Here is a 144179-nt window from a genome sequence, read left to right on the forward strand (position 1 = left end):
TTAATAATTGTTTATTTTTAGCTTTTCAGCTTTTTGCTGGACTGACCTGCCAGCACGTAGAGGTAGTTTCCAGCTTCCCCCTCCTGGATGACCAGCTGTCCCTCAGTGTAAACCTTCTCATACATGCAGTCCACCATCTCCCTCATGTGCTGTGGCTCCAGCTTCTTCAGAAAGTCATTCCTCATGATGGCATTGTTGATGAGCTTTCTGGTGCTGGGATGAAAAGAAGTGGAAGCAAACATGGTCAAGTCAAAGTCAAGTTTGTTTCTAAAGCCAAATATCGCACATTTGTGTGGGTGTTTTTTCAGAGATCAGTTGAAAGGACACAAAACCATGACCCTTAAGGCTAGGGGGTAAAAGCATAAAATGAGCTTTACCTCAAAAAGATTATTGCAAGATTACTAATACCAAACAGTGCAGCTAAACACTGGGAACAGGGTGAGGCAGAATGCAGATCACAGCCTACGACCAAAAAAACAATCTAGAACATTTAAGTGTGAGAAACATGCAAAAATAGAAAATTTCAAACATTTTTTGTACAGCACTGTACATACGCAGTGTTCAGTATAAACTGTGCACGATGCAAACAAATGAAAGCTCATGATGGGTCCAAAGACAATTATCTTCATCATGTAGGAATGAAAAGAAAAGTCGTATGTCACAGTGTCAGCTATGCAAATATATACAGAAAAAAATTATTTTCATCAAAAGGTCATATGCTCTTCTTGTATATTTGTTTATTTTTCACAATTCTCTTACTTTGCCGACATTTGAACATTGTCATGTTTGTCTAGGAATGGATTTTCAAGCCATAAATTAGCTGCTGACCTTGTGATAGGTAAATCTGAACGCCCTGGATCAGAGGTACTTATATTTTTAAGAACAAATTTGATAAAATCAGTGCTAAAACTATTACATCAGGAATGGCTGTTACACCAATACAATCTTGCAAATATATTTGCTGGGTGTAAGCCACTGCACTAATTTTAGTTATTTCAATTTATTCATCACATTTCCCTGAGTGCGTGTTTGTGTGCGCCCCTGATTAGCACATCACACAGATGATGAGGTATCGCATTCAGTGAAAAGGAGGCTGTTAATTGGGTATGAGAGCAGACGGAACGCATAGGTTGTGTAATTGAAGCAGTAATGACACAGACCATGCATTTAGATCCTCTAGCCTTTTGTTTCCCTCCATGTGTCTTTCTATTATCCTGCCATGCTAATAAAGCCTTTTAGATCTGGGAGGTATTACAAAAGCCTGCCAGAGCTCTCATGTCCTGCTGCCAATTATATTCTGTTCGTGTTGATCGCAGCTGATCGCTGTTTGAATGACAGCGGGACGGCTTTTTGTGTAACTGAAGATCAGACTGTGTTCTGTTGATGGAATAGTTCTAGTTTGAGTGATAGTATTGCTTGACATTTTCTGCAGTGTCTTGTTCCCTTGCAATAGGAAATGAGCCTGGCAATACTACAAGTAAACAGAATGCTTGTACTGAGTGACATGCAATGTATTATTATGAATGTGGACTTCCATGCTTTAGTAAATAATCAATCAGTTATAGATGTCCTGATGATGTAATGTCATCATCTTGTGATAAAAAGCAGTGCTATCATCCATGTTCATGCAACAGAGAGAATGTACTGCAGTGATGTCAGCATTGTAGAGGCGTTTTAAGTTCCTTATTCATATGAACTCACGCACAGGAAATGCATTCAAGCTATCAAAGGTTTTATGTGTATGTAAATCCTAAGGTACTGTCTGGTGGTAGCTCTCAAAGCAAACCAGGCAACAAAGTATGATGAAAAAATGACTTGCAGGAACAGAAACAAAGTATTTGAATTTTCTGATTAGGTGACAGAATACAGTATAATATCTGTTTTCCAATAATTATAGGGCCACATTTTATTGTCAATATGAGATAGTAAGCTACAACTATTAAAATTAAGCTTTTAATTTTTTCTTGAATGTGTTGCGTTTGTGCTACAGTTGGTTGGGTGTCCAGTGTGTAGTTTTTCACGATGTTTTGCCGAGTCAAAACAACAGTTTAGGATTTTAGGATCATCTGAGTCTAAAGAGTGTACGAACCAGCTTCTGAGCTTGATATGGTAATGTGGTAATTACGCATAAGGTACCTGACGCACCTTTCATATTTAGTCAGTTACATAGTGAAACTACAGATGTTACGAGTGTCCTTTTAACTCACTGTGAGTTTTTGCGATTGGCCTTTGCTATGGAGACGTGTGACACTCTGAACCCTCCGCAGAAGTTCTCTGAGGTGGGCTCAGCCGAAACACCTTCTTTTGCTTTCAGTCGGCGGTGGACCTCCACAGCCACCCTGTGGAAGCGACTCGGACCCTGGTTGATGATGCTGAAGCGGCAGCCTCGGTGGTGGCACATGACTGTTGGAGAAAGGCCTACAGTGTTGTTGTAGCCAATAGCATCCTGGAGCTTGTCAATCTGGGAGATCTTGGCCTCCAGTTCCTTCTGGAGGATCTGTATCTGAATCTCCTGGGCTCGAAACTCCTGGTCCCGACGTTCCAGCTCCTCCTCTAGGTGGATGATGCGTAACCTGAAGATGAGATTTTATTCCATTACTACATCGACATGAAGGCAGCCTCACAAAGACGACTGTACACAACCGCAATCTTCACTTGAAGCCAGAAGTGTTTAAAAATGGAAAACATTGACCATGTACATGTCAGACCAATCAATAAACTACTGGGAAAGCGTAGAAGGAAACATAGTCTCAAAAATGATTTTTTCCACCTGATTCTGATGTCTGATTCCGGACACGTATACATTTATAATCCATCAGCTTTTAATATTTTGTATCAGGGTTTGTGAGATATTCTAGTCTTTGAAGTTGACTAATTGTTTATTGTGCATTTAAATCTGTGGTTTCAGCCCACCTGATGGAAATATATGATACTCCCTCATCAGTCCTAAATTATTTTGGTGACACTATATGACTGCAATATTTTTCAAAAGGGATTAGTCTAATATTCTATGGTTCTATATTTAAATTACGCAGTTAAATGTATGGTCCCAAAACTAATCGACAGCCGCCTCAGGTTCCTCTTCATCAGCAGAGCAGATGTCACCAAAACCATTCAATGTCAAAAAAACTGCTGATCTGTACTAAACTTCCACCTGCACCTCCATCACGTTACTGTGATAAGATAAACAGATACACTTCTGTATTCATACACTACCATTCAAAAGTTTGGGGTCACTTTGAAATGCTCTTGTTTTTGAAAGAAAAACTTTTTTTTTTTCAATGAAGATAACATTAAATTAATCACAAATACAATTTAGACATTGTTAATGTGGTAAATGACTATAATAGCTGGAAACAGCTGATTTTTATTTTATTTTTATGTTAGCACGAGTAAAAATGTGAGTTTTCACGGAAAACATGAAATTGTCTGAGTGACCCCAAACTTTTGAAATGTAGTGTATATCTTTGTACAACACAATACAAGCGGTACAATGCATGGATTCTAACCTGAGGCTGTCTTTGTCCGGGCCAGGAGGATTTGTGTGGATGGAGGCCAGGCAGCTGTTCTCCTCGCCCTGTGGGGCTTTTATCGAACCGTTGCCCATGGCCAGGCATTGGCTGGCCACCATAGGAATGGCTTTCAGATAAAACTCACCACAGTGACTGTCTGAGAGGAAGTGCTGCAGCCAGACAAGGTGCTCCTCCTTCTCTCATGCTTTGTTTTTTTAAAAAGTTTACCTTTTACTAATAAGAAAATGACAGACATTTCTCATTCACTCATCAATTAATTATGATTCGTAACATAACATGAAATAATAACCTGTCAGACAGTCTTAGGTTGACTGAATTCTGGCACAAACACAGCTACTGCACACAACATAGCTTGTATAACCCAAATGTTAAAAATGCATCTTCACCTTTTGCATCTGTCAGTTATCTTTACATAAGTCTGAAATCAATCTCTCTTTAAATCTATGTACTGAAACAGAGAACATTTTCTGTTGTTTACTTACAGAATGCAGCTGAGGAGTGTGTTCAAAATTAGCCCCGGGCTCTGGAACACTGATTATATGATACTGTTCAGCCCTGTCTTTAGAATTCAGCTGTTCTTATTTGGTTGCCATCCTCAAGCACAATGACACTCATCTCTGCTAGGAGGGATCTCTTATGATTCCTAACTAGTAGATCTGCTGATGAAATGGAAGTGTTTGGCATCCCCTGGTGGCCTAGTGCATGTTGCTAGAAAGAGAGGCACTGAGTTTTAAGGTCTTTAGTCTATAATAAATGTCTAACTAGTTTACTCCCTGTAAAGTTACAAACAGTCCATGTATGCACATCACCTTATCTGAAATATATCAAGGTCGTTTACAAAAATATAGTATTCATGCTCAGGCCTCAGAGCCACAGAAATAAGGTCCACCACCCATCTGCCTGCTATGTCTTTCTGTGGCCATATTAGCCTAAATAAACCAAAAAAAATATTTTTTTAATCACTATCCACAATTCTTGAAAAAAAAAACACAGTCTGGTGTTCCTACAGACAGCAGCCAATAATGAAGGAAATGATTACAGAACATAACTGCAGACATGCTGATGGTCTCATTTGTTCCAAAGCCCAGCGTCTTAGGCATAGTTCCAATGTCATTCAGAGCTAATGCAGGAAATAGTCTGTCCTTATCTAGAGAGTTGAAATGTAAGTGTGTGGAGGTCAGGATGGTGGATTGTTACCTGAGGTAGTTGGAGTTCACATCCTATACCTCAACAGTAGTTGACTTGCAGCAACCAGTGCAGCCCACCATAATAATATAGGGTAAACTACATCTGTAAAAATTTGCACTAAAATCCGGAACATCACTCAGATCTTTAAAAGCAGGTCATCTCAGAGATTTTTATCAGGAATATTTCAGATCATCCATCCATCCATTCTCTATATACCGCTTTATCCTCATTAGGGTCATGGGGGGTGCTGGAGTCTATCCCAGCTGACTCAGGCGAAGGCAGGGGACACCCTGGACAGGTCGCCAGTCTGTCGCAGGGCTACATATACAGACGAACACTCACACTCGCATTCACACCTACGGGCAATTTAGAATAGTCAATTGACCTCAGCATATTTTTGGACTGTGGGAGGAAGTCGGATTACCCGGAGAAAACCCACACATGCACAGGGAGAACATGCAAACTCCATGCAGAAAGATCCCAGGCCCACCCCGGGATTTGAACTGGGATCTTCTCGCTGCAAGGCGAAAGTGCTAACCACTACGTCACTGTGCAGCCTATTTCAGATCAAATATTCATAAAATATATCAATTATTGACCTCCAAAGCTTGGAGCTTTTAAGAGCTGAAATGATCCTTGTTACTTCAGTCTTTGTTATACTTTGTAACTGGAAAGTAGGCTGATTGCCTTTAAAGGATGAGGCATTATGGAAGATACAGTGAAGACATTTGTAATTTCAGATAGTCTATCAATGAAATATTTATTAAAGTAATTGTAATTGCCATAGGGTCTTTCACCAGGGCTTTATTCACTATTGCTTCAGGGGTTTTAGTCTAATGTTTCCATATCCCTTTCAAAATAAATCTCAGTCTGTTCCTCTGGAACTCAACATTTGTTGTGCTTTCGTTTTGTTGCTCCCTGGTTATCCTAGACAGCCAAGTTAAAGCAAGTGGGGGCTCGCCCAGGATTTTGTCCAACAAGTTGCAGTTTTCAGAGCAGTCAGCTTGTGGTTCCAATATTTCCTGATGGGTATTATATGTCTTTAGACTCTAGGAGGAAGCTGGAGAACTGAGTCAAAACCTGCCCAGGAACAGAAAGAACACAAAACTCCACACAGAAAGGTGGTAAGTGCAAACAAACACACAAAAAAGTAAATGTTTATTACGGGTTTCTTTATTCTGAGTCAGTGACAAATTACTTCAACATTTTACTTGTACTAAACAGTGAATCTTTCTGGCAATCAGTAATGACAGCTGCCGTTGTTTAGATTATAAAAAAATAAAAATAAATTCTTTTGGAAAACAAAAACAACACAATTACCTCAGAAACGTTTAATACTGGTACTACACTAAACTAACAGATACTCAGAATGTGGACTGCAGTAAATACCTCTGTGGCTGAAAGTCACATTAAATGTTGGAAAACAAACCTCTACAGCTCGGTTTAAAGTTGGGGAAGCACAGAAATCTGCACAAAGGTCACTCAGCTGGCAGATTTCTTTTGATTTTGCAGAAAAAAACCTTCAAATGGACAGTATATCTAACGCTCCATTACTAATATAAGAAAATAATCAAAACAAGTATAAATAGTGTTTTATACAGGCTAACCAATAGCATGCAATTCCTTATAATGCCCACTTATCCATTCTCAGATATTGTTACAGAATTTCAAACCAAGTAAATTATACACCAAGATTTGTCGACCAAGTTAATTGTGTTTATGTACAGATTTTTCAAAAACATCAAATCTTCTTTACTTGACCAATTTGACCAAAAACAGTATATAAAAAAAGAAATGATTGTGCAACTGCTGCAGCAAATACATGCAAAATGTGTGAACAGTTCACCTAATGAGCTCAGTATGGTATCATCAGTATCAGAGGCTTTAGGTCAGGTTTACTCTACTTGAACATGCTTCTGTCATAGGTGACTGTGATTCACCTGTGTGATTTATCTTCATTCTCGGTAGCATGATAATAGAATGATAACTAATTATCATTAATTTCTTTTATTTCCACCATCTTAAGTTATTACAAACTGAAGCATAATCATCACATCGTGCTGTGGTTTTGTGTGGCCAATGTTTCAAAATGATCCGTTTTTGCTATGAAAAACAAACCTAACCAGAGGGATGAATCAGAGCTGATGAAACAACCCAGGTGAGGAAGCACTGACTCCACAGGGGCAACCACACTCACACCATCTAAGGAGCTCAGTACGGCCTCTTCACCATGTTCTAAAACCTTTACTGCCCTCAGTGATTAAAAAAATCTAGAAGAAACAATCTAACCAATCATACCTTTGTTGACAGGGTAAAGAACTAGAGATAGAAAAATACCAAGCTACAACCACAACAAATGGCAGATGGTGGGTTGATGTGTTTCATTTATAGATTCCATACATTCTTCAATCACTGTAAAAATTCACTGCTCCTAGCACCTGCTACTTTGAAATTCTTATTTACTATCTGTAGAGTGACAATTATGATTGGGGCAAGTCAAAACTAAATATTTCTAATATATTGATATATTTGAGCGCATGTGTGAGTTTTCTGAGGTTTGCCTTAAGAGCTCATCAAGGGAAGTAATAATGTACAGCGCACATAATGGCATGAACAGATCTGTCACAGCATCCATGGTGCTGAGTTACTAAACCAACAAGTACTCTGTCTGCTCTTAATGTAAAATGCCGTATTTGGATTCAGTGCTGCTAAAAACACTTCTCCTGTGTGAAGCTGCAGATGCTTAATCAGTCCTTATATTTTTAGATATTTACATAAATCTTACGTCCTGTTCCAAAACACAAATTCATGCATCAAAATGAATAATTCCTTCTTTGCATAAAGAAAAGACTGTTACTGCATTGTAAGTTAAACACTGAGAAAAAATGTGATTGTTCAAACCAAGTCAATAAAGTTTCATAGTTGTGCAAAATAGAAACATGAAATCCAAAGCAGGAGCTGCACAGAAACCTGCAGGTACAAAATGTTAGTAATGCAGACCTTCATTTTGTTACAGCCCAACAGAAACCCAAATTTCCCTCTCAAGTCGTTCTTTTTCGGTGTTTTGAAAATGAACTGTTTTGAGTTTGCAAACATACAAGCAGTGAGCTGAAAGGAAACTGTAAGCACAGCTGCTCAAGTCTGTAACAAAAATTAGCGAGTGTATCTTCAACATTTGTTATCTGGTAAATGTTACTTTGACTGACAGGAGAGCGTATTGTTGAAATTTTAATTTTAAATAACAAGCAAAGTCAAATGCTATGAGTTTTGAATTATGCTTATGATCCCTTGTGTATGATGGCTGAGAGCTCCAGGCACTGCAACTTGAGAAAAAGTACAAGTTGACAGACAAAATGCAAGCAGATGGTTTATACACTCTAACAGACAAAACACAAGCAAATAGACAAAACACAAGCAAATAGACAAAACACAAGCAAATAGACAAAACATAAGCAAATCGACGAAACACAATCAACCAGACAAAACATAATCAAACATACAAAATATAATCTAACATTAAAAACACAATGAACCAGACAAAACAGTGTCCAGTGGACAAGCACAACCAAACAGACAGGAAACAATGAAACACGCAAAAAACAACAACGTACAAAAACAGTTAAGATACAAAACACAGTCCAACAGACAAAACACAATTAAATAACAATAAAAAACACAAATAAATGTGCAAAAACAGTGAAGCTGTGATATTGTCTCGTTTTTGGTTGTGTGTTCTGAAGCTGCCATACTTGAAGCTCTCTTGGCCAAATAAAACTGTTTTCAAAATTAAAATAATTAATCATTATTTACGTGACTTCATTTTCAGGTTACTGTCATTTTCACTTTTGTCTAATTTTTTTAAATTTTTTTTTACTTCAACAGCTAAATTGTTTTTGTAGATACACTTGCCCCCATTAAAACAAACAAACAAAATCCCACTTTAATAATTTCTTTCACTTTCAAACTGCTTAACTCAAAAACTGGAAAAACAACAACAACAAAAAACTATTTTGACCGACATTTGTTTACGTTGCAGCTGTCAATATGACATAAGGAATGCTTCTGTACATTTGCTTTTCAGTGAAAGAGGAAAGTTTTTGCATGTAAAACACAAACAAAGGGCATTTAGGTTATGTCCATGTACAGTAACAGCTGTTAATAATATTTTAACTTTGGTGTTTTTTTGCTTAATTAAAAATGAATTCCTATTTGGAGTGAAAAAAGCAACAAACAATATGAAAATCACCTTTGCTTGCCTTTTTTTGATTCAGAAAGTAAAAAATATTTTTGTGTTTACATACACTATATTCTATTTTATGTGATAGACACTGGAAGCAGTGTCCAGTACATAAACACAACCAAACAGTCATGGAGGGTGCAAATGTGAACGATGAAAAGTTTTGGTGAGCAAAAGGCCAAAATATTTTACAAATTGCAAATGTATCAGGTAACAACTGTCAAACATCTGTACGTAATCAGCATATGGATACTGCCATTTGAGAGCTTCGATGCTTGTTGTGTACTTAAAACATGTTTCATCAATGCATTCTATTTACAACGACTGAGTACTTTTATACATACAATCCTTTGTCTTATATTATACAATACTTACAAATACAGCATCGAACCATGGTGTCCTTTAACACCGCAATACAAAAAAAGAAATCATATATGTGAGCAGGTATGATGTGTGATGCTGGTTTCAAAGTACTTCCTACACAGCACAATCATTCAAACACCATGTCATAGCTGCAGGTAAAGGGATTTTTGAAAAGACAGTGAAGGAATCATCAAGAGCATCCTTTGTTTTTTGGTTTTTCATGGAAACACGTGGCATCTGTCTGCTCTGTGAGCTGCTCTGAATTCTTTATCACAGTTACAATAATGATGTCACATCAAACAATAAATAAAGTATCCATGCCTTGTTTTCACTAGGAGTTAAATAAATAAAAGTGTATGCAGTCAAAGGATCATGTCAGTAGGTGCAGCATCTCCCTGTGGCTGCGATGGCACTCTTGTCCTGTGCGACTTCGGTGACTAACTACAGCATGATGCAGGGTTAATGTGCTCACCGCGACCGCTGGAAGCTCCAACACTACTGGCCCTGTGTCCAGTCTCCTGGAAAAATGTTGAAATGCCAACTCCAGGTTTGGGTACAAACTCAAAGATATCTCCAAATGTCTTCAAGTTTCCTTTCTGTAGCTTCACGGAGACAGCCTGGGGTAGGGCTACTTCTTCGCCAGTTGAAAAGGATGTTGACCCTTTAAACATATGTGTGAATACAGTTCAGTCACATCAGAATACAATCAAAAGGAACAAGGAATATTAAAATGTATAATGCATTAGATACTTTGATGTCTAGTGTAGTTTACAAAGTTTTTAGAGCTAAAATGCCGCTCTATCTCAGCCTGCCTAATCTGCTCCTTTTTAGTTCCTGATATACTTTAGAAGTCAAATTAAAAGGTTCACTCAGAGTCTTTGAACAAGCTGGTATAACTAAATATCTGTTTGTATTGACCTGACACCGGGTGATTTTAAGGAGTGAAGTATTAGAGTCCTAGTTACCTTATGTGACCTGTCCTTTTTGTGTCTGTTTTTTTGCTGTTTGTACATTAGACCCATTCATAGACCTGGCCAAGGCGTTCATTTCAGTAGACCACAAGATCCTTCTGCAAAAGCTCTCTAGCACTGGCATGTCCAAAAAGGTCAAAAAGGTCAAAGGTCAAAAAAAGTTGTATTAACTGGTTTGCCAGCTAAAATTATAATTGTATACAGCAAGTAAAGTCAGAGAATTTTATATTCAGAGTCCCTGATCGTCACTAAGAGTGTACCTCAAGGCTCCATCTTGGGCCCAACTTTCTTTTTCATCTACATAAATGATGTGGCCAAGGCTGTTGGTGCCGTTGGGCTCGGAAATCGGAACCGGTGTTTTGGGGCGAGCTATCGCGCGATTTCGGAACGAGATTTGCTTTCTAGCGTCCTGAGATTTGGATACAAACCACAACAAATAGCGATCGCCAAGTAATGGCTTTCGTTCACTTCTCATCTCTAGTATGTTGTGGGACACTCGTTGAGACTATCCGAGCCGGTCAGTGTGGGAAAAAAGCACGTTGGGGCGGACTTTGACGCGGGGGGGCAAGTTGCCCCATACTTTTTGCTAGCTGAGCTGCTAGCTGAGCTGCTAAGCTGCCTGCCTGGCTAAATACTGGAGCTATGTCAAAACTTCATTTCTCCATCACTCACATGTATGAAAAGACTTATGAAAACAGACCCCAGGTTGAAAAAAACCGAAGTTCCCCTTTAATATACCAGGTGTAGTTTTGGCAAATGCGCCTAGATAAGCTAATGCATGAGACTGTATGTAACAGCGCCCTCTGGTGACCATAGTAATTATAAACGAAGCAAAGGAGGAAATAAGATGACAGATGGAAACAAAAAGATCTTTCTTTTAATTCTGGAATCTAAGGTGGAGGAGCAGCAAGTGCACCTTTCAGTTTGGAACGTGGTGAGTGACGTCTTATTTATTGTGCTCCTTTAAAACAGCCTGCTGACACTGGGTCAAATTTCTGCTGTATCATGATCCTTCAAGCTCGGTCAATGAGCTTTTGGTGTCTTATACATTTGTTTGTGTATGGGTCTTTCCTGGGTTATGTAATTTACATCGTTATATAATTTGTGTCTGATTTGTGTGTTTGGCTTTGCTGAATTGTATGTTACTGTGATATTCCCTGAACATAAGATGTCTGTGGATTGGACTGGATGTCATTAGAGGCTGTTCTAAAAGTTTATGCTGAAAGCTTTTATCTTTAGATTTAAAACTATTTTTTGTGTCCCTGTCATACAGTCTTTCAACAGCAAATGTCGTCTCCAACATTAAATACTCAAACATCACATTTTGCAGTCCATGCTTTAAGGCACACAGATTCACTCATAAATCAAGGACAATTAGCAAAATTATATTAGTGACCAAAACCTCTGTATGAATAGAATTAGGTATACAGAAGACCAGATAATGCAAACATTGTCACAGAAAATCTTTATACGTAAGCAGTTAGTTTACAGTTATACAGTAAAAATGGATTCAGGTGAGAGTTCTTCCATCTAAACTGTACTGTGTCAGAATATTGTTGGTTCGCCTCCTTGAAACAGTGACATTTTATTTGCTACTTTTAGAGTGTTATGAAAACATTACGAGGGTCATTCCTGTGTCACTAGAAATTTCACGGCTCTAAATCACAGAGGAACAGTAGCTAAACTCCATCCATCCATCCTCTATACACCGCTTTATCCTCATTAGGGTCGCGGGGGGTGCTGGAGCCTATCCCAGCTGACTCAGGCGAAGGCAGGGGACACCCAGGACAGGTTGCCAGTCTGTCGCAGGGCTCAGTAGCTAAACTCTAATGCATAATTAAATTACCATCCATCCATCCATCCATCCATCCATCCATCCATCCATCCCAGCTGACTCAATGCAAAGGCAGGGTTCACCTTGGACAAATCATAATTAATTCACCTTCTAAAGTAAATAACAAATTTGCCCACAGAGTCATTGTATAGCTCTCACTAAATGGTAATTCAGCTGACTACAGCACTAAGTTGAGGAAAAATGACAAAAACTGTCATTGGAATAACAAAGTGCATTCACCTTTGCTTACCGCTGATGTCTATACAAATGTATATCTGACTGTATCAACGCATGCTGTTTCCTGTTTGTCCCCATGATATTAAGTTTGCCACAGTCTACTGCTGCATATTAACATTGCATTTAATAATCTGTGAAATGCATTTTAAATTGAATTACATACAACTTGCAGGGTTAGTTGGTGATTTGACATATTAATGCTTTTCTTAACATTTTAGCCTCAGTTGATTAAAAAATGGCAAACCTGTCAACTCCTAATTGCTCCAGAAGAATAAACTGGATTTTGTTTTAGTTCTTATAGACATTTCATCTCTCATCTGAAAGTTAATGAGAGGGAGCTCCAGGTATTTAATGTCACCCCAAACTTACATGACTTAAAGTTCATCACCGATCTGAAAGTTATTTAACAACCTGAGACTCATCTCCAAACGGTGTGAATCGTTTCTGTCACTTTGTTAAGTCATGTGAACAATAGGTGACAACAAATACCTAGGACTACCCCCAAGTTGGTTGGAACTGAGGTTGCCCCTAAGATGAGAGGTGAAATGTCATCAAGAGCCACAAAGACGTCCAGTTGACTTTAGGCTTAGCATGACCTGGATGATTAAGAATCTACCCAGACAGACCTGTTTACATTCAGCACATCCTTACGCTACAGAACCTGTGCTGCTTTTCTCACTTCATTATTACTTCAGCCTATCAGATAGAGTAATAGGTGTTTTTGCGCTGCAGACATTTTGACACGTGACATGTTGCAGTAACCAAACTTAATACCTATTTCCTATATAGTACACTGGACTCACTTTATTTTACGTTTTTAACTTTTTTTTTTCACAAAATTTAGGAAGTGTTTACAAATAGTACTTTGTTATCATTTAAACTACCTAACAGTGGATACAAGTACAGGTGAAAGATGTAATCAGGTTATTTTACACCAGGTATTGTCATTTTTACTGACTTGAATATGTCTTCTTCTAGTATTGTCTTCATAAGATGATATACACATTTTATATTTTAGAACTGGAGCTGTCCTGAAAAGGAATTTTGTTGGTGTTTTTGTTAAAAAAAAAAACTTGACTGGGGTAATTTAAACCTGACACTCAGCTTATCTCCAGTGACCTTTCTACAGTTCACTGCAGCTGGTTTAGAGTAAACCACAAATGCAAAATAGGCAAAATATCAGAAATTATGGATACCTAAAGTGCTTTCATCTAAAAGGCTGTGCTTTGTAGTGCTACATACTTGGGCAATAATTACTTACAAAAAGAATCTCACCCTTGGGGCACTCTCAAGTTTTCCATAACAGAGCAGGTAAAAAAACATATTTAGAACAAACCAAAGTCCTTAGAAATGTATATTTAATTATGATTGCCACTTTAAACACAATGAACATTTTAACATATCTAAACATAACTATTTATGACCAATATAACAGCAAAATTAAGGCCAGCTGGTGACTAAGAGATGAGTTAATGTGAGGTACTGTGAAGCAACATGACACAATGAATATGTTATTGCTGGCAAGTATCCAACAAAAATCTCTCATGGCAACATCAAATCCAGGCAGAGCAAAACACAAACAAAGCTTTGTAAAAGAGCAGCAGCATATAATGGACCAAGCTCCACTTCGGTCAGTCACTCCATTTCTCCAGCACTTGGGGAAGTTAATGAGGTTAGCTTAATGAGCTCAGCTTCTCCACAAAAATACATGTGGGCAAAAAGTTCTTGATTTAAAAAGAAAAGATCTCCATTGTCCAAGCAGGTTACGGTTTTCTTCATAAATGGATGAGACAATGTGACAGTTGCAGCAGCATGCCTTGAGGGTGAGCAGCAATATTTCCATCCAACACCATCAGCTGTATACTGTTACTCAGATCAGAAGACAGACAAACAACCTACAAACACTACACTTAGTAAACACAACCTGACAGTCATTAAGCAAGAAGTGGCTGCCCAGAAAATTTGGCAAAATTATTTACAATAAACTGAGTTCAGAAGGAATAACACAAAGCTAAAACAGAGCTGTTGTTTGAACAACTAAACATTTAGTTTTCAGGATTTTCCATGCCTGAACTTTAAAGCTTGAAATGGTTTCGAGATTTTGCTTGACACCCTCCTTTATGACTCTACTGTTAATAACAAACTGCAATCACCTGGAATACTTGACTCCCCATGAACAATAAAATATCAGACCTCAGAGATGAGATTTAAGGCTGTCTTCTAATGATTAGCTAGCACACATCTTGACATGGTGTACAACACTACTAGTGACACAACACTGTCGCCCATAGGTTATGTTTCTGTTTAACTGTAGTCTCATTTACATGTTTAAAGAAACATATCTTCGCCCAGAAAATTAAGACGGTCACATATCAGGAAAGGCTTCCATTTTAAAGGAGCCATAAAGTCTATAGAACTTTCACTCAAGTGGGACTATAACTAGCTGCTTGGTTTGGGTTTAGGCCCCAAAACTATGTGGTTGGGATTGAGCAAACATCATTTGGTTAAAATATGACTTTCAAAATGACTTTCATAATGACTTTCAAAGCATGCCTGAAGCTTCTCTTTCATTTTGGTGATGAGTCCTGCCCATCAACATATGGTTGGTTGGCTGACAAGAAGTAATAAAACACATGGCAAAGATATTTTGAATTGAAATAAATTAGTTATAGGGAACAAAATGAGAGAAAATACATTTCCTGCAAAATGTGACAGAAAATTCTGTTGTTTTGGAATGCAATATAAACTTAGCTAGACTCTTTCCCTCAACTAGTTGAGTGCCCAATGCAAAATCCAAGCTATCAGCCCTCAGTGGCTTCCCCTCCACCCACCAGCATCACCTGCTGTGTTGGTCACCATGCCTGGAAAGTCTGGAGGCACCGCTGTACAGAACTAAAAAGAAACTGTAGTATTTATCAGCAAGCACAGATGCTGACAGAACTGCAATAACTCTGTGCAGATACATGGGCCTGGCCATGAAAGGCTGTAAACGGCGTTAATTAAAATATATAATTGCCAAGAATTAGGAACGTGTATATGTATGTGTATTTAATATGCCTGTGTAACCTAAAAACACAGAAATATAAAGTTTTTCCCTTTACCTGTTATTCAGATTTAAAGTACAAAGCTTTGCATGCGTTCTTGCACGTGTTGTTATATTATCCGTTTCTACAAGATTCTTTTTGAATGTTGCATCAATTTGGTCATTAATATTAAGATAATTTATTCTGGACCAACTTGGATGGATCAGCGTTATCATAAGTTGAAGAAAAAAGCCTCTAGTGACAGCCCCAAATCTGATCTGTTAAGTCTGTGTGTTCTTCAATACAATATGAGCACAAGACCAAAAACTCAAAGTGCTGATATAAAACAGCTTTATGTCCCTGTATGAACATTTAGTCAATTTCAAACTAGTGTAAATGCAGTGCTTGTCATTGTTTGGTTTATTTTAAAACTTTATTAAGACTTTCCAAATTCTAACATTATCTTTCCAGCCCCACAACTCAGTGCAGCATGGTCTAAAACAGAACAAAACAGCATAATGCAATAAGTTAATTGGTATTATCCACTTCACATTATGCACAAATATCATGCATATGTAGCCACATTATAGTTTTTACTTGACCAATCATATTAAAATGATGCATACATATAAAAATCCACTACATAAACCATACATATTAAAATAAACAATCTGTACAAAAATTAATTTTTAGGATTTTAAAATGTTTTTTCCATGTAGAACAGAAGAGGAAAAGTAAAAAAATAAATATCCTATGTACAATCACACAAGCCATTCCAAAGTTATCGTCACTGCAAGGAGAAAGCAAAAGGCAAAATATCAAACGTTAGTTCAAACAAACGTCGTGATAAAGTTAGCATACAACATGTGAGCCGTTAACGTGATGAAAAACACAACACAACCCAGTGTCAGACTTACTTTGTTCCAACATCCTGGTACAGGTAAGCCATCATCTCCCTAGAACAAGAAAAAGAAGATGTGGTGTGAAACATACTGCATACCGTATTAACAATACTATGAAGTGTCAGGCAACAATGCATATAAAAACAGGCTACACTTACAGAGCCAATCCAAGTCAATAAATAAAAAACAAGTTTTCTTCCTCAAAAGAGAGACAGAGAGGCCACCTAATGGTCTGGAAGTATAATTCATGTTCAGTTTCTGCATCTGCATCATTTGTCTGTTTAATTACAATTTCAAAAGTAAAGATGAATTTGAGTTATGTGTATAAACTACTGTTTAAAAGTTTGGGGTCACTCAGACAATTTCATGTTTTCCATAAAAACTCACACTTTTATCCATGTGCTAACATAACTGCACAAGGGTTTTCTAATCATCAATGAGCCTTTCAACTAGCCTAGCCGCACTAGACCCAGCTCTTAAGACACAAGGGTCTAGGCACGCTCGACAGGGAGGGAGGCGGGCTAAAAGGTTGTCTTTCAAACCCCTCTGCAGCAATTGGGTAGGTATACAACCAATCAGCGCAACGAATAGGCTGACTTAGTTCCTAGAGCGCCAGATTGTGGCTAAGTCCCATTAGCTTCCCAACCAGCGGAGCCAACTGGTATATTAAGGATTTGCCATATCCCGTCGGCATAAGTCCAAATACGTCTTTCTTCTCAATGAAACACTTCAGTGCCGTCCTTTGTTTATCTTTCAAGTTGAATTTTAGCTTCAAATCTTTAAGGGCTGTGGCCAAAGCCGAGTCAAAAGATAACTGTTTATTATGCGCTGGTTGTTTCTGTCAGAATCGTCACGCCTCTGTCGTCACTTAGTTACGCTCGCCTTCTGACTCTACACTTCATGGTGATTGGTCCGGCCAGTTTTAGGAGCATCCAACCTCGAGCCTTATGGAGGGTAACTAGACCCACCCTGGCAGAGAATTAAATTCGTTGCCGTGGGTTGTCTAGCGCAGCTAGGCTACCTTTCAACACCATTAGCTAACACAATGTAGCATTAGAACACAGGAGTGATGGTTGCTGGAAATGTTCCTCTGTACCCCTATGTAGATATTACATTAAAAATCAGCTGTTTCCAGCTAGAATAGTCATTTACCACATTAACGATGTCCAGACTGTAATTTTGATAAATTTCATGTCATCTTTATTGAAAAAACAACTGTTTTTCTTTCAAAAATAAGGAAATTTCTGAGTGACCCCAAACTTTTGTAGTGTATATCTATGTGCTAGTGGTTCATTCTTTTTACTATCTACACATACTTCTGAGTTGCAGAACTATTATTAGTATTATTACTAACAAATAGGGCAGTTATTGATGCTTCTCACAAGAGTCAGTTTCTGAACAAGAGAGAGGGGGTGGAGGAAACTTTTTTCACAAATTCATAGCTACAGTAGGCATTTCTTCAGGTGTTGTTGATTAAATTAATAATGTATATAAAGCTGGGCTGCACAGTGACATAGTGGTTAGCACTTTCGCCTTGCAGCAAGAAGATCCCTGGTTTGAGTCCTGGCCTGACCCCGGGATCTTTCTGCATGGAGTTTGCATGTTCTCCCTGTGCATGCGTGAGTTTTCTCCGGGTCCTCCAGCTTCCTCCCACAGCCCAAAAATATGCTGAGGTTAATTGATTACTCTAAATTGCCCGTAGGTGTGAATGTGAGTGTGATTGTCTGTCCGTATATATAGCCCTGTGACAGACTGGCGACCTGTCCAGGATGTCCCCTGCCTTCACCCGAGTCAGCTGGGATAGGCTCCAGCACCCCTCGCGACCCCAGTGAGGATAAAGCGGTGTATAGAGAATGGATGGATGTATATAAAGCTGTGCTGATGGATATAAATTACAGTATAATCACTTTAAATCATGTCATCGCTTCCAGAATTAGGTCTGGTTAGGATGACATTTGAGACTATGACACAATGGTGTTCTGTTCTTAGCAGCAACAACAAAGACTTCACTAAATTTGCTACAATTCTAATTTGAGCTACTGTCTAGCACCTTAATCATACCAACAGTTACATATAGAGCAACATTTACAGTTCTGGCTACAGCACGAAGACTGAAAAAAGCCTTGATTTCACACATTCTCAAGTTATCCAAAAGAGTATCATGCCTCATGTTTTAAGGAACATCAACGACCTCTGTAGACTCCAGGAAAACTCAGAACCACAACCTCAGAAAATCTGTCCTCTATTTTAAAGTATGAATGCACGATTTTGAGTATAAAACCAGTTAACAAATGAGACCATAACCAAGAGAATTAGAAGACATTCTATTCAGTTACTTGAATATTGCAGCACTATGCTGGTGAGAAATTGCTTTGACATTATAGTGCTGCTTTGTGGAACATAAGACATGCACTGGTGTTCAACTTAAGGTCTACAGTTTCTGAGAAAGTTCATCTGTGAAAAGAAAAACAGATCAATAAGAAAATTCCAGTTAACACAATTGTTCTCGTCAATAAAGAGAAATGGTGTCTTCAAATTGTGTTTCAAAACACATTAATGCCAATAAGAGGGAGACAGGTGTATGAAATGCAGACTACCAATGTTGCCCAACATTGTCTTATTTAAAAAAATATATGCTTCTTTATTTTTACAGTTTGTACACTTGAATTGGCAAAGATGTGCTGATTTGCTGAATTTCAAAGCCATATCCTTACCTGTGACGATGAAACTACTGTATCTACCCAACTAGAGTCCTTCAGCAAAAACCAGACTACATGTCCCATACTTATATTTTGCTGTGGATTGTCTCATTACATCTAAGACTCGACTGTGTGAGACAAGATGCATATTGGACCAATGAGCAGATGATTCTGCCTCCAGACTCTTACACAGCCTGTGGACAACCGTTTAGACCAGCTTTGTTCTAGCTGTCCTTGTGACATAATCCAGGGCAGTGCCAGCATCCTCTAACAGTGTCTGAATTTTTTAAGGTAACAGTAAAATACAAGGTGAAATGCAAAACCTTGCAAGCTGGCTTTGTGAGGCTAAAAGTGTAAACAGGAAATATTTTTAAAGGGAAGTAATGAGCACAAGTAAAAGTACTTCTCCCCATACCAACACCGGGACTCTGGCATACTCCTTACTTCTACTGATTTTCATTACCTGTGGTATTTTGTTGCCTTGCAAATGAAAAAAAGAAGGTGCTCCATGCAAGAGATGGTGCAGAAAACAAGGGATCATGAAGAAAAGATCTACAGTTGCTGAATATAAAGACTGTAGTGTTTTAAATGTAAAATTAATGTGGTTATGCAGTTATTAATGTTAGTAACAACCATGTATCTGGATCTGAATTTAACATATAAGCTTTAATTAATGATAAAAAATGAGGGGGTTAAATGAACGTTTGTTTGCAGAGGGAATGACTTGTAGATGTTAATTCAATAGAAGATGATGGAAAGGTTCAGCCTAAGAAGTGGTGAGCCATTTAGGAAAAGTAGATTTAAACTTTCATGCAAACATGCATGTTTTTGTCAGAAGTGCAACATCTTAGTGTCTACAGTGAGGGGTGTGGTTAGGAATAGCTAAAGGCATGCTGGGAAAAATAAAGGGAAAGAAAGAGCACCATACCACAGGGCAAGGGGCATCCAGCCCGTCCAGGCCTGGCAAGCCCGGTTCACCTTTCTCCCCTTTAAAGCCTCGGAAACCCTGTTTGTAAAATCAGCCATTTAAAAACCAATTTTGTAGCTCATGTGCAGTAGAAGAGTGTTTGTCCTCCACTGCTTGACGGTAGGAGGATCTCCCCTTCTGTCCACTTGGTGACCGGCTGCAAGTTTCCTAAACATGCAGGAAACCTGGGACTGACAGGAACCGGACTTACTGAGATGAACTTGCAAGGCTTAAAAGGCTTTGAAGTGTAGAATCCCGTGACAAACTGTTTCTCTGATACCAATGTTGAAGTTAACAGCCTACGAGAGTGAATTTGACTTAGAGTTCTGATACCAATCTGAAACCTTCAAAGTCCCAACAAAGGTTTAGCCCATCTAGTATCTTAATTTAGTGATTTCATTATATTCAGGTTTGGGTAATTTTACCATTGACTCAAAAACTCAAAACTCGAAATGCAGCCAGATATGCAATCAGAGATGTTCCTCTTGGATACAAGGGTTGACTATGAAGTCATGCTGGGGTTTGGGTATTTTCAAATGAGACCTTTTTACTCTCTGCTTGTGAAGATTGTTCAGTTGATTTGTTGGTAATGTCCAGTGTACAACGAGTAGAAGTAATAGGTGCACAGTGGTGCGCTACATTGGTGAGTCAGTGGCTAATTGTAAGCAAAACAGACAAAAAATTTGGAAATTGCTGGAAATTCAATTTGGTCCGGGTATTAAAGACGAGGCTTCAGATGGTAACTGGGTCTCAGTTTCTGGAATATGTAGAACTCTGGTTTGTGTGTTTGTCCCCTTTGCTTTAACACAAAGGACATAGATACAGATGCGCAGAATGGAGGCTGAAAACCTAGATAAACTTTGGTATCTGTTGATTCTCATCCACAGTAGCTGTCTGGTTCCTGTCTGTCTCATCCCTGTGAAAAAGAGGTTCTCAGGCAGAGTTGTGGTCGTGAGCCATCCACATCTTTCAGCCGTTGAATTTGTTTTCATCCATATGCTACAACCTTAAAAGCTTTTTTATGGGTCAAACTAAAGAATTTAGGATGCCATCACTTGAATCACATATCTTACCCAAATCTCTAACAGGCTACAGTGGACAGCTTGAGCAAACTCTGCCTGAGGTTGATTACGACCACTAAACACCAGAGGCAAAAGGACGCTAACTACTGAATACAAATCCTCAGAGAAACTGAAGCTCTGTGGGATTGTGTTGTATTCTACTAGCGCCCTTCCCTTTGCCTCATGGTTACACATGGAACTACGGACATACCAACGGACAGGGGGCATCTAATCCAGGTGCTCCTTGGTCTCCCTTATCCCCTTTGGCCCCCCTGTTGCCTTTCTTGCCCCTCTCTCCCTGCAAACAACAGCGTATTAAAAAAGACAAACTTTAATCCTCCTCATTAAGCCACACAAGAAGCAAATGCTTGCTTTTTGTAAGATTTCATCTGTCAGATGTTTTTACATATTGGTAATTTAGTTATGAAAAATACGTTATTTACATTCCTAAAATTGTTTGGTGTGCTCTTTGCTATTTTCAGAACATTTCATTTAGCAGTGAAAGTTTAGGGGAGGTAAGTAGAGGGAGGTGGGGACAATGGCAATGCTGTTGGTGAGCAGGGTTCAGTCTAAGGAGTGTGCAAACTGCTGTTCAGAAAAACAGTCTCTAAAGACTTGAGACTTGTTAAATATACACGTTTTCTTTTATTTAGTCATTGAAAACCACACTGACTGAACATGGAATTTGAGAAAAAAACGCAAAATGATGTGTCTAAATAGTGTTCATAATAACTTACCAATGAGCTCTGTGGTAAAAAATATTAAAGAAGATAGACAGGCTGACAGTGCTGGATTTTGTTTTTTACATGAAAGATTGTGGTTTGTTTTCCAGAAGTCAGTGTTTCAGTAATGGTTTCCTTAATCATGTCCTTAGCCTAATGTTCAGCATAGCTCTGGGAATCAATGAGAAGAACATTCCCAAAGCAAACAACCACAGCAGTGACAAAATGCTAAGAGAGGACAAAACTAATTGCCATTTTCAATGGCAATAATAATGACTTAATTTGTCACAAAAGACACAGCCTTTCTACAGGTGTTGTGGAGTATTACATATGTAGGTCAAGGTGGGATATAAACTTTTTTGTCTCAAGAAGAGCTGAGCCAAATTGGAAAAAAGTCAGATTACCAAATCTCTGTTGCTCATTGATCCTCTTCCTGTAGAAGTTTCAGTCTACATTAGTTGCGATTGCTATACTTGACACAACACAATGTCTCAATGAAATGCATTACTAAAGTTACTCTGCAGGTAACGTAGGTGAAAAATGGGTGAAATAAGAAAGATGATATCTCTATATTTGCTGAATCAAGGAATGGACTGTTAAATTGGTAATTATTTTTAATAATATTTTATTCCTATTAAATGCAGTTTACAGGCTATAATTGGACTATTGTTCAATCATAACAGAACACCTGCTTACCAAGGTCAAAGTCAGTAAGGGATCAGATCAGATAAAGAAATGACAACATTATGCACAGGGAATACAGTACGATAAGAAAAATGAAATGCTGTCTGACAGCAATGTTCTCCCAGTGCTATCTTAGCATCACCTGTAAACTGGAATCTTAGATTTAATACTCTTCCCATGTTTAAGGCTTTAGCTAGCTCAAATGCTTCTGGGACAAATGCAAAGCCCAGCTGTGAGTGTTGGTAGTAGCAGAAGCTCACATTCAGAGGTGAGATAACTGCATGCAGTGACGCTACTGTTATACTTTCTGCATTCACGAGTATGTGATGATCTGTGTGACTGAAAGGTCATCATTACACTAAGGCTGTGAGAGTGTGCGTGGACACCTATCCAGACCTACATACACCTACCCATGCTCACCAGTAGTATGTATGAAAAGAACATGTCCACTACCGTTCAAAAGTTTGGGCTCACCCAGACAATTTCATGTTTTCCATAAAAACTCACACTTTTATTCAAGTGCTAACATAACTGCACAAGGGTTTTCTAATCATCAATCAGCCTTTCAACACCATCAGCTAACACAATGTAGCATTAGAACACAGGAGTGATGGTTGCTGGAAATGTTCCTCTGTACTTCTATGTAGATATTCCATTAAAAATCAGTCGTTTATAGCTAGAATATTCATTTACCACATTAACAATGTCTAGATTGTATTTTAGATTAATTTAATGTTATCTCATGGAAAAAAAGCTACTTTTCTTTCAAAAATAAGGACATTTCTAAGTGACCCCGAACTTTTGAACGGTACGGTATGTGAATGAGCATTCAAGTGGACTAGAATAAAAGTACAATAGCAACAACTGTGCCCTTGTGACTGTTCACAGCTGTTTATGTTCATGGTCGCAAGGGAGTATAATCAAAGTTTCACACCAGCGTTAAAGCGGAACTTCGGTTTTTTTCAACCTGGGGTCTGTTTCCATATGTAATTTCATACATGTGAGTGACGGAGAAATGAATTTTTGACATAGCTCCAGTATTTAGCCAGGCAGGCAGGAAGTTCCCCTTTAAGGCCAGTTCATGTTTTCTGCATCTGTGGGTTTACAAGGGCATGTATGACATAAATTTGGTCACCAACCCGTGTCCCGCAGGTCCATGAGAACCTCTCTGTGGACATCTGTGTGCATCCCAAAATTTATGATCGCACAGATGGCAAATGTTGCAGGAAAACAATTGGTGCTAAAAACAAATACTTGTTATGAGGAAAGACTACACAAAGTGCCTCTGTCATCCACAGCTTAAAAATTCATCATATAAAGAGCTATAACTGAAGAAGTCACTGCTGGACTTTGGAGGCGCTTTGATCTGTACATGCTAACCATCAATGGAGCTCAAATAAAGTAGTCCCAAATTCTCCAGAAATCACCCGCTGTGTTTGGCACACCTTGGGAATAATTAGAAGGTGCTACAGCAGTACTCTAAGTAGCTGCTATATCGTATAAATAATGTGAAGTTACAGCCTGCCTTTCAGATAGAAGCCCCGTGTGCTTTTCTCTGTTTGATGGGCAGGAAAATGTGCACACCTGCGTAGCAGACTGACAGAGACCTATTGTAGTATAAATACAACTGTGTGCATCCACTCTTGTAAGATTGTGCCCTGATGAAAACACAAGGAAATGCATTTCATAATGGATGGAAACTATACTGCGGCCATAAGACAGAGGATAATCAGAGGCTATTAGTTTTTACTGTTTACATTGAGACAAATAAGGGATATATGAATCACTACACTGTGTATGTGTTATCTGTATGTTACATAGCTAACATCTGTTGAACTAGAAGAACTTTAAAAAATGAAGGGAGAAGTTTTGCAGACACATCAGAAATCACCGTGTCTCTTACAGTAATGGATGGAGTTCTGGTTGATTTGCATACACACAGTAAACTAAGTAGAAACAGGGTGTTATCCTGTTATAATTTCTGTCAGCATGATGACCCTCGTCTAGTCCTGATGTAAATTTCAACTTTCCTAGTCCATGTGGAATCCTCAGCACACAATAGTGCTCAGGGTTGCTAGTATACACAGAATCAGTACAGTTCAAGAAGTATTTGCCCCCATGGAGATATCTTCTATTTTTGCATATTTCTCACACTTAAATGTTTCAGATTATCAAACTTATTTTTATCTAAGACAAGGATAACCCAAGAAAATACAAAGTGCATTTTTAAAATGACCGTTCCATATCATATATCGAAGGAAAAATGTTGTCCAGTCCATCTTTTCCTATGTGAAATGGTAAATGCCCCCTTAGCTACCAACAGACCAAATGACCAAGTCCATTTGACAATTGGATACAATTTCACCAGCTAAACTCACATTTGATTCCTATCAGGCTTGTTGAATCTAAACATCACAAAATAGAACCTGTCTGGTATTGTGAAGTCGCTAAAATATCTCAAAAATTATCTCGATGAGCCCCAAGACTTTTGGGATAACATCCTGTGGACTGATGAGTGAAAGATGGAACTTTTTGGAAGACGTGGGACCTGTTATATCTGGTGTAAAGCTAATACTGCATTCTACAAGAAGAACATGACACCAACAGTGAAACATGGCGGTGGTTTGGGGCTGCTTTGTTTCCACAGGACCTGGACGACTTGTCATAATTGATGAACTGATGATGACCCAAAGCACACAAGCAACTTCACCTCTGAGTGGCTCAAAAGAACAAAATTAAAGCTGTGGAGTGGCTGAGTCAAACTACAGATTTCAATCTGACTGAGATGCTGTGGCAAGACCTTAAAAGGGCACTTCATGCTCAAAACCTATTTACTGTGGCTGCATCAAAGCTATTCTGCAGAGAAGAGTGGACCAAAATTCCTCCATGACGACATAAAAGACCGATCACAAGCAGTAACAAACATTTAACTGCAGTTGTTGCTGCAGTTAAATGTTTGTTAAATGTTTCAATAATTCTTCAATAAACCTTAATTTTAAAACACCATTTTTCATTTGTGGTTTATCTTGGTCTACTACAAAACAAACAAAAACATTAGTTTGATGGTCTGGGACATTTTGTGTGAGAATTATGCAAAAATAGAAGACACCAGCAAATACTTTTTAATAACACTGTAGATAAGACTTACTTTGCATGTATGCAACAGAGTTAAACTGGACTCCTCAGTAAAACAGTAAACTAACAACATGTATGTGACTGTAGGTGTTCACGGGTTTCCACGAGGGAGTAAATTCAGGCTTCAGTGACAGAAAATGCCTCTTTATGCAGTCTTGATGTTCTTTGAGGGTCTATTGTGGCCCTTGTGAACTATGCTAATGGCCAGTGCATAAGCTTTTAGTTGTTCACAACAGAGAAGGCAAATAAATTATCATCACCTGCTGCACTGGCAAGAGTTATATATTGAAAGGTTCAGACTAAATGCTCCGTGGATTCTTACCTATCTAACAAGTAAAAGTGACTTCAAAATGATTAGCTCAGAGACATGCAAAATCACTGGTAAGCTAGCATCTAAAAACATAGATTCTGACACTGATGGGAGAGCATTGCTTTGCAATTTGGAGTACAGGTTAGGGGCACAGGGGTGGAGGGACTGAATGGAGGCTTGCAAGGAAGAGGTACGAGCAGGAGTATTACAGAGGAGGTGTCAGAGGAAATTAACCCAGGACTACATTAGAGTGCAGGAGGAGAAGGAGCAGGAGGCCAAGGTTTGTGAGAGGGAGAGAGGGCAACCCCGGCAATAAAAAGAGCCACAGGCCACAGAGCAAGGTGGAGGGAAGGTAAAGGGGATAGGAAGACCTGCGGAAACAAAGGAAGACAGGACAAAGAGTAAAAACACCAACACTATCTCACAGCTTCAACACTTTCAACTGGATAGCCATATCCAGGTTAATCAGAAGTGTGTTGTTTTGGATTCTTTAGTTGTACAGGCCAGTTGAATGTGCTGAGAAAGCTTAAGAAATGGGAACACTTAGAAGATGGGGGAGAGGAAATATTAAGAGAGTCACAGGTTAATGGGAAGGAAACATTCTCGTAGGGGACGGGCATGTGGACACTTCAGACAGATTCTCTGATTCACTACATCCTGAAAATGAAAAACAGTTTTAACACAGTGTAATTTTGCACAGCTATATTGACACATCGTGCGAGTTAGGGAACAGTTCAGCATTTTCAGAATCAGCTTGAATCGGATCATGAGTAACATAGCTCAGCATAAAGACTGTAATTAATACTGATTATATGTCTGTGTAGATTCTCAGACATCCAGGTCATGATATTCGTTGGAGCTTCAGTAGAAATCAATTGGACTTCTCTCGTAGGTTCTTGAAGATGTTTCACCTCTCATCTAGGAGAGTTCTTTAGTTCTAACGGACTAATGCTGAGTTACACAATATATAGTGACTTCAAGTCACATTCCATCTAATCAAACAAAAGATCTAGAAAACACAGCACCACAACAAACAGCGAAGCAAACAACACCAGGAGGAACAACGTTAATATACCATATGTAGCTGGATTATGTGAAAGACTCAGAAGGATTTTCTCCAAACATAACATACCGGTGCACTTCAGACCCAGTGACACTCTAAGACAAAAAAATCTTTCTTCTCAATGATAAAAGGCCTTTTGCAGAACAATGTTGTATATGCTATCCAATAGAACAACAAGTGCACAGAGTTGTACATAGGAGAGACTAAACACATCTTCACAAGCAGATGTGTTAACACAGGAGAGCAGCTCCTCAGGACTATCTGAATGATAAATGACCTTTCCTTGGAGGACAGCAATTTATACATTCTGGATAGAGAGGACAGATGGTTCAAGAGAAGAATAAAGGAAGCCATCTCAGTCAAACTGGAACAGCTGTCTCTAAACAGAGGAGAGGGTTTGCAACACTATTTATCAAACACCTATAATGCAGCAATAAGGTCTCTCACCAGAAAGTTTTGCTATTGTTCGCATCTTGAGGCACTACTGACATGACAGATTCATATCTTTTGTTTTGAAAATTGGCAGCTTCATGACCATGATTACTGTTGTTGCTGTTGGATCACCTGGTTTCAAAATCATTCACACCTTGAGGCAGGTGAGTCCTGGGCTATCTATGGACCATTACTCATGAGAGCTGCAGTGAAGGATAAACATCTGAATTACCCTACTAGTCAGTTAGAACTTAAGAAGCCTCTTCAATCTGAAGTATACATCTCCAAAAAAAGTCCAGTTGATTTCTACTGAAGCTCCCAGGACTACCATGACCTGGATGACCGAGAATCTATTGTATAATGTAGATTACAGCAGTTTCAACACACAGACACGTGATCAAAATGCTTTTCTCAATTTCAAGTCTAAACTGAATCACATTTTTATTTCACATAAACGATACGGTAGAATAATTATTTGAGAATTTCTCATTAGCATATTTTTTCCTTAGATTAAAAAAACGTGTCTATTGTATTATCAAGAATTATTCATAGAATTTTATCAGTTCATGTTTGCTCTAAAATTCATCTGTGACCCAGAAGTTCAAAACACAGCTATCCAAAAACAAACAATTTGCCTCAAAAAGACAAGATATTTTGATGTGAAATATTCAGAATCATTTAATCAAAGCAAACTATCTGACTCAGCTAGCTTTCTATTCATGCAGAATATCAAAGAGAGCATCTGATTTATTAACATTCAGCTCTTTAATTGACATCGCCTTACTGAGAGCATCTTTGAAGTTGGTACAAATCTGCTCAGGCGATCTATTATGGCCTCACAAGGCACTGGCAATGATAATGGCAGGTGTAATGTTGTGGATGCAAATATCAAGCTGACCTGTTGTAATAGGCCTCATAAACAGAGCATAATTAAGCCATCAAATTGGGTGAGTAAAAGCGCATACATGACCTGGTCTGTGTGGATTCCACAGATGAAATCTAAGGTATGCTAATTAGTTATTATTTTTTTATAACAGGCATTACACTCATGATAGTTTCTTACCCGATTTCCCTTGAGTCCTTGTGGTCCTACTAAACCCTTTAAGAAAAAAAAAGACAAAAAAAATTAGTAGGATATTCGTTATCTTAGACCATGCACAGATGGACACTGGCACTCTCGGACATTTCAGTAAGGAAGAGAAATACAGGTTTGTCTGGTCAAAAATGATGACGCTGGCTAACTTCAGGTGCAGTACAGTAATCACACACAGTCCAGACTGAGCTCATGACAGCTTGGCTCGAAGTTCCCTTTTAGGCTAAGTGGAACTGTTTGTCAATATTTGGAGTAAAAAGATGAAAACCTGAAGAAGATAATAACGAGAGGGGTTGGCTTGTCAAACTTAACAGTTTGGTTCAATGGTAATCTTGTTGGTGAAGATCATTTGCAAAAGAAACCCCTTCATGGGTGCACATCAAGCCATGAATACTCTCGAGGTGAACAAGTTTGTACGTCAACAATTAAGTGAAGCCTTCAGGGTCAGAAGCTGAGAGGATTCATTACAAAAGACAAACCCTTGGTAAAAAACAGAAACAGCAAATTGCATTCCAAATACCATATATAATGAGAGTAGAACAGATGTAAAACAAAGTTATAATATAAGTAATATAATATTATATTTTAAGATTAATTAAAAGAACATATTCCAGACCTTTGAAAAGACAGGGATGTATTCATTTGAACAGGCTAACCAAGAAGTCTATGAATGTAAACTACATACAAAAGTGCTGCTTTTATTACTCCACCAAGGAACAGCGGAGTTATATGATGATCGGAATACGTTTGCCTGTCCATCTGTCTGTTAGCAACATTACTCAAAAATAGATTTGGGTGAGATTTTCTGGGAAGGACACAAATGACACAAGGACCAACTGATTAGATTTCGCCAGTGATGTGGTTTATAGTCCGGATCCACAGATCTGTTAAAGATTTCTGTATCAATGTGAGATAAGGGCACTGTAACCATGACAACAAGTGAACACTACATCAGCTGCCTGCTGACGATCACATGATTGCGATCCTATTACAAATCCACCGTTGCGGACTTATCAGGACGTATCAGTCAGAAATGATACCAGTCCACAACCTCTTAAAATAAATGTAAAATTGTCAACATTTTTTTGATTGTTGAGATTTCCATTAACTTTTTGTTTTGCGTTACTTCAAAATATGCCTCAAAATACATCTTGGAAACACAGCTAGAATGAGATTGTTGTCACTTAAAATGAGATAATTGGAATTTAACACAACCATAATCCAGTGTCATGGTTTAGTGGTAATTAAATCCATCAGACAAAATAATACATAATTTTAATGGCTCTGCCTGTGCTGTAACACAACTGTCTTTGTATTGACCACAAAAATTAAATGATGACATAATGTTATGTGGATAAAAGTGTGAATAAATAAATAAAATAGCTAAAAGTTAATTCTCTGTTAACTACCTCTAATGAGTTGGCATTAATATGTAAAATGGAATTTGAGACTTACAGGGATGCCTTGCGGCCCAATTGGTCCTGGTAATCCTGCATCTCCCTTTTCACCCTGTATTGATGAGAGAAAATCCAATTGTTTGTTCTCCTTATGTGTATCTTATAATAAAAACACAGAAAAACAACAAAAGCAAAACTCACTCTCTCTCCCTTTGGTCCGGCTGGCCCTGGCACACCTGATGGTCCTATTAGACCCTTAAAAACAGAACAGAGAGAATAAGTATGGACAAATAGGAACAGCAGAGTGGAGAAATTATTATCATTACATTCCTTGCATCAGTAAATCAACAAGCTCACTGATGGGCTTGAGCAGGTGTCATAAAATTGTCTTGGACCAGTAAGACCAAAATTTTCCACTAGTCTGGTTACAAAATGCTCCTACAATGTAGTTTTCTGCTGACACATGTAGCACTAACAGGCCAAGCTTGTTGAACTACTGTCCATACTGTTAAAAAAGAGAGAAGATGAATAAAATGTCAACGGTTGCTGTTCGTTGTCAGGATTGGAGAAGAAGACTGCGTATCTCAGGCATATCCAGTATGCAAAGAGCTGTACAGAATACAGCCGTCCAGGTGTACTGTATTACATGTCAACATGCAGCATGAGCATCTCTGCACACTACTTCTGGATAGTTCGTAGCAATGGCAACTTTGCAGCCCGCTGCTGGTACAGGATCAGCAGGCAGGAAACTGTTAGGCAGGATTGAGCACTGATGATTTATGCAGTACTGGCAAAAAACAGTTCATCCATCTCAGATCGTCAACCTTCTTCTAGACCATCTCTGATTTCCTTGATTTTTTAAAAATCATAAACCATTATATTCAAAATGGTACTTGCAGGATATACATATATACACAACTCAGACATAACATTATGACCACTTGCCTAATTTTGTGTTGATTCCCTTTTGTTGACAAAACAGTCCTGACCCATCGAGGCATGGACTCCACTAGACCCCTGAAGGTGTGCTGTGGTATCTGGCACCAAGATATTAGCAGCAGATCCTCTAAGTATTGTAAGTTAAGATGTAGGGTCTCCATGGATCATATATATTTGTCTAACACATCCCACAGATGCTGAATTGGATTGAGATCTGGGGTATTTGGAAGACAAGTCAACACTTCAAACTGGTTGTTGTGCTTCTAAAACCATTCTTGAACCATTATCCTGCTGAAAGAGGCTACAGTCACCAGAGAATACCATTTCCAAGGTGTACATGGTCTGCAACAATGCTTAGGTAGGTGGTACATGTCAAAGTAACATCCACATGGATGGATGGACCCAAGGTTTCCCAGCAGAATGTTGCCCAAAGCATCATACTGCCTCTGCCGGCTTGCCTCCTTCCCATAGTGCATCCTGTTGCCATGTGGTCCCCAGGTAAATGACGAACACGTACCAGGCCATCCACGTGATGTTAAAGAGAATGTGATTCATCAGACCAGGCCACCTTCTTCCATTGCTCCATGGTCCAATTCTGATGCTGATGTGTGCATTGGTGGTGCACAGAGGTCACCCTGACTGGTCTGCGGCTATGCGGCCCCGTATGCAGCAAACTGTGATGCACTTTGTATTGTGACTTCTTGAGCAATTTGAGCAACAGTAGCTGGTGTGTTGGACTGGACCAAAGGGGCCAGCTTTCGCTCCCAACGTGCATGAGTGAGCCTTGGCCGCCCATGACCCCTGTCGCCAGTTCACCACTGTTCGTTCCTTGGACGACTTTACTGACTGCAGAACCTTGCGTTTGCCCGTTTCTCCTGCTTCTAACACATCATCTTTGAGTACAAAATGTTCAGTTGCTTCCTAATATATTCAACCCACTAACAGGTGCCATGATTAAGAGATGATCAGTGTTGTTCACTTCACCTATCAGTGGTCATAATATTATGCCTGATCAGTATATATATTTAAGCTTTCCATCAACCCTCTTCCAGAATTTGTTTTGCTAATTGAAATAAGAGGCCGTGTTTGAACAACAATATCTCAGGAACTGTTCAAGTTAAAGCCTGACAATGTCACTTATTTCTTATTATGCCATTGATTCAGAATCTACAATATTGGACGAGTAGCAGCTCTGACAAGTTGAACCGCAAAAACAAAAATATTCCTCAGTAGCCTAACACAAGTAGAACAGAGTTCTGGAGTTTCAAAATGGTTCTCCCAACATAGCTAGAAAAATATTTTTTACGATGGGTATATATTTCACCGTCTGACTCCATTTTGTAACATAGAGAAACCTATTACTAAACTGTTACACTTCTGAGTTCATACACTTATCGGAAAATACGTGTGAGGGGAAACTCTTCAGCATTTACTACAAATATTCATGTACTCACACTTTTACTGTGAGTACATGTATATTATCTGTAAAATATTGTGACATTGGTTTAGAAGGCTGAGTTTATTACCAATGGAACACAAAGCAAGAGAATCCATTCTGATTCCATCGGTGTCCACAACAAAGCTGAGAATAAATTTACCCCTAAAGTCTGGCTCACAAAAGTACATCAGATTATCAGCTAATGTAATCTGAGAGAGACATATAAACTTCCCACTACAAAAAAAAAAACTAAATGGGAAATTAAAAATATGAAAAATACAAAACATGCCAACATTTTTTTGTTGTTATATTTGGGGAAACATTTGGAACTCCAGAATTTTGATCGACTTGGATTAGAGAATCGAGCAATATTTTAGTTTATCAGGTACAACTAGTCATACCTGCATACCTGCAGTTATGAAAGGAATTGAAAATAACTTTAAAAAAATGTATATTATTATTGTGGTTAGGTATTTCTTATTGAGACATATAGCTACTTACAGTTGCTAATGTGTGGTCCAAGATGGGACCTTTCATGAGTGCCTCATTTTTGTTTTCAATTTCAATAATCAGAGGTTACTGGATCTGTTTGTCTGATATTGTGGATTATGAATTCAATAATTACCAGTGGATGTTTGATATTTTTATCCTTAATAAATCTTGAGATATTAGCCACAAACTTCAGTATGTGAACAAACTTGCTGAAAGTGGTTCAATCTTGTTAAAATTGTCAGAAAAATGTCATGATCTGAGATGGAATGACTCAAAGATTAAATTCAAAATGACTTGGCAACATTCTACTTCAAGGGTAGTGGTAGTTTAGGAGTGGCAGGAGATAATGAATAGATTTCAGGAAGGCATGAAATAAATTTAGCTTGACACATCTAGATTAATACATCCACAGTAAAGTAACCACCAAAGTAACCATAACTTCCTCATGATTTGTCCTGGAAAATGATATGTTATTATAGTGTTTTCTTATACCCACAAAGCACTGATGGCATTTCTCAATTTGTAAACTCTCAAATAAAAGTAATTGTGCAAAAGGAAACAAACAGCCACATCATTGCCACGACTAAATAAATGTATCAAATTAATCCAATATTTCTACTTGTTGTTCTGTATTTGTTAAATGATATAAAAACTCATTTTCTCTGGATAGTTTACGTTAAGAGCCATTGCATTTTGTGGATCCATTTTCTAATTAATGTGAAACATCTTTGAAATACGGTCATAAAACGTAAAAGGGACATTATCCTTAAGTTACTGCAACAGCAGGTAGATGTACTAAAATGTGGTAAATTAAAGAGAATAAAGCCAGAACTTTTCATAAGCCTGCTTCAGAACAAGATCTGGTTGAGTTTTTGAGGTCAGTACTCTGCTATACAGATATGTAGTGAGTTAGTGAGTGGGACATTACATACAGTTGTAAAACAGTCTTGTCCATAATCTGTGTTGAGAAACCTATGTGAATGGGGAACAACTTAAAAAAAAAAAACTACACTAACTAACATCAGTCAGGTGTAGACAGATAATGGCTAGTTCTGATGGGTTTGTTGTTCAGGTGCTATGGAACACAGACTGTTAAAGGGAGTCATAAACCTCACATATAGTATAAACAGTTGCCATGTTTGATATGAAGGTAGAAGCTCAATACCAATGTTTCCTCAGAACCCAATCCTGAACAGTCCTGTCACTGATAGGACTTCTTAAGGATGGAAAAGAGACAGAGGACAAGCATGTGAAGCAAAAAAAGCAAGCAGACATGACGAGCAGATGTGGTAGACATCAAGCAAGCAGCAGCAGGAGGTGGTGGAAGAGGAAGACGAGGAGGAGAAAATAGGAGGAAGAGGGCGAGGGGACCGGAACAGGACTTGCGCCACTCACCACTGGACCCGGTCTGCCGTCTAACCCATGAGCCCCCTGTATGGCGTTGTACAAAGTTAGAGAGCAGAGATGATGGGGGAGGAAGATGGGGTAAGGGGGTTGGGATGGGGAGGTGGTGGTGGGGTGGGGAGGTGGTGGTGGTGGTGGGGGGGTGGGTGAAGCTGTGACTCAAGTGACTTCAACAACACATTCAGGTGATGACAAATGAAGGGTGGTGGAAGTGGTGGAGGTAAAGTGAGTGACATCAAGTCTACAGCCATGTTGTTGCTCACAGTAATACTACACATTAGAGCTGCGTTCTAAATCACATACTTTATCTTTTTATTTCACTACAACTGCCTTTACAAAGTATGTATTGCTACATGCAGCCTACATACAACTGGGGCAAACTACTGAAATTGCAAACTGTTAAAAAAAAAGGGGGGATCACCAGGCTTATCCTGGCACTGAGAATTTGGCATCTGTCTTTGTTTACGCACTGATCCGTGTGTAACAAAAATCTAAAAACTCAACTCCAGATCCAAAGTCTTGTTTTTTTCTGGAGCTTCACCTCTCATGGTCTTCATCAGGTATTAAACTAAGCCAACCCTATCCACTGATGATGGTTGTGAGATTGAAAACAATATAGAAATCGCATGCAACTATAGAAACACTGCAAGTTATATGAAACAAATTAACAACACAATACAGCGTTCCAGGGCACACACTAAAAAAATGACACTTACTAGCAATAACTAAAATGTAAACATTTGGTGTTTATATCAGGTTAGTGCAGCCAGAAACTTGAAGTCAACTCTGTTAAGTAATTTTGCGATATTACAGATGGTGGATGAAGTATTCAACAGCTTTGAGTAGCCCTTAAAATTTACTTTGTGCCTAGTACAAAAAACATTTAAGTGTTTGCTTGTACTGCAGAACGTTTCAATATGTATTGTACATATGCTACCGTTCAAAAGTTTGAGGTCACCCAGACAATTTCATGTTTTCTATGAAAACTCACACTTTATTCATGTGCTAGCATAACTGCGCAAGTGTTTTCTAATCATCAATTAGCCTTTCAACACCATTAGCTAACACAATGTAGCATTAGAACACAGGAGTGATGGTTGCTGGAAATGTTCCTCTGTACCCCTATGGAGATATTCCATTAAAAATCAGCTGTTTCAAGCTAGAATAGTCATTTACCACATTAACAATGTCCTCACATTATTTCGGATTTGTTTAATGTTATCTTCATTGAAAAAAAACTGCTTTTCTCTCAAAAATAAGGACATTTCTAAGTGACCCCAAACTTTTGAATAGTAGTGTATCCACTGTATGACATATGTTGTAACATGTCGCTATCATATAAACACTGTATTGAGTAGTATTTCAAGTTTCAGGGGACAAACTTGTGACTATACAGGCATAGTAGAAACAAGATGTTCACCTGAGAGAGACTGCATAATGATTTTTGAATGTGTGTGCAAATCAAGACCAAAGAATAGAAAGCCCAAAGGGATAGATACCATTTTGCAGAGTATAAAAGCACATTTTACAACATTTGAATAGGATTTTGAATACGACTGACAGCATAATGACGAATAATGCTTTTATACTGACACATGAATGGAGGTGACTGTGAACAGAGAGTCCAGTGTACTTACGGGGAGTCCAAGATGGCCTCTGTCTCCCTTGTCACCCTTCTGACCTGTCGCTCCCTTTTCTCCTTTGATGCCTATGCCTGGTTCTCCCTGAAAAAGAAGGTGGGATAAAATTTCATACCAGCACTTTCATGCATAGAATGACTGACGGAGAAAACATACGGCATAAAACAAAAAGTGAGTACACCCCTGTGCAACATCACTTAAATGTCAAATGGTTCCAAACTCTATCACCCCAGAGTAACTGCACTACTTTTAAGTAGACCAGTAGTGTATTTATTCATATACAAAATTTAAAACCAAAAGTTTAGATTTACTATATCAAAAAAAAGTAAGTACTGACATTAATGTCTTTTTCAGAACTCTCCATGTCCTGCTTTAGTTTGCTGAGACAGACTCAACCCTCCTCAGCATTTAGGAAGCCAAACGTCTAGAGAGATGTTCTGCCATTTATCAGTGGTTATATTTTTCAGCTGCTCTTTGCTGAAGGGTTTGTTTCTCTACCTTTAACCTTAAAATGATGTCAGCGGTCATAGCTTTTGTCTTTTTTCTTCGGCAGAATCTGTGTAAATGTGGAAAATGTTCTGGACTGTTGTCGTGCTGGAATATGCCTCTCCTGTTAATCTTCTGCAGACTGAGAATCATCTTGTCAGCAGATATTTTAGTACATGTACAAGCATTCATACTGCCGTCTACTAACATCATTTTCACTGTTGGGACTGTGCATCCATGCAAAACATGCTGGATTCCATCTGAGCCAAACAAATTTATCTTGGTTTTAGCTGACCTAATATTTATGAGGCTTCTTTTCATGTCTGTTAAGAAAGTTTCATTCATTTTGCAGTTTTGTACTAAAGTGCAAGCCAGGGTTTTATTTCTTGGACGCTCTCTTTAGAAGTTAATGTTACGTAAAGCATTTCACACTGTCTGAGCTGTGTCAAATGGGAAGTGCTTGTTTTTGATCGGCAAAAAGAGGAAATACACAGAAAAAGGCAATTATAGATTTTATACAAGATATATTGCATAGAGGTGTACTCGGGTCTGTTGTAGCCTGCAAATTGGAGGCAAATTTAATATAATGTGAGGGTGTATTTTGTGAAAACAGAAGCTCACCTTAGGCCCAGAGGATCCTTGAGATCCCTGGATGGAAAATAGAAAACAGTGGGATTACTGACACAAACTATACTGTTGCTGCAAGCAATGCTTTTTCATTTACTTTCAATAGATTGAAAAAAAAAAAAGTAAAATATTTTTGATGAATGAAATATAAATGTTCAGAGCAAAGAATATAGAAGTATTTTTTGTTTTATTATGAATAAATTCCACTTCATAAATGTATCTCTAATGAAATAACTGAGGCATTGGAATTTTTTTTGATATACTTTAGAAAATTAACTGCAACAAATCAGAAGTTTTGCCAGTAAGTGAAGATAAAGCACAGCAGACCCTTAAACACTGAAATGGTACCTATGCTCCCAAGACCTAAAGAAACAACAAGTTGTATTTCAGCATGAACTGGATCACTTGAGAAGTTAAGTGGATAGGTAGAATTTATGGCAGAGGACAGATATTACTAAAATGATGGCATTTCTACTTCAGATAAATGCTGAACTATGTGCACAAAATTCTTGTTTTCCATCTGAATCTTTGATGGATTTAACATTCTGTAAATTGCCTACCTTCAATAGTGTTTTACTCTTAAATGTCACTTTTCAATTCAGGCAACATTAAGTTACAGCATTTATGTCTGCATTAATGAGTCTTCACTTACTTTACCAGTTTAGACCTATTCAGAACAGTGTAGGCAGAACTGCTTGATTTACAGCTCTTTCACTTTCCTAATGCACCTGTTAAGATGCAACTAGACTACAGTGTTATGACAACACAAGGCCTTTAGTCTATAGATTTAGAAGATAAATGGCATATTTGACTCACTGCTGGGCCAACTGGTCCTGGAGGTCCTGGGGGCCCTGGAGGACCATAGATCTAAAAACAGACACACACAAACACAACCAAGGCTTCAGTTCAGAAAATATGTGTTCTGAAATAACACAAAGTGGATTTATGACTGACACTCACCATTTCTGACCTTCCTCCATTTCCAGGTTCACCTTTAGGTCCCTGTGACAATACATGAGAAAGACATAGACACACAGAGTTGATGCTTTTTTTAATCACATAAACTATTAAGTGGTTGAAAAACTTCACACAGCACTTGGGGTGAATACAAAATGTATTACACTGTTCCCCCTTTAGCCGCATCAGACACTGCATCCAGAAAGATGCATGCTGAGGGGCACCATTGCGTACCATTGCGCCAGGTAATCCAATAGAGCCAGGGGACCCTGTGGCCCCTTTTTCACCTGTAGGGCCATCTAAACCCTACAGAACAAGGAAGGGGAGACAGACATCACGATAAGGGCAGAACATTTGAATTCAGGGACTGATTCAGGTAATCTTTACTTAAAGAAAACATAATAGACAGATGAAAATGTGCGGTTTCTATTCAGTCAATGTGTTCATTACCAAAACTTTACACCAGTTAAAAATCAATGGTTTTCAAGAGCCCATAGGCTCTAATCCTGCACTTATAATGCCTATTTTGCCTACTTTGTTTTTTGTGTAGCTCAGTGTCAGCTGTCTGATGCTGGTCCTGAGGATCAGGGTGGTGATTTGTAATTCTTATACAGCCAGTGATGACAACTGAGAATTATGTAGCTTTGAAAGAGGAACCCCCCAACAGCATCCAACCACACAACTAATGTAGCAGTTCTGCTAAGACATCATGTTTGGATTACTTTTAGCCATAATGGAGAAAAGAAAATAAGTACTGAACTTAGGTACACAAATCTGATGTACTGTACTTGAGTATTTCTGTTTTGTACTTGAAATATGTTTTTTTTCTAATAATCCTTGTAAATGTTATTTTAACTTTTGAAATGAGCAATTTTACTTGTAAAGGAGCATTTTATTTATTATTTTATCTAGGAAAAAAAAGGTTATGTTCTACCATCACTCCCCATATGTGCACATGTATGTTTCCACTAAAGGAGGGCTCCATTAACTAACATGTTCATACGCCTGCAAATGATACTTTGATAAATGGAATTGCACAATTCAAGCACATGATGGGATAACATGTGATCCGCTCTTTTTGATTTGTCTTTGAATAGAAAACTGAGCATCCAGCTCGAGATTCAAAACCATCCAGCTTATATTATAAACCATACAGCACAGGTAAAACTGAATTTGCTAATTGTCATCAATTACGATTATGCTTTTTTAAAAAATCAACAACCAAAGAAAGCATAATCCAGTATGAATGTCTTTGTTAATAGGTCAGAGCTAACTGTCAAGCATACAAATATCAAAAACTAGCTGCACTGACTGAAGGTTTTCATAGCTACAAATAGCAGAGCTCTTTCTATGGGGGCACATTTGGGATCCATGCCACAGTGAATTAAATGTTGAACTCAGTGTCATTCCTGGGGTCTCTTCCAAGCTGGTGAGTCTCTAATTAGATAATAAGAGGGCAGCTGTAAAAACCAAGGCCTTCCCTCTGAATAATAACAGATGTAGGACTCAGGCTTTAGTCGAGAAACCCCAGGAGATGGTGTGATATAGTGTGGTGTGTGGTTAACACAATCACTCACAGGTGATCCAGATGGACCCATGTCTCCCTTGTCTCCCTTGGGTCCTGGGAAGCCCATGACACCACCCTCTCCTCTGGGACCTTCGGAACCAGCTGGGCCTGCAGGACCGGGCTCTCCAGGCTTCCCTCTGGGTCCCTGAGGACATATGACATCGAAGTTGCCTCAATTAGTTAAACATGAGTAAGAGAAAAACGTATTTCAAGATAAACAGACATTTAAATCAAATCATGTTTTTAACTTTAATCATTACTCTCACCTTTAGCAGACTTTCACAATTAGAGTAAATCTGCCTGGTTAATAATACGCAGTACTTACCTTCTCTCCATCCAGTCCCGGTGGACCTGGTAGACCAACTTCACCCTGAGAACACACCAAGATCGGATTACCAAGTAATTAACAGTGTTTGACAGAACTCACAGACAGAATTTTTATCTTTTGGTGCAACTATCGCAAAATCAACAATATAAATACAGGATTTACATCACAAAGTAATCCACATGGAACACATACCTGCACATGCCTAACCTGCAATATTTATTTTTTCACGTTGAGCCACTGTGTTGCACAACAGATCTCATCTAAATGAATGCAAGTGCTGCATAAGTTTTTATAGAGTTATAGTTTGCCTGAATATGACCATAGAGAAGCTGCACTACTGAAGTACAATTAGAACTACAGCAGTTTCTTCATTACTACATAATCCTTGGGTCATTCCTGATAGCCGTTCAAATAATAACAAAAAACTGGAATAAAAACCTGGGGTACTAGCAATCCAGCATGGGGAATAGGGACCCAAAGGCATATATTATGCTAACAAGTTAATCTTATTATAGCCAGAATAGTGTTAGAGCACCATATGTCAATTTTTAGTCTAAAATTTCTCCTACCTTGGTGCCAGGAAGTCCAGAGGGCCCTGGGGGTCCGGGTAATCCAGGGGGACCCTGGGAGGATAGAAGATCATGTTAATACTTGGAAGTAATAGAAGAAGTGTGTTTGCAGATGTCATAAACTCTCAAAAGTACTTACCATAAGGGGTATGTTGCGGATATCCTGGGAAGGAACATAATCAGTTAAAACCATTTCATTATTTTTGTTTTTTCTTCATCTAAGAAAAGTTTAACTAATTAAGAGTAACATACATTTTCATTGTTTTGAATTTCAGCTTTTCCTGGCTCCCCAGTTGGGCCTGGAGGACCCTGTAAGACAAAATAGACCATTTGTAAAATTCATGGACATAATTTTAAAAACTGGATTCAATTGCACTATACGGCAATATGTGCAACATGGTGTCAAAAAACCACCAGGGCAGACTCACTCTTGGTCCAGCTGGGCCTTCAGGGCCTACTTCCCCCTAGAGGTTAAATCAAATTCAGTCAAATCTGTCTAAAAATCTACTCAGGTTATGTTTGTATTTTGAAAATTGCTTAAGTGTCTTACCTTTTCACCCTGGTCACCTTTGTCACCCTGTAAAAATAATGTTAAACTGAGCACTGGCTTCTGCAAAAGTTTTACTTAGTATTTTAGGAGGCATTGCTTGAGGAGGCATATGTTGGCCAACAAAAACTATTTCCTTTCACCTTGGGTCCAATCAGGCCTGGCAGTCCTGGTGAACCTGGCTCTCCTTTAATTCCCTGGGCGGTCGTGCTCGGCTCTCCCTTGTCCCCCTGAGATACATAGAGAAAGAAGTCTTAACTGATTGTACACAAATTCGCATTAACTAGACAGTAACAAATAGATTTTGAAAAGAAAATGTTTCCACAGTTGCCACTGACTCGGTTTTCCTCATATCTGCTGTAAATATTTAAGCAAATGACTGACAAATAAATAAATAAAAATAGGAGCTTAAAAGTTGAGTGCTCCAATAAATGCACTTTTACATATTCACCGAGAGTAATTAATGAATTATCCAATGAATGCATTAAATATGCAAAGAAAACAACCTATAATTTCCTCATTGACTTTGCAGATAACAAATAAAAGCTTTTCACTACAAGGATATTTAACATCAAGGCTCATATACTACAGATAACAAATCAATTACAAACTACACATATCTTGAGGTAGTTCACACAACTGACTGAAGCAATGATGAGTCACACAATAAGCACATTGTAGTTCAATGTGCACACATTAACAAGAAATGAACATCAAACAATGACAGAATTTGAGTAGGTGAAATGGTCAAAACGTTTTTTTCTAGTGACCATCTCACCTCATGCAATTTGATCAAACAAATCCTGAATCATTGTTTACTTGCTAATTACTTTTCCAGAGCTTCTGTCTGCATGACGTGGTCTTCACCAGTGAAACAATGTTGCTCAGTTGTCACGAAGAAAGCTTTACTGCCGTGATGCGCTCTATGTACGGAGCGTTGGTGAAGTGGTTGCATATGACCATAACACAAACTTTGATAGTGACATCTGTCTCTGTTCAAAAATGGTCTTTATTAGATGTGAATGTCTGCCTTGATCCTTCTCCAGTCGTCCACAAAGTCCAGCTCGGAAGACTTTTGGCTTCTTTTTAGTAAGTGCTGTGATTGTTTCAAATTTTTTGTTAAAAACAAGTGACCGTGTCTGCTGTGTCCAATCAGTCTCCTTGCTGTTTCACCATGGTGGTGTTTCCCACAGCTCAAGCTTCACAGGTGATGCTGTTTCGATGTTGTGCACTAGTGATGTTGAATAAGGTTTGATTTCTCATGACTTGGAGATTCTGGATAGTTCTTCTGACAGTCCAGTCACATACTGTGGTGTCATGTCTATCCTAGTCTTTGGTCACGGTGAGGGTCTTGGTTGCCTCCCCAAACCTGATTTGTAATCTACAGTATACCTGCTCTGTGACGAAATATGGATCTTATTTTATCTCCCTGACAACCGAGCAAATTCTTTCCACTAATGGAGACTGTGAGCATCTCCAGAAAAAAAAGTTAGTCAGCAGGAAGTTACAATCATTTGTTCCACATCAGTTCAGCTCACAGCACATCCAAGAACGGCCTCCGACAATCCATTCTTCTTTGATTCAGTATGAATCAATTCAGAATGAATCAAAGAATGCGTGTACGTATGAGTGTTGTTAGAAACCACATACTGTATGATGTGAACAGGTTTTGTGATAAAAAGAATAGTCAGTCTAATTTTGAACCAGTGATTAAGGCTGATTATAAAATCCATTATAAAGGACAAAGCTCTTCAGCAAACAAGAAGAAAAAGCATAACTTCCAGGACAGAAAGGAACAACAAAACACTTGTGACTTAATTGGTACTTCGAGATGTTACAAACACAAAATAACCTGTTTACTCTCAGACTTTACAGATATCCAGTTACTAGAGGAATAATAATGACTGACAGAGGAACAACCACACAGCATGTTCATTCAGTTCCAGGCCTACCCTATAACCCCTTTTGCCAGGGATGCCAGGAGTACCACTGATGCCAGCCTGACCCTTTGCAGTGGAAGAAGGACAGTTATGACCTGCAGATCTGACTGGGTATATGACAACTGCCACACAAACTGCTGAAGAATGACTTTACCTTTATCCCAGGAGCCCCTGGGAAACCTGGCTCTCCCTATAATGACCATGATAGTAAAACAAACAAACAAAAAAGATAGAAAAGGAAAACAGATGAGATACATTTTTTTAAAGGTATTGAAAAAAAATAGACAAACAGATTAGAAAGCAGATACTCATGCACTGACATTGATTGCTTACTAAACAGACATGTCTGTCCGAGGGCCCAAGAGTTGAGGGGACTCTGGGTATAAGTTACACCTCAACTAACTGCTAAAACCACCACAAAGAGATGTGTAATGACCGTAAAGAGACACAAAACAACCCAAAAAGGTACAACAAGACTGCAAAGATACAGAAAATAACCATGAGATGCCGAGGACCATGAAGAAATGCAAAACAACAACAACAACAACAGAGACACAAAGCAACTACAAAGAGACAGAAAACAACTGAGGTCACTGCAGCAGGACACAAAATAGCATTTATGTCTGACAGTTTGGGACTGATAATCCATCCATTCATACTCTATACACAGCTTAATCCTGCAGGGGGGCTGGAGTTTATCGCAGCTGACTTAGGGTGAAAGCAGGGGACACTCTGGACAGGTGACCAGTCCAGGGAGTACACACTCACATTTACAACTATGGACAATTTAGAATTATCAGTTAACCTCAGCATGTTTTGGACTCCAGGAGGAAGACAGAGTACTCAGAGAAAAATCATGCATGCACAAGGAGAACATGCAAACTCCATGCAGAAAGATCCAAGGCCGGGACGCGAACCGGGGGGATCGTTTAGCTGCAAGACGACAGTGCTAACCACCAAATCACTGTGCAGCCACTGAGAATTCATAACCATGTGAAAGCATAAGATGAAATGAAAAGCTGTGACTGGTGAACTTCTGTCATGTGTCACCAACAACTCAATAAAAATGTTTGTGTTAACAAAGAATAGGAAGTTAGTGTTCCCTCAAATTACTGGCAGCTGCAACTATTGTGTTAAAACATAATCCAGATCCTTAGGGAATTTTGAAATATTCAGTGTGGCAGGGTGCTGCTCTGAAGTTGTAGCTTCCCATTGTGAAGAAAACGGTAACACACAGACAGTGAAAGGAAGGACGTAGCCAGCTAAAATGAGCAGTGGCTTATGCCCACTTCCTACAACCGTTGAGTCTAACGAGTGGACAGATGAAAGCATTGCTGGATCTTCATTAACCCTGCTACACTTAGCAGGACCTGAGCAGTGATGGCTCCAAACAAAAAGAACAGTTCAATAGAGATGTTCCCCACCACAAAACTCCCACAAAGAAGAAACATCAATCTTTGATCCATGCTAAGCTTGTAGTGTTTGTTTTGTTGCCTCAAAAGTTTCTCCTTCATCTACCATGTTACTATTCTAGCATCCCTGCTGGAGGCTCACAGGGAACTGTCACACTGTAATGTCAAATCATGATTCATCAACTTGACAAGGTCTTTATTGAAGGCATGAAGCAATAGGGTTTTAACTTCAGAGGGAAGGATAAGGATGGATGAGTTTAAAACAGTCAGTCACTCATAATTAATGAGACTAATTATCTTCCAATGATGCTGCAGGATAATTTATTTCCTGTTTGTACTGCAGCCAAATCATTTTGTAACGCTCTAGAGGAAAGATATTAAACCTCATCTGCTCCCTGCTAATAGGTAATATACAAATGAAGCACTGCACATCAGTGAAAATAATGATGGTAAAACGCATCAGTGCCAAACTGCTCTAAAGAAGCTCCTCAGATTTTTCTTTTATTTATTAGCAAACAGTATGTGTCCAAGAACAATTTTACTTGTCAATCAGAATACTGTTCATTATTACAATAACAGGCAATGATGTAGAGCTGTGTGAGGTACAATGGGCGGTCTAATTCAACCACAAAGCTACCAGATCAGACCTCTTAAGTTGGTTCTAGATACCAACACCAACACAATTGTCCTCTGTGTGTTTCTGTTTTCCTACATTAGCTATAACCCATACACACTTGATGCCTAATTTTCTCCTGCTTTCATTGTCTGTGTTGTTTGTTCTAGCCACTCTTTTTGGTACCTGTATTTGCCTGTATTCCATTCCTGACACTTAGCTTTCATTGATAAACCCACCTCATGATCTGGTACATGCGCCTTCACTTTTTCTGACTTTCCTTTGTCCTATTCTGCCTTGGTGTCTGCATTTAGTCCTCTGTCCTCTTGGTTGTCTATCAACAGTGGCACTGGATTTATGTTTGTTGCCTGCAAATATCTGGCTAATCCAAAAAAGTGGTGGAACTTTTCCCTCTACTAATATCGGTTCATCCAGCTGGGTACCTCCTGGCTTCTCTTTTGCAGGGAAAGGAGGCAGAGATGCCTTTTTAATCAAACAAGTGCAACTGTTGACATACACTTTGGTCTGTCAGTTAATCCACTTTCATCATCACTGTCTGTTATTCCTCCCACTTCCACCAAAAAAAGTAAAATTAAAGCTGCTTTCAAAGACAGCTCTTAGATGAGCCTAAAGCAAAGTAATGGAGTATTTAAGCACAGTGACAGATGGGCTGAAGTTTTGAGGCACTTGCTGTGTCTGGTTCCTTCATGGTTGAACATGTGCCTTTTGCCTGCCGGGTGCTTTGGAAGGGAAGAGGTGAAGTCTAGAGAAGTCATCATTTGTGGTCAGCACCACGAAGATATTATTAAGATATTATTGGGTATGCCGCAAAACCTCTACCTGGCTCGCTTTGCTGTATTTCACTCAAGGCACTAGCAGTCGGCTCTCTGTGATTATATATAGAACAGATTTCCCCTGAGTCGAAGCCTCAACTCCTCAGGCGACCATCCTTTAACATTGAAGCATTAGTCTGCAAAATCGCTTCCTTTTTTTTTTATTATTAAAAGTCTTTTAAGATTGCTGTTTCCTGTGGATACCCAGGGATATGCACGTTTTTCTGCTTTGACTTTTTCTTCCTCTTTCCCTCATCAGTCTGAAATACTTAATGGAGAAAACATGCATATGTATGGCTGCGACTTCTACTGCCATGCAGCTGCCAAGGGAAAGCTTTAAGTCCATGTCAGCTGGGACTCCTAAAGTGCTGTAATTCATCAGAGAACAAGCATGGAAAATAGAGAAATAGGTTTGCTAATTGATTTAGAGGCAGGGACGCTGTGGACTTATTGTAGCAGAGATAATGACTGACAGGGCTGGGCAATAATCTAAGACTGATTAAAATATTTAAATAAAAAGCATATCAGTTGTCCCTGTTGTTCATTGGAAGCTATTTTCCATCCATCCATTATCTATACACTGCTTAATCCTCATTAGGGTCACGAGGGAGCTGAAGCCTATCCCAGCTGACTCTGGACAGATCACCAGTCTGTCGCAGGGCTACATATGCAGACAAACAATCACATCACATTCACACCTATGGACAGTTTAGAATCATCAGTTAATCTCAGCATGTTTTTTGGACTGTTTGAGAAAGTCGGAGTACCCAGAGAAAACCTATGCAGGCACAGGGAGAACATGCAAACTCCATGCAGAAAGATCGCGCCAATGCTGGGATGTGAACCGGGGATCTTCTAGCTGCAAGACGAAAGCGCTAACCACCAATCCACTGTGCAGCCCCAAGCTAATTCCCCGGAATGTTAAATCAAAATTTTATCAGGACTGGTGGAAAATGGAATTTGGCATTGTTACAACAAAGATGGCTGTCATTTCTTCTAGAATGTGATACGGAGTTTTTTTAATTAGGGGATGAACTGGTGGTAACTGAACAAAGTACAACATTCATTATTTCAATGATTTAGAGAGCCCAATGATAGCATTTTAAATACAAATAAGGCCAAAAACAGGCTCTCCAAGCATATTCACAGCTTAAAACGAAAACAAAACGTCTTTAAAAAGGTGCTTATTCCAAGAAAAAGCCCCTAAAACATGACACAATACTGATTATATTACCAAACCATTACAGTGTTACTTCATGTCCTCACAGTGGACATCTCTCCACTAAGAGATATATTTAAAACAAGTTGCAATCATCCGGACTCCAGCAGTGACATCTGGGATCTTGCCATGCATAAATAAACCTCAACATGCCACACACACAACTCTGCGCTTGTGTCCTCTTTAGCTTTCACTCTACCTTCTCTCCACTCTCTCCTGGGACACCCCTCTTTCCTTCATCTCCCTACAGTGTGGATGGAAACATCAGTTCAGAGAAGCAGCAGGGCAGTAAACGCAGACACACCCTTTCAACCAGGGGAAAATCAAAAGGATGAGCCAAAACTCCAGGGAAAAAAAGGGAGTGCTCTTTCTTGACAGGGACCTAACAGGAGGATATCTAAATCTTTAGAGATGACATCAAGGGCCCTCTATCATGTTGGTCCCTGGACAAAAGCAGCTAGTGGTTGACTTGGAAAATAATTATAAAAGTAGCTAGTGGTGGTAGAGACCTCATGCAGACAGAACAAGTAAGGTCCTTCAGCCTAAACTGTTGTTAAAAAAGGAGACACAAAATTTATTTTATATGATTTGAATTAGCACGTAGCCTCCTAAGACCTGGGTTAGTCATAGTTACAGTAATAATAATAATAATAATAATAACAAAATATACTAAAAATATATTAGATATTATCAGATTATTACATTTATATGTTACTCCAAATAAATGGTAATTACAAGAAACTAGAGGAAATCTAAAATGGAAGCCCAACCAAAGCTCGGGTCTCTGGAGGTTAATGAACTATTAAATTATAAAGCAAAACTCTCAAACCTAAGTCATCATAAAGTTAGTATCTGAGTGAGCAAACTGTAAACAATGAAACATGAAGGTCTTCTATTTGTACCAAATAACTGACATACTTGGTAGCACAGATACAAGCAGCGCAAAGTTCACGACGATCTCATTACATCTGCAAGTGTGTAAAACTAAAGCAAAGTTTATTTCTGTAACACACAGTCAGACATGTTGACTTTTGATCAACTTTATAGACCATAACACACAATCTTTAAATCAGATTTCAGACTATGTTAATGTCAGTTCTGGAACAGATTAGAACATTGTTCCATCAAACTTCCAAATTTCCATTTTCACTTCAACTTGATCTTTTTTTGTAAGCTTTCATGCCACTCACAAAGACTGACGGAAATGACTGTCATACAGAGAAACACATATTTCCAAACTACTGTAGATGATTTTGAATCTTGCACAGAAAAAATACAGATTAAGTATTCATTTATTGTTCAGATAATTCTTCTGTCCTATCATTTAACTCAGACTGGACTAAATTATCCAAAAAAAGCGAAATGTTTCAACAGAATAACTAAACAAAACAAATGGGTAAATAAGGGTATCTCTGTAGCAACTGAACAAGCTCGATGTGCTAATTACCACAAAAATCTATCAGAGGACTGTTGAGTGAAGATTATTTTGTCAAAAGAAAAAGTCAAATTAATAAATCAGCCTCATCAATATAGTCTATACTTGGGTCAGGGTAGAAAGGAAGGTGTTGAGATTTCTTGTCTATGTTCCATCTTTTATTTATGGCTGCTTCCAAGATTTAGGGAGAAGAATTAAAGGCCAGAAAAACTCACCTTAATTCCTTGGTCTCCTTTATCTCCCTGTGAAGCAAAGCACAGATAAATACTATGATTACTGACAACAATCACAAAGGTCCACTAGATGGAGCACAAGGTCCTCAGTAAGCGCTGTAATTTGCAACGTGTCTAAAAAAGCCAGATCACTCCTGCAAAGGCCTTTCCTCTGTCCCCTTAGCGACCTTGGTGCTCATGAACCTCATGGCAGAAAACAGAAACAGGATTTTGGACTGATTTTGTGAAAAAAACAAAGCGGGATGGAACAGCTGAATTTTAAATGGCAATAAACGGCACAGAAGCTCACAGGAACAAGGTTGTTCCAGCAGTCCCAGCCTCGGGAAAGCAGCAGTAAAAACGTGAAAAGGTCACTACATTTTCACTGTGAATCAATCTTGTGACGCTAAGCACAGCCCGTAGTTCATTTTACATATATCATACTAAAATCATGCTGCGTCTTTAAAGCACTGCTAATTCTTTAAATCTATTGAAAAACAATGAGTAAAGTAACTGAGTAACACGAAAGGAGTCGCTCTTGTACTGACAGGATCAGATGAACCACTGTGGTTTTGCCACATAATGTTACAGACACACAGTTTGTAGCAACACTGTATTTAAGATCTGTTTCCTACCTAACCAAACAATTTCATCAGAGGTGGACAGAGTAGCCAAAAAGTCGTACTCAAGTAAGAGTAATGTTACTTCAGAATAATATTGCTCAAGTAGAAGTAAAAAGTAGTCATTCAAAAAATTACTCAAGTAAGAGTAAAAAGTATTTGGTGGAAAGACTAGTCAAGTACTGAAAGTACTGAGTAACTGTTTGACTGTAATGTCTGATTTATATCTTTAGAAATGATGTGATCAGACAGACAAAAATTTAAAATAATTTGCAAATTCTGGTATTTCCAAATAATAAAATAAAAAATAGCAAAATTAAATAACATCTTTAAAAAATGACGAGTTCAGGCACAAGAAACACAAATTTCCAAATCTTGTTTTTTCTTAGCATACAGCCAGTCAAACAGTTACTCAGTACTTTCAGTACTTGAGTAGTCTTTCCACCAAATACTTTTTTACTCTTACTCTAGTAATTTTTGAATGACTACTTTTTACTTCTACTTGAGCAATATTATTCTGAAGTAACATTACTCTTACTTGAGTACAATTTTTTGGCTACTCTGTCCACCTCTGAATTTCATCATGCTGAGCGGACAGTGTACAGACCACAGACCACAGATCACACTGAAAAATAAGATTAGCCTTTTTGCCTCTCTCAGCTCACGGTTTTGGTTTTCACCGCTGCTACTGTGCACTAAAACCACTGGTGGTCAGCACCAACAGAAGACAGACAAACTGAGTGATCAACAGAGCCTTTAAGTAACTTAATGCTAGTTTAATATACACTAAAGTCTCTTCATATCATTCAAGTAAATCCTTCCTGCTTTAACAAAACTTTTAGTTCCTACCTGAGACAACCCTCTCTCTGACCTATCACAGACACACTTCTTTATTATTTAAAAACATGCCACCCTAATCTCTACTATTATACTATTTTCATTTTGCTTGCTTTCTATTTGTATGTCCCTTTTTCTTTTCACATTTTTGACATCTCTCTAAATGCCATCTATTCTGCCCCCAAAACTCTAGTAATGTCATATAATGGCTTCAGTTAGCTGATAAACATATGTGTGTGTTTGTGTGCCTGTGTCCTCTAGAGAAAGTCTGTTGAGCAATAGCTGAAGTCGGGAAGGACAAGTATGAGGTGAGTGTAGAGCACATAGCTCACATGGACCCGCACACAGCTTCAAAGACGAGGTTCGAACTTTTAAGCTGCCAGCCATTCAGTGTGTATGCATGTGTGTGTGTGCGTGTGTGTGTGTGTACTTGTATTACTCATACTGTGTGGACATGAATCTGTTTACAGAGTAACATTGTGAGGACCTGCATTTTGAACAAAAAACAAGATCCTTTATAATAAATCATTCAATTTAAGAGCTGGTTTAATATTAAGGAGAGTTTGTGTTTAATTTAGGATCTAAGAGATGCAGTAGTTATGTCAGAATAAGTGTTTAGAAATTCATGTAAATAAATACAATGTTCTCTAAAGTGATGAAAACACAATTCTGTGTGTATGTGTATATACTAAACATTTATATTGCTGCATGCTGTGTTCATCCTTGACGATTCAGTCCTAAGGAGACTATTATGCAATAACCCAGTGAACACTTTCCACTAAATAAATGTCAAAACCATTAATGTGGCAGCAGATGCTACCTGCACCGTTTTGTGAGGTCAGGGCCTTGGTATTTTTATGATATCATGTCAACGCAACTCCCAAAGATGAATTTAATGCATTGTTTTTACAATTTAATATAAATGAAAAAAATGTGTTGCTTGTTGTGAAGGGCCAGATGCTGCCTCTGAGAAAAGAACACAACATACACTGTGCTAAAACACTCTGTTTGTCTGCTGGGTCTGTTGTAGCTTTGTTTACACGACAAAACAAAGAGCAAAAGCTGCGCGTGACTACCATAATGACAAAATCCATGTGATTTTACTGTGGCTTAAAGTATACTTCGGCATTGTTACAGGAAACCATGTGCTGTATTTTAATTTTTTTGCCACATTTTTCCTGCAAAGATTATCGAAGATAGGTAAGATGTCACGAAGAGGCCATCAAAGCTCTGGAGTGCAGCCATAGCCCCTTGCGCTGTTCACTGTTGAAAGCACCTGCAGTGGACATGAGAGCATCAGAACTGCACCATGGAGCAATGGAAGAAGGTGGCCTGGTCAGATGAGTCATGTTTTCTTTAATGCCAGGTGGACAGAGGTATGCTATTGGAAAATGGAAAGCTGGCAGCAATGTTCTTCTGTGAAATCTTGGGTCCTGTCTTTTATGTAGATGCTACTTTGACATAGCACCTTACCTAAATATTGTTAAAAACCATATACACTCCTGAATGAAAACAGTATTCCCTGATGGCATGTTGTTGTTTTTTCAGCAGTATAATGCTCCATGCTTCACTGCAAACATGTTCTGGAAGGGTTTGAGAAACATGACAAAGAGTTTGTGGTGTTGACTCGATCTGAAAATTCCCCAGATCTCAGTTCAATCAAGCATCTCTGGGATGTTGCTGGAAAAAAAGCAAGATCCATTGGAGACACCACCTCACAACTAAAAAAATGAAGGATCTGCTGCTATCATCCTGGTGCCTGATACCACAGCACACATTCTGAGGTCTGTGGATCTGTAATCTGGGCCTCGACAGGTCAGAGATGTTTTAGATGCACAAGAGAGATCTACAGAATATTAGATGGGTGCTTTTAATGTAGTAGCCATACACCCTAACTCAGTTGTGATTAGGTGAGAGAAAAAATGTCTCTTTTGCTGAGCTTTAACATTCTTCTTGTGGTCTAGGGATGAGGACAAAGACAGTATATTTCAAAATTCTCCCCAGTGTCTCTGACAAACAGATCCCAAGGTTATTTATGGTGACCTTATGGCTATGGAACTGTTGTTGACTGAATTTGGGATTGTTTCGCAAGTGAAATTTTTCAGAAAGAGGTGAGGGCAGATTTAAAGAATTCTGTGTAATTCTTTAGAGTCTAATGCTAATGTTTTCTCCTGAACCACACTGAAACACAGAACACTTCACTTAAATGTGATAATGGTAAAAAGTGAAATACCTTTGGGCCTTCAGGGCCTTGTGGGCCTACATCACCTCGGTCACCCTGTGAATAGAGAAAATACAAATATGAATTGAACACCGATTCACAGTAAACAGTCAACAGATCATGAATCGTCACAACACAAGCAAAGGGGCAAAGGATTTGTTGAACCCAGGTTCTCCTGTGGCACTCTACAAGTAGGACTTTGTTCTACAACTACTTTCTTTCTAAACTATCTGCTGAAAGATTGGTATGCTACAAAACGGTATGTTTTCGAGCCAAAGCAAGAGAGCAAAGAATAAAATAATGCTTCCTTGTGCTTTAGCATCAATCTATGCAGTACCACATCCACCATTACTGGGGAAATGGTAATCAGTTGCTCATTAGACAATGTGAACAGTAGACTGAGTGTTGAATTTCACAAATCCAAACTAATACAATCGCTTTCTGTTTTCAACGGATAATATCCTTTTTCTAAAGTGACACACAGAATGGACTTCAACTTTTCTCCTGGCACACCCAGTTCACTCAATGATATGTCTACATATAAAGTAGAAGTCCAACCAGTGTAACAAATACCTTTTTTTTACTTAAGTTTAGACAAGCAGATGGTTGAGGCTTAATAAGAGGGCTTTGGAATCATGTCTTCCACTTTGATGTTTTCTGATAAAACTGCTCAGCTAATAATCCTGATGCTTAATCCTTTTACAGTACGAATCGCTTCCTGCTGTGAGATTCAGCTTGTTTTCCACAGCGAGAGGTATTTACAGGACTCATTTCTCTGACCTCACAATCTACATTCCTCCATTTAAATAACCCATGACAATTAATGCATCATGTGGAGATCTGCCGTAGAGTATTTTTGTTGTGTAAATGGCTTGTTTGAACTTCAGAGCAGCTGCACAGAGGCCTAGTGGAAACAGCTTGACTCGATCCATGTGACTTGTTTTATTTGGGCCAAAGCGTGTTTTTCTGTAATAACTGTAAAGACATCCAGAGAGGCCACAGTGATGCTAATCAAGTTTTTTCAGCATTCAGATATTGTTGTTGGGACAAAAGAAGAATTGTGTTTACCTTTAGTCCTGGTATAAGCTGCAAAAACAGTGTAGAAATCACAAGTTAATGTCACCTCAGCAAACTTTCACTGATGAGATAGTACCGGAAAAATAAAAGTGGAGGAGTCACTAAACCAGCGCTTACCCTTGGATCTTTTCCTGGTTTTCCCGGCTCCCCGGGCTTGCCCTGCATGAAAAGAGCAAAAAAAATTTTCACTGAATCTAAAATCTGCTTGCAATACTTGTTCCTAAGTGATATTTAAATGTACAAATGATGCATTTTGTGGATGCAATGAAAGCATGATAATAAATTCCTTCCCCACTAGAGTAACTTTTACAAGCAGATCCAGCAGTCATCCAGGTGGAAAGTGGACAAAAAGTTTTATGCTCTCAAACAGCAACAAAGAATTGATTAACTTTAAGGCACAGGCATGAACATGTCCAGATTTTAATGGTGTCTTAAAGCGAAGCATTTCCAGTCCACGCTCTATTTACAATATCGAAAGTGGTAATTTTTTATTATCCCACATGGCAAGAATCTGTCATAATTCACAGGGAGGAAGCAAAGTTAACAACATGATAGAAAAAGTATTAAGAGATAGCCAGGAAATTTAGGAAAGTGTTTGACACTGACTGAACTGAACATTCCTAGAAAAAAGAAAGCACCTGTGGATATCCATTTCCTCTCCTGTCGACCATTACTCTCCTGTTTTACAAATGCATCTTTTACATTACTTACAAAGAAAGCTCAGATTTGTGGTTGCACATTGATGAGAAAAAAACATTATGGCTGCTCACAGATAAAGCATACAGTGAGGTCCATAAATATCAGGAGATTGACACAATTCAGCATTTCTGCTTTATACACCACCACAATGGATTTGAAATGAAACAATCAGGATGGGCTTTAAGTGGAGACTTTCAGCTTTAATTTGAGGGTATTTACATCCAAATTACGTAAATAGTTTAGGAATAACAACACATTTTACATGTGCCCTCCACCTTTTAAAGGGAGCAAAAGACGGTTGCTCAGCTGTTCCAGGTGTGCGTTATTCCCTCATTATTTCATTTACAAGGAGCAGATAAAAGGTCGAGAGTTCATTTCAAGTCTGGTATTTAGATTTGGAATCTGGTGAGATCACCTCTTAATATGAATTCCAAAGAGCTGTCATTATCAGTGAAGCAAGCCGTCATTAGGCTGAAAAATCAAAACAAACCCATTCAAGAGATAGCAAAAACATTAGGTATGGCCAAATCAACTGTTTGGCTTAAAAAGAAAGAATACACTGGTGAGCTCAAAAACGTCAAAAGACCCAGAAGACCACAGAAAACAAGTGTGGTGGATGACAGAAGAACCCTTTCCCCTGATCTGGCCCCTTCACACCAGTTGGCCAGATCAAAAACACTCTCGAGAAGGTCAGCATGTCTGTGTCAAAGTCTACAATTAAGAGAAGACATCACCAGAGTCAATACAGAGGGTTCACCACAACGTATAAACCATTGGTGAGCCTCAAACACAGGAAGATCAGATTAGAGTTTGCCAAAAAACAAAAACATCTAAAAGAGGCTGTGGAGTTGTGGAACAACATCCCATGGACAGATGGGACAAAGATCAACTTGTACCAGAATGCTGGGAAGAGAAGAATCTGGAGAAGGGAAGGAACTGCTCAAAATCCAAAGAATATCACCTCATCAGTGAACCATGGTGGTGGTAGTGTAATGCTGTGGTCATGTATGGCTGCCAATGGAACTGGTTCTCTGATATTTACTGATGATGTGACTGCTGACAAAAGCAGTAAGATGAATTTTGGAGTGCTGTGGGCAATATTATCTGCTCAAATTCAGCCAAATGCTTCATAACTCAATGGGCAGAGCTTCCCAGTGCACATGGACAATGACTCGAAGCATACTGCGAAAACAACCAAAGAGTTTTTAATGCAAATAAGTGGAATGTTCAGCAATGACCAAGTCAATCACCTGATCTGAACCCAACTGAGCTGCTTTTCACTTGCTGAAGACAAAAGTGAAGGGAAAGTGTCCCAAGAACAAGCAAGAACTGAAGACAGCAGCAGCAGAGGCCTGGCAGAGCATCGCCAGGGACCAAACCCAACGTCCAGTGATGTCTGTGGGTTCCAGACTTCAGGTTGTCATTGACTGCAAAGGATTTGCAAACAAATATTAAAAGTGACAATTTGACAAATGACTATGTTAGTTTGTCCAATAATTTTTGTTCCCTCTAAAATGTGGAGTGCACATATAAAATGTGTTTTGATTCCTACACTATTCACGTGATTTGGGTGTAAATATCCTCAAATCAAAGCTGAAAGTCTGCATTTAAAGCACATTTTGTCTGTTTCATTTCAAATCCATTGTTGTGGTATAAGAGCTGAAATGCTGAAATGGTTTCAATGTCCAAATATTTATGGACTTGACTGTATAATGTTGATTATCTAGTAACTATAGCACATGGTAATGGCTGGGATACATTAGATGGCAAATCATTATGACCTGTTAACTGGATGAAAGCATCTTCTGAGATTTTATAGATATTGGTCCCAGGAAGGACAATACTGTTAAGATATTGATAGAAGACATCACGGAGCATCTTCAGGAGTCTTGGAAAGTAGGTTGGAGCTGTTTTGTTGCATGCAAAGAGCAACAGCATATTAAGTCAGGATGGGTATAATGTTGTGATTCTTCGATAAAATTAGGCAGGGAACCCTAAAATAAACTGTTCTCCAAAATTGCCTCACAGAGAAACATTTAGTGAGCCAACACATAGCAAAAATATTCATAAAAGTACTGTACAGCATTAATATTTAGCATGAAGGGTTTGATCTCACTGGTTATAGGTAAGTTCTGGGGTTGGGCTATTGAAACAATGATGGCAGCAGCAGCAGAGCTTTCATATGAGCAGTGTGGCAGCAGGCATGGAACTATAGAATGACAAAAGCACTGATGGCTTTGCTTTTATCAGCTATGTATTTGGATTAAACTGATGTACAAACTATACCTGATTCCATGTTATGGTATACAATGAACAACTTCTGTTAACAAAGCGTTACACTTTGACAGGAGCTTAAAAATGGATCTAAAAACTAACATTTAGAAAAAAAAAAAAAGTCTGCATTGCTGCCAGGCTGCAGTTAATCGACTCTGGCTTTGTATTCTGCGTGCCCTCGGACTCATCATCACACTTGAGTGAGATTTATGATCTGTCTGAATGGACATCTGGAAACCCACTGCTCCCACATTATTCTGACATTAAATAGGGGTGTCTGTGTCACCCATTATCTGTCATTTTTCGGCTATAGCCAGCAGAGCAGACAGGAGGCGAGGGAGGCAGAAAATCATGTATTTATTCTCAGGTATTCAGTGAAAATCAGTGATCTTGGGGCTGAAAACCAAAGACAGAAGATATTGAGCAGTAGTTTCACACTGACTGGCCACTGATAAAAAAAAAAAGCTCTGGTTCCCGTAGTTTAAGCTGCTTTTGTGCTTTTTTGTGCAAAGAACTGCAATATTTCATATGATGGCAATCCAACAAGTAAATGGGTAGAATTCAAATGTCAGTTTAAACTCAGACTGGGACTCACCGGTGGGCCACTGGCTCCATCTAGTCCTGGGACCCCAGCTGGTCCGGGGGGTCCTGGAGGTCCTGGGGGTCCCTGTGCTCCAGGCTCGCCCTGCTGAAAGACCATGAGTTACAACCTGCCATGCTGGAGGGAGCTCTGCCACACTGGCCATGCGATTACAACCTCATTCTACACCACAAGAAATGCACCAGCGATGGGGTTTTTTGCAGAGAAAGTTAGCTCGGGAGTAAGGCAAGCGGTTATAATGCTTCAGCACAGTTTCATTTTTAAGCTTCAAACACCTCTCTGATAAAATACTCCAATCTCAAGGTTTACTTACTAGCTTTTCAAGGGCTTTCTATATATATATTATTCAATATATATTCAATATATATATGACCCTCTGGAATGGAACTTGCTCAATTGTAAGGACATGATCAAGGACCCTTGTGACAGTATCTTATTAAGTATGGGGTCAAAAGATATGAAAGCAAAATGGGTCTCAGCATCAGGCAGCATTGACATGATCTCAGTGCTTCGGTTCACTGGCTATGACCACTTGGATGGCCAGGGGTCCCAGCATAGACCATGGGGTTGTGGAGCAAGTATCATGTTCAAGATGACAATGAATTAGAATGGTGTCTGGGATCTTTCTCTGGCTATCTACTAATTTTGGAGCCTTCTCTATATATGAGGTAAAAGCACCCAGAGTATCACAAGTATATCCAGTACCTGGAAACTGTTTACAACACTGAGGACAGATCTAGCATGAAATGGTCCAAAAAGTTCTGAGGCCATCTTTGAACCAAGACAGGGCTTATGATTTCCTCTGTCACGGGACCAGGTTTTGGTCACATGACACCTGAGCAAGTTCCATTAGCTTAACGATTGGTACTGGAGCGCCATAGAAAGCTTATATCTTCAGATCAGAAAAATGTGTATTTACTGTGGTTACAACGTTGTTTTTGCTCAGCGGCTACTTTTGTTTAAAGAGCAAGGCAGTAGGAAATATGTGACATAATGTAAGGCTTTTTGCTTGCTTTTGTTTGTTCTTGTGTCTCTAATTTTGTCATCAAAGGTATACTGCTTTTCAAGTTTAGCTTTGGGTAAAATTTTTACATTAATGTCTCTTGTAGCTACTTTAAAGTTCGCAACATATCTGCATGTGATTACTCTGAAGACTGCCCACTAATAACCATAGCCCTGATGATTATCTCAAACCAAAGCCAAGACTAAGCAATACAAAATAAAGGAAATTTATAATAAGCACAAGATATAAGGAATTAATATATTTGTTGAAATGAATGTCTGACTGCTACACATTCTGAATCTGCTCCTTTATATTTATGTTAAATAATTCCTACTTTACATCTTTTGCAACTCATAAAATCTTTTTTTTTCTTCATAACAGGTCAATATTTCACTGAGAATATGCCTACATGTGGAAATATCCGTTACCATGGAGGGCAACAAGTTTGAACATACATTTAATGCATTATGCTGTAGTGCTTGATTGATTTGCACATATGGTCTGACTTAGAGAAGTTCCTAAAACAAAGTGCTGGCCATACTTCAGTCAACAATCACTGTGTAACTGAAGGAGCACATGTACAGTAGCACAGGGCCAGAGAGACCTGCCAAGCTTCTATTCCAAGACAATGGAAAACAAATCCATCTGCAATAAATCCATATTGTATCATTACTTTTGTATTGTGGTGAGTCCAGATATTATTTATCAGTCTGGACAGTTTTCTCAGGGTTTAAGCATAAATTGATACGGGGAGCTGCCAAAACCTAATAATAAAATCTGCTGTTCTGGACAATTTAACCGCATTCATGAATGAACCTATACTACCATTAAAAGTTTGAGGTGACCCAGGCAATTTCATGTTTCCATGAAAACTCACACTTTTATTCATCTGCTAATGTAACTGCACATGGGTTTTCTAATCATCAATTAGCCTTTCAACACCATTAGCTAGCACATTGTAGCATTAGAACACAGGAGTGATTGTTGCTGGAAATGTGCCTCTGTACTCCTATGTAGATATTCCATTAAAAATCAGGAGTTTCCAGCTAGACTGCGACCTGTCCAGGGTGTCCCCTGCCTTCGCCTGAGTCAGCTGGAATAGGCTCCAGCACCCCCCGCTACCCTAGTGAGGATGGATGGATGAATATTGTATTTAGCCTACTTGGATATATTTTCTGCTATATTTGTTATTTTGATTTTTCTTTTATTTTTGTGATTTATTAGTGAAAATCTGTTTTTTAAAACCTACATTACCCGTATTTGTTTTTGTTGTCTGACCTTGCCATCATCTAACCCCCACATAAAACAGAAACAAATAGTTTCATTATTATTTCAGATTTTGAGTGCATATAAAGATCAATGCAGCATAATATGCAATATTTGTCTTGATTTTTTGATATGCATTGCTGAAAGAGAACACCTTTACCTTTGAATATGATTAATATTGCAAAAGCAGTAGCAGCCAAATGTTGCTAAGTGACAGCATGACGATGGAGAGTCGGTTTTGGCGACGGATGGCAACGGCGGCTGGCATTCACACAGAGGGCAGAAATGAGTGGGGCAAGTAGGGAGCAGAGAGAATTGTACCTTGAGGCGTTTTAGGATTAGAGGGCTTATTGAGGGCATGTTGCGCACGGTGATGGGCAACATCTGCCAGGGGGAGTCACAAAGCGTAGGTGGCCAGCGGTGCAAAAAGGTCACAGGGTAAAGGTCACCAGGAGGCCAGAGAAAAGAAACAGGGTAGAACCAGGAGAAAGAGGAGGGGAAAGGGGCAGGGATATGGAGGAAAAAGAGAAATAGAACATGAGAGTAAAAAGCAGGGAAATGGGAAGTCAAAGGAGAGAAAAAGGAAACTAGGCTGAAGAAAGGAAAGACCGCGGAGGCACCAGCACAGCAAACTACGGGCCTGATGTGGCAAAGGGGATGGCTGATGTACTGTGATGCTTCTTTATTTCAAAGAAATATGAAAGCATTCAAATGTCTTAATGCTGTTAGAGTGTGTTTATTGCAAATCATCAAGCATCCTCTACTCAGGATTTGTATGCATCAGTGTCCCCATTAATAACTCAGGCCCCTAGATTGCGACAGAGCAGAGGTGGGCGCCAGTCTTGCCACAAAGAGAGTACAGCAATATAGTTACAGTACACATCCAGACTTACTGTGGCCAACTGTCCAACACAGGGCTGTACAATACGCCGCTTCTGTTGAGATGACCAGCACGATCAGATATAAGTTTAGGAGAGGCCAGCACAGGTAAGTTCCTGCTGACAACTGCTTTTTTCCCCACTGACACCAAATAGGAACAACTCCATGCAACTTGCCTACTTTTTACTTAGCGTACATATTTCCACAGATTTCACTATGCAGCAAAAAAATACAGCAAAGACCACCTTAACCCAGTACAGTAAACCAAAAATAAGTATCCACCCCTCTTTTACTGCTTTAATGTTATGTAGTGTCTTTATTATTTCTATCATCAAAATAGCCATTGTGCTTTTTCTATGGAAATATATACAGCATGTTACAAGTAATTATAAGTAGGGATATAAAAGTAGTAAAAGTAGGCAAGTCTGTTGGTATGTCCCTCATCATTTCCAGCTATCCACCACAACTGGAAACAGATTTAAAAGAATAGAAGTCAAAGGCGCCAATATTAAAGTGAAATAATAATGCCAGATTTAAAAACAAATAAAAACATCCATTTCTATGTGTGTTTATGTCTATGGTAAAACTATGCATGAAGAAATGAATATATTAAATTACAATTACTTATTTTAAACCAATTTTGCTTGATTATACTGAATCTTTTTTTGTTTACTACTATGCATCCTATGTATCTTATTTTGTTATGTTTTACCCCAGATAGACTGTAGATTAAAGAAAGGGTAGATAATGAACTGAAGCCTCATAGTATTGTTATTATTATTATTATGAACAATACCACTTCGCCAAATAGGCAGAGCCTCGGCGAAATTACGTGACAATTGCCGTTGGGTTGTCTGTCTGTCTTTCTGTTACTCAAAACATGACTCAAAAACAGAATTTGGATGAAATTTTCAGGGAAGGTCAGAAATGACACAAGGACCAAGTGAGTAGATTTTGGCAGTGATGCAGCTTATAGTCTGAATCCACGGATTTGTTGCGCTACGTCAGCTGCCTGCTGCGATCACATGATTGTGATCCTACTACAAATCGACTGCTGGGGACTTATCCGGACTTATCCATCAGAAATGATACAAGGAACAATTGATTAAACTGTGGGTGTGCTTCGGAGTCCCATCAATTCCCACCGCCTGCTACATATTTAGGTCATACGATTAGGTAATCGTACATAACGTACAGATGCATAACACACGGCTGTGCTCAGCGCAAGGTCACTTTGTTTGTGGGTAACATCTATATTAAATGGTCACATTCTTTGTTGCTGTGATCTCTGCCACAAATTTTTTCAAGATTTCAGCCATTGAAAATGATACAACTGAGCAGCCTTGGTGGAACACTCTGAGTGCTTTTCTTGTTAACATTATTATTAGTTCTACATATATTATTACTGTTATTATTATTTGTTATAAGAAATTCCTTGTGGAACTGCTCATGGACTGAGATGCATTTAAATACTAATTTCAAATTGCTGAAAATTTAATTCAACGTAAGATGTCAGACATTGTCTGACTGAGAATTTTTAAAGAATCTGTAAATAAATCTGCCAATTTATTTTGTGATTAATTCTTTTTCTACATCACGTGCACACATAAGGAAAAAGATGTTTTTATTCAGTTCAGTCATTTGATTTTAATATTGGCATCTGTGTGGACAAAATTTTTTTTTCTTTTCATCTATTTCTTAAATTTATTATTCTTTCAGCCAACGTGAGTTGAAGACTGCTGAACCAAACAAGTAACCTGACAACCTTTTAACAAAACAGGGTTATTTGATTTTCATATCTATCAGTTTTTGTGGGTGGAGAGCAGAGGGTTGAGGAGTGCCCTTGTTCATGGCACTGGCTCTCTTTGCGGCACGACTTGGTGACACCCCAGAGGATTATCTAACAGGGTTTCTGGAGTCACCCACAAACCTTTGACATCAGAGCCTGACTGGAGCGCAAGGCAGCCAGGGTTTTCAGAGGAACATCCTGCACAAAGAGGCCCTACACAACAGGGAAGTGGCTGTTTTAATCAGTGCTAATAATAAAGGCAATGAGCCATTAACCAACAAAACAAAAAGCGAATCATCTTGGGAAGTCTGACTTGAGATCCAGGTTTAAAGGTATAGGTCAAAAGGTTCAGATTCTTTCTTTCCTTCTTTCCTTCCTTCCGTCTGACCGGTAGTCTACATAACTGAAGATACAGTTGTTGGCAGATTTATTTTTTTCAATCTGGACAACTCTAGACTAGCTCATTTTATGCTAAGCTAGGCTAACCACATCCTCCAAATGCAGCACTGATATGACCAGGGGGTTCCTGCTGAAATACCATTTACAGAGGAAGTATTTGCTGATCTTGCTGGCTCTGTAATGAAAGACAACCTCCAACAAAACTGTACATTTTACCTCCACAAACAGAAACCCCCTAATCCCCATGGGTCTCACTATGAGGTCTGGAGTGTGAGCAGACACTGGAAATGGACCTCCCATGCAGACTGCTGCAGGGGGCCCTGAGGAGTGCATTAAAAACAATTTCAACAGGCATATAGCTTGTTAGAAAAAGATGGAGTTGACTTCCTGACAAGCTAAAAACATCAAACCCCAAATTCTCTTTGGGCCCTTCCTTCTCTAAATTCCCCATTCTCAAATTCATCAAGCCGGAAGCATTTACTGTCCAGAGATCTACGATACAACACCATGCTACAATAATAGTCATTTCAGCATGTATCTCACACTTATTTTCAGGAGCTTTTGGAGAAACAGACAAATTTCATGATTAAAAACAAATTAAGCAGGAGACGTTTAATAAGAGAAAGATTGAACTGCGACGAAAATGGGCCTAGCTATCTGAAAAATCCCCGATTACACAGGAGACTCTTATTCTTGGCACCCCCACTCAAAGGCTCTTATCACGTATGACTGTATGCTCCAGCAGGCCGCCGGTAATTGCCCTGTTTTCTCTCAACTAACCAAACCCTGGAGACAGCCGGCCAAAGGACTGCAGAGCTCTGTATGCGCTCCCCATGGCTGTGCTACACACCATTGGCCTATCTAGCTTCTGCAGCAGTTTCTTCTCTTCCAACTTCACTTTTTTATTCTGCTGTGACAATGAAAACCTGGGATGTTAAATGCTGTAGGATAGAATACAAAACAGTTTAAGACAGCTATAGCAACACCAAATGTGTTAAAATCATTTTTAAATTTTGGCATAAACACTGGAGAAGTGGTAGCTTTTGTGAAAAAGTAATGAGAGCGCATTAGTTACACAATAATGTAATAAGAGTTTTTACCCGGTGTGTGTAGTCTCCACATGTGCCCTAAAGAGAACAGAAAATGTTCAATCAGAAATAAGAACATCACAGAGAGTTGAAATTTTCACATACTTTCAGGCAAAATTCTTAAAATCAGCTTCAAATTTTTCACTTTGCAAAAGCATTCTAATGTGATCTGTCGCTCTAGAGGAGCTTTGCCAAAATTAGGAGAACATAATGACATCTTTGAGTTATTTCACAGTGGACTTGAATATAATTTTTCTCACAAAGTCTCTGTTACATACTAGATACACTGAGTCTGACAGACCTTGGTGTTGACAAGGAAGGTAGGGTTTAATATGATAATCATGTTGCATTGAGAAATCTAGGATTTAGTGTTTTCAAGTAGAGCTTAACCCTTGCTACGTCAGGATGTCTCCACCTCTGCTTGTTTAAGTACATGATCTAAATACTAATTCCACCACAGCTGGTTGTCAAACTTTTCAAACCATGTCTCACCTTCTCTCCTTTGGGTCCGGGTTCCCCCTAGAAGGAATAACAACAGGTGAAAGCGAGAAGTGAGCGGTTTTAAACCCAAAAGATTAGCCGCTTGTTTTCTCAAGACATCAGACTTCAGAAACTTACTGGGAGCCCTTTAGGACCTCGCTGACCCTGAAAGACACCAACAGCACAGTCTGTTTTAAGAATGCGTGATAATAGGCATTGATTTGAAGCTGAACAGAAAACTCAATATTACTGAAAATGAAGTCTTTTGTTTAACATGGGTGAAATGAGCAAACAAGTTATCAATCAAACTGATGAATTAACTGTAACAGGCGTCCTTTCGAATTATTTGTTAGGAAAAAGGCCCTCCGTTTGACTTTCCATTAGGTGCTGGGTGTGCCTCCTTTCAGGAGCTGTCAGAGTGCAGCGACTGGTTGATTAATGAACTCAGGGAACAGGCCCAGTAGGACGCATCCATTGCACTCCATGCTAGTGACCCCGCAAACTAAGAAGCTACTTTGTGAAAGCAGCAGCATCAGCAACATCTACAGACGGCCTCTCAAAGCCCCTTTCAGTGCTGCCTCACATTTGTCAGGAAGGAGACAAAGGAACATGAAGTCATTATGCGGCCATAATTAACATTCAGCTTTATTTTAAAAGTATCCAACCCGACTTGGACTCCTGGAATTTTTTAAAGTTATTCTGACAGAGTTTACTGGAGCTGAATGTAGTAGCTACAAGTCCCCCTGATTTGAAAAACCAACCATGGCATTTAGGCTTCCCCTCTTGCCTGACCACAAGTGAATTTCTGTAAAATCATGGTACAACAGAAGCTTCTGAAATCAGTGGTGGGTGTGATACACCTGGAGTATCAATCTAACTGGGCAACACTAAGACCTACACTATCAGTCAAAAGTTTGGACACACCAACTCAATGGTTTTTGCCGCTCGGCAAAACTGCGTTTTCCGGAAGGTATTGTTTTGAGCTACATGGTCTTGGTTGGTTGGTTGCTTGTTTGTCTGTAACAATTTGGTTTCCACGCGATAACTCGATAAAATATTGATGTAGCCTCACCATATTTGGTACACAGCTGTACCATAATAAGACACAGGTCAAGTTCGCATTTGGTGACCGTGACCTCATTTTCAAGGACACAGGGGTCATCTTTGTCGCCTGGCAGTCCAAGTTTGGTAAAACTTCTTGTTATTAAATTATTTTACATATTGGAGATTAATACTGAAGACATCAAAATTATTTGGAATTATTTTTTCAACAAAAAAGTGTTAATCTTCAGTATTAATCTACAATGTAGAAAATAATTCAAAGAAATAAAAAGCATTGAATGAAAAGGTCTGTCCAAACTTTTGATTGGTACTTTATATCACACTGTCCTATGAGAATGATAACTTTTTTTTAACCCCTATAAATGTCTGTAATGAAGCTGGAAGAAGTCCCAGAGGATGATCCAAATTGGTGGGGAAAAAATAAGGTGAATTCATATAAAATGTTTTCTCCTGCCCTATTACCAAATAACAACACTGATATTGAAAGATTAAATAAAACCTCAGAATACATCCAGCAACAGTGTTTCTTTTATGTTCTTTTGTAAAGCGTTGTTTAAATACTTCCTTATTACAATACCTGCATATGGTATCTATGGCGTGATTAAGGATCCACAAAGATAAAGAATACATTTTGGTTAGGTTTAGAGAAAAGATAAAGTTATCAAAAGCATACAGGACACAACTTCCGACATTAAAACTCAACAATAAACTTGAATAAACTGTGGAAGCTGGAAATCCACATATTTGGTTTGGCTCAGGAATAGCTGAGAGCATCACTGAGGAATAATTTCAAATATCTAGTCCTGCATTGTAATGTGCATTGTGTGGCTAATAAAGAATCAGATGATTTGAGAACATAGAATGCTAATGTTGAAGAAAAGGCTTAAGGCATTCAGTGCTGTCAAAGCTCAATCAGTTCAATATAAAGTCCCTTAGTGCACAGTTTACTGAGGTTATATGTACTAAAAGTGACTGAAAACCAGAGAGTGGCTAACAGCTCCCATCTGTCTAGACCTTTTCCCTACTGCATTTAACTCACTGTTAGTCCATCACGTTGTTGCATAAATCAGGCCACTACTCTGTTTTTCTTAGAACTTTGGGGGTAAAAAAAAAAGCAGGCAGCTAAACAGAAAAGCAAAACAAGGTTAAAAGTAATTGTTTTAAATTTGCTATGGCTTTGTGTTTATAAATTATAACCTTATTAAATCATATTAATCCAAATAAGTGCTTTATTGCTAGTAAAGTAGCATAGTGCAACTATTTTTATGACAAATTTAAGGAACACTCACCATGTCTCCCTTAAGTCCATTCTGCCCCTGTGAGAACATTAAAACAGTCAGAACAGCTGACAAAATAGTTTCATCAATCAATCAATCAATCAATCAATCAGTCCAATCCTCTGTTAAATTTCCCCGGAAAGATAATTCTAGAAATATTCACAGTAATGGCATCATTATACTAATGACCATAATCATTCTTTAATTATTAAATTATATTTAATTATGTTCATTATCATCACAGGGTACTTGGTCTTGATTACTGAAGGAGCAGTCAGCTACTCAGTCATTTCACTTTTTAACAGATCATTGAGAAACTCACAGGCTTGCCATCCAACCCAATTGGACCCTAGGATAGAGAAAAAGAAGGAGATGTTTAAGTGAATAGAAATCTGCAGCTGCATTACAAACAGTCATGATAAACAGCTGGCCCCACTACAGTTGGAAAACTAATTATTTAGGTAAATATGCAAAAGTGGTGTCAGTTCAGATTAATCAAATAACAGTGGTAATGTCACCTTTAGGCTGTGACTAGTACCCACTCAGGATTATCATACTGTGGATCACATGCGTGGATTTTTTTTAACTCGGACATGTCTGTTGCTTAATAGCTGATCAATTTAGTTAAAGGAAGAATTTTTCTTAAAAAATTAAGTGGTACGCAAAATTACAAAAAAAGTTTTCTTTGTCATACCCAACGTGAGCTTTGCTCAACAGAGCTGTCCTCTTTGCTGCTGCTGGAGGCTGGAAACTACTGTTTTTGCAACAAAATTACTCTGCTATCGCTTATTTCCGATCACCTATTGATTTGATTGTTCTGTGGCTGAGCAGCGCAAAGAAGTCCATCTCTGATATAGCTTAGTTTGTACGGATTTTAATAAAACACCTACATCCATTTGAAAGAAACCACGGTTGTTACGACTTTACAAGGTGACCTTAAAAGTTCAGGCTACAACCCTGCGAATCTGTATGGCCTTGTCCTAGTGTTTTCTCTTTAGCTTTGTAGCCTTCCTCTGAAATAAACAGGTCAGAGCTCATCATGAACTACAGCTCCATCCAAGTGGTCAGCCTATTTGTAACTGTCAGTTAACTGACAGACACATATAATGCGTCTAACAGCTAGACTCTAACCATACAAACAAGTTGGTAAACAAACAAACAAGCAAAAATCTTGAAAATTTAGGAAATGAAAAGTTCATCAGCAGAAATACCCCCGCCAAAAAGTGTCAAGTAATATTACCATGATAAAATGGTGGATTTCTAATAGCAATTCCGTACAATACACCACTACAATGTTTTTCATTATTACTCACTTATTACCATGAACACTATAGATTGAATGTATCAGAAGTAACCATTACCTTATAACCCACTTCTCAATTTATTTACTAACTAATCATTTACTATTTAGCAGCTAGGACATGATTTACTCATTTTTGGTTAATGATAATAATAATTTTGTGTATTATAATAATGCTTTCCTGTCCTTTGCTTATTAGAGTTAAATACTAAATTACCATCTGTTACATGCTTCATTAAAGCATCATACAGTATCAGACGAACTGATAGTATGGTCATGACTTACTGGAAAGCCTGGAAATCCTCTTGTACCAGGTTGTCCCTTAAGAAGAAGAACAACAGAAGACAATGAACCACTGAAAGTCTGACATTATAAACAGGCAGGATAAAAGTTAGTGAATGTAGATACAGTAGCGATACAAGAATGATACTGAAAACGCTTAGTCTGAATACATATAAACACATTATGTGTAAAGTAGGAAATTAGATACTGGAATTAACCAGAGTTCTGATCTACTAAAGATGGATGACAAGGGTCAGAAAGCAAATGAGCTCAATGAGTGCATGTCAGTAATACTTAGCCAGCCCACTGATGGTTGTTTGTTGTACAGGTACGAGACATTAAATGTCCTAGGAAAAAGGAGTGAACTGCAAATAAGGACGTAACTTCTGATACAGATTGTCCGGAGGTAGAGGTAGTTACAGGGAGTTTGAAATTGTACAAACACACTAAATAACATTCAGCAGAAAATTCTTAAAAATGCAAAAAAAAAAAAAAAAAAAAAAATCTGATTAAGATTTTAAGACATACTATGAAAAGTCTGTAAGTGAACTTTCATTTAAGGAGATGTTTTATTTTTTATTTTTTATAGAATCAGGATGACATAAAATGTTCAAATATTAATTTATTTAAGACTGCGAGAAAAACCTTAAAATTGTCACAATTTTCAAGGTCAAGAATGGCCTTTCACACTCACTGACCTCATTAAAATACATTTTGAATCTAAATTTAGAATTCCAAACAACATTATTTCCTTTACAATAGAGTCCTGTCAAATCCTTTTCTGTAAAAATGACTTCTTTGCAGCCCATGATCAAGCTGCAAAGTTTTAAATTGAAATTATCCTTACACACATCCATCCAACTTGATGAAATGAAAATGTGGCAAAGATGTTGAGGCACTTGGCAAGCCAAAGCTGTCATTTCCTTTCATTCACCTCCCCCCTCTGTTGAAAAAGCTTCCTTGTTCTATTTAAGGTCACAACTAGAGTTTCTAATGTCAGTCTCACCTGCTGTGGCAAACTAGCTTCTAAGTGTTTCTGATAGACTGGATGTCTGAGTTTAGCACTCTGCTCCTACTGTGCAGATCTTCCTCTGCAACCTGTTATTCATTAGAAATGTCTATTACCATCCAAGAAGAGAGGGCACGTATAGATATAGATTGTAATAGCCATCCATTAGAAAAACAGATGTGTGCTCCACTGAAGTTGGCTGAACTCTTGGTTATCCTTTTGTTTTTTGTTTAAAAAAGAAGGAAAGATGAATTATGCAATTTATCAAACTCCAGTATATTAAAAAGAAGAAGAAAGAAAACTCATCTGACCTCCCATGAATATGAGTTATGACAAGAGAAACCATGAAGGCCTGCTGTCTGGTCAACTAACAATGACCCCACTTGGACCAGGATGGAGTTTCTTGCTTTGCTTCCCATTAAAGCAAGCATGACTGATGATCCAATATACAGCCAAATCTCTGTTCCAATCCTCTTAACAATACTACTGTTTCCACACAGTCTGTAATTAAATAAGCTGGCATTATTATGTAATTTGTGGTGCACTCACCCAGTCTCGAATAAAGACGGTTTGGCTGGGCTTGCATAAACCTGAGCCCAGTCCCCCACAAGTCTGGAAAGAACAATTCTTCTGATAGTCTAGTTCAATCAACAGAACTGAAGTCTGCTGGAGCCTACCAAGCTGATGTGTTAAGCAGAAGTACTACTGTGTAAGCAAGCAGCCATGATTCCAGAAAAGAGGTTTATTATGTGTAAGGGGAGGTGAAGACACTTACAGGAGGTCCTCTTGGTCCAATGATAGACAGACCAGGCTCGCCTGGTGCCCCCTGTAGACAGATAAAACGACAGGAACAAAACAAAGCATAACTAAAAGATAAGAAGGAAAGGAGATTCCTTGTTTTCTTTGTCACCTCCAGAGAAATTAAGCACTCTGATATATTCCTCCAAAGGTAAAAAGCTACGGAGAAAACGGATCCATCCACAAACACATGTATACAGTGTGTTATTGCACAGAAATGTAAAACTGGTGTCACACTTTATAGGTGCTGTTGTAGTGACAGTTTGTAGGGTTAGTTGATGAACCCTCCTAGCTAAGGAGCACACATGCTAGTCAGATGGGAATTCAGGATTTTATATTACAGTGTCCAAGAGTCATGACGAGAACTACCCAGGCTGTGAAATGGTTGTGTAATGTCTTCTGTGCCTCCAAAGTCTAAGGAACTAAAATATTGACACTATCAGTCAGGTTTTTGTTGGACTCTATGTGCTTGGCAAATAACAGTGTGAGTCATACACCGATAAGGCATAACATTATGACCACTGGCCTGACATTGTGTTGGTCCCCCTTAGGTGGTCAAAAATGCTCTGAACCATTGGGCATGGACCAGAGAACCTCTCAGCGTGTCCTATGGGGTCTGGCTCAGGACGCTGACAGTGGATTGTTTGGGTAGTCTGGGTTGTGCAGTGGGGCATCTGTGAATCCACTGCATCCTGTTGATTCTTGATCAGAATGGGGTCTTGGAAATTTGGACGTCAAATCAACGTCTTGGGTGATTGAGATGTTCCTCAAGAAGTTTCTAATTGTTTGATGTTTTTGTGATGTGGTGGGGTGCATTTTCCTGTAGGGGTAGGCCAGAGATATTTGGTATTCTTATTTGAATAAAGGAGTGTGCTTCTTCTGGGACGTTTATTTGGTGTCCAAGTCTTGCCAACGTGGATGTCGAAATTCACACCATACAGTGAGGTAACAGTCAGGACATATCATCGTCTCCTAAGAAGCCTAGAATAGTAAAGAGTTAAAACATCCCTTGAAGAGATTATTCAAGAGTAAAAGCTGCACCGTTGAGTTCTTGTCTCATCTTTGGCAATTTAGACTGCAGCAGAGCAGAGTTCAATTGATGACTTTTGGTTTATCTGGACACTGACAGAGAGTTCAGACACCTTAAAAGCTTTCTATGTATTGCGTTTACAAGCAAAAAAGGAAATTGCTCACCAATATAAAGTACTTAAAATGCATGACATTTTTAACTATCTTTAAGACTCGAAGGACTCTTCTGTTTCATTAAAATATTCCTCCTTAAAAAATTAATTTGAGCTCAAAAGACACTAAATCACTTTCAGACACTGCATTTCTCAACACGATGAGCTGATGTATGGAGTTCAGTTCCAGGACAGCACAGGAATTTCATGTTTTCTGCTGTAAGACGGGAAAATGCATTGCATCTCCAATGCCAACAACATGGTTTATGATACAGTGTATTCAGGATGTTAAAATGACCAGGCTTTAAGCGTTCATACTGTTCCCTTCCATCCCACTCAACCTGGATGTTATTTTGAAACTGTACTTTGAAAAATGTGAACTTTTTGAATGCCAAAATTGACTCAAATGGTTAGCACCACTGTAGTGTAAACAGTGCCTCTGGGCTTTGGGTTTGGAAAAAGTAGTCAATTTGTACTGTGGCAGCAGCGTTCTCTGCAGCCCAGTCTCACAAAACACTGAAACCAGACTGGCCCAACTCAGGTTTCCAGCACTTTTCCTAATTAGCTTCTTCCCTGCTCCTGAAGGTAAATCCCACCATAACGACGTATCGGATGGTGCCAGTCATCCATCTAAAACCCAGGTGATTTCAAATATTTCTAAACATTACAATAAGTATTTGTTTTGTCACCCTTGGTTTGATGACAGATGTATCACTCAGGGGCCAGGAGGTAAAGGTAACAATGGAGAAATAGAGGGTTCATATCATCTGAGGCAGTTCTAAATTACATCCTTGGTTTACTACAGCTGTAGTAGCTAAGACAGGTGAGGATTTACAGATACACTGGTGGTGAGATTGGATTACTTTGGTAGTGAGGTCACGGTAACAAGGAAAAGTTAGACTCTCAACGAAAAGCAGGAGCAAATCAGAGAAAGCAAATAAAAAACAAATGCTGTGGAATTACAGACGAAACTATGAAAATCTCATTTCCTTCAAAATATTGTTTCTCTAGGCTATAAAGAACAATGTCCATCAGCTGTGCTTCCTTTTGGCTCTTTTTTGTCTTGCAAAACCAATCCTTCTTTTTCCTTTAGCCCAGTTTGCCAGTTACTTGCTCCAAGCACCCTCCCACTAAACCCACAGAAGCCAAATGTTTGAAGAGTGCAGTGTTCTGGAAAAGATCGTCTTGACTCTATGTGCCTGCCTCAAGCTTCCTTTCAGGATGATGCATCCTTCTAAGACATGATGTATAGCCAAGTCTGCAGTAAATAGTTCCTTTATCCTCTGTCCTGGCAGATACTGTAAGACACTAACCAGAGGTCCTGATCACAACCTAGAAAGATACGTTCTGTTCTGGGAAGCCAAAAAATTATTTTGGGTAGAGATCTGTAGAGCAATCCAAAAAGCTGGCACTCCATTGTCTGCTTGTCCACTTACTACCTTGGTGGTCAGGATACTATTTTTGTTCTCCAGTCCAAAGCCTAACTTTCTTAGGCTTTGGCTAATAACCACATTAATCACAGTGGTATGACAGTCAAGAATTTGTTGTGTTCTTCCCCTTTTGTTCTGTTTTTGCTCTGCTCATTGCAAATCAAATTGATGAGAACAAATCTCCTAATCTGCTGGTTCTGGCTAAGGTGCAGCTGATTGGAATTTTATGATTGCTTGCATGTGGAGAGCCGCACTGAAGTCCATGCAGAAGTTAAAGTTCAGTTTATTGAGATTAATAATCCAGTAAACTACATTTGCAACACGTTGAGATAAAAGAGGAGACATTATTATTAAAGTTTACTAAATTACTTTTAACATTAACTTTCAACATGATGGTGACAGCATCTTGTAATGCCGACTATGTTGGCAAACATCCTGTTGACACAGACGTTAACACTATTATTCTAGTGGTGTAATTCTCCTTTTAACTCTGTTTTTATCTCCACTAACCTGAGATAAATATTTGCTCTTTAAGACAAGTTTATAGCTCGATGTAAATTATGTCTGTTGTCAGAGACAATGTTTATTTAAAAAAAGACAAAAGAGGTAAAAAAAAAACCCTTCCTATAGCCAGAAGAATCTTCCTGCTCCTTTTTTCAATGACTCATTAAATGATTAATAGAAATATAGTTCACATTTTTATTTAAATTAAATCAACAATACTATTTAGATGGACTAGCTATTTTTATCACTATGACATCTATATTATTATATTACGTTACCATGGAAAGTGGCTGAGTTACGTGCTGATCAGTGTTGGTTTGTTTGTCTGTTTGTCTGTTACAAACACTACTCAGAAACGGACTAATGGACTTGGATAAAATTTTCAGGGAATGTCAGAAATGACACAAGGAACAACTGATTAGATTTTGGCAGTGATGCAGCTTATAATCTGGATCCACTGATTTTTCAAAGATTTCTATAACATTGCGAAATAGCGGCATGGCGTCACTGTAACTATGACTTGAAGTGAACACTACGTCAGCTGGCTGCTGATGATCACATGATTGTGATCCTACTACAAATCAACCACTGTGGACTTATCGGGACTTATCCACTGAAAATGATACAACAACTGAGCAGCCTTGGCGGAGTACTGCGTTCTCTGATTGATTAATTTGTGGGGGTACTTCCGAGTCCCATCAATTCCAGTCACCCATTACATATTTAGGTCACGCATTTGGTATCTGTACATAACATACATATGCATAACACATGCCTGTGCTCAGCGCATGGTCATTTGGTTTGTGGGTACATCTATGGTATATTAAATGGCCACATTCTATGTTGCCGAGATTTCTGATCATCAATAACAAATAAATGCTGCATTTCTGACAGTGACACATGGGGGAATGAGCAGTCTTGGAATTTGGTGAAAGGCTGCTGCACCTGTTGTATGCAAGATTTATAAAAATTGTTCGGATTTAAGTTTGGGTTTTCTTGCTGCTATTTATTTACAAACGTTATTTGTCATTTTCATTTACAGAGTTAAATTACAGGTGTAAAGGTTGAATTCAACCTTTGAGATGGCTTGAATTGTTCTGATTATAAGACAATGAAACAACCTTAATTTAATTTCATGCACTTCGAAGACACACAGCACATTTCCACCATGTCTCTGGAAACTTGAAAACATGCGGCGCTGTGAATACTGTAGGTAACAAGGACCAAGAGAGTTGGACAATTCAAGATTGAAGCATTTCTCAGTTTTCACAATGATTTTTCAGACACTGTATTGCCACTAGAGTGCATGCAAAAAATATTCATCAGTCTTGTTTTTGTTCTTTTCAGTGACATTAATAAAAATCTACAAGATAGCTTTAGCTTTTACTTGAAAAAATTCTATCCATTTAACCCACCATAACCTCCTTGAGCTGAGCTGATTTCATTGGCAGTCTCACTGCATGTTTACCGTCTCTGACACGATTTTGCAATTCATGATGCCAAATGGGAGATACCGGAGCCTACAATAAAATTTGTCTTACATGTTATGTCCACCTTGAGGCCAATATCAGACTTTTTCTTCCAGCTGGCAGCTCATTTTTATGATAATTTCAAATTGACAGACGCCAAGATTTAACTATTGCGCAAATGACAAGCACCATTTATTTATCACAGTATATGACTATTCATTTTAAGTTCTCTTTGAGAATCTCCTCATGTACTATGCTGTGGCCTCTATAAATGTCTCTCCACTTTCTACGGGGAGTCTTAAATTAGAACTTTCAGACGCTTTTGTGACAAATCGTTACTATTGTGTTTCACAGTGTAAAGAGTTCAGGTAATCCAACCGGGGTGGGAAACCATTTATAGAATGTGACCCTCGTGCTGTTTAAATATACAGGCCCAAGTTTCTGATATAAATCACATGCTACCTGTGCACACAACACAGTGAACAGCTCTGCACGTCTAACCACCAACACCACCACCCACTAAGTCACAGCATAGCAATGTTTCAAATTACAGCCTATTTATATTTGACTGTTGTTCTGTAACTCATCCTTTTTGTGCTGATGCAAGCAGACTGGACTGACCACAGATGAAAAAAAGCAACAGAGGACACCGAAAAAGGCCAGAAAATTTTAGGACAGTTGCATTGTGCCTATGATTGGTGCAAAATAGCTACATTTTTATGTGATCCTGCTAATGGCACAGACTCCTAAACTTACCTTCTCCCCTGCGTGTCCTTTTAAGCCCTGGGATCAGTCACAGCAGACACAGTCACATGCAAATAGGTATGAGGGGAGGAGAGAGACACAAGAGAAAGAGGAACCAGTGTTAGAGACATGGAGAGGGTTCGGGGCATGCAGCATCCTCAGTACTAGTGATGGGGGTGATGGTATAAGAGCTAAGAAGGGCTACTGTATATGTAAGTTAATTGGAGCTAAGTGGAAGGTAAGGCCTCAGTATGCCACAGACAAAGTGCTTGTCAGATTGTCCAACAGGGACTGAAACATCCTTTCTGATAGTGGAATCAAGGGTACAACTATTCCTGTTGTAATTATCAACGTTTTTCAAGATTCTTTGACATCCACACTCATTTCACGCCTTTCTGTTATTATTCACACATCACTTTTCATGTATGCATTGAGTGCGAAGCTATAAATGGTTTCAAGGAAACACTGTCTAGATGTCCCAACTTCACAAATCATCAATATCAATTCAAATGCATGCAACAGATAAGTTCTTTTCTTATGAACACTGTGAAGCAACAAATCCTGTCCCTTTATTTCACGTCCTTTAAGAGGGAGCATGAGAAAAAAGATGCTGTTAGGGGATAGTTTGACAAATTTTGGCCCCAAATACTGGCCTTTCATTTGTATTTAAATTTGAATAAGGTCAAACACGTCTGTTCATTGACACTAAACTGATTTTCTTGCTTCTGGATCATAGTATTCATAATATAAAAACAATCATCGCAACAGTTCATAATCATTCTCTGATAATCTATATTAGCAATACAACAGTTCTAACTTAACTGAGCCACTATAAAACAGTTCACCTAGGCTTGAGGGCAGTGTCCTATGAGTAATAAATATATGGATGGTTGGATTTTACCTGCAGGTGGCAGGGCTGACTTTGTATGTTTTTTTTTTTAGATAGGGCCAGATCCACATGAAATGTACAAAACCAAATAAAATGATTTGTATGGTAATGTTGTATATTAGAGACTGCTCATTGCACAGTAATAACTGGGAAATACCAAAATACGTCTTTGAAGAGTTAGTTGCATTACATATTACAGGTCTGCAGGGCATCTAGCACCAGAAGAGTCACATTTAGGTGTTTATGTAGTTGTTTATATGTAGTTAACAGCATATATATATCTATAGTAGTTACCCATAATGTTGGAACAATTTGGTTTTTGGACACATTACTCTCTTTATTCCTATTTATACACATCACTAAACACTTTTGACCAGGTGCAGTGATTTCATACTGAGTCCCAGTTACCCAAGTGAAACGAATTCATGCTAAAAAATTGTTGGGCGCTATAAAAGGCAAGATATTCGCTGTGTTGTCCTTTTCCTGCTTAAAGTCTGACGCAGCTGCCAATATGCCAAAGAGTGGTTGAGCTCTGGACGGATACAAACAAGCCAACATTGCTACTTTCCTTGGAATATCACAGAGTGCGGCCTGTAAAATTCTCAAACACCATCAAGAGGAGGTCATTTAAGGCCACAAAAATCTCCAGGACGACTGTGACTAACTATCAGACAAGATGATCGGCAACTCGTTAATCTGTGCTGTAGAAATTTGAAAATGCCAGTGACCCGCCTTGGTCGTTTGTGGAGAGGACACCATGGAATCAACGTTTCCCACCAAGCTACAAATGTAATGGGAACCACTTTAGGCTTCAAGAAGACAATGCAAGAGCACATAGGACAGCTGTAGAGAGAATTTCTTGGGGTGGAGCAGATGCCATGGCCTGCTTGCTCGCCTGATATGAACCCTATCGAGTATGCCTGGGATGCTTTGCTTAATGAGAGGGACAATATTCCTCGGAGTCTACAGGAATTGGCCTGGGATCTGACCAAAGAGTGGGACGCCCTGCCCATTGACTCCATCAACAAGCTAGTGGACAGTATGCCACGACGTCTTAATGCATTGATCCATATCAGGGATGGTCATACTCAACATTAGTGACTGAGTGACATTTGACAGAGTAATATTGGACATTCTCATGCATGAAATCCCCTCAAATTTTGTGCTTCTTGGTAAATTGACCATGGTTGAAAAATTTAAACAAAACCCTAAATCCTATTGTTCAGTACCCCCAATTTTGTTTAACACTGAATACACAATTTGCAAAGGTTAATTGTGATTTAACTGACACTGTGATATGCTGGGAAGAGATTGTTCAAAAAAGTTTTGTGAAGATATACACTTTACCTATCAAAAAAATGATATATATTTCAATAGAATAGGTAAAAAGTGTTTCATTCAAGTTTTATGGGCAACAGTGTGTGTATACACCAGTGTATTACAGAGCTACATAGAGACAAACAATCACTCTCACATTCACACCTATGGACAATTTAGAATCAACAATTAACCTCAGCATATTTTTGGACTCTGGGAGGAAATTGGAGAACCTGGTGAGAACTATATACATATATAGCCATACTTATTTGTGACTATTAATACGTATACACATAATTTGAAATTAAACAGACTTATATTTCCCAACATCACTGTGCAACAATCAGTCTGGATTTTAATGAGCTTGCTACTTGACTTTTGGAAAGCTTTCATTTATTAATTTTGTTACTGCTGTGCTGATGAAACATTAAAATAAGGCCATATGTGCTGAAATGTGACTAAAGCTGAATCTTATTAAAATCAAATCAGATTTTTTTACCTTACTGTAGTACCTTTTGCACTGGTAACTGTTATATTTGTGTTGTGACTGCACTTGAATGTAACCACTATAGTGCGCTTGACCCGCAAACTCAAGACACTCACCATTCTCCCAGGAATTCCCATACTTCCTTTGTCACCCTATTGACCAATGCAAATTCAGAGGGAACAGGGGTAAATAAGACAGTTAGACTGAGGACAGAAGTGAACTCTTAAAGGGATACCATGATGTTCAGGCATGCAGGCTCTCTGTCATTACAACCGACTCATCTCATCTCATTAAATTGGACTTAAGTTGAAATTCCAGTGATGCATTTCAGAAATTTCAGTTGTACACAGCAGTAATACTGATTTACTGGCACTATTTTTGAGCCTAACTGGTGCTACAACTGGGAATGTGATGCTTATACAGGGTACATACAGACACTGTGTTTGTCCTCATTCCATGGTATCCCTTTAAGGAGTTAGAATCATTTGTGTTAGTCAGCTTATGTCAGTTTAACATGCAATGCTAAATAGCAGAACCAGAGAGAAGCGGTACACGATAAAGTGACAGAAGAAAGCTGCTTTAAGAACTCATGCCCAGCTTAAGAGTTTGGAGAGATACCTGAAATATTTTCCAAATATTTTTTATGTTAAGTCACGATGTTAGTGGCCCCTGCTTTATGAACACTTGGACGTTAATTTCTCTTCAAATAAGTCAGATAACCACAAACCTTGTCATGTCAAACTAAATCAGAGTGATGAAATGATGTCTGTTTCTAAAGTCTTCAATGCACCTCCTGCTGCCCACACTATCTCCACCAATATCTGAGGATCAAGCAGTGCACTGCTGATGACAATGATGACTGATTCAATTGCAAGTCTTTTAATGATGAATTCTAAAGGTGTGGATAACTGAGAATCTCCTCATATGGTCTGATGGAGTAAACAATCATTTGTTTTCAGGGCACATGTGCAGTCAGCACAATTGCAGTCCACGTGGTAACAAGTTTTGGACTGCACACAAATAACCACAGAGGAGTCTTGGTGGATATTTAAATTTGCCCTTGCGGACACACACACATGGAAAACATGAATTGGCATTAAGGAGGTTTCTCCTTTCAGGATAGATGGTGTTCTTCACTGCAAAGATTACGTTTCATTTACTTTTTTTTTTTTTTTGCCTGAAATTGTAAATGTGAGATAGATGCATGTCTCTAACAGAGTAACATGTGTTTCATGGCTGTTCTGACGAGCTTCAGGAGCATCTCATAAATTAAGCTTGATTGTGCCACTGCACTGCTCCACTTTTCACCTTATATCTCATCAGAAACAGTTTAGACAGCATTTGACAATACTTCTTAAACAGGTTAAAACAAACTAATAAGATGTCTGCTCAGACAAGGCTAGACTAGTTCTGTCACAGTGGTAACCATTCATGTTGATGTTTTGGTGAAATGTGAACGGCTAGAGAGCTGGAGTTGCCTGACAGACAAGATATCTCAAAAACAGGAATCAGTCCATCAGTTTTAAGAAATACAGGGTGTCTTCTTTTCACATTTTAATTAAACTGCACTCTTCAGTTCTTCAGTGTGGACTGAGTACGGATGTACATTCAGCTGTTTTCAGCCTTGGTACATCAGAGGTGCTGGTATCTCTGTCATTAGTTTGTGGCATATTGTTAAAGCCTTTAAATACTATCAGGCTACAGCTGGGCTCTTTGAAGCCCTGTCCAAGGTCCTGATTTAAACCAAGGCCTTGGGGAGAATCTGTTGCCACCAAAGACAGTTTTAACCCAGAGCTGATGGCTTGACATAGTGCCTTACGTGATTATTTGTGGTAACCACAAAATACAACCTTCACTACAGGGTTTAATAGCTATGAGACAAATTGAGTGTTTTGAAAAACCTCATTCAGTTCATGTTTTGCTCTGTGTTCCACAAACAGAAACCTGATCACTGCAGCAATGTCCCTCTAGCTGTATGTCTCAAACATGTTTCTCCTGTATACACACCGACAACACACACTGACAGACATACACCCACGAATGTCCACACTCTTGTTAATAGGGCCTTGATTATCTCTTATTCACTGGTGTCTCACCACACACACACACACACACACACACACACACACACACACACACACACACACACACACACACACACACACACACACACACACACACACACACACACACACACACACACACACACACACACACACACACCCACACACACACACACACTGCAGTCCAGAGGATTTATGTAGGTCTTTAGTGGTGCAATGCCAAGGTGTCTTAGGAGTATTTACAACCTAAATGAGCTTCAGTGGAACTTCAGTCAGTGCTCAGCAGTAACACCAGTATGGGTGTCACTTGTGCAGAGATACTCATACAACCACATTTGCTTTGACATACACCATTCAGCCACAACATTAAAAACACTGCCAGATGGAGTGAATAACCCTGATCCTCTCGTCTCTTTACAATGCAATGTTCTGCTGGGAATCCTTGGGTCCTGGCATTCATGTGGTTGTTACTTTGTCACATTCGGTCTAGACAAACATTGCCCCAGGTGGTTCTAATGTTGTGGCGAATTGGTGTAGTTATACAGTGAGGTATGTTAATGCAGATATTGCATGCTAGTTTAATATTTGCTATGAGCGAATTATTATTTCCACAGTTGCATGTGAGTAGCCAAAGGGTTAATGGGAACTATAAGAATATGCTGCGTGTGTTGGTAAAGTGAGGAGGGAGCACTGCGTTTATGATCTATCCATCATATCAGTGGGGTCTGCTGTCTGATTTTCAATTCTTAAAGGCCCTTATTCCAAAAACCACATCCCCCTGCCCTCAGTCAGTCAGAAACCACTCATGATTTTAGTTCCCCCTGCTTGGCAGGGGCAATCAATCACAAATCCTGGAAGGAACCTCATCTTTACTTTGACACAAACTGTCAGAGAGACTCCAGGAAAAGAGTGAAATATGGGATTCCTCTCCACTTCAGACTGTTATATGGACCTGTTTCACAAGTGAGCTGCTCAGAACCAAATGCAGAGCTTGCTGGGTGCAGGGTCAGACACTAGATGTTAGATGGCGACCTGCTGCCATGATAGGAACCATGTGAGTTTGACACATTGAGACTGCTACATGAGCAGAAAGAGGAGCAAAGGTTTCAAAGCTATAAGCATACAGTTCCACTGCTGTACCGACCTCTCTGAGGTTTCTGAACTGAGAAATTAGCAATGCAGACACTTTAAGTTTAGTGCAAAAAAGTTTCCTTAAAAACAAACATCTGAACATAACAAATGTGCATTCCTGCATACACTACTGTTCAAAAGTTTGAGTTCACTCCTTATGTTTGAAAGAAAAGCATTTTTTCAGTGAAGCTAAAATTAATGAATCAGAAATACAGTCTATGCATTATTAATGTGGTAAATTACTATTTTAACTGAAAACAGCTGGAATATCTCCATAGGGGTACAGAGGAACATTTCCAGCAACCATCACTCCTGTGTTCTAATGCTACATTGTGTTAGCTAATGGTGTTGAAAGGCTAACTGATGATTAGAAAACCCTTGTGCAATTATGTTAGCACATGAATGTGAGTTTTTATGGAAAACATGAAATTACCTGGGTGACCCTAAACTTTTGAACAGTAGTGTATGTTGTGAAACTACCCACTCCACACAATTTGGCGCACATTCTGGTCCGGGTGGCAATATGCTTTAAAGCAAGGCTCTGTAACTTGTTGCCAGAAGTGCAAATTACAAGCTCATTTATAAATATTCCTTCGTATTGACTGACTTCTTTTTAGACATTGTAAGGGGGCCCACTTTGAAATAGCAGCTTGTAAAGCTCTACTCAAAATCTACTTGCAAAAAAGGCAAAGATTGGCATCATAAGCCCGAACACACCTCTATTATTTTTGGCCCTTTTTTTGCATTGTGGTTCTTTGATTTATTTGGACACAGTAACCTGATAAGCCTCATATTTGCAAACAACATTGAAGTTAACTTACCACTAACTAGTTTGCACATTTTATGCCCGAAGCTTTCAGGAATTCTGAAGTTAGGGGTTTTGTAGTCTATCTACGGTGAATCTAAAGGCTTTACTTTTCATTAGAAGGAACAAAGCTACAGTAACATTATATTTTTAGACCAAATATTCCTCATGGCTTGAACCAAACTGTGGTATTTACTGTTTCAGAAGTTGCATAGCCTCACTTTAATGCTTGCAATATACACCATTTGTTGAGACTAAGTTGCTCGAAGTACATCGTTTTCGAAAAATTGTTCATCTTCGGCCTTAAGCAAAGACAACAATTACTCAGTAAAGAGCAGGCAGAGAGATCAATATGGCAGTGATCACCATTTATGCATGCAAATTTTGTATTCAGAGACACACAAAGACGCAAGTTAAAAAGAGAGTTACCGGAAAGCCCGCTCGTCCAGGAGGACCCTGAAAAAGGGGTGAGACAAAATTGGTACAAAAAGGAAAGAATAAAATTTACAGATAATGTCCACATAATAGAGGAAACCTCCACTGAACCAGGCCAGAATAAAATAAAGAGCAAACACTAGCTACTATGTTTTATTTTGACCTTTTTATCTCAGTGACAGCACACAGAAAGTACCCTGCTGAAGGAACATGCCTCTTCAAAAACAGACATTAACAGAAATTATTACAGCACATCATGAGATTGTCTTAATGTGAAAGACCAAAAGGGTTTCACTACAAAGACTCATGCAAAGGTAGGTTTTGGGAGAGCACATGCTGAAAGTCCTTCTGTTTCTACACAGCAAAGACTATTCAAACTTCTGACCTCACCCTACTTGAACATTTCATTAATGCGGATATGACAACATATCAGCATGGTGGCTTTTATTAAAAACAAACCACAAGGAGCTAGAATACAATGGCTTCCACTTATAGGCAGGTACTAAGAATAAGAATGTCAGTGTAACAATGTGGAAAGTCAAGTGTGTTTTGTTTTTTGTGAGTGAGCGGAAATTAAGTCTGTACTTTTTGTGTGAGCAACTCTTAAGTAAAAGGGCACAACGCTAATTGGTTGAAAGTCAAAACAGGAACTCCTAACATTTTCACAAAGGCTGCTGAGGTACTGACATACTGACACTTCACTAAGCAGAACGATAACTGGCTGCTCTTGAATTTTGGCATGTCATCAATATTTTTCCATGAGGACTTCAGTGAGAGTGCTCTGTGTGTGTGTGTGTGTGTGTGTGTGTGTGTGTGTGTGTGTGTGTGTGTGTGTGTGTGTGTGTGTGTGTGTGTGTGTGTGTGTGTGTGTGTCAGTGACTACTGGCTGACCGCAGAAGAGGGGAAGTCATTCCTCACATCACTAATCCTGGATGGACGAAACTCAAACATTCATCCGGCTCTGTTAGTTTTAATGATTGCTTGTAACCATCTAGTTAATGCATTTGTGTTGGGACCTTTTCTAAAATAATGTAGTACTCCACCAGAAATTGGCTAAAGAATTTGCAATATACTTTTGTGGTGGACAGCAGCTCTGTTCCTCAAGCTACACCGAGGGTTTGGAGTGAAGAAGAGTCATGGCTAATTGAGAGAAATTTGGGGCCATGAGGCAAAAATAAAATGGTGGGTGTAATGAACAACCACTACAATGCTGCAAGGTTTGGTAATTTCATCCAATATAGTTTTACTGAGGAATCTGCACCACATATTGCATGCTTTCATAGAGTGGGCTCCATTTGTTCTAGTGGTCAGTCTTTATTTGAGGCATCGTTACATTAGAGAAAGACTTAGATTTCTATTTTTTCCTGTTCTTAAAATGACGCAAACTAAGCAGTCGGTCAGTATCTACAGCAGGTCCTCAGTTTACGACGTCCTCGACCTATGGCGTTTCGTGGTTACGTCGCCATCTCAAATACATTTATGAAGAAAGTCTTGTTCCATTATTCTCACATACGCCGTTTAATATAAAAATTTAAAACAAATTTTGCGTGAGAACTCGTTGGCGAGCGGAGCGGACGAATACATTGTCACGCTCACGTGGCACAATACGAGGAAGAAGGCTTTGGTTACATTAGTCGGTTGTACGCTATATTGTATTGTGCTACAGTAGTTGTTTTTTTGGAAATTTTTTGCCCTTCATAATGGCTCCTAAGGAAAGCCATCCCCATGGAAGTGAAATTCAATATAATAAAACGCGTGGAAAAGGGAGAAGCACAGACAAATGAACAGCTATGATTTTGCCACTGTGTTGGCATAGGTAAGTGACATAGGTACTTACAGCGAAAATCGCGTTAAATTGTGCCGTAGGAATTGAATTCTGGCATAAGTCAAGGACGCCCTGTATTGTCTTGATGAATTCAGTATAATTTCCATTGCCGTGTCACCTCTGACATTTTGGATGTTAGAGGTGAGGTCTGATGCTTGATAGAAGTCGTTGATAAATAGCTAGTTAGCATATTAAGATAGCATGTGCCAGATTTAATGTCTGTCTCTACTGCTGCTCTCTTTCCTCTCATCTTCCCCTTCCTTTCTGCCAGTCCTGTGCACGAACACAAACATGCCCCAGACACACCGGTGTAATTCTGTGTGGATTGGTCCAAGCCACTTTGTTGTTTTCCAAGGGGTTGTGCACAAACACCAGATTTGTTGTCCATAAACAAACACAATAGCAACTAACAGAGACAGCCAGTAGATATTTGCTGAATTTTCAAAAATCTGTATTGGATTAGAATCACTTATTTTACCTGTAATAGTCATTCTTGTGGATAATTTGAAAAGAAAAATGCAACCTGTTAAATTTCAACATTAAACAGACACAGTGAACCCTGTGTTTGGTAGTTACAGTTCTGTGGACTCTGAGGCATTTTCCCTCTTGGCCCAGGTGCTAATCAAGCCTTGTGTGCAAGTATGGCTTTTATTTATACTGTGGAAAAACTATGACTTGGTCCTCTGAAAGATACTGAATGATTAGCAGTGAAAATGAAGTTTTTTTTTTAACCTTGTCCATGGTGTTAAAAGATACATCATGAGCAATATAAGTGGTCAAAGTCATAGCAGAGCATTTCCACCTTTAAACGTAGTGTTTCTATGATTAAAACATGGATTCGGACTTTCAGGGTTTAATATGTAGCAAATGCAAGAAACCAGTGTTTTCAATTTAAGCACACATTATGGATGATATCAGCCTGTCAAATGGCCATTATCATCGCATGCCTTTTTTATGTGTAGAAACTACTGTTCAAAAGTTTGGGATCACTCAGGCAGTTACATGTTTTCCATGAAAACTCACTTCTAATCATCAATTAGCCTTTCAACACCGTTAGCTAACACAATGTAGCATTAGAACACAGGACTGATGGTTGCTGGAAATATTCCTCTGTACCTCTATGTACATATTCCATTAAAAATCAGCCTTTTCCAGCTCGAACAGTCATTTACCACATTAACAATGCCTAGACTGTATTTCTGATTCATTACGAAACCCCTATGCACTATGAACCCTATGAATAAAGTGAGTTTTCAGGATAAACATGAAATTGCCAGAGTGACCCCAAACTTTTGCATGACAGTGCATATATCTATTTTGCATTGTCTCTATTTAGACTCTGCTCTCATCCATGGGATAGAAATATACTTGTACTTAATACTTGAGGGTTCCATGTCTGTAGTCACATGTGCAGTATTTCTTCTAAATTATGCCATCAGGCAGTCACAGGGCAGTGCTTAAAAGTACGTGGCAAGGTGGTGAGTGTGAACACGCTGCATGTAGCTACCGGCCGCTTTTGCCACTGAGTCTCCAGGGGGTGTACACAGGGAGCAAAGGGCATTCAATCCCGGAAGGAACCCTTCACTTGAATTACAAAGTAACCCTCCAACATGTGGCTCCCATTTGGCAAAGTACTGCTGAATGAATGGGAGAGCAGGGAGGGGGTAGTGGGAGAGGGGTATATTTGGCCATCGTACGTGGGATGTATGGTCTCCTGGGTACTTCTGTGCTCACTAAGAAGTGATTCGAGGTGTAGGAGAGGTTTTATATATTCAGTTCTTACTGGTGTTATTTTAGCCAGAAGCTGACGGGTGATACCCTGCAACTGAACTTGAACAGAGAGACAAAAAATATCAGCACTTAACTGTATTTGGCTTTCATAAACTGTGCTTCTATGTTTTGAGGTTTTGACTGATAGCTAGTGAGGGACCCCTGTTGGTATTCTGTTCAGCTTCACCAGAGTCAGAGAGCAATTCCTATAATATTTCATTGTTTTTAAGAGTGTTTCTTGCCAGGTATAACATGGCCAAGTGCTTGTGATCTGACCCATGAGCAGCCATGATCTATTATATTTTAATTGTTTTTAAGGATGACTGCAGGCCAGTTTGGAGAGACAAGTAAAGAGACAATTTTCATATCACCTTACAGTTGTATATGGTGATATGGGAAATAAACAGAGAGTATACATTAGTATTCTGGTGGTCAAGCAACCTAACTATATGTTGCAGCCTGCACATGGATGCATAACGTAGGTATGAATTTATGATATTTACTCATCATGCTGTTCCATGGAACATTTACCTAGACTTTAGAAATTGATTCATCCCAGTACAGTTGCTGTAATCACTGGATTCCCAAATGGCAGTGAGAAAAATTCTAATTTATCTCCGGTGCGCCTTGTACTCCAACACAGTCAGGGTAGACTGTGTCTGTCTGACTGAAATCAGCCCACCTGTGAAATCATTATAATGGCTGCAGCAGGACTCCAAACGATTCTTTAGCATAAGTACCCTGCTGTCAAATATGAGCGTAATTCTTCTATACAGCCCACAGTGCTCTATACATCCACTACTCTGGTAAATTTTTTTCTGCTAATTTGATGACAAATTTCTTGGATAAAAGGTTCTATTGCAGAATTTTGACAAGCAAGTCACCATTAATTGGACTTTTTAGAAGGTCAGATACAAAATCATGTTTATAAAAGGTCTATTTACACCTGAAACATTCTGTTGTCTTCGTCTGTTTCATATTCTCAGGCAGGAATAGGTATTCAGATTTCGGTGGAACCAGTCCATGTCTCGGACTTTAAAATGCTCTGATCCTGTGGTAATGGACCTGAGAAAGTAAATGAGAGTGGAATATCTGCCTTGCTTTCTGACCTCATGTATTTTAAAACTTCCTGCGAGGGAGCTATCCTTCAAAATTTCCAGGGTGGGATCTTTGGCAGAGGGGATTTTAAAGCTGATACACTGCAGAAAAGTCAAACTCATAGTACACAGATGTTTGGAGTAGTGCTCCTTATCCATCTGTCATTGACGCACATGAGTCAGAAGATTTTCTTTTAAAACAAAGGCTTGATTTTAGGCTATTTGCTCGGTGGGCGAGAAGTGGGGTATCCTTTGGACAAGTCACTGGTGAATCACAGGTCTGGCAGAAAACCATTCACATTCACAACTACAGACAATTTACAGAATTAAACTTAGAAGGAAACCCCCACAGAAATTAATATACTCCATGCAGAAAAAACTAGCCAGCAGATTCAACGTGAGAAACATCCTACTGAGAAATGATTTTGCCATCCGCTCCTAAGCAGCACTTATTTAATAGTCTAGCACTTAATATTAGAGTCTGTTTTCACCGTGTGGACAATTTGAAGCACCGCTAAGAACCACACCAAATGTATGCACAAGAACCACATAATAAAGCCACGTCCAGATTACCACTGCATCAAGACGGCTGAAATCACATTTACTCCAGGGGACTTTACAGTTCATCTACATCACACCAAAATAAAAAATAAAAAATCACTTTCAGTCACTTTACCACATGCAGGTCACACAAGGCTTCTGGTTACTTACTGGAGGTCCTGAAAGACAGAGAAAAAGATACAGAGAACATTTAGATTGCGGGTTTATGGCAACATACAATACATATTACATACAGACAGTCCGAATATACTTCAAATGTCCTGTTCTTGTTTTCCTGGATAGTGTTATAAATCATGAAAACAAAGTTAACAACGATCTGGGGTCTTGGTGCAGGTGCCTCACTGGTGCTACATCAGCATCAAATAACTTGAAGTGTTTCATTTGAAAACCAGTCCATGTCCCACTTATGTGTTTAAGCTATGTTCAGCCAATAGGGAGATGCAGTCAGATTAAGGCATGCTTTCAAATACATGTTCAATCATCAAAGTGTAAATCACAGTATCAGTTTGAAGAGTTTTGATTATTGCACATCTAAAAAACTTCATCTGTGGTCCCCTGGGACTGTCACAAAGAGTCCTGAAACTATCTGACATTTGACTAATCTGGCAGCTTTAGAAATAGTTTGCCTACCTATCAGTCCTGTGGTTAAGGATTGAGAAACAAATCAATACCGACGACCAATAAACCAATATATTGCGTTGTCTGTGTCTGCTGCTTACAGTGACCTTTTACAAGAGCCTGAATATGGTACTGAATATAGATTTAACAAAGTCTACACAAATGCACGTTGCATTATTCATTTTTGACTGTTTTCTGTGGAGGTTTTCAGTGTTCAAGGATGGAGGTTGAAATCATCTTGACCTTTTCATCTAAAATGTAACTTGTTGACTATTTGCACTGAGCAGCTTGAGAGCTTAAACAGCGCAGTTATTTTCTCAGATTTGTAACATACTGATGTACACACGTGGACAAAATTGTTGGTACCCCTCAGTTAAAGAAGGAAAAACCCACAATTCTCACTGAAATCACTTGAAACTCACAAAAGTAACAATAAATAAAAATTTATTGAAAATTAAATAATCAAAAACAGCCATTACTTTTCAATTGTTGATTAACATAATTATTTAAAAAAACAAACTAATGAAACAGGCCTGGACAAAAATGATGGTACCTCTATAAAAGATTGAAAACTATTGGACCAGAGTGACATGATTAACTCAGGTGTGTCATTTAATTGACATCACAGGTGTTTCCAAACTCATAATCAGTCAGTCTGCCTATTTAAAGGGAGACAAGTAGTCACCCTGCTGTTTGGTGAAAAGGTGTGTACCACACTGAACATGGACAACAGAAAGCGAAGGAGAGAATTGTCCCAGGACATCTGAAAAAAAATGATAGACAAACATCTTAAAGGTAAAGGCTATAAGACCATCTCTAAACAGCTTGAAGTTCCTGTGACAACAGTGGCTCATATTATTCAGAAGTTCAAGACCCACGGGACAGTAGCCAACCTCCCTGGACGTGGCCGCAAGAGGACAATTGATGACAAATTGAAGAGACAGATCGTTGGAATTGTATCCAAAGAGCCCAGAGCAACCTCCAAAGAAATTAAAGGTGAACTCCAAGGCCAAGGTACATCAGTGTCAGATCGCACCATTCGTCGTTGTTTGAGCCAAAGTGGACTTCATGGGAGACGACCAAGGAGGACACCACTGCTGAAAAAAACTCATAAAAAAGCCAGACTGGAATTTGCAAAAATGCATGTTGACAAGCCACAAAGCTTCTGGGAGAATGTCCTTTGGACAGATGAGACCAAACTGGAGCTTTTTGGTAAGGCACATCAACTCTATGTTCATAGACTCAAAAACCAAGCATACGAAGAAAAGAACACTGTCCCTACGGTGAAACATGGAGGAGGCTCAGTAATGTTTTGGGGCTGCTTTGCTGCATCTGGCACAGGGTGTCTTGAAAGTGCGCAAGGTACGATGAAATCTGAAGACTATCAAGGCATTCTGGAGAGAAATGTGCTGCCTAGTGTCAGAAAGCTTGGTCTCAGTCGCAGGTCATGGGTCTTCCAACAGGACAACGATCCAAAACACACAGCCAAAAACACCCAAGAATGGCTGAGAGAAAAGCGTTGGACTATTCTAAAGTGGCCTTCTATGAGCCCAGATCTGAATCCCATTGAACATATGTGGAAGGAGCTGAAACATGCCATTTGGAGAAGACACCCATCAAACCTGAGACAACTGGAGCTGTTTGCTCATGAGGAGTGGGCCAAAATACCTGTTGACAGCTGCAGAACGCTCATTGACAAATACAGAAATCGTTTAATTGCAGTGATTGCCTCAAAAGGTTGTGCAACAAAATATTAAGTTATGGGTACCATCATTTTTGTCCAGCCCTATTTCATTAGTTTGTTTTTTTAAATAATTATGTTAATCAACAATTCAAAAGTGATGGCTGATTTTGATTATTTAATTTTCAATAAATTTTTACTTATTGTTACTTTTGTGAGTTTCAAGTGATTTCAGTGAGAATTGTGGGTTTTTCCTTCTTTAACTGAGGGGTACCAACAATTTTGTCCACGTGTGTATGTCAAAGTACTGAATGATGTGTTTTCACTCATTTTCACATTTTCTCATGTGAGTTACAAGGTTCATTAAAGTTATATCGACGAATAGGGAATCTAGGGACTGCAGCTATGGGCTGCACTTTACTGAATGGTAAGTGAAAGTACATCAACAGTGCAGTGAAGCAGAGACGAAAACAGATGTAATGTAACTCTAATTCATGGTTTTTTAAATAAGTGCTTTATTTTACCCCCAGCTGGCCTTGGGTGAAAGACGATGGAATGTCTTGGTCTGTTTTCCTCCTTACAGACATGTTCCTACTGCTTGTAAAAAATCACACACTCAAAGTCATAACCTGCTCTGACTTCTGTATGAACACATTTGTTCCCTAAGTGTTAGCTTAATGTTAGTTAGGTCGGTATATGCCATACTTATTTATGTGAGGGGTCCCATTAAATGCTTATTTCAGGAGTAGATGATATGACATTATCTGACCTAAAACCAACAACCCTCTAGTTACAAATGCACTTGGGTGACCTACCACACAAGTTGCCCATTTATTATCTCTACTAGCCCTGTGTAAGTTATCAGGCATTGGGGATAGGTCAAGAATTCTCTTTCTGGTGTTCAAACATCAGGTTGGAGACCACTTGACAAAATTTTGTCATTATTAAATCCCCTAGAAAAGACAAGAAAAGCACCCAGAGAGCCCAGTACTCCACCAAGGTTACTCAGTCGTTGTATGATTTCTGATGGATAAGTCCGCTGCAGTCGATTTGTAGTAGGGTCGCAATCATGTGATCGTCAGCAGGCAGCTGACAGAGTGTTCACTTGTAGTCAAAGTTACAGTGATGCTGTGCCCCTATCTGGCAATAATCCAGAAATATTTAACAAATCCATGGATCCAGACTATAACCCACACCACTGCTAAAATCTAATCACTTGGTCTTTGTGTCATTTCTGACCTTCCCTGAAAATTTCGTCCAAATCTGTTAGTCTGTTTTGAGTAATGTTGCTAACAGACAGACAAGCAGACAAACTACGCTGATCGTCACATAATCCCACCAAGGCTCTGCCTCCTTGGAGGCGCAATATTACTCACAATGATTTGCATCATTTTTGTAGTTTTGTGGTTATTCAGGTACAGTGACTATTTTAGTATCAGTTCTTTTTAAAACTTTTTTAAAACATGAAATCTTCTATAAAACACTCAGATTTAATGAAGATTCATCAACTAGTCAGCTTAACAATATTTCAAGGTGGGGGAACCTTATCAAATCTGTACCCCGTTTCAGATTGTACAAAGCGTAGAATCTCTCATCAGAAACATATGGAAGGCTCAGACTCCCAAGGCCAGCCCATGACTCACACTCAGTCCCATTTAACAGACCTTTCACTAAACCAGTATGCTTCCCCTTGACCTTTTCATGAGCACAATAAGAGAGCCATGAGTCATCTGACAAAATCAATTATTGCTGAAACCACACAAGAGTCACAAAAGATGTCTTTACATCAATCACAGCAAGGTGAGAAAAATCACTAATGACAAACCTCTTCTGTGAAATGTCAGATCAAATCCCCTGCTTTATCTCCTAGGGAGAGTTGATTTTGTCTCTTCCCCAAACTGGTGCATGCTTGCCTGAAAGCCTGTCAGCAGCCCAATTTGTTCACTTTATACCTACATAAAATAAAAAGCAACTGGAACACACAAAAAATAAAGAGTTTGGGTAATTTACAGACAAATGAAACAAGAAACTGTTTAGTTCACCTGACTATCACCAACTGCATTTACAGTATGTTATACTGTAGTATGTTATCATCTTTAGTGTTGTTTTCAACCCTATTTTTTAAAGATCCTCCAACTATATCACTGTTTAGGTATAATAACTGTTTTTGTTAGTGGACCAAAAAGAATATACAGAATATGAAGGGACAAGTTTCTACTTCAGTTAACTTTATTTCAGTAAAAGTTCTAGTGTTAGCAGTGCTGCCCCACCTGGCAACAATGACCCATAAGCAGATTTTCCCTCCTGCCATTTCTGCTGAAGTTTATCTATGGCAATGTTTTACTTCCTATCACTGGATAAAAAGGATGGCAAATGAGAATTTGTTGATAGTTAGGTTTCCCTATAACTTTTATCCTGAAAAATATGCATTTGTCAGATTGCCATAAAATTTCATGTGGATATTTGAGAATTATTTTTAATTTTATATATTTCAAAGGCAATAACAGACCCAGAGGCACTACAAGATGACATGGGCTCTGCACTGGCACTATACAACTAAATTGAACTGAGAGTGTGAAACCTGCCATTGCTGCCAGGACTTAAATCTACAAGTTTACACCAGTTTTCAGAAGTTGCTGGTGCACAGCATAAGGTCCAGAATTGCATAATTAGCAAAGTTTCTGTTATGAGACAGAATCTCTGCGACCAAACAACAAAGTCTTAATTGCAGCAGGGCACGGCTCTTCCAGGCATTCTGAAGGGTAAACTTAGATCTTCCCTGCATGCAAGAGAAACATAGAAGCAAGATTCCTTGTGCATTCTGGGCCTGCCATCACATCCTGTTGGCTGGACTCTCTCACCCTGGGGACATACTGTAGAGCACCTTGATCCAAAGGCACTTTGAGAAGTATGAGAGAAGCATGCTCAAATATAGCGTACGAAGTGGCGCCTGACGAGGGACCTCTAAAGCAACAGCTTTACATGCAACAAGCAGTGGGCACAACATGAAGCAAATTTCACACTCATAAACACACACACACACACACTAAAAGGGAATTTGCTTAACTGTATTGATATCACGTATTCCAAACCTCCTCTGCTGGGCTTAATGCTGTCTATCTATTGCAAACACCTGTTGTTTATTCTTATGTAAGGGCACTGGTTAGCTGAGGCCGGAAATGGAGATCTAATACTGCATGCCAACATGCAAAGTCATGGGCGTCCCCCCTCTTCCCTGCCGCTGCAAGAGCCAGTCATTCACTCAGCACTCATTCTTGCATGAATTTAAAGCAATTACACAACCAAAACCTGGGACACTTTGCTGTAATAGCTAAATAACACGCAGTAAAACAAAATGTCAACTGTGAATGCCCCAATGTTCTACTGGAGTACAATAAAAAATGGTTTTCCTTTATAAGTGTAAACCTCCACATCAACCCTAGGAATATTCCCTTTATTCTAAGCTAACAAGTACTTGGCCCTCTGTTGTTACAGAGAGGAAACTGGTGTGGTAAGCTGCCGTCTTGAGACTATTTCTGTCCCCGCATATGGATCCAGCAATAACCTGTGGAATTTCAGTTCTCTAAATATCCTGATCCAAAACCCCATCGCGTCCTCCCCATCATTCCTGGCTCTCTCAGATCCCCTGCTTCCTGGGGAACCTGCTTCTCCAGTTGCCCTTGTAAACACACAGCAGCAAACAGAGCAAACGTGGTGCCTGTCAGACTTTCATTTGGTGAAGTCTGAAGTCTGAATGAAATAAAAGACATCAGAAAGCTGATGAAGCCAGAAACAGAAACAATAAAGTTAGTAGCTACTTGGATCAAACAATTCCTAATTCCTAATCAACGTAAGAAGCTATTTATCACTGATTTCCAAAACTACACATATATGTGGACCAAAAAGCCACTTGCTGACAGGATTAGTAAATCATTCTGGCTTGGGGAAGAGCATCTTCATGGTTAAAAGCTACATTTTTCAACTCCTGCTTGGTGATTGCAATGCCAGATAAGATCTACTGCAAAATTCCAGCCTATGTTAGCAGAAATGCACTAAAAATCTCCATAGCTAACATCATGTACAACCCTATCTCACAGAAAGTCTCATTTACATTTTGAAAGAAACATATTTTCTTCTAAAAATGTAAGAGTGACGTAGCAGGGAATGCTTCTAGCTTGAAAATCCACAAAATCCATGTTTCGAGGTCAGAGAGGAGGAGGAGGGATAATTCAGTGGCATTTTTCCAAGACTGTAGTTTCCTGTAGACCCTCTGTTTGGTTAGATTTAGGAAAACAGCATGGTATGGATTAACACATGACCTCCTCACAAAATGTTTGAAGCTTCTGCATTTTCTGGATTACCAGGGTGGTAATATATGATTACTTGAATGTACACTTCCGTCTACAAGTTTGGGGTCACCCAGACAATTTCATGTTTTCGATGAAATCTCAGACTTTTAACTATGTGCTAACATAACTGCACAAGGGTTTAATCATCAGTTAGCCTTTCAACACCATTAGCTAACACAATGTAGCATTAGAACACAGGAGTGATGGTTGCTGGAAATGTTCCTCTGTACCCCTATGGAGATATTCTATTAAAAATCAGCTGTTTCCAGCTAGAATAGTCATTTACCACATGAACAAAGTCCGGACTGTATTTCTGATTTATTTAATGTTATCTTCATTGGAAAAAAGTTGCTTTTCTTGCAAAAATAAGTACATTTCTAAGTGACCCCAAACTTTTGAACTGCAGTGTATGATTAGTTGAATGTCCACAATTGAAGGTGGGGCTAAAACCTTTTTATCAGTACCTCCATCTAACTACATGCAATCATATTTTGCATATCTTTGCAGATGCTTATTTTTTACTAGACAAATAGGGATGATTCATGCTTTACAGTGCCTTATTAAAAGCACATTATATTTTTACACTACAGTAAATCAAATTTAGTGCAATTTTATATTGTAAATCAGACAGTTTGCCCAGTCAAGTAGCTTCATGAATCATACAGGTGTTGTGAAGTGAGGCGGAGACCTTGGTCTACCTTATGCAAAACTCGATTCACCCTGATGTGAAAGATTTTTATTTAAAGATATTTTGACTGGAAAGTGAAAAGTCTGTTGACACTGGCAGCAGAGCAAGTCCAATTGCCTTCACAGCCAAGCATTATTATCTCAACTCTGATGGCAAAACCATTCAAATTTGCAGATTTTTTGGGGGGAAATAATACCACTCCATGTAAATTCACTTTCACACTTCAAGGATTTTTAGCTGCAGTTGTGCAAACAGTGGTGGGGATTTACTGTGGGGCGTGTATCTATCAAAGGAGAAAACTGAGTGAACTTTTGCACTTCTCTCTGTCAGCGGGAGGAAAAACGCCTCCAAGTCTTATTGCAACCTGGAAAAATAATTTTTCAAACCTAATGCCTTTTCAACATTGGTAACAAATATTCTTCCTAATACATTGTTAAAAAAAACATTCTCAAAAAGGGGTTCCTTTTCAGCCTGTGCTGTGAGAAGAAAGCACAGTGAAAATCGTGAAAAGTCCTGAGCAGCAGACAGCTCAGGAGACGTAGTCAGGACAAAGACATCCAGTCTTTATCATCACTCGCATATTAACTAAATACAAGACAGCTCAGGCGTTCCCTTGGCGCCCTTATAGCTTTGTTGCCTTGTAAAACATGAAGTCATCGTTTTAAAGCTGCCTGTGATTTCCTTGGCTCCATGCTAACCTGATGTCATGCTATGAGAGAATGTCCAACGTGTTGAAAAAGGGAGCGTGTTTAAATGAAAAGATGCTTTCCATAATACGACGAAAAAACTACTTGGAAACTCGAGGGGGATGAACCTGCATCCAGTCAAATTTCTTACATGTCGATTTTATTGAACTGGAAGGTTCATGGCCAGGGGGTCCTATACACCAAAGAATTTAGAATCTATCGCTTCTTTGAGATATGACACCTTCAGAGCCCAGATTGCAGGGCCTATATGCTTCGGGGTTGGGAACAACATGATGTAGATGTTCCAGATGTATTTCTCGCCACTGAAAGTTCTACAGGATATCTAATAGATTAAATCAATTAGAGGCTGAAAAACCAGACTTGTACTATACAAACAGCATCTGATTTCATTAAAACCCTCCAGCTGTTTCATGTCATGCCATTCTTGCCAATCCAGGAACGGGAAAAATGAATGAGTGTAATTGTTTTGCTGTCAATGGCAAATGCTTTTGAAGGGAAACTAGAATATTTTCCAGCAGGCCTTAGAAAGTAAAAAAAGAAAAAAAAAGGGTCAGGCTGGGATTAAATAATTACACAGCGGCTCTTGCAGCAGATCACCACAAAGACGACATTGTATCTTTGCCAGAAAAGGCACTATTAACCGACCTCGACGATTATTCTGTGAAATTGCTCTCAGGAGCAGGAAAAGGCATGTTTAAAAAAAAAAAAAAAAAAAACTTCCACTGTTCCACTCTTGTCTGGTAAGAAGACAGGCTTCCTAATGCAATCTTCGGCAATGAGTGAGACTAAAGTAGAGGCACATAAATCATACCTTTGTTTGGGATTTCAGTTTTGTTTCCTCAACTGAAAGACTCCACATACAGCTGCATTAACAGATTATTTGCCACTTGGGGCAGCAGAATGGGATGAAAAGATAAAATTTCACATATCACTTTTTAAAGCTGCTGTCAGTTAAAGAGGCACAAATCCAAAACACCTACAGTTACCTTCATTAGGAGTCATGTCTCTGGCCATTTTATACACAAATATATTATATACGACTGTTCTAAAGTTGACACAGACATGAAATTGACACAGACAATTTCATGTTTTCCACGAAAACTCACACTTTTATTCACGTGAAAGCATAATTGCACAAGGGTTTTCTAATTGTTGATTTGCCTTTCAACACCATTAGCTAACACAATGTAGCATTAGAACACAGGAGTGATGGTTGCTGGAAATGTTCCTCTGTACCCCTATGGAGATATTCCATTAAAACTCATCTGTTTCCAGCTAGAATAGTCATTTACCACATTAACAATGTCTACACTGTATTTCTGATTAATTTAATGTTCTCTTCATTGAGAAAAAATGTTTTTCTTTCACAAATATGGACATTTCTAAGTGACCCAAACTTCTGAATGTTAGTGTATATTATACATAAATTCAAATATTCTGATTTATATTAAAGAAAATGGGAAGATACTATACAAATTAGATTTTTTAAACCAACGATTAACAACGCACCAATACTGCATTAACACAGCATTGTTAAACCCTAGATTATATATCATTATAAAGGTGAAGATAAAGTTACATTTTCCAATAGACTATTTTCCTTAATTTTCACTTCCACACATTTCTTTACACAGACGTACTGTTAATTTCATCCTGAAAACTAATTATAAACACAAAACAGCAAACATATTTGCTTTTATACTTTATGGAACCCAATTAGCCCACAGTCCAGAAGCTTAACAATTTGGTTCAATTGTTAAGAAATTGATTTAAGCAACTAAATCTGGTTAGGGGAAAACCAGCAGACCTCACTGTCAAACAGAAAAGAAAGCAGTATGTACTTCTAATGAATAATTCATGTGAACAAATAAGCAAAAAGAGGAAGACATGCAGGCATGGCAAAGAGCGACTGTGTGAAAAAGTTAGGAAAATCTGCACAGTGGAAAAAAGGAAGATGTAAAGGATTTCACCAATGGAGCCACCAGAAAAAGGGCTTCTTCTCAGTACATTTGGCTAGGATGCACCCACCTCCCACACTGTAACCCAAGAGGAGCCCCTATACTGTATAACAACCTTCAAAAACCCATGGGCCTCTGTCATGAAAACCAATATGTCATCCAGGTTGCACTTCCTTTGCTTGATGTCACCAACCAAGGGAAGCAGCAGGGCTATGCAAATACAGGCAGAGATGGAGGAGTGTGTGGAAACAGAAAAATAGTAGTTGCAATTCATCTACTTAGGGGTTTTAAAATCATCAAGATTGATTCAAATGTATCCTGTGGGTTTAGGAGTCATTCCCCAGAAGCTGTGGGTGGGGCAGTTGGATGGGAGAGGTGGAATTTTAAATGAAAGGCTCAATGGTGCTGAGAGACTTAACAGGCAGAAGCTGTGAAAGCATGAAAAGTTCCTAAAAGTAAAGCCAACAAACTGTAAACAGCCTGAACATAGTTAGTAAAAAAGTGCCAGGTGTCTGTTCATTTTCTAATGTCTACCATGATTAATATGTTTGGATTATTTGTAATATATCCTTCTCTAAATGCACAATGCCGCTATTCTCTGAATTTTCAATTACTCATTTCCATGACAGCAAAAGGCAAATTACAGGTTAAGTATATTCAACAAATCTCCTAAAGCACATTTTAGGGGGAAAAAGGTCATGCACTTCGATTTCATTAATATCACAAATAATCATTCTTTTATTCTGTTAAGCTTTGAAGAGAGCCAGACTAGCTTTCCCCCTGCTTTCCATGGTATCCACTTTTTCCCAGTTGCTGATTAATGGACTTTACTGTATATAGTACAGTACGATGGATTCTCATGGTCATCTTGTCCCCAGTGACTCATATCACATTCACGGATGTTGGATAACACGAAATGACGGGGGTCAGACTATAACTTTCCTTACCATTTCAAACTTTTGTCAGATTTCCTAATATATTTTAACACTTTAACTATGTACTGCCCTTGAATCTGTCTGGAGCACACGATGACATTATTCTCGAGCATCTACTGAATGCAGTTTCTAATAATAGGTTAAGTATGTGGCAGTTCTAATGTGAGCAGTATGCAGGCGCCACTCTCTTCCTCTCAGCCTCCCATTAGCGGCAGACCATTGGTAATGTCAAAGGAAAAGCCACCGCTGCCTGACCCTTGAGCACATCACTTAGCCAGACAAATGGTATCTCAACCAAAGGTTAAATCAACAAGTCCACCAAGGCAAACCTGTGGAGGGTTTTATGTATGGGTTAAATCAACAGTACAGTGCATTGTGCTGATTGCACAGTTGCTTTTCTACTATCTTCTGATGGTCAGGGTTCGCAAGTCTCAGCTCTTCACTGATGTTATCTGAACAGTAATTGTTTTCTGAACCTGTTTCTATGATTTATCAGAGGTTGCACAGAAGCATTTTTATAGAAACAAGAAAGGCCGTCATTCCAATTAGCTGTAAGTGTAGAAATATTTCAAGAGCTTTGTTTGTATTCTACTGTCTCCCTAAAGGAGTTGAGCATTAACCAGTGATTTAAAAACCAGCAGTGCTTGCACTTTTACACATGTCAGAATTTTCAAATTGAATTTATTATTTGATTCAAGATGTGTATTTACAGAACATCTTGAGGTTAAGTATGTGAAAACTAATTAGCAGCAAGGTAAGTTACAGATGTCGAAATGTGGTGCAGACAAATATTCATGTAATGAATGCACAACAGAAATTGCTGGAAGTAATCCATAAAAAATCGTAATAGTTACCATCAAGTAATTGTAACATCCACTGTTATACCCACATTTAAACTACTGGTCAAAAGTTTTAGAACTCTCCAATTTTTCCAGCTTGTTATTGAAATTCCAGTAGTGCAAGTCCAGTGAATAGCTTGAAAGTGGTGGACTGTCAGAGGTTAAAAAAAAAGGTATGTTTACCCAAAACTGTCAGGTCGAGTTGCAGCAAGAAAGCCATTGCTAAGATGTCAGAATAAGAAAAAGAGGCCTGCATGGGCCGTGAAACAGCGCCAATGTCCAACTGAAGACTGGAAGAAAGTATTGTGGACTGATGAATCAAAATTTGAAATATTTGGTTCATTATGCAGGATTTTTGTGTGCCATCGAGTAGGAGAAAGGATGGTTCCTCAGTGTGTGACATCAACTGTCAAACATGGAGGAGGAAGCGTGATGGTCTGGGGCTGTTTTGCTGGATCCAGGGTCGGTGACTTGCACAGAGTTAGAGGTACTCTAAACCAAAACTACTACCACAGCATTCTGCAGCATCATGCAGTACCGTCTGGTATGTTCCTAGTTGGTCAAGAATTCATCCTACAACAAGATAATGACTCAAAATATAAGTCCAAACTATGCCACGACTACCTTAGGGAAAAAGAACAAGATGGTAAGCTTGAAAACATGGAGTGACAGCACAGTCTCCAGACTTAAACCCCATGCAGCTGGTTTGGGATGAACTGAACAGAAGAGTGAAAGCAAAGCAACCTACAAGTGCCACACATTTATGGGAACTTCTGCAACAGGAAGAAGTTTTTGAAGAATACTTGATTTCCATTGTGGAAAGAATGCCACGAGTGTGTTCAGCTGTTATATCTGCCAAAGGTGGCATATAACAGCTGGCACAATACATTTGGGTTTCTAAATTGATTTTGTTTTTAACTTCATTTCTTTATTTGTTCAATGGTTTCATTTCAGAGTACAATGAGGCATTAACATGCACAATTTCTAATTAAAAAAACGGAAAAATTGGGGTGTTCTAAAACTTTCGACCAGTAGTGTATATTATTCTAATTAAATAATACCCAGCAAAATCATTCGACAAATTTGAAACATGAAAAACGTAGATAGAAAAGTAGACAAGCTGTGGAGGAATGTCTCATGAGAAAGGTCAGGAACAACAGAACCTGCTGAGCCTTTTTTAATAGCCTTTCTTAAGTATTTCCATCGTAGGACTGAATTATTGAAATATTTGCATCATACCTCATTGAACGTTGACTTTTGTGTTGTCAGGTTAGCAGTGGATACTTTTAAATCTAGAAATGATGTATGGAATTTTTATTTTTCTAATTATTACAGTGATTGTTAGGTTTTCTCAGATCCCTGCTGGTGATTTTGCAAGTACAGTGATATTATAAATGACAGTATAAAGGAATAGCTAAGTCGTAAGGAAATGTAATCAACTGGAATTATTCTTTAACTGGTTTATTGGAATTCAGTACTGATGAGGTCATATAATACTGATGTTTTGTTGTGTCAGTAACACTCCATGAATATCTTGCTTACTGTGTGCACAGAGTGGGTTTTATTTTGCCTGCAATCAATTTACAGAAACTATAAGCTGCAAGAATTTTTATGGGCTAACATTTTTCAGCTTGTGTGTCAATTTCTCAGTGTTATTTATAGCAAGGCAACAGGCATTCATCATCATTTTCTGAGGAATGTAATCACAGTATGAATTGTACATGGCAATTAGTTGCTTTCTTGACACCCTGTGGTCATAAAACAACAAAAACACGGTGCTTTAGTCCCCTCAGGGTCCCCTATGTGTACTCTAGTCTGTCATCTGAGTCTGGTGAGCAAGGCAAATGCTTTTAGCCTAGCTTTGTCACATCGCTAATATGAAATATCACAGGCGTCAGGATCAGCGGGGCTGGAACCTCAGTCCCCCAAGTGACTTCATAAGTCAGTCTTCTGCCAAGTTTAAGAATGAGGTGCTGGGAGGATTTAAAAAATGCAATTCATTCTTAAATTGAGTTACCAGGCAGGAGAATTGGTAGCCAACACACTACGCTATGCGAGCTATTAAAACAGAAGCTCAGACAGAGAGAGGGGGGAGAGAGATTGCTCAAATAAATTGAAGTAAAGTTGATGCGTTTACCATGTGTGCTCTGAGAGTTTGGCATTTGTCCAGCTTCACACTCCACACTACTCCTAGTGATAAAACGAAGGCCTTTGTCCTAATAGCTTTTGCCTGTTGGGTTAATAACAAAAGCAGAACAACCAACATAAACATCACAAGTCTGATGAGACCAAAGGAATCTGGCTCTAATCAGAGACGGTTGGAAAAAAAGTCAAAATGTAAATACATAAGTGAAAAAAATAAAGAAGTGTTTCACTGCAAAACCCCAAAATATTTGACAATGTCTAGATGGTGCCATGAAGTCCTTTGATATGGGAATTTAATATGGCCGATTTGAGTTTATAAACTGAGAGGAAACCGGAGGCCCCAGCAACTTTCCAAACCTTCACTGTGTTTATGAATATTTGGCCATCAGTGTCCACCAAAGTACGTGAAGGGTCTCTGTGGCTCCACAAACCTGAAAGTTGAGCTTGTGATTCATGCTAATGTGTCTACTTCAGTATTTTGTGATACGACAAAACTGGAGCAACATTTGAGTAAGTAAAATTAACTTTCATGGCTACTTGGATGGAATCTAAACGAGATTCTGGTTAAAAGAGATTTCTTCCAATAGTATTATGATAGGATTAGGTCACATACTACATTATTAGTGGCAAACATGCCACTAATAATGGCACGCCATTCCACTGATCAACAGGTGGTGCTGATGCACCATGAAATTCAGAAACATACCGGCAAAAAATGGAAAGAAGTAATTATAAACAATGCTGGAATTATACTTTTAGGAAAATTCAGCTTAGTGAGCATGGTACAAGGCGGGAAGTGTATTTGTGACATTTGTTGTACCTCAAAGACACAAAATGTGATGAATGAAAATATAACTTCTGTTCACAAGAAAACTGTACAAAGTACCTGAAGTCCTCCACCTTTTTGAGTTAGCCAAGGGACTCTAAACCTGAGGAAGCATAAGGTCCATGCTAGAGCCTCAGTGAAGCAGAAAAATGGCCAGCCATGGCCACATTGAAGTGTGCTGTTTGTCGTTAGCAGCAGGGACACTTGAATGTCATACGGTCAGGCTCAGAAATGGAGCTGTCATCACGGACATTATTCAGTTGGACTCCAACATCCAAAACAAATGAATCAAGCACACATGGAGACATAATGGATGTAAACAATCACTTCAAAATAGCACACAGCAACTCTAAATTTATCTTCTGGTGAAAAGCGAAACTCACACCTTGCTTCGCCAGTGCAAAGACACACAAACAGAAACGGTTTGCAGGTAACCAGAAACGCAATGTTTTTAGTGCTCACCTACTGCACACAGTCTGATGGAGACAGTTACATTGTAATCATTTATCCAGAACACAACACATGTAAGAGACATCAAGTCTCCTAAACTACCAGGTTTAACTGCTCTTCAGGTCCTCTGAAGGGCATGCACATATTCTACATTACATACTCTAAACTGTATGTACATGCATACAAGCCTGAGATAACTGCCCAGAAGTTTTCCATATAATATTACTATATACTTCTACGCCACTACATTTCAGATTTTTTTTTTTCCATTTGTTGTTGCTACTTTTTCTGCAGATCAAAACCTTAACAACACATAAAATGTGCATTTTACATTGTGGTATTGTTTACATTTGTCCAGACCAGGTAGTGCTTAATCAACCTACAGGCAAACTATTCATAAATAAATCTGTGTTTAATTTATTTAACACAATGACAGAAGGTATCCAAAAAAACATTCTTAGCTTGGAGGAAAACCCAGCAACTAAACTGTACACTGTAACCCCCAAGCAAGTTACTCCAAATGCCTAAGTAGTAGCTTTTGGATCGGACAGATTACAAAACGAATCAATAATTTAAATATATGCTAAAGAAGATAGATTAACCAGTGATGCAATAGTTCAGACAATAATTCATGCTGACAGAGTTTCAATAGTGACATATACAGTATATGTAAAGCTTGTTGTGATCACAAACACTCTCTATATTTAGCAATGCTACCGAGAAAAAACAAAATGACTGCAGCCAGGAACCCCCAAAACTGCCTGTATGCTATCACCATTATATGCCTGTGACCTGCAAACATTCAGTTTATTGTTATTTAGTACAATATTGCTGTATCCAGGCAGGCAAATAGTAAATGAAAATCTGATCCACACAGGGGAGCATTCTGATTCTTGTGGTAAACCTGAAGGTCGGTGCTCAGTAGACCATCTTCGTCTCCTTCCCAAACAGCCTATCAAAATAAACAGTAATGGCTGATGAGGGATGGCACATCCACTGCAAAAACAAACAAAATGAAAAGCTCAATCACGCGATGGGATCAGGTTTCATATGGAGCTGCCTCAAATGAGTAAAACAGACCTGGCCACAAAAACGACAGTCTACCTCCAGCTTGGCAGAGTTATGACTGACAAGACTTTCTCACATTCCTTCATCTCACCACCACTGACCCCTTCCGCACTTCCTCGCTCACTTCCTCGCTTCATATCCATCTACCATCCAGAAACAAAAAAACCCCTGAAAACGAGCGGAGAAGCAAAAATGTGATTATGTGGACTTCACAGCTGAACACTGATGTGTCATACCGCATGTTGCAGTTTGAGACACCACAAATATTTCGCTGACTTACAACATCAGTGTAGGTGCTGTTGATTCTAGATACAATATAAAGCACAGACACCCTGTCATGTGTTGATCAAGTTGCGATTGAAAACGTCATTGGAGGTCACCAAAAACATAACCAGTCATCTTCTGGTTACCATGACTGTTCATGGCAATTTCATAGTAATGTAAGAATATCACCAGAAGCTGTCAAGGGTTCTTTGTCCTTGAGCACATACGGACCAACTATGGAAGACAGAATAAGGTCATCAAAATTTCCAAATCCAGGGAGAGCAAAGCCCAGACCAAAGCAGTGAACCGGTGGTGACATGAGAAAACAAGAGCAACTCCACTTGCTTGGATAAAATCTCGAGAAAACAAAAACTAAGCACAAACTTTTACACTTCACATGACGTGAACAAAATATGGCCCGTCAAGTGCAGTAATCTCATAACATCAGCGCTGAGCTTGATGAAATATTGAGATTTGAACCCCAATAATGAAAGAGGTTTCCCTAATATGCTCTGATACTTCATAGAAAGAGTTTTTCACCTTTTTGCCGCTGCTTTGATATTAGAGGTATGAAAAGAACTGAAGAAACAGAGGATGGACGACATACTACAAAGCTGAGATGAATTGTGATGCAGCAACTACAAGGTCAGTATCTTAAAGCCCTTGTACCCTTGAATTTTTGTTCTTAAACCTCTTTTCCAATAAATATTTTAAGAATTTCCTTTTATCTGTTTTCCTTTTAAATCTCTGCATATCTCCCCATTTCTCCTCTGCTTTCTATTTTTTCCCTCTTTCTGTCACATTCATAGAATTATCTTTTGCTCATGAACACAAAAAAGCTGTGTGGTCTTCATGGAATGTCCTACACATCTGCCTATCAGATCTTCAGCCAAACACATAAACATACAGTACACACAAGCACAGTTGTGTTTCCATAACTTCAGAGGACATCACATCGATTTATATTAATTTCCTGGAACCTCGTACCATTCTAACCTGACCGTAGCCCCAGTCTATCATTTGAAAATGTTATGATTTAGGTTAAAGAGAGTGTGTTTGGTTGTCTGTGTCCCTGTGATAGACTGGTGACCTGTCCAGGTGAACCCTGCCTTTGCGCTAAATCAGCTGGGATACACTCCAGCTCCCCATGAGGATAAGCATTACATAGATAATGGATGGATGCTCTTTCTTGATCTCATTTTTCTCTCATGATGAAATCTTAATAAAGTCTAATAATCTGACATAAAGACATAATAATTTCATGATGATGTGTGACGTATTGATAAGAGCACTTAAGTAAATTAACATGTTTGAATAACAACGTTGATTCTGCACTTGAGCACTGTTTGTTTTCTGTAAACAATAATTTTGCTAATGCATGCGGTGCTAAGCAGAATATGACAATGATGACTGGTTTGAATTTCTATGCAATGTTACTGCATTAGATATTAATAAATGCTGATGATGATGATAACTGTACCACTGCTAAAAAGCATCTTCTCTATAGTGACATGTTCCAAAGCAATGAGTATTTCAAAGCTACACCACACAGTTAGCCCCAATTACACGTTTACAGTGTTTTAACACAAACAACATTCAGTCCTGCTGCTCAGTGAAAACGCTACTTAAATCTCTCCATACAACACACACAGACTTGTGTGGCAAAAAGCACACTGACCTTCTGGGTTTAGACTGAAAAACAAGCCTACGCTTCAAAATCATTATCTTACATCGCTAAACAAGAAGCAGATGTTAGGTTTCCTCAATCACATTTCAGTGGAGGGGATGTGGATTTTAACAGGACACATCAGAAATGAGCCATGTCGCACCCTCACCACTCCCCCCCCCAGCAGCATTTGGTCCAAGGCATACTAAAAACTCTCTGCTTGTGTGTGTGTGTGTGTGTGTGTGTGTGTGTGTGTGTGTGTGTGTGTGTGTGTGTGTGTGTGTGTGTGTGTGTGTGTGTGTACTCATGTGGGGGGTTGGAGGAGATCTTCAGAGACAATATAAAAACATACTTGCCCCTCTCCCCACTCCCCTTTCCCTCTTCTTCTTCTTCTTCTCCAGTCATTGGAAAAGTGCCACTCAACAGATGCAGCGATCAAACTTCAGAGCCCTGCAGCAGCTGAATCTGCTACTTTATACAACTAAATCTGCCGCAAAGAGGAAATTGCAATAGAGCATGAGCATTAGAGCATGACAGCTGCTGTCTTTTGTCTTAACTTCAGTTTTACCTATCTTTATATTTTTCTTTCGGTGGGGTCAAGAGAGCTTTTGTTGTTGATGTAAAAACCTTGTGTGCGTGTGTGGCCATGTGTATCTGAACAAGTGATTAAGACTTGGAAATGGTCACTGTTTATGCACTTCCAGGAATTACAGACTTCAAAGCTTTCAAAGCATGGACCTCGGTCCTGCCAGAATCCAATAAAACAATCACAAATTGCTGCTGACTCCTATGAGTGGTAATAAAAAAAATACCCCAGGGTTTCTAGACAAGGCAAGTTTAGAGACATGAGCACTGGGCCTCTGCTCATAACATGCTAGTCTAGATCAACCATCTGCTTCAATTGTCTGAAGAACAAAAACTGGAGGCCATTGTTTGTCTCTGTGTCTCAGATCAACAGAGTAGAAACATGTCTCTAGTTGCCCTCAGTGGGACGCTGACACATTGGTACAGGTAGGGAAGTTGTGAAGTCCTTTTTAGCTCAGTGGTGCGAAGCTAATTAACTGTGACAACAGACTGGTTGTCTGAACCTCCTTCTGTACCAACAGGCTTAAAAATCTATGATATCCATGTCAGCATGCATGAACAAGGAGAGTCAACTGTGACAGCAAATACTCCAGCAAATACTGTGGTGTTCTCATTTGGAGCCACTCCAAATGAGAAGACCACATTTTAATCTTTGATTCACAGAACGTAAAGGAGCCGTGAAAGTTAAAGGCATGTGGTTGAGGTCTAATTTGACAATGCAGCAGGTCAGTAGGGGAGGACTTCTGGCACATTACTGGTTTACTGAATGGAACTCTGACAAGGACATTTCAAGTGCTCCAGAGCAACTCCTTTGCCCATATGGAAGTTCAATAAAAAAGGGGAACCTTTTAAAAATAAAGTGACTTGTGTCTTGCTAATGTTGTATATGTCCACATTTGTGTTTCATATTATCATATCAGTTCATGAAGGAATAGAGCATGGTAAAAAAAACAACTTCAAACCTTATTACAAGAATAAACTTAAACAACAATTATACATATGTATATATATGTATATGTATATATATATATATATACATGAAAACAAATTCTTTCCTAGAGGTTAGCAGTTCTGGTTTATTTATTATTTGTTTTTTTCTATCCATGTTTCTGAGATTTATTAGTTATTCTGACCATATTCTGGTTAAGTCTGAAGTGAAAATTTTAAAAAGAAGAAAAAACTCCTTACCACTGGCCACTGACTTTATTAATTGTAGATTAGGACAACCTTCATCATTTCAGCACTTCAAATAGCTCTGAAAGCATTAAAATTAGAAAATATCTAGACATACACTACTGTATGTATATACACTACTAACCCTAAAGTTTGGGGTCACTTAGAAATGTCCTGAATTTTGAAAGAAAAGCATTTTTCAATAAAAATAATATTAAATCAATCCAAAATAGAGTCTAGACATTGTTAATGTGGTAAATGACTATTCTAGCTGGAAACGACTGATTTTTTAATAGAATATCTACACAGGGGTACAGAGGAACATTTCCAGCAACCATCACGCCTGTGTTCTAATTGTGTTAGCTAATCGTGCTAAAAGACTAATTGATGATTAGAAAACCCTTGTGCAGTTATGTTAGCACATGAATAAAAGTGTGAGTTTTCATGGAAAATATGAAATTGTCTGGATGACCTCAAACTTTTGAATGGTTCTGTATACATTCAACAATATACTGAGGATTTAGTTTTTTTTTTCCTGTCCTTCACCCTAAGGGTCTAAAATGGAAAGACTTCATCCACTCAGTACATGAATGTGCAAAGTTGGTTTGTGACACACAGATGTCCTCCATGCCCATTCCCAGCAACAACCTCTGCAACCTTTTTTTAATACTTAATCTAACAACAATGCTTTTCATTGTCACTGAGCATACATTATGAGGCATACAATGGTTGCATAATGAATAAAGAATATTATTACTGTGCATATTGCAGAGCAAAAAGACTCTTCAGTGATTTGAGTATCTCTAGGGTTGAAAAGCTCTGTATAAGTCCAGACCATATACCATTTGCGTTTCGATAGGTTTTGCTAATACTGGCATTATGGTATTTAAATTCTTCTTATAAATTAAATCAGACTGGTGCTGCTTACTTGCTGATCCTTGAGGATAGATTTATTTTTGAAATTGGCAAACAATAGCTACAGTATGATTTCTGAATAACTACTGGTTTTAGAGGAATTTACATGATGCAGATTGGGGAAAAGGCCTCCAATAGCTGCTGAGTGTTCTTTGTGTCTACCATCTAAATCCAAGGAAAATTGTTTATTTGAAAAGTTGCGCAGTGCAACTTAATATGCAGCTAAATCCAATCATGTCATTGCAGCTAAATTTGTGACAACAGACCAGCAAATATGGTATCCATCATGGACAGGGTGTGAGTTGTTTTTTGACTGCCAAAACTCAGACAGCTTGGAAAACACACAGAATATGGAATGTGTAATTCAGGATGTGAGGAGATACTGGATGGAACCTAGATCATCCTCTGACTGCCCTTGAGCTTATGCTCGATGACAGCATCCTGGGCAACTTTGTAAACTATCAACTAGGGACAGATATCCATGTCTATGATCTCACCACTTAACTGCTACAGTCTGTCTGTCTTAGTTTGTTTGGAATCGTTTTCATTGAGGAGGATCCTGTTGATGTACAGGGTTGATGACTTATTTAACTCCACCACAGCATGTTGTAACTGATGGATGTAGTTTATGGTTGTCATCATTTGTGTATCCAATAGAAGAAAGGTATATGTGTTGCTGTCATTTTCACTTCACTGTCTCTTTATTCAGTGACTCAACAGTTCAGTTACAGCCTGAATGTACACTACAATTCAAAGGTTTGGTCACTTAGAAATGTCTTTATTGTTGAAAGAAAAGCAGTTTTTCCAATGAAGGTATATTAAATTAATCAGAAATACAGTCAATACATTGTTAATTTGGTAAATGACTATTCTAGCTGCAAATGGATGATTTTTAATGGAATATCTCCATAGAGGTACAGAGGAACATTTCCAGCAACCATCACTCCTGTGTTCTGATGCTACATTGTGTTAGCTAATAGTGTTGAAAGGCCAATTGATGATTAGATTAGCAATTATGTTAGCACATGAATAAAAGTGTGAGTTTTCATGTAAAACATGAAATTGTCTGGGCGACTCCAAACTTTTGAATGGTAGTGAATTTCCACACTAAGTCTGAATATAGATGGAAAGAAATAGTAGCCCAAAGACAGGTAATTTAATCTTCATTCACTAAATGTACTGTAGCTTGAAGGCAGAGAAGAAGTTTAGATTTTTTTTGTTTTGCATTCAAATTGCAGTTTAGAACCAATGTGCAAAACCTTTAAGTTTGGACAGCATAATGTAGTCTGTTGAATCCTTAACATAACCTACACACAACGAGATCACCCTACTGCTAAAGTCAGGTGGTTGTGTTTCTCCACCATCCATAGCCCTTATCCCAGCAGCTTTGACACTCTGTGAACTAGTGTGGGGTGACTGGACAGTAACATTGACAATCAGGTTGGCTGAGTCCATCTGTCGTCTCATTCATGACATAATTGTCTGTTTGTTGGACTGACAGTGGCTGGTTGGAGAAATTTAGCATATTTCCCAACCTTGCTGTTAACCTCAGCCAAACATTTACCCAGCAACCCTGAAAAATAGGGGTAGCTACAGACATCTGCCATGACACTTGGTATGCCAGAATATGTCATGTTGTGCTGTGGACAACACTCAGATGATATCCAATCATGCTATGTGAGGCTTTCATTGTACGATACAGAATGCACTTGATTACCCTGCAATATGCAGTTTCTTTAAGCTGATGTCGCTGCAAGGGCCAGGTTTTGTTCTTCATTGTAGAGACAGTAGATTCTTCTATGTTACTGGTAATTTAGTTAAGATAAATTCTTAACTACAAGCCAGTATTTGGATGACACAGTGGTCAGCGGTTAGCACTGTTGCCTCTCAACTAGAGGATCCCTGGTTTGTGTCCCATTCTGGGCCTGGGATCCTTCTGCATGGAGTTTGCATTTTCTCCCTGTGCATGTGTGGGCTTTCTCCAGGTTCTCCGGCTTCCTCACACAGTCCAAAAGCATGCTGAGGTTAATTGGTGATTATAAATTGTCCGTAGGTGTGAATGTGACTGTGATTGTTTGTCTCCATGTGTAGCCTTGTGATAGCCTGGTGATCTGTCCAGGGAGTCTCCTTCCTTCACTCTAAGTCAGCTGGGATAGACTCTAGCCCCCCTATGACCCTAAGGAGGATTAAGCGGTGTATGGACAATGGATGGATGGATAGATAGAAGATAGTATTTCAGTGAACTCTTGCAACAAACATGGAGGATGGATAAAATTGCACTGGTGTCACACTTTTTAAAAAAAGAATTCCCATTAGGCCTCACAGTATGAAACATACTGTCAGTTTTGTTGATGCCCCACTACAGAGCTGTACCCCCACCACATGGTCATGGCATTACTTCGGTTGTCCGCCCTGTAGTTGTAGTATGGGAGAAAGAGCATCAGCACTGTTCTCGCGCTCAGTCTCTCTGGATTAGACTCAGTCATCGGCTCCCTGCTGAGCTGATGCTGACACAAGGTAAACAATAAGAATAACACATGCTGAAACACACACCCCTCGGTGGCCTCTCTCCCCCAGATACACACACAAGGGGAGAATAAATCCTCAAATACAATGAAGGGGGTCCTGACAAGCTTAGTTAGAGCACTGTGCTACTCAGACCACCTTCCTCAACACCCCCATTTAGCTGTTTTGAAAGACTGTCTCAACTTTACACACCACTCCAGTCAGTAACAGCAAATAATGACATGGAGGTCTGCAGTGCCTGGCATCTGAATGTCAGCATGGTGTTGTGTCCCAGTATCCACCATTGATCTTATTTTCCTCTAGTACTCATCTCTGAACTACTTAGTAAGAAATTCTGAACAGGGAAAATGACTAAATGACACTTTGAAGTGCTCTAAGGTAAATAACTGAGCAGTGCATTTCTGACTGTGAACACTGCTTTAACTAGAAAACAGTATTAGCGCACTATCAACTTTCCCTGAGGAAACACTCTGCCAACCAACTGAAAGCCATTTGCCCGAGATCCTCCAAGGGTGGCGGGGGCCGTGGGTTTGGGGGCATTCTGTCACCTCCATCTCATCGCTGCCTCCCCCTGCGTTGTAAATTACCCTGTTTAGGTTCGGAACATCAAATAGCTGGGTAATAACTAGATGAGTCAACCAAATGTCCACCTCTTGCCTCCCTTCCCCCCAGCGCCTTCAGCATCTCACCTTTTTTTCCACTCCTCCCCACCCCCCGCTCCTTTCTTCTAGTATAAAGCACTCTCTCATTTCACAGCTGGGGAAGTCATTGTGCACTGACGCATGGTGTCATCATCAACCTTCACACACACACAAACACTCCAAGACAGCCCAGAGGGTGGCTTCAACAGCTCCTGACCGCTGACCTGTATTGTAGATAACAGGTCTGCTAACTACACTTTATAGGATCCCTTCACCTTCAACTATCACAGCAGTACTGTCACCTTATCAAACAAGCTGCTAACTTTGCTCAAATTCCACACCATGTACTACCCACAAATTGTATACAACACACTGATTTATGTTTCACATTTGGCATACAAGCAATCCACGTACCAAAAAAACTGAACGAAAGATTTGAAATGCAATGCATTGTGGGGCCAATATTCTATCATCAGCAATCTAAATGACTTTTTTTAGTAAGCATTAACTATAATGGGCACATAAACAAAAGCAATAGTGCATTTATTCTGCTAATACATTTACAAACTGTAACGCTTCATCCCTTTACAGAAATCCTGGCGATCAGCACAGTCTGAGAGACACAAGTTGTAGCGTGCTATTCTGAGGGACACGTTATTTTTACTGAAACCTCTCAGTTATTATTAACATCAGCATGTCACAGATTGGTTTACATGACTTCCCCACCATGGTCCTTTTAAAAGCTGACCCCAGCCTGGCAGACATTTTGTCCATCTTTTGAAGTGGGTTTGAGGGCAGGACTGTAAGAGGACTTTAGTGAGTTCACAGCTCCAGACTGACACGTTGCTGAGCAAACGCAAAAATTATTCTTAGACGGGGGACTTTTATGGTAACTATAGCTGATAAGTATGTGGAGGTTTGCGAAAGGTTACCGTTTGTCCTGTAGAAAAGCTTTCGGTCTGCTGTGGAATGTGTTCCCAGACATTTCTGCTATAAGAGCCAACTTCTTTAGATTTTCAGATGGGTTGCTTTAGTGCTTGTGACCAGGAAAACAGGGTGATAGATGGACGAACTGGTGTGTAGAAGACCACACCAGAGGTGGCTTTTCCAAAGCCTCTGAATGATAGATTGACATGACTATTCACTGTGTAGGAGCCTAGCTGAACTTTCCGTCTTCAGTCATCCTTAGAGCAAATCTCTGCAGTTATTAGAGTGTCATATAACCATGCAACCTGAGCACTTCGATAGAGCCTTATTCACTTCTCACTTCTTCACAATAAAATGCCCCAGTCACCCTCAGTTTCACTCTGCTCTGGTCTACACAGAGTTTCTCTGGAAAAGCCATAGAGCTCCTGCTGCATTCTTCAGCTCACCTCAGAGACCTGACGCGCTAACATCTTTACAAGACAACAAGAAGAAAAGAAGTAGCACGTACGTAGGAGTACGGCACATTCTTGTGCAGCTGAGAAGAATCTTAAGCACTTCAGGTCCACACCCAAATTCACACACCAAGAAAGATTTCAAGGTGAGATTTAAATCTATTCCATGGAGCGGAGAGCAATTACAAAAAAAAAAAAAAAAAACCTAATGGGGGAATGAGTATTTTTCCAGGACAATTTGTATGAACACAGAAATGAACCCTACTGCACTGTACCTTCAGAAGGAAGAGCAGTCTTGCCATTAATTCTCACTGTTTGTTTTCACAGCATCATAAACTGACAGAATGAAAGATAAGTGCTTTTCCTTCCTCTCTTTCATCCAAGAGAAACTTCCAGGTAATTCAACTGACGAGTTGAGAAAAATGTATTTTCCCAGAAGATGCCAGGGTAGCCTTTCAGGATGAATGTCTTGTTGCCCCTAACAAAGGAAACTGTAATTATGACCAAGTTTCAAAAAACACTTTGACCAAGAACAAATAAAGGTGTGGTACTAGTTACCTGTACTTTAACTTCTGTGGAGAAGTCAAGCCAAAGGTAGATGTCCCCTAACAGGTTAAAAAAATGACCAATGGTAATGTAAATCACTTCAACAGAGCAATGCACCCACCAAGTCTGAAGTAGATCAGATGTATGGTTGTCAAGATATGTGAGGAGCAGACTGACATACAGACAGAGACTCTTTCATTTACTAGTGAAATCTGTGACAAATCAATTGGAAATGAAGGTCTCTCTGGTACCACAGACATGAGGCCTAAATTTGATCATTAAGGCAAATTTCTGCGATTGTACAGGGTCAGATATAAAGCAACCACCTGTTCTTTTGACTCTTAGTATTAAATAAAGTGTTGTTGTTTGAAGACAAAGATCAGCGCATTGCAGAAATACTAAAATACTGTAGCAATCCCCTCCTTCTACCTAAGACTTCAAGAAGACAGTACAGTGTGTGCATGTCCATCATCAGGTCTCAAGTCTTCTTATTTCCAGATTATCACAAGCAGTTTTAGGGCCAGAGTGGGAGGGTGGGTGGCTGAGGGTCAGCAATCAAAATGAGCTCTTGCAGAGTCTCTGGAGCCTTAAAAGGATCCCCTTCCCCTGAGCAGCAGGCTTCTGATGTAGCGCTTTTTGTCCTCACCTCCCACACCAATAGTCATCAATAGCCAACTCAAATACCACTGAAGTCTATTCAAAGACAGGGGCCCACCCTTGTTATAGATCAGTCAGTCATCGGATAGAGGTTGGAATGTGGGGGGAAATGTGTTTACAAGCGATCTGTCAATCTATCATACTTAGGAGTATTTTTGAGAGTAAGTGAAGAACAAATACAAGCACAAAGTGAAGTTTCAGCTACACAATTTCAAAGTCCCCAACCTTTTATTACTAGTAGTCATTAAACATGGCTTCACTGTTGTGATCCATTAAGGTCATTATTTTTACAATCTGTCACTGATTTAGAAAAGCAAATTTGATGGTTGTGTGATAAATTCACTCACCAACTTCTAGAAGATCTTCTACACTGCCGCCTTACTCATATAACACTGTGTATTACAGTCAGGTTAATTTTGATGCCTTTTGTCAGATTTTTTTTCACAATCTAATACACTAAATATCAATGTCATTTGACATTCTGAGCATTACCCTTTACCCGAAAAGACTTCAGATTCACACTCTTCAGTTCTTGGTAAGAGTAAGGAAATTCTGCTGGATGTTTTGATTGATGACTTAAGATTATTTTGGTTTTTGTTCCTTGATGTTTTCAAGTATGCTTAAGTATACAGTTATTAATCTGCATTTTACATGTCTGGCTGCCCTGTGATGTTTCTATGATGGCTGCTATTGGTGATTTGGATTATTGTTTACAATCCACTGATTATGTCTACCATTTTCTAGACCATATATTTCAAAAATAAATACAGTGCAACCTTTAAGTAGATAATTTCAGTATAATTATTTTTTTACTATGAAGAATATACAAGTCAATATAAAATTAGTTGCACAAACCTTCATCTTGTACAGAGCATCTTGACATTGTCAGTAATTCAGTAACATTGCATTAATGATTGTTATTTGGTCTGGGAAGGTTCTTAATGTGGCAGACCCTCCATGTGGACATGCAAAAGGAGTGGAACTGGGCAGGGACAGGGTGTAGGGGGTAGCTGGAGAAAACCCCAGAGTCTCAGTAAGTCTTAAGCCTGAGAGGACGCCTGTTGCTGCTGTGACTAAGTTGTATGATATACACTGAAGTTTAAAGATTACCCCTTAAAACAGTAACTGTCATTCGAATAACCTCAGTCCATGGCATTATTTCTTACAGAATGCATCAGAAAATGTGGGCACATATGATGATGTATTATTTCTCATTTTAGAATATTTTAAGAACCCCTGTCACCTATTCCTCAGGTTTGCCTTAACCAAGGATGTTGCATTTGGAGGACAAATTGATCAAGTTAAAGTCATGGTAAGAGAAGAGAAATTATGTCTTCTCTTAAAAAACAATACAAACACATTGTAATGTCAGACGCTACCTTCAAAAAGGCATACATTCTACTGTGACTTTACAGTTTGAGTCACACAAAAAATGAAAAAATCAGAAGATATTGATGTAAAACAGATGTTTGGTTTGATATTCAAAATCTGGAATTTCAAGAAGATGTACAAGATTTATAAATACTCTCTAATTTCAGACAAAACAAAAAATTCTCAGAAATCAAATTACAGAGCATGACAGCTGCAGTGTAATCAGAACTTCAGTTTGTTATTGTCTTTATAGAACAAGTACCATGAGCTAGATCAGTTTATTCATGAAATTGTAGTCATTACACAGCTACATGCATAGGAAAACCACCACATATATTCAATATTCGTACCAGTCAAATAAGGTCCCCGTGGACACGTTTGCATTTCTGCCAGTCCATCTGAGAGCAAATCACTGTATAAAGTGGCCATGTGCGTCACAAACCCTGTGGTCTACTGCTTCTTCTGAAAAGACCATTGAGCATCAGGGGAAATGGAATAAGCTCGGCCTCAAGGCTGATTCAACAAATCAGAGCCGTATGTCCAACACAAAAGATAACCCGTCCATGAGTGAAGCTTCTCACACTGTGCACATCTGGAAAAGTCCTTGTTGGTATGAAGGCAGCATGAAAGTTTTATTCACAGTGACTGATCTGTGCATTGCATTAGCCTTTGAAATATTAGACACAGAATTTATCCATAATGTCCAAACACCATTATCTAAACCACTTTGTGGTGTTTGTAAAATTGTGCAGTAAACTGCATGCAAAAAGAAGAGATTTGTACCATGGAAGTACATTCTTCAGGGCAAGGTCAGTTATTATTGTGATGCAATTATCTTTGTGTAAGGTCCATGAATTTGCCTTTTGTGGAAGTCAGACCCGCTTCGCTGGTCTTTCTCAGTAGATGAAACTGGCTCAGGTGTCATTAATTAACCTAAGTGTGGAACGTCAAGCTCAGGATTTCTGGGATTTACATCCATATTAGACAATTTGATTTATTTCCAGTTTCAGATTTCAATGTCACTGCAGAAGTGTGCCTGTTGGGAAGTGTCAGAGGAAGGTAAAGATGCGCTGGTCACAGGGGCTGACTGTTGTACAGGATCTGACTTTCCTGCAGGACATTAGAATTTGTGTCAATTAAAACTGATGCGTTTATCAATTACAGTCTCTCTTTAGCTATAACTAAGGTTTGTGTTCGAGTTACCTAATTCCAAATATACTTTACCCACGCTGTAGTTTTCAGATAGTTTTAAAACATTCAAACAAGACATTATCCACTCTTGAGAGACAAACATTTATCTCCGGTAAGGTTTACCAATAACTTCTTCCTGATGTTGGCTAAAATGGCACTAATATTTGCATAAATGCACTATGTGAAAAACCCACATGGTTTAAAAAGTAAACAATGCACTCATAAGCTACTTAACTTATTCCAATAGCGGTACAGGTGCTGTTTCGTAGAGACAGAAAGTAGGAGAGTCCTTGGAAACCTAAGCACTATCACCTATCTGGCAAAGGCTCTCTGCTTCTAAAGCTCCATTAAAAAGACTACAGCAGTTCTATGGGAGCTGAACATTCAGGCAATGTTTGGTACAGCTTCTTTTCCTGTAGTTCAGGTAGTAGGTTTCAGCTTTGCACATTCCCCAACTGTTTTAGTAAAATATGTGTACTGTATCCAGCAAACCAATTGTAAGTACAGAGCAGCATCTTTACAGAAATCCAACAACAAGAAAGAAAGCTACAATTCTCAAAAAAACACAGCCACAGACCTACCAAAAAGCAAACTACAGAATGAATACAAACATGACATACCAGTTTTTATTCAACATTCAAGGTTTGGACAGATTAATGTCATTACCTGACAGAATGTGAGATGGGAGAAGGAATATCTAGCAAAACTCCTCTGTCTGACATAGAGAGGAAACGTTTATCAACATCTTAAACTTTTCCCTTCTTAACTGACTGCTGATGCTACATCTGGACAAATAGAGGAAATTCACTCCAATCCTGGATCCTGGTTTGCAGAGACATTTTTACAGCCGGGCATATTATTATGCAAGGTTTCAGTCGTTATGGCCAAACAGACAGTGATTCAAAGCAGATGCCCTGTCCCTTATTAAAATCCAAATCCACAGTTTTCTTGTAAGCTTTGCCCAGAGTTTCCAACTGCGCACAACAGTCTTCAATAGCAAACATTTACTGGTGCCCGAAAGTAATTCAAAGACCAAAAATAACGCTTTTCCCTGGGGGAATCATGCCACTACCTATGCTGGCTTCCTAATGGCCAAGAGTCAACACATGGAACCAATACATTATGTAGACAGCTATTAAATGAACTTTGCACAGCTCCTACCCACTTCAGGTAAGTGGAACAATCATGCCTGATTTGCACATGTTGCTTAACGTGTCAAGAAGCAAAAACAGGTCAGGGCCCAACATCATGGTTCATTTTTCTCACAAAGTAAAGGACTGTAGCTAAGTCAGCACATGTACAAGTTAAGCAGTGAGCAAATGCTCATGGAGCACTGCAACAGATATTAGGGTTGCAAATAATAATTATTTTCTCAAATAAAGGTGAACTGTTTTGCTTAGAATACATAAGAAAAGTTCCAAAAGTCTAAGGTGACATCTTAATACTGATGATATAAAGTTTGCTGTAATTCAAAACTAGGAAAAGTGTCAAATAAGAACCATCTGTTTGGCATTTTGATCTAGAAAAGTGCAGAAATTATTCCTTTAACCCTCTTGTCAATTAAGGAATAGATGACAAGAATCTACATGCTACTGACTGACTGTGAAGAACTTGTATCTTTAGCCATGTTTCTATATAATTGTGAAGCAAATGTGAAGCAGACTTTTTAAGTGCTGCAAAATGTATACTCCCATTCAAAAGTCTGCAGTCAATTTCATGTTTTCCATGACAACTCGCACTTTTATTCATGTGCAAACATAACTGCACAAGGGTTTTCTAATCATCAATCAGTCTTTCAACACCATTAGCTAACACAATGTAGCATTAGAACACAGGAGTGATGGTTGCTGGAAATGTTCCTCTGTACCCCTCTGGAGATATTCCATTAAAATCAGCTGTTTCCAAGGAGAATCATCATTTACCACATTACAGTTTTTTTCAATTGCTAACAAGCATTGGTCCAAACTGAAGTCACATGTTCAAAACTCTTAACACAGCCTGCATTTTCATCATGCATCTCAGCTAAACAGATAATCTCATCCCCGAAACTGTTTCTCACCAACAAAACACTTCATACATGTCTCAAAATAGGTAGTGTCTACAGATATGGACCCGTACCCGTAGCCTGTGGACTACGGATACGACACTTTCCATTTGCCAGACAGATACGGACCCGTACGTGAGTCTCGCGAGTGTTAGGGTCAGGTTTAGGGTCCGTACCTGTAGTACCGATGCTACGGATCCGTACCTCCAGTGTCTACTGGCAGTCACGTGACCAGATCTCGCGTATCTGATTGGCAAATGGAAAGTACGGGTCCGTACCTTTAGCAACTACCCTCAAAATAAGCTCCTTCAACCACAACACCAGCAAATAGTCTCACTTTGTAAACAAACGCTCTCACTCTGAAGCACACTCAACTACAAAATACTAACAACAGAGAGCATTACATGAAATTAATTGAGATCTTTCAAGTTTGAATGATTTCTTTTTAGATAAATCAGTATTTTAATATAAAAAAGGATCTTTGCACTTTGAGTGTTCTAAATCATTGTAATATATTGCAACAAAAATGAATCAGGAATGCAGCAGTTTACTTCAACAACACTGACGTATTTTCTCTGTGCCTTTGCATCGGGACTTTGGGACCTTACAAAAAAATAAAGTTTATTGTAAACAAAAAAAAATGCAGAATCTCAGAATTCAGGGGGCAGAATAGAAATCAAGAGATAAAAGTGAAAAACCAACAACATGTACATGTATACTGTAACATTCACACCCTGTCTTCTGCATATATCCACATGTTTTCATCCACGTCACATCTGATGTCTTCTCTCGTGATGCACTGTGGGTGGAACTTTTTTGAGTGTCTCCTTTTATATGGTTTCTGAAGAGACCAAACACAGATCGCCTGAATTGGTTTTCAGCTGACACCTACACTCAGCTGTGTTTGGAGTTAGATAATCTTTTTATTTATTTTTATTGTCAATACTTTGATATGATTTTCCACAGATTTCAATGTGGCTGCAGCAGAAATTCCCCATGTTTTTCCTCCATCATTCTGTTTCGAACAAAGTGTGTTCGCATTTGAAAAATGTGCTGTAAAAGTCTAGAGTTCTGCAGGTGATGAACTAGTAACTGAGAAAAGAGTTCATGAATTTTGGTGACTGTGGTCACTGAATGCATTTTGTGTGAAAGCAATGGAAAGTAATTCACAGTTCGGTCCACATGGACTGCTGTTTTGCAGACTGTGTTCAGAGTTTTGAACGTGTGACTTCAGTTTCGACCAATGCGTGTTAGCAATCAAAAAAAACTGTAACAATGTCTAGACTGTATTTCTGATTCATGTTATCTTCATTGGGAAAAAAAAGTGTATTTTCTTTCAAAAATAAGAACATTTCTAAGTGACCCTAAACTTCAGAACAGCAGTCGACAGTGGAGGAAGAAAGTTTTTTGACACCCCATACATTTGTACGTATACTGCATTAAGAATCCCTCTTAGGTCTCCAAGTGCAATTTCTTTTTATACAATCACAGTCATAATACTAAACAAATCCTAAAAAAAGCCATCAGAAACTTAAAATTGATTGGTTTCATAAAAATAAGAAATTTGAAGTATTGGGTCATTTATCACGGGTCATCAGTTTTTCTTCTAAACAATAAACAAAAACAAACATAAATTGTATCTGTTTGTGTCTGTCTAATGCAGCCACACCTTTTGAAATGCAAAAAAGATTTTTCCATAAATATTTCACGATAATATTTGAGATTGTGTAAAATTTTAAGGGTGTCCGAAAACATTTTTCCATCACCGTATAGTCTGAATGGTAAAAGATAATGCAAAATAGGCTTGTTTCCATTCACTGCTTTGGAGTGACAAAACTAGGCTCTATAGTGTAATCAAAGGGTGGCACTACAGATTGCATCACGGATGGCAGGAAAAAAACAGAGATGAAGAAGCTGGGAACAAAGTCAGTTCTTTGCAAACGAACCGCTAAAAACCCTACGAAGAAACAAACAAAACTGTCCATCTTGTCCATCAACAAAAGAAAAACTGAGAGAGGTTTTCAGGAATTGTTTTCAGTTGGGCAAGTTGTAATTATTCTTTCATGTCAGCTGGTATCAATCATTCTGTCCAGAGGCGAAGACCACAAAAGTGGAACCAGCTGACCAGTGATGTGGGTTAAATGTTTACTTCATCAGGCAGCTGTGGCTCAGGTGGTAGAGCTGGTTGTCCACTAATCAAGCTACTGTAAAAACCTGGAAGAATCATAGAATTTTCAACTGATCCTTGAATTAATCATATGTGATATGTGTTGATCACCTGAAAAGGTAACCAAGCTAATCTTTAAATTGGGATATTCCATCAAAATTACTTTATTCTACATATCTCATTTTAAATATTAGCAAAAACTGAACTGGCTGCATGAATCACATTAAAAAAAAAAAGCTGACTGTCTCAGCTGTGACGAACAGTCAAGTCACAAAAAACAAGGATTTTTCAGCTGGATTGCAGAGGAGAAAAGTATGGAAACAAATGTAAATAGTTAAATATTTATAGTATGTAGAGACACAGCTTCTTCCAGCGTTTGCTACAATCATGGGCAAAAATGTTGTTCATGTTGATCCTGGGTTTATTTTGTTAAGTTTCTTCAATAAAGATCATCAAAGCAATTTTCAAAATCATTTTGTATTTGTATTTCTGGCATTATAACTGTGACACACTGTAGAAAAGAGATGTCTGAATTTTCAATTTCCATACATTTTAAATGTTTCTATGCTCTGTGGAAACAGAACAACCGAGAGGTGCAGGACTTTATACTGCAGTCAAAAATGGGCCCACAAGTTAATGTGAAAAGAGTGAAAATGCCTTGAAAGTGCTCAGTGTTCAGAGAAACAAAACAAAAATCACCTCAGTCTTTAATGAACATTTTAAGGATTCCTTAAATATGCTGACTCCTATTTTGGTCAGTTGTGCAACATCATATGTTGCAGCAAGTGTGTGTGTGTGTGTGTGTGTGTGTGTGTGTGTGTGTGTGTGTGTGTGTGTGTGTGTGTGTGTGTGTGTGTGTGTGTGTGTGTGTGTGTGTGTGTGTGTGTGTGTGTGTGTGTGTGTGTGTGTGTGTTCTTGTACTTGCTACATTGTGAGGACCATTTTCTGCATTTAACTATCAAAGTGAGGACATTTTGGCCGGTCCTCACTTTGAAACAGCCATGTTGGAGGGTGAAGACTTTATTTTAGAGAACAGGTATGAGCTGAGGTTTGGTTAGGGTTAGGGTAAGGATTAAGTTCAGGCAATCAGTTGTGATGGTTAAGGTTAGGGTAAGGCTCTAGGAAATGCATTACGCTTATGGATGTCCTCACTAAGATAGAAGTACAAACGTGTGTGTGTGTGTGTGTGTGTGTGTGTGTGTGTGTGTGTGTGTGTGTGTGTGTGTGTGTGTGTGTGTGTGTGTGTGTGTGTGTGTGTTTGTGTGTGTGTGTGTGTGTGTGTTTGTGTGTGTGTGTGTGTGTGTGTGTGTGTGTGTGTGTGTGTGTGTGTGTGTGTGTGTGTGTGTGTGTGTGTGTGTGTGTGTCTGGCTTACTACTTCAAGTGGCCTTAATTATAACCAAAGGTGATCTCTGAACTTTGCACATGAGCTACTGCAGTTTTAACGGCCCCTTTGCCCTCCTGCAGCAAACAGATGTAGAAAAAAATGCAAAACAAAAAAGCTTATGATTCTCAGCTTTGTTCCTAGAAATGCCTCTGAAACGTGCTGTTGTTGGCAGGCAGCCCAGGTGTGTTAACATAAGACCGGACTCCCTTTTGGTTTGCTAAATCAATCTAATACACACAGGATGTCTGGAGCAAAGCAACACAGGTCTCACACACTGTATATGTGTGTGTGTGTGCGGGGGGTTTCAGTCATGAAGCTGTGGATAGTTCACTCTTTTGACAACTGACAGCATATCAGTTGTGACTCGGTGTTTCTCAAAAACAGTCACTGAATAAATATATCTTAATGACTCCCATTAGCTTGACATAGCTAATATGGTGACACAGCAGCACAGTGTTTTCCTGTATGGTGGGTGGGCCCATGCCAGAGAGAAGCTGGATGTCGTTCACTATACAAGACAAGGTTCCATAGGTGGTCATCTGTCGAGCAAATTGAAACATGACACGTTGCTGCGTTGCTATTTGTGTCTTAATAAATCAGGAAATAAACCAATCGTCCAAGTATCTGAAAACTAACATTAGAAAAAGGCAAGTGACTTTCAGATTTATCACTTCTATCTGGCTAAATGGATAAAACTGTGTATCACTTGGACATCTGTGTGACAGCCAAGGGCGATTCTAGGATCAGAGGTTTAGGGGTGCTGAGCACCCAGAGGTGCCCGACCAGGCAAGATAAATTTCACTGCTTGGTACATTTTAAAGCAATTTCATTCCCATATTTGTGAAAGAAAAGCATATCACTTTTTGAAAAAGTCTGTGACTAAACCATCTAATCTGATAAAGGTTATTTAAATGCTGAGTCACAGCAAAGGAGGAATGCACTGGAATCATAAAAGAAACATATCCTAACCCTAATTTTTGGGAAAAGACGACTCATTTAGATTCAGCAGCTCCTCAACATACACACAAACAGCATGTATGTTTCTGGAGTAAACCAGCCCCCTATACTGAGTTCCAAAAACACCAAAAATGGACCTTGGACTTATTTTTTGACTTTTATTTGAAAAGCGATGCACAGCATCTCTTTCCCTGGTCTGCTCTCTCTCATCTCCCAGAGTCTCTCCCTGTTCTTCTCCTCCTTGTATAGTGAAATTAAGCAAATAGTAAAGCATATAGATAATTAGGAAATGTAATGAAGATGTCCTGTTTAGAATGAACTCCACTGATATCTGTTAAATGTGTTTCTGGAAAGCATTTAATGTGGAGAGAACACATAACATCCATGACATATATGTAAAATTATATTGTGAATGGAATGTTCTTCTTTGTCATCTTAAGTGCTGTTTTGCGTGCCACTATTCTCTGTTTGTTTTCTTACCTGGTTCTTCTTGACTTTGCACTCTCTCCTCTCCTTCCCATTTTTCATCTCTCCCTCTTTGGACTGACAATCATACACAAATAGATTGTATTCAGCTAGATGAAAAATTACATAAATATGAAAAAATACCAATAAGAATATGAATAAATAATGTCCTCTCTCTCTCTTTGTACTGTCAACCTAAAGGCAAATAACCAAACAATGCGTTTTATATCTAATAAGAGATATAAACACTGACACATTGATCCAACTTACAACATTACTCTTGACAGACAGACCATTTGATCTTACACTCTTACCTGAATCTGGCTCTTTTTTTCGAAAAAAAAAGATGAGACTGTCTGTCTGTCTGCTGTATTTTTGTTGTTAAAACATTGCATATCAACCAAGTACTGTATGATTTTTTACACTTTTCTGGTTTGTTAATAAAGGACATGCAATACAAAAAAAAAAATTCTCAAATATTAGGGGTGCTAGGATTTAATTAACAGCCCCAGAAATGGGTTAGAAACGCCTACGGTGACAACCTACCACACAACAGAAGGCCGCACAAACACCCAGGTGAAACCCAAACCCAAGTCTAAATAGTAGATGTAACTTTATATTGGGGTTTCGATCTGATAGTGATAAAGCAAAGCTCTGAGACAATCAGCTGTTTTTCACTGACTACATATTTTTATCTCATTTATTAGAGATGTGTACAACATTCATGTAGCTGGTTTAGCAGGTTTATCATTTCTAGTTTTGCTATCTCAGTTTTAATCACCGGGAACTATTGATAATTATTGTCCATGCCATAAATAACCCATTCAAACAATGAATGAAATTTGATTCTTGTCTGTGGGCCGAGAACTGTATTTGAGTTTTACATTAGGATGCCTAGTGCTGCATAGTGGATCGGTGGATAGCACTTTTGCTTTGCCATGAGAAGATCCTGGCCTGGGCCTGGGGTCTTTCTGTGTGGAGTTTGCATGCTCTCCCTGTTTTTTTTTTTTTTAGGGTACTCCGGCTTCCTCCCATAGATTCCAAATTGTCCGTAGTTGTGAATGTGAGTTTGATCATTTGTCTCTATGTGTAGTCCTGTGATAGACTGATGACCTGTCCAGGGTGTGTCCCCTGCCTTCACCCTAAGTCACCTTCACCATAAACATGTGGTGATCTCAGTGTTTTTTTCCACAAGATGATAAAATGAGCTGCAGTTTGTTACTTCCAGCTGTTTGGAACTATTGCCACTGAGTTTGTTAAATACCTGCAGCATCAGATATATTTGTATCTCCGAAGAGAGAGTTGCAGGAAAGTGGATCAGTCCAGACCAGAATCCAACAGCAGGTCACACTGTGTAGGCCGACATATCTTCATATCAGAGGTGAACTGTCATGCACAGAACAGCCATTTAGTTTCCAGCTGTTTGGACTATTTCTTCAAAGTTTATTGCATACCTTCCAGCATCAGACAGCAGTAGGATCGACGAGAGAGAGCTTGGTGCATTTTCCCACAGAGCAACAGGTGCAACTGCAATAACTGGGCAATAATTAAAGTATCCCAACATGGAGAAAGGCTGACCAGGATCTAACAGCAGCTGTAAACTTTCTTCACCTCAGACAGGTGAGCTATCACAGTTTATCAGCTGCAGTTTAGTGTTTTGCTCAGGTTGAGTCCTAAACCTTTAGTTTAGTTAAACAAATCAGAAATAAAGTGGGCTGTTAGTTATTTAGACACTTCAGCTGCTATTAGTTTAGTTTCAGTCTGTTATTGCGCTATTTTGCATCATACATCACTTGGTGTATTGACTAGTCTTGCGCAAATATCTCGTGCTTACTGGCAGTGTGGCGGGTTTGTCTGAATTCGAGCATAAGGAAGATTAATGGAAAAGTGGCTTATGTTTAAATGACACTTTAACAGATTAAGGAAGCCAGCAGTGTTCCAACTGCCACATCTAAAAGGCGCTTTATAGGTGTTAAACAAGGGCTTCTACAGGCAGTTGTTATAACAGTAATAGTGAGAAATCAGAAGTGTGATATTCACTCGGGGACTAATTAACACTGTAAAAAGTCTGCACTGTGTCAACATGACCAATGTGTGAGCGAAGTGTGAATTCAGCAAACACCCTCTCTTTGGAGTGAATCAGCTTGTCTGGACGAGCTGTTAACTTTCCACTCAAGTTGAGGATTTGTGCTAATTGCCAGTGAAATATTGCTTAACATAATGTGAATGAGGACACTGGCTAGAAATCAGATCAACCTGCAGGAATGGTAGCACTGAAACCTGTGAGCTGTAAGTTGTTTTGCTGCCGGTTTCAGAACCATCTGGAAAACAATTCAGTTGTCCATGAGAATAACATCTGACTTTGAAAATGAAGCTGAGATGCATGTGTGTTTGATGGTCTTCATCCAATGCAAACAAATGTTGCTGTGCATTCTCATACTAAAACTTTCCCTCTTAGTTCTTTGGCTGCATGTTTATGAGCAACATTTCAGCCAAATCCTCCACCCATAGACCTAAACTCTACTGTTCATAGACAGTACAAAATGTTTGCTTTTAGGTCTGATGTCCACTGGTTTGACCTCTGATCAAATGTTCTCACTTTTTCTCTCATTTTTGGACTTCCTCGAAGTGATGTTCCGATGTTCTCAGAGCCTAGAAAATACTGTGTAGATTGTTTTTTTTCTGACATCCATCTAGTTCTAATGTCAAACTGCTACCAGAATAACTACTGAAAAACAAAAACTTCTCCATTTACTCTGAGTCAGCATCAGCTACAGTAATTCTGAAATGCTGATCAAATAATAATATAATCTGAAGGTCTTCTGTTAGACAAACCTGCGAAAGTGTTTGACAGTGTGGCAGAAAATAAAGGCTTTTTGTTGAGTCAGGTTTTACTATGTCCGCACTGGCCTCACAGGACAAAAAAAAATGGACATTTTCAGATTTTTGTGTAAACTTTCATGAGATTAACTCTTCATATCAGAAAAAACAGACTTTAATCCTATCAGTCATGTGGATGCTCAAGTAAAACATACAATATGTGCTGAAAATGTGCATTTAAATATTCATTTTCTTTTGAAATTTGCTATAGTTTAAATGTACTTAGTTAAATGTAGAGTTGACTGTGTTTACTTCAACTGCTCTTAGTTTAACGGCAGATTAGTGTCGTAATAATGTTTTCTGATTGGGCTGCTTTATGGCAAAATGCTACCATATCAGATCTGAGGCTCATGAAGTGAGAGCGAGACTGTGATTAGTGATATCTTATTATAAGGGCCTGAATAAGATCATGGTTGTTGGTTTTATTTTTATTAAAAATGGGTTAAGAGGTTAAACCTTGACCAGATATACCCGTTTTATTACACATATTTTGATTCTGATATATGTCTCCCTGCATCTCCTAAAATAAAACTCGACCACAGCTGAGTCAGAGATGCTGGTAGCAGATTTTTAAGTGTGCAGCAGAGATGAAGAGCATATTATAAAGGTATTTGCTCTTTCTTCCTGATTCCACATCAAATTTGTTTTGGTTTTGTTGTTAGTTGAAGATAGCATTGGTTTTTAAGGTGTGCTGAATTACACTACCATTCAAACATTTGGGGTCACTTAGGAGTGTCCTTATTGTTGAAAGAAAATCTGTTTTTTTCAATGAAGATAACATTAAAATAATCAGAAATACAGTCTAGACATTGTTAATGTGGTAAATGACTATTTAGTTTAGTTTAGTTTATTTAAAAAAGGACAGCGTGCAGTTACATTAAAAAGATGGCTGCACCAGATTTAGCATCATGCTAATTTCCATCTGTAGTCCTTGGTCCATAAAAAACAAACATTCATATTTAAAACAATGCACATACAACACATTACATTAACAAAACAACACAAAATCAAGCTGGAAACGGCTGATTTTTAATGGAACATCTCCATAGTTGTACAGAGGAACATTTAAGGAACCATCCCTCCTGTGTTCCAATGCTACACTGTGTTAGCTAATGGTGTTGAAAGGATAAATGATGATTAGAAAACCCTTGTGAAATTATATTAGCACATGAATAAAAGTGTGAATTTTCATAGAAAACATGAAATTGCTTGGGTGACCTCAAACTTTTGAACAGTAGTGTGCCTCTTACCATTTGGAGTGGTGAGAAGCAGTACAGACCAGTTGGGTTTTGTGCAATCTCCAAATAACGTCAGACGAAAGCAAAGCATAATGAGCAATAAAACCAAAGCGAAAAGAAAATCTTAAACAAAGCTGTTCTGTGCTTGGATCCCTGACTGGCTGTAGTTGAGTTGCTACAACACAAAGTAAAGGCTACAACACTTTGCCAGTGCAGCCAGAATCCATGTGGAATTCCCTTTTTCCCATAAGAGGCAGCTGAACAGTAAATTGTACTTGGAGGTTGTTTGCACTTGCTGGGGGGAAAGTCTGATTCAGCTCCATCTAATTTAACCTTTCTGTATTCACTATCATGCCGTTATTTGGAACAAAAGAAATGACCGCTGGTTTTCAGTCAGGTCTCGCTGAATGATTCTTAATTTCCTAAATCCTATTCACATGAACACTCACTGAATGAACCGACAGGAAACAGAGGAATCTTACTGCGGAAAATATTTCCCACAAACGTCTTTGGTGCCAGTGACATGAGAAAGAGGAAACACGGCTGTATCATGCAAAAAACAAGGAAAAATATTTTTGGCTGTTTGATTTGAAATTTCATTTTGTCATCCATTTCCCTCATGTCCAAAGATGTTTATAGATTTACTTTTTAAATCTGTGCATGCTCAACAAAGGTCTTCAACATACAGAAACACACTCTGTCCACATTTGCATGACTCGCATTTAGTCTTGAGGAGGCCCGCTAAGGACTGACTGCGGACGGAGTTGGCTGTGAGCACTTTCCAAACAAGATGCTAACAAGTTTAAGACGGGAGTGTGCTGGCTGTGCATGCTTTGCTTAAGCTGGAACAGTGGGAGAGAGAGGAGATCAGGTGGCTGAAAGCACTGCCTTTATTATGAGGAAACCAGATGGTGCATTTTTCTTACTCAACAACTGCAATCACCTATTCCAGGACAAAGCTACTAAGAGGTTAACAATATATCAATCAGTGTAACGCTCAGAGAGTCATCTTGTAAAAATTTTTGTTTTCCTTTAATTGCAACAGTGTTTTATTTGCATAGATCTCAGAACATACAAGACAGGGAAAAATGTTATTCAAATTATCCATTAGATTGTTCAAAGCTACATCCTGGTTCAAGTTTGAGCTTCTACATTTGACTGAAGGCATGTATGCATAGACATTTACAATCATATTATCATTATTACTATTATTTCAAATCATTAATTATCAAAGTGGAATGGAAGGTTGCATTTCTGTGGAAGGGGTCAATTTATGGAACAATTTAAACAAGGAAACAAAAGAATCTAAGTCACATGCAAAATTTAAAAATTTAATTAAAACCAGCATGTTATTAAAATACAAAGAAATGAATTAGGAGTATCATAGTGTTTGTTATGAGTGAGAGTGGCTGTGTAGACCTCTCAGACTTTATAGTCATTTTGCTTGTTTGTTGTTTGTTTTGAATGCTCATTGTAAACTGTTTGTTATTGTGTAGATTACACAAGTATATTTTTCTTTCTGCTCCCTTTCAGAAGTTGGAAACTTTGGTTTTATTATTATTGTGTTGAATTGTTTTTTTTCTTTTGTCAGTGAATGAAATAAAAACTAACTAACTAAAAAGTCCATTTAGAATGATCATCATTTACTAATCATCACTTAATTTTACCTCATTGATTAGGCTGGCACAACAAATTCAAGAAGAGACTTCTTCATTTAAAAAATGTTAAAGTTACACCAAATAAAAGTAGCAACTGCCTAATTTTATGGCAAACATGTTTGATATAAAATTAGGCAGTTTGTTTGATCCTGTTTCTGATAAATATTCTAGGGTGTGTTTCTCTCTAAACATTCTGTTTAAAAATTCAAGATTCAAGAACTTTATTGTCATGTACACAGCAGAAACAGAGTGGTTACCCTGACTAATGACATTCTGATTTTGCGAGTTTCCTTCACACAACTGAAAAAAACAAATAAAGTAAAATGAAATAAAATGGAATCTAATAAAAATAAGATGAAATAAAATAAAAATACTTAAAAAATAAATTCTTTGTGCAAATGTTAGCATCTTGTGAAATACTGTCACATGTAAACAACAGAATAGTGTCATATGTAAACAGGCGTGGATATGTGCAAATTTCAAAATGTACAAAGTATTGCTATTTATAGATACTGCAGGTAAGTCAGTGATTTTGTAGCCTCAGGGCTTGTGGATATATTTAAAATATATGGGTTCACACACAGCTAAGACCTGGATGCAAAGTGCTGTTGGTGACACACTGTCCACACACTCGGGGCTTTTCCCTCCTTATAAACCCATTTCTGGTGCCGTGTATATAAACTATGAATAAACTATGAAAACAGCACTGCTCTCGCTGTGTTTGTGTGTTTGTCACTGACGAGTGGCTTTTTGCTCAACTGTTTGTAATAAACTGTTGTTTATTGCCCGTCCATGCGGCATCTTTACACCACAAACATTCACAAATGTTTTTGTTGAAGTCAGACTGCACATTACATCATTTTGAAAGAATGCAAACAATAATTTCAATCAAGGCATCATTGTTTGCATCCTGTTATAATACATCCTCATGCTGGGCTGTCAAAAGAATGTGTGACCAGCTACACACAAATAGCATTTTATAGGTCTATCACTACACCTTATACTTCTACATCAGTACACCGTGTACTATATTAGAATAAATTACTATAAATCTAAAGCAAATGACAAAACAAGAATATTATGCCAAAAAAGATTGCTCTGTAAAACATGTTCTTGATAAAGCTCTGTTAGCTCTTTGCTGTGCTATAGAATGTCTACACACAGGTACTCATAAAGTGTTCCAACAAATCTTCCTCTTTTGTCTGTATTACTGTCAGTATCCTGTCTTCTTCCTGTCTCTGCCTCTGACTGCCACATTCCTCCAAGTATGGCCACCCACTGGCAGCTGCACTGTAAACTTATCACGGGCGAAGAAAGGGGATCTGCTTTGCTCTCTTCCTGTCAGCACAGATGTCAAGGTCAACTTGGGGGACTCCTTAAATAACCAGCTCTGCGACCCTGGGACCCTCCCACCAACCCGTCAGCTGCACAGATTAGAGGAAACCTCTTGTTTACAGGGGCATCATGGGGCTACTTTTTTAGCTGCAACTATATCTACAGCAACATGATTAAAAGACTGAAAAGTCCTAAGTATGACAAATATCAGCCTAATTTAGACATGCAAAGTAAAACTGGTAGGACATTTCTTATTAGAATCATTTCCTCTCAGAAAAGATTCAGAATTTATCCACGTACTGCATACTGACATGTGCGAGCAACGTAAGGTCACTGAACCAAATGTTAACATGGGCTGTGGCACACTGGTTAAGACTTAATTTGTACTGGGTCTGCTGGTTTTAAGGTGCTGGGTGTGCAACTGTACAGTCGATAATTTGAGTTCAGCACCGTTAACACATGCTATCCCCCATGTGGGACTACAACCACACTATCCATTAACGAAGACGGACAGGCGAACAATCCTTGCAAAACACCATGAACAAAGTATTATTAGTCAGCTAAAACCTGAACATTCCCTTCTCCCTCTGTTGATACTGTGTGAATACAGTGATAGCACTGAAGGTTTTCATGCCATTAATTATGTCATCTGAGCATGTCCATGAAAGTTTCCATAAGGAATGCAAATAGATGAGGAAAAAATTAATGATTGTGTCAACAGCATTCAGCACCGATTTTCTAGTTTACTTCATTAATTTCTTGGCCTCATCCAGAAACAAGGGGTCCAACTCCCTTTTTGGGGCCTAACTTTGTACTATAAAGCCTTTTATCACTGTCTACAAAAACTCAAATGTCTGAAGCAATAAATAAAAACAAAATTTTAAAAAAAGGAGTGGAAAGCTTCAAGCTGGCTGCTGTTGCTCCAGGACAATCCTCCCATTCAGACAACAAAGGTGGCAGGAACAGCAAAATGTGGCTTTAAAGTGTTACTTCATGCCCCTTACTCACCCAACCTGGCATTGTCTGACCTCTAGAAGAATCACCTGTGCTTTGTAGATGAACGAATTGTCCTGGAGCAACAGCAATCTACTTTAAAGCTTTCCTTTCCTTGCAAAAAAGTCATATAAGGCTTCATAATATACAGTCAAGCCCAAAAATGAGTTACGCCTCTTGTTTGAGGGTGAGGCCAAAAACTTTATGAAGTACCTTTGTATGACTGCATATGTAGGTGCCCAATGTAGTATACACAAAAGATGTATAAGGGTATTGTTTACCTCAGTTTATGGGGCAATATCATCCATCTAAATTTCATATTTTCAGCAATGTAACATGGGCACACATTGCTGCAAATAATACATCACGAGTGCTAACTGTGTGCTAGCTTCATCAAAGAGAAGTCTGTAATATACACTACTGCTCAAAAGTTTGGGGCAACCCAGACGATATCATATTTTCCATAAAAACTCATACTTTAATTCCTGTGCTAGCATAATTGCACAAGGGTTTTCTAATCATCAATTAGCCTTTCAACACAATTAGCTAACACAATGCAGCATTAGAACACAGGAGTGATGGTTGCTGGAAATGTTCCTCTGTACCCTTATGGAGATATTCCATTAAAGATTAGCCATTTCCAGCTAGAATAGCCATTTATCACATTAACAATGCCAAGACTGTATTTCTGATTAATTTAATGTTATCTTCATTGAAAAAAGCAGCTTTTCTTTCAACAATAAAGACATTTCTAAGTGACCCCACATTTTTAAATGGTATTTTACAGTTTGGTAGCAGTGTTAGATGTTAACTCATGCAACTATTGTGCAATTTTAAGATTACAAATCATTTTTATGACAATGGATGACATTTTATTCAGTGAAGTCTTTTTTTAAAGTCGATTGCTGACTACATGTATGTAGTGGGCAGACATACTGTAGGTAACTAACACTACACGGACAGCTCAAACTACATTTCTTAGCAAAAAAGCATCACTTTTTGACAGCAGCATTGATTTTTTACGAGGTTCACTTCATTTGATGGTGCATCAATGCCTTGTATTTGTTTTTCAGTACATATCAGGTGGTGATCTTAGGTGTTGTCTGTATTCTAGTAACAAATTGTATCTCTGCCACTCTGCCTCGCCCATCCAAAAAGTTTGCAGCTCTCTTTGATTGCAGGCTGTGGGCAGCAGTGATCTGTCAACAGGCAGATTGCTGGGAATACTCCGAGTGCCCAGAGATCCAGTTGCCCCACAGTTTCACCAACACTCTGGCAGCCGTTTTAGCACCGGAGGCTCTCAGTACAGGGTTTGTATCTTGGGCAATAAAAAAGTTGCATTGTTCCTGCATAGCAGTGTCTACACAGGTTGGCTTCCTGTCCTAACCAGTGCGCTATTTAAATCTCCCAGATCAAGGACAGTTAAGCTCCCCCATTATCATCAGAAAAGTTTGGTGAGCAGAGAGTGTTCTGCTAGTGAGAAGATTCAGTTAAGTGGAAAAAATATTATGGGTCAGCTTCAATATATTTGAAAATACCCCTGATGAGATTTTAATTAAGTTTCTCGGAATATTGTATAAAGTTAGCTGAGTCACATTAGAGGCTCGTCAATTTAAATGTCATATGTCAAATCTGATTTCATAATTCCAACAACTGAAGATGTCTGTCAAAGCTACATTTGCAGTTAGAGTCTTAAGAGAAGGATGCTCCTAAATGATCCTCTATTCTCAGGTGTCTACCCTTAATGTTTGCACAATTTTAGATCATATTAAAGTAAATTATTCAAAGAACCACTAACCAGTTGACACATACTGAGTCTGTGGTTTGGTGGTTTTATTTGCAACTATTTTGCCTGGCTGATTTAAATCTGATACTGATACTGACAGGAAACAAACTGAGCAAATACAACAAATTCAGGATATCTCAATTCAATTCATGGAAAAATATTTAATATCAACCTGATGTCCCCAGTAAGCTTCATTTGCCATATGGGTCAAATTTTGTTCTGTCATGCAGCGTAACTCAGCCTAGACCTTTTAGATGTGTGTGTGAGTGGGGTGAAGGCTGAACTATGCCAGCGATGCCATGCTGCCAAGTTTTGCGACTGTCTGGGAGGAGGTGGGGGTTGAGTGGAGGGTCAGGGTGAAGGGGTCAGATTACATGCTTCTGTTCTCCTGTCATGGCTTTCTCTGGGATCCCAGCCAGGGAAACTGTCAAAGTCTACTTCCTCCATCAGAAGCTGTGAGCTTTAAATGGCCTTAATGTCTGAACTGCTAGGAATGATGAATAAACCAATCAGAAAAAGGGATCAATCATCAATCCTAAACTTGAGCTTAACATGGATCCCCAAATGAATCAATATTTAGAGGATCTTCTGCATAACTTGAAGTCCATTATCCTTGTGATACTTTGCAAAGAAAACAAAATCAATGAGAGCCAGGGCTTATTTACTTCTTTTCCCTCGCATCCAAGCTTGAGTGCCATCCAAGTGTTCCCTGTCAACAATGTAGGGAATCAAGTCAAGACTTTGGGTTTTCAGTCAAGATGGCCATGGCATTCCTGCCATATTCCTGTCCTCTTTATTTGGACCAATCAACTGCTCAGTTGTACTTATCGGTCAGTTGACCAAGGGGTTTGTTTTGGTCAGTAATAATAGTTTGTGGTTTTAGTCATTTGGCTCTCTCTACAGTGTTCTACAATGCAGGCATTGTTTACACTTGGATGAGGCTGATAAACTCTTGCTTGTGTATTTACACAATCATAAATCACTCTGTAATGTATACACACTGCTCTTTTGTCCTGAAAGACATCAATCACCTGATCCCACTCAGGAACACAGAGACATAGAAGACATCAAGCTCTGTTTATGTGATGATGACGTATACTTCCTCTCCTGGTTACTGAGTAGATTTTACAGAACTTACTTGAAGAAGCAAAATACGCAGTGCTTAATAAATTTATTAGACCAACACCCAGTGCAAGTGTTTGCCACCGCTACCTCACTGACTTATTAAATGGATTGCTGTAAAAAAAAAAAAAGAAAAACATCAGTCCAAACAAGTCAGATTTGTACATTCTGAAACATTGAGTCTATTGTGTGTGAACAAGACATGAAACCAAAGGGACAGAGTTCAGGATGAGACTAACAGAGAATTAATTTATCACTACTAAGGTCAACGAAAATCATTGTTCAACTACCATTTAAGTAGGGCTGCAACTAACGACGCCCCGAGTAATCGTCTGAGCACGATACGGCATCAAAAGCGGAAGTCAGCGCGCAATGCAACAGAAATCACCGTCCGACCGGAGCGCGGAACACGGACGGACATCGGCGCTGCCTCGTGCATATATTATGTATGCACGATGCAGCGCCAATGTCCGCGATTAAATACAGCTGTATAGTAAACGCTGACATCCGTGTTTACGATAGGTCGCGGATGTCCGCGCTGTATCGTGCATACATAATATATGCACAATGCAGCGCCGATGTCTGTCCGTGTTCCGCGCTCCGGTCGGACGATGATTTCTGTTGCATTGCGCGCTCACTTCTGCTTTTGATGACTTATCGTGCTCAGACGATTACTCGAGGCGTCGTTAGTTGCAGCCCTACATTTAAGAGCCAGTTTTTTAACCTTGTCCTGAAAGTACAGGCACTATTAGCTTTCTGCACAACCTGGTTACAAAGTCCAACACATTACAGTCAGAATGTGGCTTTCATTACATCTTAAAACTTTGCTTCTCTCCCAGCACATTGCAGTCTGTAACCCTGACTTTACCTCCAAACTGTAAGGGGATACCTCAGTGACCATTACGAATCTCTTGTTCATTCCCCTAACCCACGAAGCCACACCCCAAATTTAGTTGTACACAAGTCAATTACCCATTCATCCCAAAAAGGACATATGTTATTTAGAACTTGTTAAGACTAAAAGTATGCAGGTCATTGTAACAAGCAAACCTGACAAATCAGGCTTTGGCTGCCAATGAAAACAAAGGCTCTGTGGAAGATTCTTGTCCTCAGGAAAGAATCTTTATTCTTGGCAGGATGCCTTGTTGAGATGTCATACTGAGTGAGAGGTGACACATACAGTATGTAGTTTTACGCTTCCAGCTATTCATATCATAGAGATGAGCACTACATGGGACGATGCGAATGTTGAATGCTCCTGATGAGCTTTCCAGCTATTGTATCCCTTTCCAATCATACCACCCCACAGATTAAGAAGTGTCTAAGCTTAGGCCCAGCAGGCTCCAAAGCTTGCAATTCAGTCATTGTTAGTCATGATTATATTTTCGGTTCATCTATCGCTCCTCCGTAGAAATTTGTTGGGAACTAATCTGGTCATCGAGTTTAGTCAGTCGTTGCACCGTTACTACAAGAGTGTGTTGGATATGTGATGTACAGAGTGGAATATGTTATACGTGAGTGTCACCCCACTCCAGCTGTCGGCCTGAACCGGCTCACAGGCTTTGCTGTATTATGACTGTCGCACAAAAGCCCATCCTCATAAAAGCCTAATAGGGGCATGTGGTGATTGCACGACATACCCAGACTGTTGATATAAGGCCCTCAGCCATATGCAATGTGTTTGGTCATTCATCTCTATCTACTCCAACCAGCATGTACGTACAATATGCATATTTTTAGGCCTGTCACTCTGTTTCACGGTCATGATAAACATTTGAAAGACAACAGACTCTGTGGCACCTTTGAGGCCTGAAGTGTCTCACATTCAGCTGCTCTACTTTTAGCAACTTACAAAGCTCATTTTTCACAGGCTACTCACAAACATGTCAAGCTCAGAATAATATTCAGTGCCCTTCAAGTAAAACATAGACAGCTATGACACTTAAGACGTGTCCAGAGTTTCAAAGGCTATGTTATCTGCACAAAGGTGAAGTTTTTATGATCCCAGAAAAGAATATTGGATCACTGAAATCCAAAGCGGGGCTGCACTGTGGTGTAGTGGTTAGCACTTTTGACTTGCAGCAAGAAGATCCCTGCTTCAAATCCCGGGGTGGGCCTGGGATCTTTCTGCATGGAGTTTGCATGTTCTCCCTGTGCATGCGTGGGTTTTCTCCGGGCACTCCGGCTTCCTCCCACAGTCCAAAAATATGCTGAGGTTAATTGGTTATTCTAAATTTCCCGTAGGTGTGAATGTGAGTGTGCTTGTTTGAAAGTATATGTGGACCTGTCCAGGGTGTCCCCTGCCTTCGCGTGAGTCAGCTGAGATAGGCTCCAGCCACCCCCTGCAACCCTAGTGAGGATAAAGCGGTGTATAGAGAATGGATGGATGAATGAAATCCAAAGCATTTGTCTTGGAGATCGAAGAAACATGCACGTACATGAAATGTCATTCTAGCCTTTTCATTATAGAATCTAATTTTGTCTGCCCTTAATTAGGCCCTATCACACCCGTGTCAAAGCCAGTTTGTGGGTTAGCAGTTATGCATAAGCCTAACCTAACCCTTTTTAACATCTTTATTGATTATCGACTACCATTAAAAAATGTACTTGTGTGGGACTAAAGAAGATGAACTCTAAATCTGTCGTGTTTCTATCTAGGTGTCAGAGTTCTCCCTTATCCATCACCTGGCCTTGTAAGTAGTCAAAAGCATGGCAGCCATGTCGACATAGTCATGGACATGCAGCTACTGCTGACTGGCAGGCACCAAGTGGGAACGGGGGAGGGTCCCCATAGCTGCCTTGTATACATCCCACAATTCACTGCAGCACAAAGCCAAGGCAAGGCCTGCTGAGATAAAACAACAAAAACTTATTTCATAGGAGAATTACCTATGTTAAAGCAGGTTTTTACAATAGTACATAGACAGTTCAGCTGATACATGGAGCAATAGGCATATATTAAAAACTGGTTGAACAGTCATTATGTGGATTGTTTTAATAAGTGATCAGTATGATTGTTGACTACAGAATGTTCTTTTTTTGTGTTACTAAGATTTTCTTGTTTTTCTTTTTGACATAGAAAAATTGATGGAAATGGTCATTAAAAGAAAAAAATAGCTCACTGGGAAATATGGCACTGGATGTTGTAACATAAATGCTTCTGGAATTACTTACAAATTACTGAAATGTAGAAATAACATTTCAGAAGAATAACTTAAAGTTGAAAGAAAAAGTTTGTTTTATTTTTCAGTTTTAAGGTTAAATCGCATATATTGTGGGAATGTATGTATACGGGGAAAGAGAGGGGAAGGAGGGACGGTTGGGATTGAGCAATGAAAGTGACAACGATGGTAAATCTGGTACATGCACTTCTCTAAATATGGGGGTATAAGTGTATGGCAGTGCTTCCAGGTGGTCTATCAGTTCAGGTGACTTGTTAGCCACCTGTCATTGCAAAATCCTGCTTCTTCCAGACTCCCATCCTGCCAGTTGTGGGACACAGAAAGTCACAAAATGCTGCAAAAGTGCCAGACCATCTGGCAGCGCAGAGTTGAAAGGCTTCCACACCTGCAGTGGCTAGACAATCTCCTCTGAAGCTTCAAGCAAACTGTCATCTTAACAGGCATTCACAGGCCATCACAGAGACAATTACCACCAAGTTAAACACATCCCATCGACAAGACCAATTAGCACTAATGTGTAGTGACGTGCACCTCCCCCTGTTTTCACAGGGCCTAACACACATTCACACATAAGGCCTGTATCCTTCTGTTCTCTGTCCACGTTCTATGCTAAGTGGGTTTATGTATTAAACAACTACAGCTCCCAGGAGTCTGACCAATAGACATGCTGGAACTGAAGCTGGTAAATACTGCTAATGTGCTAATTTTTTCTGTTGGATTCTATCATGAGGTGATGGCCATTCAGAGCAATACTACATTACATTTAACTCCGGCACAGAACCACCCATTGTGATATTTTAACTTTTCATCCATCCATTATCCTGCCTTATCCTGTAGGCCATCACTGTGCTAGTCTTGCTGATATTGGACAAAAGCTGGGGCATATCCTATTACTTGTCCATCACAAGGCTAACACAAAGAGACAACCATGCATGCTCACACCTACAGCCAGTTTAGAATCACAACTCAACCAAACATGAATGTCTTTGGATTGTGCATCCAGAAGAAACCCAGGCAGAGGGAGAACATGCACACTCCACAATAGTCCTCGCTCACCAACAGCTCACCCCTGAACCTTTCTGTTGTGAAGCGAGTGTTAATTTTATGTGAATGAGACAAAAACTACAGCTTACAAGAAAGGTGTTTTTTGACCTTAGAGAGATCTGTTAAAGTCTTCTTTGTGTCCTGTGATTTTTATGGAACAATCTTGGAGGCAAGATGTAGAAAAAGTTTAACTTTGTTATATGTGCAGAGAAAGCAGCTACGTACAGTTTTTCATGAAGAGTGGGCTTAGAGGTTTCTACATTAGGTGTGACAGTCCTTCCCATTGCTACTGTTAATTTCATAAGTGTAGGAGTCAACACACAGACAAATGCCCACAGACACTCCCTCTGTCTAAGTGATGGCTTAATGACTACCATCTGGAGGCTGCAGCAAAGAAACAGGTGTCTATAGACACTAAAGCGGACACTCAGACAAACTCATTTAGCTGATTTAGTTTTAGGGAGGCAACTGTGAGACGACAGAGTGTTTTTAGCTGCATAAATCTCCAGGAATTTTATGACAATTTTACAAGGTTGAACTAAGACAATAAGGCAAAAAGACAGTTAGTGCACTGCCTAGCCTCAGACAAATGTAATTGTTACTACAGCATAGGTTCAGTTCCCAGAGAGAACTAGAGAACAGAACAGTTAAACCGATATATTTTTTTGCATTTTGTTTCAGAACATTTTTGATCAGATGAAGCTGTCTTATCTGATTTGAGATTTAAGAATTTGTATCTGGACAGTTATATATACTTGCCCTTCATACATTTGTGGTTTCAAGATTTCTTTTATTAGAGCTGATTTAGTATAGGCTCTTTTTTTGAGGGATTTTATGGCTTGTGCCATAATAGATAGATAGATAGATGGATAGATAGATAGATGGATAGATGGATAGATGGATGGATAGATGGATAGATGGATAGATGGATGGATAGATGGATAGATGGATAGATGGATGATAGTGACAAATCAAAATGCAACTGATGCTCGTAATCGTTGTTGAATATCTGTCTTACCTTAGACAATGTTTTAACTGAGCTCCCTGCCTACTTTCACTTGCTCTTCTGACCCAACCATGAAGAGGAGTTGTCACCACTAACTACTGAAGCCAAAACAACTCAAAGATTTTCACACAATGCAATGTTCTGCAGGGAAACCTTGAGTCCTGGCATTCACATGGATGTTGCTTTAAGCCCTTTTCAACGTGCAATCCTTTCGATTAACATGATGGTAACTAAACAGGTTGGCTGCGTGTCTGAATGAACATCCTCCTGGTCGCTTATCCACAAAAGCCACTGTCACTGATGTTCAGCTGTGTTTATTCTAGGTGGTTTAATTGGAAAAGTAAATATAACATGTCCATCAGTTGGTCATATGCATAAATACGGGAACTTCTCTCCCTTTGTGCCAACCAGACAATTAAATGGCATGGCAATAACATGACAAAGATTCTGCACGGTTGAAGTGTGCAGAGGTGAAAAGCAAGCTTTAAACGTCTCTGCGAGGCCATTTGGAGGAGCAGCCATGCAACAACTCTGGGGGCATTGTTAAGCAGCTTGGAGCCAGAGAAAGAAACATACCACCTACTTAAACATTGCTGCAGATTAAGCACAAACTCCCATAGCAACAGCACTTTCAAATGGCAGCAGCCTCCCCCAGTAGGACAATAGCCTCTGCTCAGGAACTGGTTGAGGAACAAGACAAAGAGCCAAAGATGCTGGCCCAGCCTTCAAACTCCCTAGATCTTAATCCGATGAAATGGCAGGAATAAGAACAACATACAGAGGTCCCTTGATACAAACCACAGTACCCTAAAGATTTGCTACCGATATCCCAGTGTAAGGCACCATAGGACTCCCCAAGAAGTCCATGCTACAATGGGTGACAGCGGTCCACAAGACGGATCGACACAATATTAGCTTTTGTGTTAAATGGCAATGTCAATTCAGTCAGTAAAGGCCAATCCGTAGTTTCAGGATGTGGCTCTGTTTATTTTTCATTAGGGCCATAACAGTCTGCTATGTGGCCAGTTTCATTTTCCCTCATACTGATGATGCTGTAGAACCATATCAGTGATTATTCCTGAGGCACACTGGGCACAGTGTGGGAACATAGCACGGGATATCTGGAGAAATGAGGACTTCATCCTGTGTCTGGCTCCGTCAATGAAAGCATGTACAAACAAGTCAAAAGCCTGGCAACGACGACTTTAAATGAACTCTTCCAATGATGAATTATAAATGGAATCAAAGTGTGGATGACTGAGAATCTCCTCATGCAGTTACTCCTCATACTATACATTTGTTTTAAGCACCACTTAGAACAGAGGACAGTCACAGAATTCGGGCTGCACATGGACAGTCCACGTGGAACCTTTCGGGCTTCGGTGGTTGATGAGGTTTAAGTAATGGGTACCCTTGCAAATGTGGAAAGCATGAATTGGCCTTAAGAGAAAGGGTGGAACATGTAGGTGGGTGAATGAATGAAGAGGGGGGACTAACCTGGGGGACACAGACAATTGTGAGGTATGTCCCTCGCCTCCCGTGTCTTCGGTAGTCGTGCTGCAAGCTTCTGCACAAGAGAGGAAACAAAGAAAAAGTCAGAATTCATTAACATTTAAACACAATGTTGTTCCAAAGACGCACACAATATGCATTTTCTGGAACCACATGATGCAACCTCTGGTGTTGTGTCTATATACAGATAATCAAGAAAAACACATAGAAGGTGTCATCACAACTGAAAACAGTAGTAGTTTTAGCAAATATTGATTACATGTATTCAGCACTGAATACATGGATCGAAAATGTAAACCAGAAGCTAGCTGTACAGAGCACCAAATAGAGAAAAAGGGTTTGCTGGATAATACAATGAAGTTTACAACACGCAGACGGGTGTATTAGAGCAGTCTGCAGCCGATGAAGGGGATAGATGGAGAAATGTCAGGAAACAGCTGCTCTCTGACATTTCTGGTTTTTATGTTGGCATTCTCTGTACTGTGAATTAGCTAAATGAACTAACTGAAAGTTATTGTTAACCCTATGATCCCAGCACTACTAAATGCTATTGTGTGACCTAAGTAAATTAGAGCTTTATATATCACTCATATGATCAGGTTTACTTAAATCAAGTTATTTACAATTGTATTCCAATAAAAAGAATAAATGGTAAGTATATTATAAGTGATTCCGAGCAAGTCAGCTTGGTTGTCAGTTGGTCATTACATTAATTTAGCTTTGAATTATGCTTTTTGTGCACACAGACAGAGGAAAAGCTTAGAAAATTCACAGTTTTACATTTTGGCCTAGCCAGTGATACAAATGAAGAGATTGTTTGCTTTTGGATTAATGATCCACAACTATGTAGTGTCATTTTAAATTAGGGCCGTTTGACAGCAAATTTGCAGGGCGCTTTTTAGTAGCACAAGGGTGATAATAGTTTCATACATGTCCAATACAGTATTTTAATTTGAGATTGATTTTGACATTGACAGCCAAGAGTTACCACTTTGATATGTTCCATAGTTCAGAGCGCTTTTAGGATTTTCTTGGGAGTACATGTTCAAGCTCAACTTTTAAGCCACCTGGAAAACTTCATATGCAGATGAGAACGCTTTGAAATGCATCAGTCCCAAAACAACAGATTAAGTGGACCTTGAGTTCCTCACAAGCATACAACACCAGACGACTGAGGGGATTCAAAAAAGGTGCAGCAGTGTGATCACCGAACAAAAGGATGGAAGAGCTGTTTTACGGTAAAGCTGTCCTTAAAAGCATGTGGAGTTGTTGAGAAAAACGGCTGTGAGTTTCACACTCATGCTCAGATTAAAATTTATGGTGCTTACATGATGTGTTTAAAAAAGACTTGTTTTATTGCTTGACACAACCAACACCTTTTAGTCTTTCTCGAGGTATCAAAGTGTGACAGTTGACCTCATTAGATCAACAAATGACTGCCTGTCATCTGACCCTGAACAGAATACAAAACCATCCGAGTACATTCTCCACAGCATAGCGGTCAGTCCCACTGGTGGTGGTTACTAGCAGAGGAATGCCAGTAAGAGCTGTTTAGAGGCCTGCAACAGGTGCTGAAGGGGATGTTATGAAGGCACTGTCATTCCTAGCACTGCTGCGGCATTCTGGGTAGTGCCTGTTGCCTCAGTGTGCCCGTTAAGCTGAGTTCTGAGACGACAGCCAAGGATCCAACCAGGGATCATTAAGAGAAATTAGGCAACATAAGCATGTGTTCAGTGTCTGAACAAATCAGTAAAGTGGGAAAAGCATTGTGTTAGATGATTGCTTTGGAATTCCTGCGACCGGGCCAATCACAGGTCAAAGATGTCAAGGAAAGCAAATTGTCTGCTTTGAAATGTTACTGAATTTCTTGGCTCGGGTTAAATCCAATTCACAGACAAATTCCCACGCTGCTAGACAATAAACACTTTGTTTAAGTGTGCTGAGGCTGAATGACACCTTTGAGTAAAAATCGAGTTGTTTTTGTAACCTTGTTAATGTGCGTCCGACCATTTTCATATAGCTGGATGAGCACAATAAGCAGCCAACATAATGACTGAAACTCAAGAACACTCAAAACCAGATTCAGACATTAAGGCTTTATCTATCACCAGCCAAAGAAACCAGTCCTATCAATCTGCAAGGTGGGACTTTCTGTTTCATTGTTCTTGTAAAGAAGGAATTTCCACTTCCAACACGTATGACTGAATTACTCCAACTTTACGACTTGCCATTGGCGGGGTTTGAGCAGAGATGAAGGTCAGCTGGTGTACTGAGCTGCAGTAAGTAGGGAAATGTGAATGGAGAGAGAGACAAGGACATCATAGATGAATTTATTCTAGAGAAAGCAACAGTTTTAAGGCACACGGGATTTTTTTTTTTTTTAAACTCTTCAACTATGTAACTTTGATACAAAGATTTGAGTATTTACTGATGAAATGAATGAGCAGAGAGGCACTTTAAGAAGTAGCTTTGCAAACAAAGATACACAAAATGCAGATAAAACTGTGAGAACATGAGAACAACTGAAAATAAAAGCATGTTCTGCAGGTTTTTCTGTGAATGTTTTATTCCTTCAATATGGGTTCGCGATGAAACATGCCCCTAAAAAGCTAAGACTGCCTCAAAACAACAAAGGATTCCAAAGTTAAGTGCTCTCGTTATTCAAAACTCTCATGCGGAATCAATTGTCGGACTCTACTCTGAAGCAGCAAATTCCCTTAAACCACTTCATATTATTCATGAATACATCCAGGAATGTATTTGGTTGGTGTTGCCAGACCCCATTCACAACTGGAGAAGTCTTTAGCAGCATTAATCCAGAGAGCTGTGCAGCCACTTTTCACCTTCTCCACTTTATGGACCAGCCTGAGGCAGTAGAAGGGACGGACACATTCTCCAAACTACATGATGGAGATAATGAGTGGCGTTTCAGTCGAACTGTGGCAGTCAGTTCTTTACAAAAAAAAGAGCAACTGCAACCACATCAAAGAGTTAGGGTTATCAAAGTCTGCCAGAGGGAGAGAAATGTAATGACCATGCTTTAAAGACT

At 39.0% G+C, this 144179-nt stretch overlaps 2 protein-coding genes across 12 annotated transcripts in view; both read right to left on the bottom strand.

Annotated features, from left to right (window-relative positions):
• LOC110951324 (cGMP-dependent protein kinase 2) overlaps positions 1 to 4154 on the bottom strand; it is a 25451-nt gene extending 21297 nt beyond the window's left edge. The window contains exons 1-4 of one of the 4 annotated variants that reach the window (XM_051960042.1): positions 4016 to 4154; positions 3510 to 3620; positions 2208 to 2573; positions 47 to 213 (exon numbers count right to left, since the gene is read on the bottom strand). In XM_051960042.1, coding sequence (XP_051816002.1) covers positions 47 to 213; positions 2208 to 2573; positions 3510 to 3607 — 631 coding nt within the window. In that variant the 5' untranslated portion in view covers positions 3608 to 3620; positions 4016 to 4154. Of the gene's footprint in view, positions 1 to 46; positions 214 to 2207; positions 2574 to 3509; positions 3747 to 4015 lie in introns of all 4 variants that reach the window. The other 3 variants (XM_051960041.1, XM_051960040.1, XM_051960039.1) reach the window with 3 other exon arrangements.
• Positions 4155 to 13704: 9550 nt separating this feature from the next.
• col13a1 (collagen, type XIII, alpha 1) lies at positions 13705 to 81968 on the bottom strand. Of its 8 annotated transcripts, none has more exons than XM_051960046.1 (39): positions 81920 to 81968; positions 77608 to 77643; positions 74811 to 74837; positions 69448 to 69498; positions 67667 to 67702; positions 66404 to 66430; positions 66094 to 66120; positions 63881 to 63907; positions 63755 to 63781; positions 63275 to 63301; positions 61917 to 61988; positions 59429 to 59491; positions 56833 to 56925; positions 53382 to 53423; positions 53256 to 53273; positions 52200 to 52244; positions 48513 to 48539; positions 47062 to 47106; positions 42940 to 42975; positions 40989 to 41075; positions 40849 to 40875; positions 40727 to 40762; positions 40551 to 40607; positions 40438 to 40461; positions 40299 to 40352; positions 39727 to 39771; positions 39412 to 39546; positions 38069 to 38140; positions 37838 to 37879; positions 37694 to 37744; positions 36872 to 36898; positions 35762 to 35848; positions 34116 to 34151; positions 30053 to 30106; positions 29910 to 29963; positions 28425 to 28460; positions 19916 to 19993; positions 16304 to 16342; positions 13705 to 16176 (listed from the first exon to the last, which is right to left on the bottom strand). In XM_051960046.1, the coding sequence occupies exons 2-39, from the start codon at positions 77626 to 77628 to the stop codon at positions 16174 to 16176; spliced, it is 1755 nt and encodes a 584-aa protein (XP_051816006.1). In that variant the 5' UTR covers positions 77629 to 77643; positions 81920 to 81968; the 3' UTR covers positions 13705 to 16173. The 8 variants fall into 8 exon arrangements, with proteins under 8 accessions (XP_051816006.1, XP_051816005.1, XP_051816010.1 ...); XM_051960045.1 differs by lacking the exon at positions 19916 to 19993 and adding an exon at positions 21227 to 21313; XM_051960050.1 differs by lacking the exons at positions 19916 to 19993; positions 61917 to 61988 and adding an exon at positions 21227 to 21313 and having other exon boundaries at positions 56833 to 56922.
• Positions 81969 to 144179: the final 62211 nt, after the last annotated feature.

This window comes from Acanthochromis polyacanthus, chromosome 15 (assembly GCF_021347895.1).
Source record: "Acanthochromis polyacanthus isolate Apoly-LR-REF ecotype Palm Island chromosome 15, KAUST_Apoly_ChrSc, whole genome shotgun sequence".
Classification (NCBI taxonomy): Eukaryota; Metazoa; Chordata; class Actinopteri; family Pomacentridae; genus Acanthochromis; species Acanthochromis polyacanthus.

Coding starts and splice junctions, on each gene's coding strand:
- col13a1 (XM_051960045.1), bottom strand. CDS start 77,628: ATGGGAATTCCTGGGAGAATG. Junction 38,141..39,411: donor TGGGTCCATCTGGATCACCT/GTGAGTGATTGT, acceptor CTTGTTCTGTAG/GGTTTAGATGGCCCTACAGG. Junction 34,152..35,761: donor GAGGCCATCTTGGACTCCCC/GTAAGTACACTG, acceptor AACGCCATACAG/GGGGCTCATGGGTTAGACGG.